Source organism: Triturus cristatus, chromosome 5_2 (genome assembly GCF_964204655.1).
Source record: "Triturus cristatus chromosome 5_2, aTriCri1.1, whole genome shotgun sequence".
Classification (NCBI taxonomy): domain Eukaryota; kingdom Metazoa; phylum Chordata; class Amphibia; order Caudata; family Salamandridae; genus Triturus; species Triturus cristatus.
The window spans coordinates 181,722,592-181,866,770 of NC_140588.1; positions in this window are offsets into that span (position 1 = coordinate 181,722,592).

Genomic DNA, 144,179 nt, shown 5'->3' on the forward strand with positions numbered 1-144,179 from the left:
GTAAGGTAGGGAAGGGGGTAGCGGGACAGTCTATTTACCAATCAGGTAATTCGGATGAGATGGTGATGAGCTCACAATCCTCGAGCTTGGTGGTTAGGTGGTATGGGCCGCGGCAGCGCCAGCAGGTCCCGGTGCGGATGGTCGATACAACGGGCCGCGGCAGCGCCAGCAGGTCCCAGGAAGATGAAGGTTGCAGAGGGCCGCGGCAGCGCCAGCAGGTCCCAGGAAGATGAAGGTTGCAGAGGGCCGCGGCAGCGCCAGCAGGTCCCGGTGAGGATGGTCGGTACAACGGGCCGCGGCAGCGCCAGCAGGTCCCAGGAAGATGAAGGTTGCAGAAGGCCGCGGCAGCGCCAGCAGGCAGGACGATGGTTCACAAGAGCGGGCTACGGCAGCGCCAGTAGACCGTCAGGGTTGAGTTCACTCGGTGTCTCTCGACTCCAGGATACAACTGCCTTCCTGCTCCGGAGCTGTCTTAGTTATAGGGCTGGTGCCCTTTGATGTCCGGACCCTCGCACTTGGAGGTCGGAGGGTCCGGGATGAAGGTGTCCAGACACCCAGCAGGGGGTGGAGCCAGCGCCTGGGGGCTGCTGGAGGCGATCGGCACCTGGCGGGGGAAGAGCTCTTGACGCTTCGTTCTCCCATTGACCTGCCAAGTGGTCCGCTCACCTCCTGGGTGGATGGTGGTGCCGGGATGTCGGGGCCGGCCAGGCCCGGGGTTAGGGTCGAGGTGAGGCCACGCGGCCGCGTGGTGCAGGGCCCAAGATGGCGGCTTGACCTGGCCGGGGAAGCCGGTGGGGCTGGACCCCGTGATGAGTAGGGGTCCGAGGGCAGAGGGTCCGTCGGGAGACGGAGTACAGGGGCTTGTCACGGGGGTATGCTGGGTGGGCCGGAGCTCGGGCCCTGTCGTGCGGGGGGGGAGCCAGCCCTCTGTGTGGCCTGTCCAACATGCGTCCCCCCCAGCTGAAGGCGGGGAGAGTCACCCATCTCCTTGGGGACTCTCTTCGTCGAGGCGGAAAAAGCGGGACAGGCCGTCCGCGTTGGCGTGGTCTTGGCCTGGCCGGTGCTCCACAGTGAAGTCCATTCCCTGCAGGGAAATGGACCAGCGCAAGAGTTTTGGGTTCTCCCCCCGCATCTGCATCAGCCATTGCAGGGGTCGATGGTCGGTTTGTACCCGGAAGTGGGTACCGAAGAGATAGGGCCGGAGCTTTTTGAGGGCCCACACTACTGCAAATGCCTCCCTCTCGATTGTGCTCCAACGCTGTTCTCGGGCCAGGAGACGTCGACTGATGAAGGCCACCGGCTGGTCATGACCTTCGGGGTTCAGCTGAGAGAGGACGGCCCCGATGCCGTGGTCGGAGGCGTCGGTCTGTACTACAAATTCCCGACTGTAATCGGGGGCCTGGAGCACCGGGGCGGTGCACAGGGCGGCCTTCAGCTCTTCGAAGGCCGCTTGACAATCAGGAGTCCAGTGGACCCGCTTCGGTTGATTCTTGGATGTGAGTCCCGTGAGGGGCCCCACGATGCTGCCGTAGTCCTTCACGAACCGCCGGTAGTAGCCGGTGAGCCCTAAGAAGGCTCGGACCTCGGTCTGGGTGACGGGGGGCTGCCAGGACTGGATGGCAGCAATCTTAAGTTGTAGTGGGGCCACCAGCCCGCTTCCCACTTGGTGCCCCAGGTAGGTCACAGACCCTTGGCCAATTTGGCACTTGCCGGCTTTAATGGTGAGGCCGGCCCGCTGGAGGGCTGGGAGGACCTCTTGGAGGTGACGGAGGTGGTCGGACCAGTGGCGGCTGTATACAGCGATATCGTCCAGGTAGGCAGCGCTGAATTCTTCGAGCCCTGCCAAGACCTGGTTCACAAGACGTTGGAATGTGGCGGGGGCATTCTTCATGCCAAAGGGCATGACCTTAAATTGATAGTGGCCATCGGGGGTGGAGAAGGCTGACCGTTCTTGAGCCCTGGGTGTGAGGCCGATCTGCCAGTAGCCCGCCGTCAGGTCGAAGATACTAAGGTAGCGGGCGGCCCCCAGCCGGTCGATCAGCTCGTCTGCTCGGGGGATGGGATGAGCGTCGGTCCGGGTGACAGCGTTCAAGCCCCGGTAGTCGACGCAGAATCTCAGTTCAGGGGCGGTGCCGGGGGCAGCGGCCTTGGGAACTAATACAACCGGACTGGCCCAGGGACTGTCCGAGGGCTCGATGACCCCGATCGTGAGCATCTTGGCCACTTCCTCCTGTATGCAGGTCCGTACCCGATCTGGTACGCGGTAGGCCCGGTGCCGGACAGGGGGACTGTCCCCGGTGTCTACGTCGTGCAAACACCAAGGGGTGACCCCGGGGGTGAGTGAGAACAGGGCAGCGAACTGCAGCAGGAGGTCCCGGCAGTCCTGGCGTTGCTCCGAAGTGAGGGCGTCGGAGAGCCGGACCCCATCCACGGAGCCGTCCTTCTCCTGAGTCTTTAAGAGATCCGGGAGGGGCTCGGAGTCTTCTTCTGTACCACTGTCGGTCGCCATCAGGAGGCTTAGTTCTGAGCGCACAAAGTGTGGTTTGAGCCGGTTGGTGTGGAGGACCCGCAGGGGGTTCCGGGTGGACCCCATGTCGATGAGGTAAGTGACGGGGCTTTTACGCTCGACCACTTTGAAGGGCCCCGTCCACTTGTCTTGCAGGGCACATGGTTCGGTGGGGGACATCACCCATACTTGCTGCCCAGGCTCGAACTCAACGGAGGAGGCATTGTGATCATACCACCTTTTCATGTCCTCCTGACTGGCCTCGAGGTTCGCCTTGGCCATCTCCCTGAAGCGCCGGGTCTGGTTTCGTAGGGCCAGGAGGTATTTGAAGACGTCTGGAGGGGTCGTTAGGGGGGCCAACTCCCAGCCCTCCTTCACGAGGCTGAGGGGCCCTCGCACAGGGTGTCCGTATAGGAGTTCAAAGGGGCTAAAGCCGAGGGACTTCTGGGGTACTTCTCGGTAGGCGAAGAGGAGGCACGGGAGCAGTACATCCCACTGGCGACGGAGAGGCTCTTCCAATCCCCCAATCATCCCTTTGAGAGTGCGGTTGAACCGCTCCACTAGTCCGTTTCCTTGGGGGTGATAGGGGGTCGTGAATCTGTATGTGACCCCGCATTGTTGCCAGAGGGACTTCATGTACTTCGATATGAAGTTCGTACCTCGGTCGCTGACGACTTCTCGGGGGAAGCCTACCCGGGAGAAGATCCCCATCAGGGCCCGGCCAACCACTGGAGCGGTCACGGTCCGTAGGGGCACCGCCTCGGGATAGCGGGTGGCATGGTCCACTAGTACCAAGATGAACCTGTGTCCTTGTGCCGTGCGAGGGTCCAGCGGCCCCACAATGTCTATCCCCACCCTCTCGAACGGGGTGGTGACCACCGGGAAGGGTTGTAGAGGAGCCTTAAGCTTCCGGCCACTCTTCCCGCTTGCTTGGCATGTGGGGCACGATCGGCAGTGGTTCAGGACGTCATTCCTCATTTTTGGCCAGAAAAAGTGGGTCACCAGTCGACTGTACGTTTTATCTTGGCCCAGGTGCCCAGCCAGGGGGACATCGTGGGCTAGGTTGAGTAGAAAGTCTCGGAAGCGGAGCGGTACCACCAGAACTCGACTGGCCCCCAGCTCGGCGATTCTTTGCTCGCTGTAGAGCAGGTCGTTATCCCAGTAGACCCAGTGGGTTCCGGTGGTGTCCCCGGCGGCTTGGGTGCTGGCTTGTTGGCGAAGCCCCTCGAGGGAGGGACAGGTCTTTTGCTCCTGGCGGAACTGTTCTTGGGTGGGCCCCCCTTCTTGCCGCCACTGAGCCAGATCCGGAAGGTCCTGGGGTTGCGCGTTTTCTTCGGGGGCCGGGTCTGGGAGGTCGGCCTCGCCGTTGTCCTCTACGGGGGCAACCGGGGGCGGAGGTGCCGGCCATTCGGTTTCTTCTGATCGGGGGGCGGCCCGGCCGGCCATGGATCGGGTGGTTATGCAGGCCCAGTCCGGGAGGCCCAGCATCCCCAAGTGCTCTCTTCTCTCGACGGTGGCCCACGGGGAACTCTCGAGGTCATTCCCCAGGAGGCAGTCCACGGGGGCATCGTCCCGGACCGTCACTTTCAGTAGGCCGGAGACCCCTCCCCATTCAAACGGGACGCAGGCCATCTTGCACATGCTTTCAGAGTTATCTGCCGAGCGGACGGGGCAGAGAATGTTCGGCAAGATCTGCTCGGGCTTCACCAGGTGACAGCGGACGGCCGTCACGCTGGCGCCGGTGTCGCGCAAGGCCTCAGCTCTCTGTCCATTAATGGTCACCCACTGACCGTATTTCCTGGTGTTGGCGGGTAGGGGAGCCCGCGGAACCATGTCTCTTCCCCCTAAGCATGCCAGGACCATGGCGGCCGGTTCCCACCCTTGCTGGTCTGGCTCACACTCCTCGGGACCCTCCAACGACTGCTCCTCCCCCAGGGCAGCGGCAGCTACCTGGCGGGGTTTGGGCGTTTGGTTCAGCGGGCAGTTCGGATCGTTGGCGTAGTGGCCTAGTCGCTGGCATCTGTGGCACGTGACGTTGGCTCGGTACCCAGGCCGCAACGGGGGGTTGCCCCGGCCGGTCGGCGGCGGGGTGCTGGCCGCGGTTGTTGCTGGCAAGGCGTCTCTCCCCCGCCCCTGGCCTCCTCCTCCTCCCCGAGGACGGTGCTGGCCTTGGTTGCTTCTGTTCTGGTCGTGTGGCCCTTTCCGGCCCACTCGGGTGCTCTCCCACCGGTCAGCTTCGGCGGCGAGCTGCCGGGGGTCAGTCAGCTTACTGTCGAGTAGATGCTGCCGGAGCTCGACGAAGCAGTTGTTTGACAGGTGTTCCCATACCATGAGGTTGAAGAGCTGTTCGTAGGTGGTGACCTGACTTCCCTTGATCCAACCCTCGAAGGCCCGGCTGAAATAGTTCACGTATTCCACCCAAGTGGTACCTGGGATCCGGGTGCAATCCCTGAACCTCTGGCGGTACATCTCGGGCGTGAGGCCGTAGCGGGTGAGGAGGGCAGCCTTCATGTGGTCGTAGGACGACATTTGGTGATCGGGGAGCTGCAGCAGGGCATCGCGACCCTCGTTGATAAATCTCCCCCAAAGTCCGGCTCCCCAATCACTCCGGTCGATCCGGTGGGAGGTCATTGCGAACTCATAGGCCTTAAACCATTGTTGTATGTCGTCTTCTCGGACATACTCGCGGACCACATCCTTGGGGATGTGAACTTTTTTCTCAGTTGGTCCCGGGGTGTGTGGTCTTTCAGGCACCCCCAAGTCCTTATGCTGTTTGCGCAGTTCTATCTCTGCCAATTGGCGCTCGTGCTCGAGCGTTATCTTTTTCTCTTCCAGCTCTCTCTGTCTCTGTTTTTCTTCTCGCTCCTCTCGAATCCGCATCTGCTCGAGGTTGAGTTTCTGTTCAGCTAACTTGAGCTCCCCATCCATCTTGAGTCGTGCCATCTCTAATTCGTGCAGTCTGACTCTGTCTCTTTCTCGTATCTCCTCCGGTGATCGGCCCGTTCCCCGTTCCTCGGGAGTCGTGGCGTTCCCCTCTGGTGTGACGCTGTTTTGGTCGGAGGGTCTTGCGACCCCCGTTTCTGTCCACGACTCAAGGGCGTGCTTTAGGTCATCCTTGGTACTCAGGCCAGTGGTAGCAATGCCAAGTTCTATGCAAAATTGTCTCAGTTCGCGGTGGTTGTACTCCTCTAGTTTCTCCATTTGGAACTTCTCGGTGGAGCTGCTATCTTTGGTCGACATCGTGCTTTGTCGTGGGGTGAGCTACTCTCTGTACGATTACGCGTTGATTCGGATCGCGCCGCTGGCCACCAATGTTAGAAAAGGTAGACGGACCGGGAGGGTCGGCCGGGGTCAGGAGGAGAGGTCTCCGGGGAGAGCCGTCTCCAGCGATCGTACAGACAAGTAACTTCCCCCCCACAGACAGATATCACACACGGATAAGGTTCAGTGATCTTTATCGACACTTATTTAAGGTACGGTAAAAGGGTACAAGGAGGTCTGGACTCAGGGGTCCCCTCGATTAGAGTCTCGTAAGGTAGGGAAGGGGGTAGCGGGACAGTCTATTTACCAATCAGGTAATTCGGATGAGATGGTGATGAGCTCACAATCCTCGAGCTTGGTGGTTAGGTGGTATGGGCCGCGGCAGCGCCAGCAGGTCCCGGTGCGGATGGTCGATACAACGGGCCGCGGCAGCGCCAGCAGGTCCCAGGAAGATGAAGGTTGCAGAGGGCCGCGGCAGCGCCAGCAGGTCCCAGGAAGATGAAGGTTGCAGAGGGCCGCGGCAGCGCCAGCAGGTCCCGGTGAGGATGGTCGGTACAACGGGCCGCGGCAGCGCCAGCAGGTCCCAGGAAGATGAAGGTTGCAGAAGGCCGCGGCAGCGCCAGCAGGCAGGACGATGGTTCACAAGAGCGGGCTACGGCAGCGCCAGTAGACCGTCAGGGTTGAGTTCACTCGGTGTCTCTCGACTCCAGGATACAACTGCCTTCCTGCTCCGGAGCTGTCTTAGTTATAGGGCTGGTGCCCTTTGATGTCCGGACCCTCGCACTTGGAGGTCGGAGGGTCCGGGATGAAGGTGTCCAGACACCCAGCAGGGGGTGGAGCCAGCGCCTGGGGGCTGCTGGAGGCGATCGGCACCTGGCGGGGGAAGAGCTCTTGACGCTTCGTTCTCCCATTGACCTGCCAAGTGGTCCGCTCACCTCCTGGGTGGATGGTGGTGCCGGGATGTCGGGGCCGGCCAGGCCCGGGGTTAGGGTCGAGGTGAGGCCACGCGGCCGCGTGGTGCAGGGCCCAAGATGGCGGCTTGACCTGGCCGGGGAAGCCGGTGGGGCTGGACCCCGTGATGAGTAGGGGTCCGAGGGCAGAGGGTCCGTCGGGAGACGGAGTACAGGGGCTTGTCACGGGGGTATGCTGGGTGGGCCGGAGCTCGGGCCCTGTCGTGCGGGGGGGGAGCCAGCCCTCTGTGTGGCCTGTCCAACAAGCTGTTATATCAATAGCATCCTTTTATGCTCAGACATTGGCTCTCAGTATGTGCTCTACTTGTGCTGTAACACCCTGACTGATAAAAATGACTTTTTCCTGCTTAATTCTGGCAAAATCACAGTTAATCTGAGTGGTTACCTCTTCGAGTCATTTGCACAGATTAGAGAAGTGACAGGTCTCACTTGTGTACCCCTTAGCATGGTTCCGGTCATTCTGGTATTTACTGAATCCCCAGGTCTTAGGGACCCTTAGCATCCCCTAGATGGATGTGCTGGGGTTCATCATGATTTCAGAGTTGCACTCTCTTAAGAGTTGCATTCAGTGCAGATCACCCCACAGAAGGAGTATATGGAGTTAAGCATGGAGAACACAGTGCACATATGCCGAAACCGTATTCGAGACACCATTTCTCTGGACCATTTCACCTGCCAATGGCCTAAATGTATTTTATTTATAAATTAACAATGTTTTTTTTAAAATCTAAGAATAGACCTTCCGCTTTCTTTTGGTGTCGAGGAGGATTTGCAAATTCTTGGAGACCATTTGGATTTTTGATTGGGTTCCTGTGACTGCTTAATTCCACAGTTGATCTTGTCTTTTTTGCACATATCATTTGCACCTCCAAGGGAGAGCTCAGCAGCAAAGGAGGCTAGGTAGGATTTTTTGCTGTTTCTTCTATCTTCGGGTAAACAAAACATTTTTTCTGCAATACAATGGCTTTTATGCAGGACGATGACAGGTGAAACCCAGAGGTCCATATAGAAGAAAGAGAAGAACAGATGAAGATTAGTCAAAATTGATACCTGAACCAATTTTATGGACCTTTTAACAATGACCCCGGATAGAAAAATGAACCTCCAAAAAAGTCATGTACACTTTGTGAAATAAAACAACAAAGTGAGGCAGTCAAGTCAAAAATAGCTTAGGCTCATCATAGATGCACAATCACCAGGAACAGGAGTTCAAAGCCGAAAAAATAAAGAAGTATGTTGAAGATGCTTCCACATCTGCCACAACATTGAAAGACAGCATCCCTTCTGGTGGACAATTACTGGATGCTGTTCTGCACCAGGAGCAAGACAAAATAGATCCCTGCTAAGCCACTGGGCTTACATTGTTTGATGTGCCACACTGTGATCTCTTGTGATTATAACAAACCCCATACCATCAGACTTGATATGAGATATTGGTGGTGTTCTTCCATGCCCTAGTGATTTGTTAAAAAGCAACCGCAAGGAGTAGGTCTATAAATGAAAATTGTTTGGGTGATTCCCAATCGGAAGATACACTACCTAGAAATATGTTAACAAAGGTGAAGGGGATCTGTGTATGAAAGATATTATTGAGTCTCCAAACTAGTTTCCAGAAGCTATGAACATGGGGGCAAGTAAATAGCATGTGTTGCAAATCAGCTGGGGATGCATTACAGGACCATCACGACGGAGAGAGATTAGGATTTATTTTATGTAATGAAACAGTAGTCAGTAAAAGTCTGTTATAAATATAAAATAAAGTTTGGGTAATATTAGCAGCCCTAGAGGATTTCCTAATTTTAATCCAGACCTTATTCCAGGTAGGGATAGAGAGGGACAATTGGAGATCAGTCTCCCATAGGAATTCCGTATAAGAGAAAGGTACCTCCTAAGTTAAGTGTGAGGTCCAAGATGACAGGGGAAAGTAACAATTATAAATAAGAGACACTCTTGTCTGACCTACAGTTATTTACTAGATGGCCTCCCTTAGGCTCATACTGGAAGCAGGTGTATTATAAACCACTCGGGCAAAAGCTTATTTAAAAAAATGTATCTGTTTTTTATTTTCCTAGATATTCATGGTATTTATTTTGGGAGAAAGATTTTTTATATATGTGAGACTTCTTTTTTTAAACATATAAAAGTAAGAATTCATATGATTACCATTTAGACGAACATAGTACAAAAATTATTTGTGTTAATACATCAAAAACAAAATGTCAAAATAACCAAACAAGCAATAACATAATGACGATTACACTCCAATGAATATCATCATAAAATAAGTTACCATTGACCACATTCGCAAACATACATCATTCATACTAACCAGCCATAACCGTCTCATCCACACCACACAATCATACACAAGACATAGTATGTTTAGCCAGTGAACTCCTGATGTTTAAGTTGATAGAAAGTGAATAGATAATCTAAGTGAGATTGGGAAGGGTGTACTGAGAGAAGAAAGAGTATTCTCAAAGTGTAGGATTGCATAACCGCCAAGCATCCACCAGAGATCTTTGTTGAATAGTAGCTGTAAATTGCGAGTGCATAGGAGAGGAAATGAATCTGGAATGGGAATTGCGGTCAATATTAGGGTCCATAACCAAATTACAATCCCCACCAACTAACAGATGAATCATCATGAAAAGACATCAATTTAGATAATATTGTAGGCCAAAAAGCAGCATCTGGGCGCAGTAGGTGCATACAAATTAAAAAGAGTCAAAATTATATTATTCATTAACACTGAAACAGAAGCCCATCCACCCGCATCATCTGAATCTTGTGAAAGAATTTGTAAGTCAAGACGTTTATGACATAAAATGGCTACACCATTACGATGACCCATACCTGGAGAGGCAAAAACATGGCCAACCCATTGTCGTTTAAGCTTAGCAATTTCTTTTTCTAAAACATGAGTTTCTTGTAAGAAAGCTATATCACACTTTAAATTAGATTCCCGTTGATGTTTTATAGGAGAACCCAAACCCTTAACGTTCCATGAAACAACTCTTGAAGCCATCTACATTAATCAATGAGACATAAAACTTATGTAATAATAATTCTAACAACTAAAAGTTAACAGTAGGATATACGCAATAATAATCAACACAAAATTTGCAATACCAAACCAGCAAAGATGAATAGCATAGAGGAGGAAATGAGTGGTTATGAAAAAGGAGAAAGTAAGAAAAATAGGTATATGCAAGGAAGGAGGAGGAGGTAGAGAAAGAAAAAGGAAAAGGAAAAATCATTAGCGAAAAAAGAGAGGTGACTGAAAAATAATAGTTAAAGTGGGAAAAAGAAGAAGAAACAAATATAACACATAAAAACATATACCATAGATTCCAAAAACATAATAACCGACTACAAAACACATGAACAAGATGAGGGTGGTGAAGCCACATGAGGAAAATGGCACAACTAACCAGGCAACTCAGGGTGGACCGGGGAGGGAGGACATCATCCAAGCAGACCAGGAATTAGAAAATATATGCATGAAGGAAATACCGCACCTAATAAAAGAGAAAAACATAACAGGTAAGTATAACATAGTTAAATTCAAGAGACTTAACTAAACGGACCAAAAATATAATTATCTGAAACACAGAGCATATTAGACCATTGACAGCACAAAATTAAACAGTAGCATATCTGGAGACATCCATATCTTCTTTTCTGCTTTGCTCCAAGAATCTTTGTAATAAAGCAGGACCTTCATAATTCATTGCTCTATTCTTGTATGTCACTTTGAACAGACAGGGTTAAAAGAAACCAAATCTGGCATTGATAGAACGAAGTGCTGACCTCATTTCCAGGAATTTCTTTCTTCGATCTGCTGTTTCTTTGGCTTAGTCCTTTGCAAAGAATAGATCAGAGATTTGCCATGAAATACGGCCTTTGAGTTTAGCTGCTTGCAAGACCCTCAATAAATCTGTGTGTTCCAAGAAGTATATAATGACTCCTCGAGGTTTGGTTGAAGAGGCTGCCATGGTTGGAATACGACTTAAAAAATGTACTCTTTGAATATTTAAAACAGGAGAGTTAGGTAAACCAAGAACCTTTGGAAGGATGGATTAGAAGAATGAAATGGCATCTGAGCCTTCCAAGCCTTCTGCCAGACCATAAATGAGCAAGTTAATATGCCTGTTGTGGTTTTCCTAATTTCCCACATGTTTTTTGAGTAGCCAATTTCAGATTTCACTGAAGGAACCTGATTCAAGACAACCTGAACAGAGTGTACTTGCTGTTCAATCTGCATAACCCTAGTCTCCATAGTAGACCACTTGTCTTCCAAAGCTTGAAGCTTTATATTTGTTTCCTCCATGTAGGGTCGAAGGGCTCGTATTTCTTCAAGAAGCACTTCCAGAGGGTTTGGTGGAGGAGACGCAGTCGGTGAATGAGGATTTTTTTTAATGCATTTTCCAGAGGATGATATCGATGAAGTGGTCAATTTAGGAGTAAGCTTGTTGGTGGGTAGTGGAATATTAGATGAGGCTACCAAAATTTCCTTACTGGAAAGTGGTGAATTACTTTCAGAGTTCTCCATATTCGTTGAAAGAACAGAATAAGGATTATGTTCAGCCAAAGATGAGAATGGTGACACAACAAGATGATTTTGTTCTCCCCATAAAATGATGAGTGAGCATTGGAAGCACTGAAAATAGCAGGACAGCGTGGAAAATATGATGTAAAATATAAAGTTTCAGGATAAGAGCACGCGTTGTAGCAGCCAAAGTGAACCGTCGTTGAAATAACAGCAAGAACTCCTGTGGGGATCATAAGCTAGGCAATAATCTTAAACTATTCTGAAACTCAACTTAGTTATAGTCCAATCCAGCTTGAAATGAGACCTTATTAAAACGTAGTGACAAACGTCAAAATCCATGTAAGGAAAAAGCGCATTGTCTGCAAAAAATTGGTACTGTCCAAATGGTTAATACTAGTTTCCGCTTTTCATTAAGACGAAACCAGAGATTTACTGTGGTAAAGGTTCCTTCTACAACCAATCAATCACCGCAACTCTGTGAGTATTCAAGGCAATGTAAGGCTGACTGAATGAAAAAATCAGTTATTAAAAGTAAAGCTTGCCAAGCTCCATTGTCTTCTACATATTAAATGTTGCCCAATAACAAAAAGGAGGGTTTGGACATTAAGATATGTTCACATGTTGCCCTTCCATAAATGCTTCCGTTTCTGTTGTGAATAAAATGCGGGCCGTTTCTGAAGAAAAACAAACAAAATGGCGGGCGCGAGTTCCGTGAGAGAAATGCAAAGACGCCCACTCGCAATGAAGAAAGACAGGTAAGGCATCTAGAATCCTTTATGAGATGAGGATTCCATTTAGGGGCAGTAACGCGGTGCAGGTCCGCCGGAAAAGCCATCACTCCTGTCGAACCACCACGGAGCTCCCCTAGCAAGCACTCATCTTCTTTGACGTCAAGCGACGCCCTCCCCATTGCAAAGGTCTGACCTTGTCTGTGCACAGCCTTCACCAATGTGCAGGAGAGGCAGGGTTGAAGGCTCTATCCCACCCTTGTGTGGATGTCCGAGCCCTGCTGCACACAGCCTTCAGTCCTGGGTTGCATGGTGGAACACAGGACATACCCCAGCCCCTCTGGCATTCATCCACACTATGCTAGACAGTCAGCAGTGTGTCGCAGGGGAGGGCCACAGACACTGGAGGGTCAAGCCTTGGGAAAGGTCCGAGGACCAATTCAGGATCCGGGAATCAGGAACTGCAGTTGCAATGTGCTAACATGGGTCTGTGAAGCTTGCCTTTGTTTCACAGCACCACAGCTGTAAAGCTTGTTGATGCTATACATCCCACTCTAGGTCTGCAAAACAGAGGATGTTGTGCATCAAGCAATAGAGGACATTTGAATCCCGCAAACAAATCTGTGTTTTTTTCACATGTAACTACAATGTGGGGCTCAATGTGCCCTATCACTTGGCCCAGAGTAGGTGTGCTCAGCCTGCTCACTTATGTGCCCTTTTTGTTACCTTGAAGATGAAGGGATTGAGTCACTACATCCAATAATGATGGGTTCAACATTTTCTGTGATGTTGTGGCAGCCAATCAGATTATTCCAATAGATCAAAATCCATCTTCTGAATTGTGGTACCGAAATGTCAATCAGACAAGAGAAAACAACTACTTTGGCCAAATCAGATCCGAATTTGTTTTCAATTGTGGAGCCGCAGATATACGTAGTATTGGTACTGTGGATGCTCTGTGAACTAATAGTCCAGATATGTAACCTCTTCATGCTCAATCCAAACACATTTTTAAACACTAGTTTCTGAGTCTACTGAATGAATTTAGACCAATCCAAGAAAAGCAAAATCGTTGAGTAGAGTTATGCATTCTTACCAAGTTTGAGTTAGATGTAATTCCTTTCAGTCCTATGTCTGCATTGAAGAACACAGAATCTTAAGGGAATTGAAATGTCAAATGGTACTTTTGACCCACCCCTGCCTTTCTTGACCCCTTCTTGACTGATCTGTGGGAAACATGCAATGATGGACCAAAATTAAGCTCTGATCTTAAATAGAAAAGATTATTGTGAAGTTATGATTAGCTTTGATTATAATTCTTACATGTACATTAAGAAAACCTCAGAAATTAATAAAAAACAGTTAAAGTGTAGTTATGGTTACAAAACATAACTTGAAAGCCACTGAAACCCCTCTGATATAGTTAGGCAAAGTTACCACAATCAATATCCACTTGTGCACTGCTTATGACCTTACACATGACATCACTCATGATGTTAAATTACATCACTAATGACATTTTAAATTACATCATTGATGCCATTCCTGATAACACCACTGATGGCTTGCATTCAGAGTAGTTTTTTACACACAAATGAGAGGTAGGAATGTGTATTATGGTTCTATAATGGCACATGTTTGGTGAGAAAAGACTGCCCTCACTCACAAATTGTGACATGCTTCATCATCAGGTTTGCTAACTGACAAGCCAAATCCTGGGGTGGAGCAAAAGGGAGAGGAAGACAGAACAAACATAAAATAGCGGTATCACCGAAGATGTGTGCAGTTTGTGAAAGGTTAGAAATGTGAAGGATTATGGTGAAAGGAGAAAGTTAGGATCTTTTCACCCCTCCTTACTGCAGAAGTGTCGACATGTCGATTAGAATGCGCCTTCACTGTGGCATTCACCCGGACCTTCAGGATCAATCAAAATACCCTCCAGTCCTAATTAAGGATTTTCTCAGGTAGTTCCCTTCTTGATCAGGGTTTGTAACTCACATTCTCGAGGAATCTGTGAAGAGAGGAGTCACTACATAAACATTTCTTGCTAAAAAATTCATCACAAGAGCATGCATAACCTTCTCGTTGGTGCACGTATCTATAACTCACTAATCACACGTATATTACCATTACACTGGGACCGATGTGGTCCTTCAATCAAACCTCTGCTTATTCTGGTCAGAAAGTTAGTCACGGGTGATCCATGTTTACATCAAAATTCCAACCAAAGGTACCAGACCTCCTCATATCCTAGCATATGTCTGTCCCACGTTTCATATGGTAATACAATTACAAACCCCCTGTCACTCACCGAGTTCCGTCAGTCAGTAGACTTCAAATGGCAAGGAAGTAGGAGTGGCTCCCTGTAGTCACACATTACATTAAAAAAAATGTACATATTGAGTTAGTGGTAGGCCACTACTCATCTGTTTATCCTGAGTCACGTATCTGTAGATTTGAATGTAATTGCCTATTGTCGTGAAGTCATATTCCCTGACACTCTGTAGACAGTGGTGATCTGGGCAGCCCCCACCCTTTGTCAGCGATAAATGTTTTATGGAGGTTATTCCTTACCGGCAAAAATCAGCAAAATGTGTGTTTCACACCATTGTGCATAGTTGCAAAGTGCTAGCATGGTAAAAGCAAAATTGACCATGTGGTAAGAGCAAACCCACATTTGCATACAGCTGTATTTCCAATTGCAAGAATTTCCCTAGCGCCTAAAAATTGCTGTGGGCACTGATCCATGTTGACACTTTTGCAGTAAGGAAGGGTGAAAAGATCCTAACTTTCTCCTTTCACCACCATCCTTCACGGATTTAACCCTTGCTGGGTGGTCCAGGAATGAAATAGTACTACAGACACGCTAGATTTAACTTTTGCAAACTGCAAACTTCTTCGGTGATCCCTCTATTTTATGTTTGCATTGTCTTCTCCTCCCTTTTTCTCCACCCCAGGCGTTGGTAATAATACAAATTCTTACCTCTTGTTTGTGTGTAATAGATTGTGACTGGGGAGGTCGGGGTAGGCATGCACCCTCTCACCCCTTCTTTGTGTGAATCATGCATTCAGAGTCGGTCTGGGTGAAATTTTAATTATGTCAGGGTAATTGGAGTAATTTCTGTAATTTTGCTTTACTGTTTTGATACAAAATTACAGAAAATGATGCAATTATGCAGGTTTGCATAATTATGTGAAATCTGGCACAGAAATCCTACCACAGGAACAATGAATTTAGCGAGTGAAAGTGGCAGCTGCAGTTCCTATTCTGTTGCATTAAGTGCTATATTCTAGCACAAAATGCTTGATCTGGCCCATTTTGGATGCAAATTTGTATTTCTTGCTATGCTAAATGCTGGGTTATGCTCCTTTGTAATGCTAAGTAATCTCTCGTAATTTTGCTGGAAAATCACAGAATTACTGTACAGTAAATTTCGCAAGTTACGCCCACCCCTAATCCAGAGTTAACAATACTCTGCCTTTGGTCATGCAAAATGGGGAGTAGACTTTGTGCCTAGCCTTCAAGCCTTTAGCTGTGTGCAACAGGGACTGACTGCAGGTCATGGGTGGCCAAACACTACTACACAGGGGGCCTTGTTTATTTATTGGGGATCCCTTTGGGACCATCCCATGTGGATCTGCGGGTCAAGTTGTACTACCCTACCTCCTTATGTTGCCTTTCCTTTTTTTCCAGGATGCGAGGACAAAGTGCTTTCCAATTGAAAGTCTGATTTAACCATAACTTTTAGGCACTATTGCTGTCTGTTTAGCTATGAGTGGGTGAGACATGTAGGGGCATATTTACCAGTAAAGTCTTGAAGCGTGTCGTTAAGCCAAGAAGGCTAACTACATGCTTCGTCACTTTAGAAACGCATGGCTGCACCAAATTTACAAGAATATGGTGCAGCCCTACATTTCGCCCTGTGCTGGTGCTACGCTTAGCAGTGTAGCGCCAATGCAGGCACCATAGTGCAAGGGTATCTGTGTTGCAGGGGAAGATTGTTCATGTGCAGGAAGGTCTTCCTTCCTGCTCATAAACAATCTTTAAATGGCGTTTTGTAACTTCTATGTGGGCTGCTTAATGCAGCACAGATAGAAGTTGCAAAACGTCTTTTTTAAAAGATTGTTTATGTGCAGGAAGCAACACCTTCCTGCACATAAACAATCATTGACGTTCCGCTGTTTTCATGTGTGCTTCACAATGCACCACACATGGAAACAGCAAAAACGAGGAGAAATGAAATATTTCTTATCATTTTGCCAGGGTGAGTCCAGGCTTTCCCTGGTCTTAATTTTGGCACCGCCCCATATTTACGCCACCCTTGTAAATATGGGGAATGGGGCAGCGTCAAAATCACTGGGTGTTAAGATGAAATGCCCACTGCAGTATCCATTGCCCTCCCCTTTCACGGTAAGCAGGGCCGGCTTTAGGGCGGTGCGACCGGTGCCACTGCACCGGGCGTCAAGCTAGGGGAGGCGCCATTTGTGCTTATAAACCCACACCATTCGCATCGCCCAAAAGCTTGCAGTGCGCACCGTTATCCCTCTTTCATTCCCACAACGTGGTCCTCTTGGGAAATGAAAGAAGGACACCTGTGTTCTTGCGTGCCATCACAGATTACATAGATTTACTGCCAGACCCTGCCCTTACTGCTCTGTATTCTCAGAACAAATGCTGGAAGCCGTCCGGGAAACAAAAAATGTTGTGTTCCTTTTCGTGGATTAGCAGAGGTACACAAAGTGAGCTTCGTTCTTGGTAGTGCATTAAACATCAGTTTGCTCACATTAATTGTTCCACCAAAGTGTTTTCTGTGAGTTCACCAGTTTCATTTTAAAAATTTGCAATTGGAATTCAGCTCGAAAAAAACCATATTATAGTAAGTAACATTTTACTTGAGACAGTGTTTAAAAGCTATACAGAAAGCAACATTCAGCTTGATGCATGCTGTAAAAGGTTAGACCTGTGAATTAAAGTCAAACAGAACAGGAAGATTGCAATTACATAATAGAACTAAAAACATTAACTTTTCTGTCTTGATAAATGGTATGGTGACATCAAGTTTTGCCTTCCTTACTTTCAAAAACATTTCAATAAATATGAACTACCAAACACCAATAAAAGTTTGCTTCCTAAAGTTTATTTTTGCGAGCACCAAGACAGGAAAATATGCCTGCTGCAAAGAACCTACAATGCAGATTACTGAATTGTACTTAAGGTAGATAGCTCAGTGGGTTACTGCTTTTGTCACAGAGATCATTTTGTTGCTAGCAGTTCATAGGTTACAATCCTAATAAAGCACAGTGACCAATGAACTGTCATCGAAGAGCTGTATGGTATAGGTTAGAAAATTGTTTTTTCCAACTGTCTTTTATTATCCTAATGTTGCTAAAAATGGTTCGTTTTGGTAGACATATATTCGTATTAGTGAAGCCAACCCCAACCACTGTGTTATGTTTTAAATCTCTAGACCAAATGATCTTAAAATATGCTGCTTACTGGTACGGATCACATGTGATTCCTACATCTTGTAATCCTCATTGTGTTATGCAACATTTCCTATAGTCTGAATTCCTCATATATGATTAATTGTCTGTATGTAATGTGTGTGTGTGTGCTGTAAACTGCTCTGATACCCTATACTCGTATGAGTAGTGCTATAAAACAAAATGTATGTAAGAGAGGGGCTATGGAGAGATGAGGGGCAATGTTGAAGGGTGGCAGGGTGAGAATCTGTAAAGCAGGTGGTCATGGGGGGGGGCAAAAAAGGCTATCGCATCAGGTGCCACCATTGCTAAAGCCGGTCCTGACACTAAGCACAGCGTGAAAGGGTGTCTTATTCACAAGGTAGATTTAAGCCATGATAAGTGGCTTAACGCTGCCTTGTCAATAAGGCTAAGCCCCTATCGCCACCACAACATACCGAAAAGAGACTTTGCAGTGCCGATAGGTGCTTGTAAATATGCCTCTAAGTTGAAAAGCTCTTTCTTATTTTCTTAAAAACGTAGGTGTTCTTAAAGAAATCTGCGTGAACCTTTTATCTGACATGGGTTCTGCATGCTAAGTTTCGTGCACATTCCTCAAGCGGTAGGCAAAATTAATTGGGTGTCAAAAAAGTAACATTAACCATTCTAACTTCCATTTGAACCTTTTAACTGCACTACAGAAAAAGGGCAGAACAGAGTTACACCAATAGTGGTATGAAAAAAGAAAATTGCTCAAGGGAGCTCCTATGGTTTGGTTTAAATTCATTCAGTATTTTTAGAGAAATTAGCATAAGGCCTCAAAATAAGCTGACCTATTAACCAAGACAGAAATATCTGGACTGTCATTCTAAGAATGGTCTGCAAATAATGGTTGCAGAGGCTATTCACTGACCCAAATTTTGAAGAATAAACTAATCTGATTGTACAAGTTTTTTCTCTCATTGCCTATTTTAGATTCACAAATCTAAAGTTCTCTGATTGACTTGTAGTACCTTCAATACAAATGTTGTGGCTGTCATTAAAGAAAAAAACAAAAAGGGGAGCATCCCCTGAGCTCTTGACCATGCATTGTGGCAAACTGCAAAGAATAACTGAAATAAAGGCAAAAGTGAAGTTAAGTTTAGCTTTGGTTATAGCACCTTAACCTATAAAAAACTTTCAGGTTCACTTGAAAAGACACAATTAAAGTGCATTTATAGTTGTGAATTAAAAACAAAAAGCTTGCTGACATTTGGTAAGGACCACTATCCATTACTCGCACTATAGCCATGCAAACCATAATTTGCAAGCCACATTCAATGCTTATGATCTTACAAAATTTACAACAATAATTAACATCATATGAATGTTGAACAATATATACTCAAATCAATATGAATATTTCCTTCATAGGCACCTCTTTGACAGCTTCAAGGGTAATATGATATGAAATCTCCTCTGTAAGATCAATTAGGAAATTTGTTAATGCATCAAGGATGAGGTCATGAGAACTGCGTTTAGTGTGCAAGTTATGGTTTGCATGGCCATTGTGGAAGCTATTCCTTCTGGGCTCAAGAGGTTACTTCAGCCTGAGGAGGAGACAGAGGGCTACTGCCAGCAGGCGGGCAGCACCAATATCCTAGCAACATCTTTCTACCCTGCCAAGCTATGTCAAATAAGATGGTGAACGGTGTCACCCGATTGAGAGTTTTGGAAAGCTGTTGGCAGCGGTGGAGGTGAGTACAGTAACAATGCCATCTGATTGGTGCCATGAAATTGACTCTACATGGCTGGTGTACCACCTCCTTCCACCAAGGATAAGACCCTTTTTGAATATCCACTATGGTAGAATTTTGTGGCTATAAAATAACTTCCTTATGACCATCCTTTTTCACTTCCCCACTATCACTCATGTTCCCATCCCTATCCCTAAAATTTCTAAATAGGCATGATCAGATTAGTAGGATATCATTATGGAAATCCACTAATGCTGATTCTGTGAATCAAGAGTTGTAATTGAGAACTGTAAACAGAGGGCCTCATTTATGAGGCCCCTTGCACCTCCAGAACGTCACTTTTTGTGACGTTCTGTGGCGCAGGAGCCTGTTCCATATTTACAAGGCAGCACTAAGCCAATTATTTTGGCTTATTTCTGCCTCGTAAATATCGTTCCCTCTAAGGCAGTTTTCTGCTTTTAAGGGGCTTGCAATGGGTGTTGCTGGGGACGTTCCTAGCAACATCCATGGCTTTTTAACACTGCCCAAGATTTATGAGAAACCGTAAATCTGACGCAGCACTAAAAACTTACGCCTCTACAGGAGAGGCGTAAGGGAGGCACAAAGAGGAGAAATATCTTTATTTCTCCTCGATGTTCCTTTTTCTATGTGTTCTACATTCTGCTGCACACATAGAAATAGGAAACAGCCTTTTGTGATTGTTTTTGTGCATGATGGTTTCCTTTCCTGCACAAAAATAGTCATCCTCGCAACGCAGGCACCCTGGCACCATGGTGCAAAGGTGTCTGCATCGGCAGACGGCAGACCATTGTGTGTGACCGCAGGGGGAAAGGACTGGAATGCACCGTATCTGGTAGATACGGCACATTCCTGCCCTTTTTTTTGCCGTAGGGCAGCGCAGCAGGAAGGTCGGCAGCACTGCTCTACAGCAAAATCTCATACACAAGGCCCAGAATGTTTTAAAAGCCTCAATGTTAATGGCTGCAAAAACATTTACCATTGAAGGCCTTATTGGCTAAGAATAATGTGCCTATAACACCTTGCTTTCTTCCAATTCCTTGCAGGGACCTTGCCCCCTCATGCTTCAGATGTTATCCAGACAGTGGTGAAGATATCAAGCGTCCTTTTACATGTGATACCCTAAATAAACTTTTTGCATAAGCTCATGAAACTTTGCAAATTTAAGTGAATGCAGAAGTTCATGGAAAGTAGTTGGTTTGGCGGCGCTTTCTTGAATCCATGCACCCAACACTAGTAACAACGTTTGCCACCAGTGATCAAATGGACAATATCAGCCTAACTCATTACTGTCACTAATTGCACTTCTGCCCTTTTTTCCAAGAATCGTTCAAGTGTGAATGACTCTGGGAGTGCACTAATCGGAATAGTCATTTGGGTTCTTAACACCGATATCATGCAGGTTTTGTTTCAATATTACTGACACAGGTAATCAATTATCTTGTCAAAATATCTATTAAGCATACGTTTTGCTGATTGACATATTGTAGTACATTCAGCTACGCTTACCTAAATGCTGTTCTGTGACAGTTCATCACTTCAGAATGTGAATATTTCTTAGGGTATCAAAATACCACTTAAAATGAGTGTAGTATTTCAAGCAGAGTTGCTAAGCCCTATGCAATAAAGTACTTATATTTCATTCAACAACACTCCCAGTTGTACGATAGGCAGTTTCCAGGAGCAATGCTGGGATTCTCATTCTAGCAATCTTGAAGGATTCTATTCTCATTGGGCCTGTTTCACAAAGGTAAACTTACACTTTAACCTACCTTTATGATTGTTTGCTATTCACCAAGGGATTTACAGGTAGCATCTTTACGAGTGTGGAGTCTTAGCACATAAAAAAATAGGTATTTTTATGTGTGGAGACTCTGCACTTGTAAAGACACAACTCGTAAATCCCTTTGTGAATAGTAACAATCGTAAACTTACACAAAAGTGTAAGTTTACCTTTGTGAACCAGGGTCCCTGTGTGGATTTCTACATGGTGTAGAAATCTAAACAGGGAGAATAGACCCACCCTTGTGCAAATGCACACTTTTTTACCCCACGGTGAAAGTTTTACCTGTGGAAAGCTCTTCCCTTTCCACCAAGCAAATCTGGGAGTGATCCGTTTCCTTTTCCATCCTGGAAGGTAAGTTACTCCAACCCTTGGAAGGAGTAAATCCCCAACCATTTCCAGAGTGGGAGGGGATCAATCAAACTTTGAGAATGACATCAACATACATTTTTGTTTCCTTCCACAAGCTTCCAAGGCAAACTACACCCCGGAATGATCAGGTTCCACCCCTTGGGTGGGATTTACTACTGCACATTTATTTTTACTTTTTCACAGTAATTCACAATAGTAAATGCATGTACGACCACTAGGAAACCTTTTGAGAATTCCAGACAAATATATTCACGTGGAGGTATTATCACGTGTAAACTTACATTTAAGCCTAAAAATAGCTTTGTGAATAGACTACATTTTGCAGGACAACCGCGTCATCATTGTACATTTTCTTTAGGAGGTGCATCAATAACTGGAAAAGGTAAAAGGGAGTTCTTGAAAGCCAGTCTACCTTCCTGTTCTTTGGGGTCTGGCATGAAATGTGCTATTCAAATAATATCACCATCTTCTCTCTTAAAATAATTGATAATACAGTCTCAAGACTACTTGCCACTGATATACTGCTCATTAGCTTGTACAAAGCCATATTGATGAGGAAAAGGAGCAGAAAATGCACATGGATTATTGTAGACACTGTTGGATATTTTCATTTGATTAATCTTTATTTCGATATTTCATCATAAAAGACATGACAATAACAAAAGAACAGATAAAATGACAATCAGTCATGATTAAAAATTTCATACAATATAAACCAATTTGTTCATAGAACATATTTCCAGACAATAAAACCCAACATTTTTTTTTTTTAAGCAAATATAAAAATAAGAATTATTAAAATAATTCTGAGTAAATAAAAACCACACAAGTATTATCAATTTCAATGACATCAAATGTCAATAAGAAAACAAGAAAACATCTCTATTAGCAGCAATCCGAGAGACCCCAGACTAAGTTATTGTTGTTGGAATGTTCCCAGCCCTAATGATCCACATCCAACCGAGAAATTTAGCAACCGCTATAACCAGAGGTTCCTGAGTGTTAGTTCTCAGAATTCTCAATGCTTCAGAACAGACTCGTGTACCTAGATTCCGGCAAATGGGTACCAGCCACTTGTTACGTGGCGCAATATAGGCAGGACATACAAAAAATATATGGGCAGTAGATTCTTTATGGCCCAGACACCATTTACAGACGTCATCCTGCATGCCGTTCCAAGATTTAGTAAAGGTTTTAATTGGAAGGCTACCAACCCTGAATTGGTGGTATAATTTGCCATCACAAGACCTAGTAATAATATCCCAATAGTCCTCCATAAGGGGGACGATCTTGTGTTAAAAAAATAAACCAGTCAGGGAGGTGGCCACAGTCTTTGTTATATAGTTGTGGCACACTAATGCCCAGTATGTTTCTTTAAAAACCCTTTTTGAGGGAAATTGGCTATTAGCGGTATCAGACCACAAGTTGCTCATCCCCATATCCACCAGGGACGTTCTGATTTCCTTAAACCATGGGATGTTTCCTGAACCTGCAATTGATCTAACATCCAGGATTGCCCTGGCAAATAAATCAAGTTCTGGAGTAATCCATATCCGTCGCCAAAAGGCCAACGGCTTATAGCGTGCCACATCCTCAATAGAATAACATCCCAGATCCATTAAGAGAGGTTTTAGTGGGGTAGAACCAGGGAGACCTATCAGATTTCTAAGAAATTTGTTTTGAACCTTAACCAACATGGATAGGTCAGAGAAGCCCCATAGTTCTGCTCCATACAGGATTGCAGAACTGATCCTCGAATTGTAAATTTTAAGGGCAGGACCTATCCTTTTGGTCAGGGACAGACGCTGTTCTTTAATTAAACACCCTGTAAGCTGGGCGAACTTGAGAGAAAAAACATCAATCTGGGGTTTCCATTTTAATTTAGACTCTAATGTGATTCCTAAATAGGTCATCACATTAGTCTGGGCTAACTTAATATTATTCATGGTTACAAAACCATCCACTGTTGGATATTAAAACTCAATCACTATACAATGTGAATTATATGCACTGGTGTGCAAAATGTTCAGTCTTTAGAGAGAACATACAGAATCCAGAGGGCTTCCACTATGTCACCTTTGAATAAAACGTGGAATGCTCTGCTATTGATTTTGATACACCACCAGTAATAAAAGTGTTTGTTGTAACTCAATGGTTTTTGAGGTATAAGCATATAAAAAGTTTGCAGGGCAGGTTAGACAGCTTATAAAAGGTTAACACTTTAGTATACTTCTATTAAGAAGGGACTCCCCTTAACATGCCCCTTCCTAATACCGACTCGCAAATCCTATTTTGCGAGTCACAAAATAGGGTTATTACATATGAAAAGGCTCTTTAGCGGTCGCAAACAGCCCGGTTTTCCATTTGCAACAGCTAAAAATGGGTCGTACCTGTGGCTCATAGAATGTTGTAGAGTGGTGTTCGGTGGAGTAGAGTGGTGTGGAGTTAGGGGCATACAGTGGAGTAGAGTGTTCTAAAGTGGAATGCTGTAAAGGAGAGTGGCGTGTTGTAGAGTACAGTGGAGTGGCACAGAATGGAGTGGAGTGTCGTCAACTGGAGTGTCGTGCAGCAGAGTGTTGTGGAGTGGAGTGTCACTGAGTACAGTCCTGTAGAGTGGCATAGAGTGTAGCAGAGTGTTGTAGAGTGGGGTGGCATATAGTGGAACACAGTGGAGTAGAGTGTAATAGAGTAGAGTGTTGTTGAGTGGAGTGCCATACAGTAGAGTGGAGGAGAGTGTTGTAGAATGTAGTGTTCTTGAGGGGAATATCTTACAATGGTGTGTTGTACAGAGGAGTGTGGTAGAGTGGAGTACAGTGGTATACAGTAGAGGAGCATACAGTTGAGTTGAGTCTTTTAGAGTAGAGTGGCATATATTGAAGTGGCATATCATAGAGTAAAGTGGAGTGTCATACAGTGAAGTGGAGTAGAATAAAGTAGAGTGGCCCAAAGTGGTTTACAGTGTAAAAGAGCTGTGTACAATGGCATACACTGGAGTAGAGTGTTGCACAGAGGAGTGCCATGTAGGGGAGCAGAGCGAGGTAGAGTGGAGGGGCACAGAGTATCATAGAGTGGAGTACTGTGTCATAAAGTGGAGTGACATAGACTGGAGTGGAGTAGAGTGGAATGTCATACAGTGTTGTTTCATAAAGTGTCATATTGTGGAGGATCGTGGCATAAAGTATCATGCCATAGAGTGTTGTGGCATAGAGAAGAGAGGCATACAGTGTTCTGGAGTATCACGGTGACTGGCGTTGTCACAATAATAGCAAATTTGAGAAAAAACAGCACTCTACAAAAACACATTTTAGCATTGAAGATCAAATCTTTAGTTTGATATTTTCAATATTACAAATCGAATATATAATTACATTAACCAATGGTATTCACAAGAGAAAAAGAAAACCTGCAACAGTCTTATAATTTAATTAACAGAAAATGTACTGAAAACGTGAAAGGTTAGAGGAACGTTATATTGACAAAATAGAACTTAAGAAAACATAAAAATCACTAGAAAAACCAAATGTTACAGAGATATTTTAGTTAAAAAATAAAATTTAAAAAACTGTAGAAATTCAATTAAAAAAGCAAAGATTATAGGGATGTTATAGTAAGGAAATTTAATTTAAAAAAACTTAGAAATTCACTGAAAAAACCAAAGGTTACAGAGATGTTATAGTTAGGAAATACATTCTAAAAAACCTTAGAAATTCACTGAAAAAAGCAAAGGTTACAGAGACGTTATAGTTAGGAAATAAACTTTAAAAATCCTTTGATACTTACTGAGAAAAACAAAGGTTACAGAGACGATATAGTTTTGAAATAAGTTTTTTCAAAACCTTATATTCACTGAAAAAAACAAAAGTTACAGAAACGTTATAGTTAGGTTATAAATTATTAAAAGCCTTCTAAATTCATTGAAAAAAATCCAAAGGTTACAAGGATGTTATAGTTAGACTGACATTTCACTAGTACAAAACCAGTGAAATTCAGCAGTTATAGTTACCTGAGCTAACTATAACTTACACCCCCGCAATGCACTGCTTAGGTCCTCACATATTACACCACCCATGGCATGGTCAGTGACATCAATGAAGACATCACTGATGACATATCAAAATAAATATATAGACTAAGGTAAGTGCTTGTTGGAGTGCCTGTATGGGTGAGTAAGTGGGTATGTAAGTGGACAAAATCCCTGTAATCTTTGGTTTTTCAGTGAATAAATATATGTATGGTAAACAACGTTTACCACAAATCTTTTTCCCCGCAGGGAATCACAACACGGTCTTTACAACGACCATGATTCCGCATACCATTACTCCGCAAGTTGGAACAACGACTTGCTGAGGGGGGAGGTGTTGGATTTAAAATCCAACTCCTTCCCTATTATCTGCACAGACTGGAGTTGGAAAGTAAATTATGCTATTCCAACATCCAGCGCCCTCCCTCCGCAAGTCGTTGTTCCGACTTGCGGAGTAATGGTATGCGGAATCACAACACGTTCGTTGTAACGACCGCGTTGTGATTCCCTGCGGGGAAAAAGAATGCGGAATAACAACACACATTCATATATATATATATATTACCTACTGGCGATAGCCAGTAGGTAGTTATAGTTAGGACCACGTTTCCATAGGAAAACCTCAACATTCTATTTTGAATAACTTTGGCGCCGGTCGACGAATCCTCGCGAATTTCTCAAAATAGGTGGGGCGCTACGCTCCGCTCCTACCCTGAAAGTCTCGGGGGGATTCGTCAAGCGGGGGCTGAGATAAAAGGGGGGTCCCAAAACGCGTTTTTCCCATGCATTTTTCCATAGGACCTTTAGAACGAGCTACAGCCCGAATGGCTGAACAGAATTACTCAAAATTTGGCAGAGAGGTAGTCCCTAGGTCAAGGAAGTGCCTTTTGTAGGTTTGGTGTAAATCTGTTCAGTAGATTCTGAGAAAATAGCCTTTAAATCAATATATATATCTGAGCCAGCTTACGGTACGCTTACCGTACGCTTACGGTAAGCGTACGGTGGCGTGCGCGAGCGCGATTCTGATTGGCTCTTAGATCTTAGTAAACATTCGAATCGGCCGAAACCAGGAAGCGGCGGCCGCCATTTTGTCTCTCGCACTGAGAGAGATTTTTAAAATCGGAAGCCCAAAAACATGTAAAGGGGCTGTTTTGACAACTCCCTCCCACATAGTCATGTTGAGGGAGTCCCCAAACATCCCCCAAGTGCAAAAACGGTTTTATTTTTTTTTCGGCAATTTCGTGGGGTACGCTTACCGTACGCTTACGGTAAGCGTACGGTAAAAAAATAAAAATAAAAAAAACACTATCCACACTTACCCCACCCCCTGTGCTTTTGGTGGCCGAAGGCCACCAAATGTGCTGGGCTTATTACAATGGAAAAAAACACTATCCACACTTACCCCACCCCCTGTGCTTTTGGTGGCCGTAGGCCACCAAATGTACAGGGCTTATTATAAGGGAAAAAAACTTAGCATTTAAAAAACCGTACTAATTCACTGAAAAAACCATAGGTTTCACACACGTTATAGTTAGGAATTAGCATTTAAAAAACCTTGCAAATTCACTGAAAAAACCATAGGTTTCACACATGTTATAGTTAGTGGAAATTTTACTGATAAAAAACCAATGAAATTGCCCCGTTATAGTTAGCGCAGGCAACTATAACTCACGCGACCGCAATCCTCTGCTGATGACATATGTGTCTTTATGAAAAAAAAATATTTGTAATATATGTATAGCTAAAAATGTATGGAAGAAGGCATGGGCAAATAAGTGTCTAAATACAGTATTAGCATCAGCAGAGGATTGTGGTCGCGTGAGTTATAGTTGCCTGCGCTAACTATAACGGGGCAATTTCATTGGTTTTTTATCAGTAAAATTTCCACTAACTATAACATGTGTGAAACCTATGGTTTTTTCAGTGAATATATATATATATATATATCGTCGCTCCACTGCACCCTTTAAACGGATCACTCAGTGGTGGGTGCTGCTCACACGGTGGTGCCCCGTGTATTATATCCTGCTCCAAAGACCCTCTCTCCCATCCAGGAAGAAAGTAGCAGCACTCGCGGGTTTCGTTTGTTGGCCAGTTTATTGCGTAGCGCTTCACAGACGCATTTCAGGTTCTCCCTTCGTCAATTTACAATTTGCATAGCGCGGCACCATTTTTAAAAGTACCACATTTCCGGGGAATACGAGCAGAAGAAGGACCATTCTGCCCCTCAAATTTGGGCGCCATCTTAGAGTGTGCAAAAAGCAGCATTTAACCTATGCATAATATTTACAATTATGTTATTTACACGTTAATGGACATTTCATTGTCACAATCGATATCAGATCATAAATATTACATTATATCGATATTTTACCAGAGTTACATACTGTACATTTCATGATTAGTATTAATACAATCTTCTAGCACCTCGTTATTTCTAATATCTTGCCGTGGATCGGCTAATGGCGGTTCCCCTGTACTGAACCACCATGTCCTTCACAATGCTCTTCAATCTAGCCGTGTATCCGCTCATTACACCCATCTATGTTTTATCAGTTTAAGAAGTTTCAAGAAATTTACAATGTCATATATCCCATTAGGAGTTACTTTGTATTGTGTCAGTATCCTAGATCCCTAGGTGTACTGTTAACTCCTCACCACTGTTCAAACTGAGTTTTTGTTTGTAAATCAATTATAAACCTTGACTCCAATCTTCTCAATTTAAGCACTCTATCCTCACCTCTAATGTGGAGTGGTACATGATCTAACCCGAAATATTGGAGTAGGTTCCTATTGCTGTTATGCTTTATGGCGAAGTGCCTCGCCACTGGATAGCTCATATCCTTATTAGTGATTGCACGTATGTGCTCTAAAATCCTTATTTTTACACTGTGTATAGTACTGCCGATGTACCTTGACTTACAAGGGCATATCAGGCAGTAAACCACATGTGTAGTTTGACATGTCATAAACTTACTTATAATTTTACGTTCCTTCGTCCCTTTGATTTCATAACTCAATACTTTTTTACTGAATGCACAAGCCTTACATTTACCACAAGGGTAAAAACCCTTCATATCACTCAATGTGCCTTGCTTCATTGTGGAATTCTCTAAATGACTATGGACCAATTTGTCTCTGAGTGACCTCGCTTTCCTAAAGGTTATTAGTGGAACTGGTGGGACATCCATCCCAATAATTAAGTCTGTTCTCAGAACATGCCAGTTCTTGCGAAGGATGTTTTTTAGGGAGTTAGCATCCTCAGAATAGGTTGTGATTAGGCGGAATCTGCCCTCCTCATTCTTTCTTTTGTTCTCATTTTCTCCTAATAATTTTTCTCTAGGTATCTTGCTCACTCTATTCAATGTATTCTGTAATAGGGCTGAATTATAACCTCTAGCTGCAAATCTCTCAAGGCTGTCTCTAGCTGTTTTTATGAAATCACATTCCCTGGAACAGTTGTGTTTAAGACGCAAAAGTTCCCCATATGGTATACTGTTTTTCAATTTAGCTGGATGACTGCTCGTAGCATGTAATATGCTATTCCCCGCAGTCGGCTTCCGATATAGGGCAGTTGTAATTTTGTCGTCTTGTTCCTTAACTTCAAGATCGAGATAGTTCACTGCCACTAAACTTATCTTGCCTGTATAGTGTAGGTTGACATTGTTGTTATTAAGATGTTCAATATAATCTTTTGCGTTATTGGCCGACCCCTTCCAGATTAGGAAGAAGTCGTCAATGTATCGATGCCAGGTTACTATATTCTCTGTCCATTCGGCATTAGAGGGGGACCATGCCACCTGCTCCTCCCACCAGCCCACGAGTAAATTCGGGTAGCTGGGGGCGAAGCAGGTGCCCATCGCGGTCTCTGAGACTTGCCTCCCTGGAACAGAAATATGTTGTTAAGTAGGCAAAATTCTATGAGCTCAATCAGCATGTTGTTATGTTCTACCAATTTCAATGCCCTTTTGTTCAAAAAAAAATTTCCGCTTTTAGTCCATGTCCATGGTCTATGCACGTATATAGACTTGTGATATCAAGTACTATTAAAATGAAGGATGACTCCCATTGCAAGCTTTCAATACGGGCAATGAAGTCCTTGGTGTCTCTAATATATGAAGATAGCTGCAATACTCATTGAAATAAAAAGTGATCTACAAAGACAGACAAGTTTTCGGTTAAGCTCCCCAAAGATGATACTATGGGTCTGCCGGGTGGATTTATTTTGTCCTTATGTATCTTCGGTAGATGGTAGTAAGTAGGAATAATCGGGTTAGCAGTTCTTAGGAAAAGATATTCTTCAGTGGTCAAAATAGATTTGACATGCCACTTCTTGATTAGTAAATGATATTTATTCACACTGTCCTCATATCTGTTTCTTGTTGTTAATTCATAATATCGATTGTCAGTCAATTGACGTGGGGCTTCTCCCACATATTGTTTCCCTTGACATAAGGACAATGTTCCCCCCTTTATCGGAGGGTTTATAAACAACAGTAGAATCCTTTTGCAACTCTTTTAGGACTTCCTCCTGGGATTTTGATCTCATTGTCCCTCGACTACACTTTTCACGAAGTTGCACCAGGTCCTTGATTACTGCTTCTGAGAAGACACCGATGGCATCTTGTGGCTTCTGTGGCAAAAATTGTGAAGTTGGCTTAAAACTGCTACACGGTGCCTCCTGATCAATCCCTAGGTTCCTGGTCCTTTGTGTTATTGATTCTTTGCTGCAGTCTTTACTAAATTCCTCTCCTTGCCGCAATTCTTCCAATAACTCCAATGTTGTAAGATCATCTATTGTCAATAGGTCTGTGTCTTTAATTCTGCCCTTGATTTGTCTGGCTTCTTTAATCGTTGGTTTCATTTTGAAGTACTTATGCAGCTTGAGCTTCCTCACGAACTTGAAGAGATCAATCCTGGTTTGTGTAAATTCGAAGCCAGTTTCTGGGCAAAAGGATAGTCCCAGTTTCAATACGGATTCTTCCGTCTCTGTTAATTGTCTAGATGTTAAATTTACAATGGTAAGAGTGTCTACTCCATTTACCATCTCGCCCCTCTTGTTCCTGGTGGCTCTTATTGTCCTGTTGCCTCTTCCTCTTCCCCTTCCAGCTGCCCCTTCTGGTTTGTCTGTGTCCGCTTCCGGGGGCTTGCTCTCCCCCCCCCTCAACCACGACTGTCGAATCGGATTGAACTCTTCGTGAAACGGAGTTCTCTTCTGATCTCCCGAGGGGCCTGCTGTGTCGTCTCCGGATTGCTCATTCTCAGTCAGATCAGATTCAGAAGTTTCGATTCTTTCTGGTGCCAACACTGGTGTCTGCTTTTTCTTAGACATCTCCTTCCTTGGCCCTTCAAATTTCTTCGTGAATGTTAGTGCTCTCCCCATTGCGTAGTCCCTTTCATCGCGATCAAACTTCTCTTGTTTTCTGTGACAAATTTTCATTTCGTATTGCTGCAATCGTTTCTTAATTTTTTCTTTTAATTCCTCCTGTTTATTTTTATCCGAGTCTTTTGCGATCTCCTCTTCCAATATCTGTATTTCTGCTAGAGCCTTTGATCTATCGCTCCAGGCGAATTTTACTAGGATCTCCAAACTGCCCTTACAGGATAGAGCTATGTGTGCGGCCCACTCCTCTAACAGGAGTGGGTCTGGGTTCTCGTACGCGGGCACTGTGTAGATGCGTAACCCTCGTGGGACTCTCTCAGCCTCAATATAATTTTGAAGGGAGGTCGCCTCCCACCATTTACGCATCTCGCGTTCATATAGTCTCTCCAACTTAATAAACTGTGTTTGCATGGTGTTAGATGTATTAGAGTTCTCGGTGGCATTTGAGCGCATTGTATCCGTCCTCTTCTTTTTAAACATATCAGCTGCCTCCTCTCTATGCGCTGACTCACTGAACATTTGGATTTTTTGATAAGAGCTCCGGTCCCGGGCTCTTTCACGATTCAAACTGGTCCTTTTTACTTTTCCTCGCTAAGCGCTGATTAGTTTCACTCCTCAATAAATTGTAGGCATTCGGCTTACCGGACTGTTTTTAGATGCGATATCCTCTTGACATCAATCGTCCATTTCTCCCGAGCTGCCTATTCTGAGTGAATTCGTGTTCAGGACGGTGCATCCGTTAAATTCAAATAGCCGCTCCACTGCACCCTTCAAACGCATCACTCAGTGGTGGGTGCTGCTCACACGGTGGTGCCCCGTGTATTATATCCTGCTCCAAAGACCCTCTCTCCCATCCGGGAAGAAAGTAGCAGCACTCACGGGTTTCGTTTGTTGGCCAGTTTATTACGTAGCGCTTCACAGACGCGTTTTGGGTTTTCCCTTCGTCAGTGTGTTTACACTTTGCATAGCGCGGCGCCATTTTTAAAAGTACCACATTTCTGGGGAATACGAGCAGAAGGAGGACTTTTCCGCCCCTCAAATTTGGGCGCCATCTTAGAGTGTGCAAAAAGCAGCATTTAACCAATGCATAATATTTACAATTATGTTATATACACGTTAATGGACATTTCATTGTCACAATCGATATCAGATAATAAATATTACATTATATCGATATTTTACCATATTTTACTATAACTCACGCGACCGCAATCCTCTGCTGATGACGTCAGATATTACATCACTGATGACATATGTGTCTTTATGAAAAATAAATATTTGTAATATATGTATAGCTAAAGATTAATGGAAGAAGACATGGGTAAATAAGTGTCTAAATACAGTGATGTAATATCTGACGTCATCAGCAGAGGATTGCGGTCGCGTGAGTTATAGTTGCCTGCACTAACTATAACGGGGGAATTTCATTGGTTTTTTACGAGTGAAATGTCCAGCTAACTATAACATGTGTGAAACCTATGGTTTTTTAAGTGAATTTGCAAGGTTTTTTAAATGCTAATTCGTAACTATAACGTGTGTGAAACCTATGGATTTTTCAGTGAATATATATATATATATATATATATACTGTCATCAGTGTATCATGAGTCACACTTATATAGTTATCTCACACTTCTTCATGTCAAATAACCTCACAAGCGTTACCGCAATAATTATCTCTAGCAGAACGCAATGGATGTCCTTAAATGAACAGCAAACCATAGCACCAGCCCACCAGAGGGCAGTGAAAGAGGTAAAGCAACAATTGAAACCAAATTACATAATATCAAATGACAAGCACAAGCAGATAATTTGCAATCAGAAAGGAGTGGCTTCTTTTAAAGTGAATGGCACAATATCAGCCCACTAGGGGGCATGTACCATCAATAAAGAAACTTAACAAAATCAACAATGCAGTTTAACAAACTTCAAGTACCAGTGCACATTTCGGAACAGAAAAGGATTGGTTGTGCAGTGCAGACTGCATGAATAGAGCCTAGTATGTGACAATACACAGAATTGAAGCCACAGGAAGGATATAACATCCTGAAGAAGAGAAACAATCAGCTGCTAACTAATTAAAAACTATTAACTGCTAACTAATTAAAAAGAAGGTTTACTACACGTGGAACTAAAAGTGATCGATAATGACAACACTACGGGCAAATCGAAATATGAAACTGACATAGACGTGAAAACATTTTCAGCAGCCTGTTCAAGTAGTAATTCACATTTGCAGTTCACTGACGGACAGGGTTAGACAAAAAATGCAATGGATATGGAACATCCAAAATGAACTAAAACAGGTGAAAACAGCCTATAAAGCCAACGCCAATGACTTATCAAAGAGTAGATATGCAACAACTCGAACGTTACAATGCTGACTCATTTGCGTTTTTTTATCACATAGTTATATTATATTGTTCAGACTGTATTTGCACTACTTGTTTCATAATGCACTGAGCACTTTTGAAAAAAAAAAAAAAATTCCCATGTAACAGGAAGTTGTACAAGGAAAAATGTTGTAAAATAGAAGAACAGTCTTAGAAATATTCGTGAGCAAGGTCCAAGAAGAACGGAATTATTCAGGCATTATTCGAGCCATATTGACTACGTCAATAAATAGAATTGTGATCCTAAACTGAGAGTGTGACTCATGACAGTATTTGTGTTTTTGGCATTTTGTGCGGCGTGGTCCTGTTGCATAAGAGCACCACCATATCATGAAGAGTGTCGAAGCACAGCGGACCAATGGGAGCATATATGTAGCATATATAGATGTGTTTGTGTATATATATATATATATAAATTATAAGGTTAAGTCTTCTTATTCAATGCTTTCCGGTGGGTTATAAGCTTGTATTTCACAGAAAAGAGGTCTACATGTGTGTAATTCACAGTTCTGAATTAATTTGCAGGATATTTAGCTTCCCACAACAAATAAGATAATTAAAAGGATGTTTAACAAAGCATTTCATCTTTCTTTTAGTGCTGGTACGTAAAACTCATTCACAGTGACAGTACAGCTCTCAGAGTATTGAACAACACACCTGAGACGCTTCCCCTTACAGTCCTATCCTTGACAAGAGCATCCACCAATGAATCTAGTGTGTGAAAATTAATATTGTAAATGCAGAACCCTCTCAGCAAAATGTTATATTGCCCCGCACTGAACTTTATTTTCTTACTCTATATGGGTCTAGTTAAACCTACTCTATTGTATCCATGTACTGTAAAAGAAGAACACATTTTGAAAAGCAGGTTTTTGATTTCCTTACAATGCACATTGTATTAAAATATGACTGCGAACAATAAACATTGCTGCATAAAACACTTTAAAATATTAGCATAGTACACGCTATAAAAACACACATGCATTATAACATTGACAGACATATGTGCAGTCTCAAGTAAACAATGAATAATAAACAGTTGGTGTTCAAATGTTTGCATTACAATGATTAAGTCATATGATATAAAAAGCATATAATGCCTAACATGCTTAAGATGGTCCTATATTGCCATCTTGTTCACATGACAATCATAAACCACTCAGCATTAGCCCTCCTGGTTTATAAATTTCACCAAAGCCCCTCAATGGAAATATTACACATTTGCACATTAGATAGTCTCTCTCTCTCTCTCTCTCTCTCTCTCTCTCTCTCTCTCTCTCTCTCTCTCTCTCTCTCGCTCTCTCTCTCGCTCTCTCATTCTGTATGTGTGTATTACCATTGTTAAATGTAGACAGTGGTCATGATTCAAGAGAAGCAAAACCTTGAGTGGATCGTGATGCCTTCCCCCTCCCTCAACAAGGGTAATAAATAGCATAATATACTCAACACATCTGCATCTATGATGTATAATATGGATTTTTTCATCTGTATTTGTATTACTAAGAATTTAACCATAACCTGGATGCAAGAGGTTACTTTTGTGCAATAAGTTAGGATCACACTGAAAACGTCTCCAGAATATTTGGCCAGTAGTTCTCCTGTGTAAATTCACATAGCATGGAATCTGTGAAGCAGTTACTATGATGATAAATGTGGAATTCAAACTGTGAACTATAATAATAAATGTGTGAAGGTGCATTTATTAGTACAGTTTCTCTAAATAACGTGTTACTGGGCGGCATTTATATTTGCTCTGTGGTAATGTATTGGTATATTATTCTTTTACAATATTTTCCCTATGTATTTTACCCTCCAATTGTTATATGGTAGATTCCCCTTTGGTGTTTTTATGGAATGTTTATTTTTGCTTGAGGAGACTGTGAAAGTCAGTTAGCAGGATTCCTCTGAAAGCTGTGTTTACTTTTTCCTGAATGAATACACCTACCTAAAATATCTCAGCTTGCAGGAGCAAATTTCTTGGGCCTACACCGCTACTTCCACATTTGACATCCAGATCTGGAAGAATCACTTTTCCATCACAAAAACGGGCTTAGTACTCATCAGACACCAAAGACAATCTTGCACCTAAATTCATCATCATCATGGACACTTCAGTATCATTTAGCTTAACAATATAAGCAGGATGCTCACAGCTCACACTTGTCATGCATATTATATCATTGACAAATTACAAAACAACATCGGCATCCTCCGTTTCCACTTCATTCATTTTTTCTTTCACAGAAGCGAATCCGCAACACTTTGCAAAATGCCCCTTTCTCCCACATAGTCTGCATGCAACAAAAATAGCAGGGCAATTGTTGCAATTAAATAGGTGATTAGGGTCACAGTACCTAAAACAGAAATTCTTTACTTTGAAAGTATTTTGTTGCCTTTTGGAAAAAGTGCTAATAGTTTGAACAGAAGACGCACTTTATATATTTGCAGATCTCGTAAACATTGCATGGAGTGCTCTATTTGGTTTGCTATAGTCAGTACCTCAGAGAATGGGATTGTTCTTAGGCCATAATTCTCCATGTACTTTGTCACTCTTACAATCAAGCATGAATGGATCTCAGATTCTCTCTTCAGTGTGTTCTCCGAAATTACACAACGATGCTACTTTTCTATGAACATAAACAAAATCTTCTACAGATTTGCCGTTGCCTTGTTTTCTTTTCTCAAAATAATAACATTGTAATAATATAGACACTGTAGTTAAGAAAAGAATGTCAAGTTTCTTAACAGCAAATTCAAATTCATTTAGTGTATCACCCAGTGGCGGCTGAAGTGTCTTAACTGCAAATTCAAATTCATTTAGTGTATCACCCAGTGGCGGCTGGCATAGGTAAGAGTGGTGAGCGGGGGTGTGTGGGGGTTTTTGGAAGTCGACAGACGACAGGATAAGTAATATAAAATAAGTAAAACCACTTACTTTGCAATGGCTACGTCGGGGATGCGGCGAGTGCAAAGTAAGTGATTTTATGTACTTATTATTACTTATCCCATCGTCTGTTGACTTCCATAACCTCCCACCCGGCCTGCCTCACTGCTCTTACCTGTGCGAGTTACTACTGGAATCACCGTCCCCCTCTAAGATCAAACCAGGTACATTTTCAAACATTTTTTGCCCTTCTGCACTTAGGCAGTACATAAGCATGTAGGTTCCTTTTCAGGCAATAGATTGGATCCATGTGCCTTTAAATAATTAATAAATACATTTTTCCATGAAGACCAAGGTAAATGGGGGCCACCTGGCATTGTTAACAAAATTTGGGAGGTGAAATATGGTGCATGATAAGGCAAAGCAAAAGAAAGGTGGAAAAGAAAATGGAAGAAAAAGAAAAGAAGGGAAGAACAACAAATTGAAGATAAGACAGAAGAAAGACAGTAGCATGAATAAGATAAATACTGTTAGTTAAAAGCAAGAGAAAGACAGATGAGCTCAATAAATCTCTGATACACAATATTCTAATCGAAATTCCACCTGTAAAGTTAATAATATTATCCACTGTTAAGTGATAAGAAAGTAAATAGCCCTCTTTCTATATTTATGAGATGGCAGATGAAGAGTTGTTCTTCATCGATATTGCTAAGGGTGCTAATAGTGTATGGTGGAGTGAGATGAAAGTAATGTCTGTAGTAATAAAAGAAATGGAAGCCGAAATTCACTGGAGCACGTCATTATCATGGAGCGAAGCAGAGAGATAAAAGAATGCTGCTGGTGGGTGAAAGCAGGCCGGCACAAAAAGAGCGTGTGTGGCACGTTGCAATCGAGATGCAGAGATAGGGCTTCCTGTGGACACGGTTGAGAGACAAGCCCAGGTGGGTGCAGGTTAAAGCACGAGGCTTTTGAAGGGTAATCCTATTCATAGGTTTGCTAATCTTGTGCTCCTCCTGGCTAAAAGGACCATTCCCACATGGTGGAAGGCCACTAGGGCTCCATCCCTACAGGATTGGCATGCGGAAATGGTCAGGTGGGGTAGAGCGGAGGGGGCTGAATTACAAAGAGAGGAATATAGAGGCCTACATAAAACACCGATATCTACGGATTGGAATGCAATGCTGGAGGAATACGCTGCGATCGATATATTATCCTATTGAGGGAACATGCTCACACCTGTCCGAGCCCCAGACCACGGGTAGAGATCACACAGGTCCATAACAGTACTGGGTTTTTTCATTATACCAGGGATGCAGGGTGCACACAGGACTAACTGTGGAGGTAGGGTACACGCGGGACCATGTGCTGGGCATGTGACTATGTTGCTATTAGGAGGTTTTGGTCGGGCTTGCGGGGAGATGGAGGGGCGGGTAAGTTTGTTAGGGTAGTATAGTTATAAATGGAGATGACTGATTTTGTAAACCAAATATGATATATAAGGACTTTTTTCTGATGCAGGCGAGTGTGTTGCAAATTTACATATTGCTTTGCAGACAAGGACCTATTCCACAGTTTCAAGAACTCTTGCAATGATATTTAAGAACTCTCCCAGATCCTCAGGGATATGGTTGTGAAATATTTCAGCTCTGATGTAACTGTATATAACCAGTGCCACATACGAAAATGTCAATGTCTCGGATTTTGATATATATGGATAATTGTTGTGAAAAGTCAATAAAAATAAAAAAAAAATTTAAAAGCACAAGGCTTCTTGTGAAGTACAGGAATGAGAGTGAAGCGCAAAAGACTTCTCAAGGCGAAACACTGGAGATGGTCACAAGGTGAGACAGTAAACGTGCAGCGCAGGAAAGGACTCACAATCAGACAAAATTCTGGTATATAAAAAAATAAATGTACATAAAATAAAAGCCAAGGGTGCCTTTACCGCATGTGTGAAGGCACTGTGGAAGTAAATAAAGTATGTCTGAATATGAATGGAGGGATTGTAGTCCGGCTAAATAAATTGAAAATATACAATTGTTTGGAAGTGAGGCAGTACCTGTAGAACTAGTGAAGACCACGAAAAGGATGCTTGTAATTCCCACTTACAAGGGAGATTAACAGGAAAAATTTGGTGTGTGTACAATGAAGGTAGAAGCCGTGTTAAAGTTTATTTCAGCAGAATAGAAGGGGGTTCCTAGTCGTCACTAATGTGGAAGTCGCATGATGTCACCCCAAACAGTTATGGTGGGAAACCTCCAGAGTTGGTAGGCTATTTTGAGGCAGATTTCGGGTATAGAGGGAACAGTGCCACAGGAAAGGTGTATGTCCCTGTAACAAATGACACTATTTTAAGATGGCCACTTCAAAAAGTCCTCGGTATATTTCTTGGTCCTAATCTCAATCCTCAGGTAAAAGTTAGGAAAGTAGATACAATGTCAAATCTTTTCTTTTAAGAGTTACCTCAAGTGTTTTACGATAAAATAGGATGTGTCAATAGATATTCCCACTACATTATCTTGAGAGATAATGTCACATCAATTAGATGCAAAGTGAAGCATATTTCTTTGAGTCTGCATGGTGCAGTTGAGGCAGCACTCAATAGGCTGAACAAGGAAGGAATACTTGAACCAGTGGAAGCCTCATAATTGGTAGCACATGTTGTGGTGGCAACTAGGTCATCCAGAGACATACGTTTGTGTGTTTACCCCAGGCATCTCAATAAGGAGGTAATTGAGGACACATTTTGATTACCCAACATCATGGAAATGACAACAATGATGGGCAATGCCAAAGGTTTTCACCAGTCTAGAATTCACTTCTGGCTATCATCAGGGTTGGCTGACTGATGATTCCAAAACCCTCACAACATTCATTATGCTGTTTGAAGTTTCCATTTCAATAGTAGGTCCTTTAGACTTTGTTCAGCGGCATCTGTCTTTCAAAGGGTAATGTCGAATCTGTTTCAATGGATATCAAATGCCAAGTTTTTCCAAGATGATGTGTGGATTTTTAAAGATGCTTTGAGTGCGCATAAGGACAAGATGACTGAAGTTTTTAACATTTCTGAGCAGAAAGGCATGACACTGAAAATGTGTAAATGCTTTTGTTTCACAGATGTCACTTATTTAGAGCACATAATATCTGGCGAGGGTTTGAAACCCAAAGAAGACTTGATCAGGACTGCTTTGAGTTTACTACCTCATGTAAAGAAAGAAGAGGTTAAATCATTTTTAAATATTGCTGAGTACTATTTGAAATTTGTCCTGAATTTGCAGCTCGGACCCTTGCCATTAGGGCCCATCTTAAGACAAATGTCCAATATGTGTGGCCTGATGCATGTCAGATAGAATTTCAAGATGTTGAGACTGCACTTTCATTGGCTCAAAGCTTAAGAAGTTTAATTCCAAGTCAGCGTGTGCGAATGTGGCTGACACCAGTAAGAAAGGCCTGGGAGCTCTTTTGAGGAAGGCAAAGATGTGACTATTACTTTTGTATCACAGTCTTTAGGGGTGCTGAAAATGCTACTCAACGGTTGAGAAGGAAGCCCTAGCTGTTTACTGGGTAATAAAAGTATGGGGTCAGTTTGTCAGGGTTCTAGCTCAGACAGACCACTAACCATTGCAGGAAGTGTTTAGTAAAAAAGGGTCTTGTGTTTGCATCTAGTCATGCATTTGCAAATGGATGGTGGTACTGCAAGATTTTCAATTTGTGGTTTTGAACTTGTCAAGAATATGCAATAAAGTAGTGGATTTCCTCTCAAGATTAGCAGTGGATGTGTGTGACCAGGAAGGTGAGAGTGATGCCTGGTGGAAAGATGTAGGAAAATGGGTATTCTGTTGCAGGACCCCCCACTTTCTGCCTGGCTTTTGATGCAACTCTGATTGTAGAGTACTGAGTCTCTGCTAACCAGGTTCCCAGTGCCAGTGTTCTTTCCTTGAAACCATACCACAATTGGCACAACTTCAGTTACCCCTGTAAGTCCCTAGTAAGTGGTACCCATGGTACCTAGGGCATGGGTACTGAAGAGGGTCCTCTGGGGCTGCAGCACTAGCTGTGCCACCCCAGGGACCCCTCACCAAGGCTACATGGCGCATAGCCCTGTGTGCCATGCCACCCATACACTGCATAAGGTATAGGTAACTCACCCCTACTGCAGGCCTTTAGCCCTAAGGCAGGGTGCACTATATTCTATGTGAGGGAATATCAGCATGAGCAGATATGCTCCCACAATGTCTAGTCTATTCTGAGATTTTGTAAGCGCACAGGGAAGCCATGAGAGTGCATGGGCTCGATACTTGTCAACACGAGTTTCCTAGCTCCATGATGGCTTAATTGATTCCTAAGACGTTTAGTACCAAACATCTTGTCTTAATAAATCCTTACTCATGCCAGTGGTGGATTTATTAATACATTCACACAGGAGACTCTCTTAGAGGGTCCCCTGAAAACCTACCAAGCACTGGTGTGGTTCCTGACTAATATTTACCAGCCTGCCACGACCAAACATGTTTCTGACCTCATGGGGTGAGAGAGAGATCTCTCAGAGGATAGAGACAAAGCCTGCTCTGAATGTAGGCACTTCACACCTCCTCCAGGTGAGATGGCCTTCCTGGGCAGGAAGCATTAAAGACAATGACACATTTGAAATCTAACCCAGGAACTTTCAGATGGTGGGAAAGCCAAGCCCCCTTTCCTGCTCTACTTTTGGTGGGAGAAGTGGTGGGAAAATTAGTTAGATTAAGAGGAGGGACCCCACTTAGCCTACACCACCCTTAGGGCAGGGCAGGCAATGCCTACCCCTCTCCTGCAATTACACCATCTTGGGATGGTGAGAAAAAGTCCTATCAGGGCTATAGTAGTGCCTCTGCCCACAGGAAGTGGACACTAAAGGGTGTAGACACCCTAAAGGTAGGTATGCCATTGGCTACTACCTGTCTCTCCTTGCAACACCCCTAAATTCAGTATTTAGGGGGAACCCCAAGGCCTGAACATCAAATTTGATGGACAGGAGACGACGATGGCAAAGAAGACCCGCTGCACAAGAACTGAAGCCATGGAGCAGAAGAAAAAGGCATCAAACACTGCCTGCTGCTCCCAGGACTTGACAATCACTGCTGCTGTGATATCCTGAAACCTGAGAGGAGTCCAAAAACACCGGAGCACCTCCAGCCTTCAAGTAATTGCGGAGACCTCTCTTGGAGTGAAGGTCTCACTCCTCTGCACACCGCATGCACCAATCCTGTGAAGTCCAGTTTGTCGGCTTGCTTCTTCCTGATCACCTCAATGCATCACCAAAGCAAGAGAAGGTTCAACAGCTCCCGAGGCTTAGATCTGTCTCCTCACCAAGTTTGGAGAAACCAGGACCTACCAGAACCACAGAGTACCAATACCCTGGGTACCGGACCCCAAAGACAAAAACCTAAAATAGTCCCCTCCGGACTCCCAAGGCACCAGAAGCAAGCCCCTGTGCAGACACATCGAGACACCTGAGACCCACTCCCTGAGTGGCCCAGCGGTACCAATATTGCCTCTTCAAGTTGCCTGCTCCTGACCACGAGGACCTCAAGGCGCATGACGCACGACACCTGGCTGACCTTTTTGGTCTGCCTGAAAAAAACACAAGAAGTGCACTCTCTATTATCCCGAAACCAATGGCATGCTAGAGAGGTTTAATAGGACGCTCAAGGAAACTATTCAAATTCCAAGGTACAGTGGTAACAGTTGGATTCAGGCTGCGAAGAAGAGGATGGAAGAGTATAGGTTGTCACCACACTCCACTACGAGAATTAATCCATTTGTTTTGTTCAGGAACCACAATCCCAAAACCACCATGAGTCCTCCATGGGTGAAAACTTACAATTGTAATGCTGTGTGCTCCAAAAGCTCAAACGAGCAGTTAAGAACCCGGGCCGGATAGGCAAAGCCGGACCCAGTAGAGGCCCGGGCAAAACGCCGTCCGGGGGCGGAGGCCCTCCCCCCATCCGCCCCCACATTTACATATAGGCTAGGCCGACGGGGGCCAGGATTGGCCCCCCTTTGGCGTAAACAAGCCCCCCCCAATCAGGGGGCAAGCGTAGGAGCCAGGGGGGGGATAAAAGGGGGCACACGGCCCAGTGGAGTCACACATCCCCCCGCCTTTGGACAAAGGAAGAAGAATCCCACCCACCCACACCTAAGAGACGGGCGTTGCAGCCGCATAGTGGAGGGGTAGCGGAGCTAACCTAACTAAATTACCAAACAAGAGAAGAACTCAGTAGAAGTTAGATGGGAGGCTCTCACAGTGTCCTTGGGATGCCGCACGCCAGGGGCACTGAGGGAGCCAGAGGGTGGCATGCCGCCATCAAAGATTAGAGGTAATGCTCTCCCATGAACCTTGGGATGCCACACGGCAGGGACCTCTGGGAGAAGGGAGGGCTCACGAAAGGGTAAAGGGCGAGCGGGACGGCATTTGCGGCCCGGACAGGTCCAAATGGAAACCCGCCAAATCGGTAGCAAGCTGAAGCCTAGACCCGAAATCAGAAGCCCAAAAAAGGGGTCCCTCCCCTCCCAGGTGATTGAGAAGGCTGGGTCTATAATGCAAGGCAATGCGAAATGAGCAGAAGAAATGACATGGCTAGCAATGCAACGTGTACATAACCATACACAATGTGATATAAATATATAAATTGTTGTTATACGATTAAACTGCGACCTTTTCAGGCACCCAAGAAAGATGTCAGTGGTGATTTATGGTAGAAGAGTGCAGTTTTCTTGAATGATGGGGGGAGCGGGGAAGGGAGACTCGCCGTCTGGAGGGGGTTAGGAAGAGAAGATCAAATGCAGCTTAAAAGTACAGTACATTTTGATCTTTGTAAAGCTGTTAAACAAAAGACAGTTTGTGTCGGGAACTTAGTGAGGACAAACTGCCCGGAACAGGTCAAGATGTCACTCACTTTAGTAAACCTTATAGAGTAACTAAAGTATTCCGAGGTGCTGCCAAAATAGATAATGGGCGCATTTGGAATTTCAACATGATCGTTGTTATGGGCTGATGGTTTTATGCAAAGTTCATATTTTACGTAATGGGTTCCTTTTCTGTTCTGACTTATGGGAAATGGTGCGCGTTAATGTATTGTTATAGTTCTTATATAATATTTGTCCAATGAGTTTTCCCCTCCTATGGTAGATTCCCCTCTAGTGTTCTGTATGGAATGTTTACTTTGGTATGAGTCCGTGAAAGTCAGTTGTCAGGATTCCTCTGACATCTGCGGCTGGAGTTTTATTTTCCCGAGCGAATAAACCTGCCTGAAACCCCTCAGGTCGCATCAGCAGTGTTTTCTGTACCTACACCGCGACTTCCACACACCGCCATACCATAGTACACACACACCTATATATTTGCGTGTCTTTAAAGTGCATTTCTGCAATTTCTAATGCTTATTTAGCATGTGCCAGTAAGCAGTACAGACGTACAGTAATTGAATTGTTTCAACGTATCCAAATAGCATCGAAATGGACTTATTGTTGAGCTGCAGGAAAGACTCGGTCCCGCGGGACTATTAGTGTCATTTAAAAGGCTAAACGTACCATAAAATCTGTCTTTGCTCGAATAAAGTTGTACAGACCAACGCAAATTAGAGCTAATGTTTTCCACATTTTCTTGTAAAAAAAAAAAAGTTGGCTGTGGAGCACAGTTCTAAGAGGCCACGCTATTATTAACAGCGAGCGCTGTAGTTCATTAGGTGTTTTCAACAATTCAAAGGATTGTTGTTCAGAAATATTATGTGGCAGAGTGGAACTCGCCGGACAGCTGCTGGAGCCGACCTGTGTTTAGCATTAGCTCGCCTTACTTAAGGAGAACGCCAATCTTCTCGGAAATGGAGAAGTTGACGCCACATATCTGGCCTGTCTTGTCGCTCATTAAGTGAACGCTAAATGCTGGAAGTGCCCAGTTCAGACTTTTGTCTGGGATTCCTGGGTCCAGTCTGCCGCCTGACGGAATTATTGTTATGATATTGCCAGTGAACAAAGACTTGTATAATTAGGGGCATTAAAATCTCCTTTTAGCACCGCTTGAAAAATTCAGCAGCAAACTCACACTTTGTAACCATTCGCATGCATTCGTCAATCCGAGTTTCCTGTTTCGTAGCTCTTCATTTTATAATAAACTATAGTGGGCTTTATTATCTGGCGAGTTGTAATTCACACCTAGCTCTATTGCTGGACATAGTTTTAGAAACAACCCATTATATCAAGATGTACACTGCCCTTTGTGTGTCAGATGAGATATTAGCATTTAAGTACCGTGGGGCAGATTTATGTTCCCTGGCGCATCCCTGCAAATCAGCATGGAATGCGCCAGATGCGTTACGCAAGTTTACCCTTGCGCCACAATAGATGCGCCGCATTTACAATGCAGCGCATTGTGGCGCAAGGATAAACAGATGCGTGACGCATCTGATGGCGGAAGGGCGGCGCATTGCTGGAGTTGCGTCGCAAGCGCGACGCAGCTCCAGCAAGGCTCGGGGGTGCCCTATCGGTACAATGCTGCGTCAATCCTTACGCCTGCTTCAAGCAGGCGCAGCGATTTGACGCAGCATGGCCGGAAAAGTGACTGAGTGAAATCTTGTAGATTTCACTCAGCCACTTTTCGGAGGCATTCCTGCGCCGGAACGCCCCCCCTGTGAAGGTACGCACACATGTGGCGCAAGCTTTACAACGTGACGCATCTCCCTAGATGCGTCACGTTGTAAATCTGCCGCAGCATGGCGCTGGCTTTGCGCCGCCGCTGCGTCACAAAAGTGACGCAACGGCGGTGCAAAAGTGACGCACAGGGCTTATGAATCTGCCCCCGTGTTTCCCCCCAGTAAAGGCATACTTGTTTTCTTTCTTTTCTCTTCAACTTCCGCAGTTGCAATTAATTTATTTATTTCATTTGCTTTTGAAAACCATTATTTTCTTTTTCTACAAAGGTAGTCATTACATAGTTGTTTCTTAAATTGTTCCTTTTAAGTGAAGCAGTTTTGTGTTACTTTTTTCCTTTTAAATAGATCAGTTGTGCATAGCAAGTTTCAAGTTTATTAATGGCTTAATGACTGATTCAAACCTTCTGCGGTAAACAATATAATGGTAAAACCAACATAAATATTACATCTATAAAAAGATACATTGGAACAATTTACAAATAGTCAACTAGAATAATTTCCAAAAACTCATAAAAAAATAAGAAATTCATCAGGAATTATTGGGTTGCACTTAAAATATAATGGTTTTAAATAACGATTCCGAGATTCGATAAGTGTTCAGCAATTACATAAAACATGTCTTAAATCTTGCTTCCATCAGTGGCGAAAAATACATGTGTAAGGATCATTTGGAAGTTCTGCCTATTTCCCTATAAATTGTAAACAACAAGATGTATAGGTGTGTGCTTTCAATAAGTAACAATTCCGCAAAAGCCACCTTGACTAATAGAGTGGTTTTGTGTATTTATTACACTTTTGTAAATTGATTTCTTTTTTAACATGAACATTCAATAGTTTAGATCAAGCCAAGGAGAACAACAATTTAGAACAGTACATACAACATAAATACCAAATGAACGAACAAACAAAAGAAATTACAAACACAGTGCACAATATTACAAGCAAATTGAGGTAACCAGTCCTTAGATTGTACAAGAAATGTGGCAGCAAAAACAGATTTCAATTTCAAGAGCTGAAGCCTGCCAAAAATAGCTAATAGTCTAAACCAATCGCAGCAGGCAACTTGCCCTGTTTGCATGCAATATGATTGAATAGCTAAAGTTTAAGGTTATGACAAGCTGTACTGGGTTCAACGCATTTCAGAACCCTGAATTTCTTTAGGGGTTCTTCTTCAGGACCGGGACTGGATCAAACACCTTTGGGGAGTGATTTGAATACCAAAATATGGACCCAGCGAGGGAACTTGTGTCCTCTTTTTTTGGGTTTCTCCGAGTTCAAAGTTTGCTAATTCAATGCAAATAATAGCAGGGGAAGCTTTCACACCGTGATGACCTTCTTATTTAGAAGCATCGATGAAGGACACATGGTGATTCGTGAGTTTAACAATTTGGTTGATTCCTGAAATTGGAAAATGTAACTGCTGCAGTCTCTCTCCGATATGTGCGGGTCAAACAAACTTCTCAGGAATAAGGCACACACCTATACATCTTGTTGTTTACAATTATTGACGAGGCCCAGTGTAGGTGTGTTTTAGGGCCTGACCCCTCTTTGTTTAAAAATATTTCCCTATAAAGGCATTGTCGGGCAGATTACCTAATCTCGGTAATAGCATTCTTCTGACGCTGTGTCCAATAAATTGCATTAGAAATGGTTTAGCCCAATTATATAATGCATTATACGAAAAGTACATATGCATTTTTAAATTAGCACAGTGTTCACTATCTAGTCAAAGGTCTAATCTCGGCATACCATTTTTTCAAATAACGAACGCAGTTGATCCCATAACCATGTTTTAAGAAATTCCATTCTACACTCTAGACCAGACATGAAAAAAATTTGTAGTCTGTGAGCCTTTCCGCTCCAGCTGCAGCTAAAGGTTCATCAAGTATTCTTCAGGTACCGAACCTGTTTCAAGACAAAGCCACTTGTTACAAGTGGCTGTTTAATTCCAATGTGCACACCGTCACTGAATTGCTGCCACTGGAGCTTCCATGACCTAGCTTTTTCCTCCTTTTGTTGTGTATTGTACACGTCATGGGAGGCAATGAAGCATTTTTTGCCTGGACTAACGTTGGTTTCCGGTCAGACCATGGAGAAGCAGTGGAGAGAGAGGCTTGAAAGACCCACCACAAAAGATGTCAATGCGCACAACTTGCTTGGAACTGCTGCCTGATAGCATGTGTTTAATTTGTGAAAGTGAGGTGAGAGTCAACGCACAGGTAAACTCTGCCCGCAGTCAGCAAAGTCTTTTGATGAATGTTGCATTTTAAAGCAAAGCGCGGAGTTGCAAAACTCTGTGAACTCTGCTGGCAGAATGGAGTTGTTTCTCACTCACCCTTAACAGCAAACTACACTCTGCCGGCAGAGTTTTCTGAGTTTTTCCACTCTGTGCTCTGCTTGGAGTGTGGAGTTCAGCAACAATTCCACCATCCGCCGTGTAGCTGAGTTTCCTAATGCCACCCTCCACCCCCTAGCTCGCAGCGCCCAGCCTAAAATGGCGGTAGTGTTGCCATGACGACTAGAATGCCAAGTCAGTCTCTTCTGGGGTTACAGGGAGGTGCTTCCTACTCTATTGAGTAGCATCATTGTCACTAGGACGTGACCTGGGAAGGGGAGCATGCCAAAGGAGTGTGCTCAATCCCTATAGTTCCATTAAAGAACTAGAACACTAATCTTACATAATACATTCACTCTGCACAGCCGCTGCTAGCTTCCCTGACCACCTTCAAAACAGGATGTGAGGAGGAAGTGTGGCATGAGTGACCTCCGCTAACCCTTTAGCCCATGTGTGCATCAAAACTGTGCTGTCCTACTTGCGGCATTCACCGCTGCCATTCCTGTTGGCGTGTCTGCCCAACTGGTAAGGAGCCTGGGGATGCTCGTGGTGGAGGGCGGGGTAGTGACAGTGGTGTAGTTTCTTCCTCTTGTTGCTAATTTGTTAGATAGGGGAGGCTAATTAAAGGGACATGAGCGGGAGTGGAGGTGGCGCTTATGAGAGACTGCAAGGAGGCCAGCAAGGAGGTTTGGTTGGACGTTCTCAGACAGGAGCTGCAGCTGCTGGAGCAGGAGCCATGGTTCCACAGCGAGTACATTTTGGTGGCAGCAGCAGGAACAAGAGAGTGTATTGTGAAGTGCTCCCATTACTCTGTGCATCTTTCAGCGTATTTTACAGTCTACCTATGCACCTTTGTAGTGTACCTTTCTCTCTGTCCATTATTGTTGCTGTACTTTTTTTTGCAACCTATCTCCGAATCCTTGCCACTGCAATTTTAGCTTTGTAACTAACTCTGCTAAAGTGCTTTTTCTCCACGTCTTTGTCACTGTATCTTTGCTACTGTCTTCTGTTCTTCTGTCTGTTCACCTCCTTCTCTGCCACTCTAGGACTGTAGCTTTCAATATGTTACTCTGACTGTATACTTTTGTGACCTTCATCAACTTAACGTTCATGATGTACCATTCTCTACATCTCTGTCATTGTGCCTTCTTTAGCTATTGTACTTGTATACCTGTCAGCGTGGCCACCTGTACCGATAACCCTGCATCTCTCTGCCTTCTACCCCCTATGACTCAGTGAACTGATCTGGATATACCTCATCGCATCCTAAGTGTCTATACCTCTAGCTGTACCTTGTAGAATTCTTTGCAGTGCCCCCGCACACAATTTGTATCACAGCTCTCCCAGTGCCTCATTTCATTGCACCCCTCTCTGTAGTACAGCTCTGTAAGGCAGAAAAAAGCCTGACTTTCTTTTTAACAAACTTGTTTACTTCTCCCTCCCATCCTCTGGCTCCCTTCTGCTTCGGTGTGCTTCTCTGTCCTGTCATGCTCAGGGACATCCAAGGAGTGGCTGTGGCACTTGGTCTGACCACAGCAGAGTCGACCTCCTCTGGGCTTCTCACAAGGCATTGCATCTGTTCAGAATGGCAGAACCCTGGTGCTGTTTACTTACTGCATCTCCCCTTACATTGCACATTTCATGCACAGAATCAGTGCAGTGCACCACCCTTTACTTCAAATACCCAAACACACACCTTCCTGTAACGAATTTTGCACATTGTCTATGTCACTATGAGTATATATTGTACAGGGGCAGGTGAGTGGAGCAACTTTGCCCGCTCGCAGAACTCTGTGGAATTGCATGGAGTTTTTATGCAGCTCTGTGGGATTCCGTGTAGTGCAACTCCGCAAGCTCTGCCCGCCCCTACCTGTAACCTTTTTTTTCTATGAATTTTTTTCAAATTCTATTTCCTAACTATAACGTCCCTGTAACCTTAATTTTTTTCAGTGAGCATATATATATATATATATATATACATTACATTATATTGCGGCCATCCCGGTCGCGAAGCACCCCGCTGCGGATATCGCAGCTCCTGATCGCCGTTCGCTGATGACTGTGTGGCGAAGAGGACCAACGTGGCCGTTCAGTAAGGTGACTAAGGCGGAGGACCAGCTAGACTAATTCTGGTAACCCACTGGGGGATATAAGAAAATTTGGGACAATACGGCATCACAAGGACTTCAAAGACCATAATGCCATCTAGTCACGCCCACTAAAGGCAAGACTTAAAAGAATCGCTGTGAGAACGGTGAAAACCTTGACTGCTGTTTCCCCTGCAAGATGCCAGTGAGCAAGGGCTAGGAAGCCCGAAACGCGTATGGCACTCACGAATGCTGGAAATGTTGTGCTGTATCACCCGCACGCCTGCTGAAATAAAAGGTGAAAAACACGCTGGGTGTGGTGCTTCAAGTGGGAGCTTTCTTCGTTTGGAATATATTGCGGCCATCCCGGTCGCGAAGCACCCCGCTGCGGATATCGCAGCTCCTGATCGCCGTTCGCTGATGACTGTGTGGCGAAGAGGACCAACGTGGCCGTTCAGTAAGGTGACTAAGGCGGAGGACCAGCTAGACTAATTCTGGTAACCCACTGGGGGATATAAGAAAATTTGGGACAATACGGCATCACAAGGACTTCAAAGACCATAATGCCATCTAGTCACGCCCACTAAAGGCAAGACTTAAAAGAATCGCTGTGAGAACGGTGAAAACCTTGACTGCTGTTTCCCCTGCAAGATGCCAGTGAGCAAGGGCTAGGAAGCCCGAAACGCGTATGGCACTCACGAATGCTGGAAATGTTGTGCTGTATCACCCGCACGCCTGCTGAAATAAAAGGTGAAAAACACGCTGGGTGTGGTGCTTCAAGTGGGAGCTTTCTTCGTTTGGAATATATTGCGGCCATCCCGGTCGCGAAGCACCCCGCTGCGGATATCGCAGCTCCTGATCGCCGTTCGCTGATGACTGTGTGGCGAAGAGGACCAACGTGGCCGTTCAGTAAGGTGACTAAGGCGGAGGACCAGCTAGACTAATTCTGGTAACCCACTGGGGGATATAAGAAAATTTGGGACAATACGGCATCACAAGGACTTCAAAGACCATAATGCCATCTAGTCACGCCCACTAAAGGCAAGACTTAAAAGAATCGCTGTGAGAACGGTGAAAACCTTGACTGCTGTTTCCCCTGCAAGATGCCAGTGAGCAAGGGCTAGGAAGCCCGAAACGCGTATGGCACTCACGAATGCTGGAAATGTTGTGCTGTATCACCCGCACGCCTGCTGAAATAAAAGGTGAAAAACACGCTGGGTGTGGTGCTTCAAGTGGGAGCTTTCTTCGTTTGGAATATATTGCGGCCATCCCGGTCGCGAAGCACCCCGCTGCGGATATCGCAGCTCCTGATCGCCGTTCGCTGATGACTGTGTGGCGAAGAGGACCAACGTGGCCGTTCAGTAAGGTGACTAAGGCGGAGGACCAGCTAGACTAATTCTGGTAACCCACTGGGGGATATAAGAAAATTTGGGACAATACGGCATCACAAGGACTTCAAAGACCATAATGCCATCTAGTCACGCCCACTAAAGGCAAGACTTAAAAGAATCGCTGTGAGAACGGTGAAAACCTTGACTGCTGTTTCCCCTGCAAGATGCCAGTGAGCAAGGGCTAGGAAGCCCGAAACGCGTATGGCACTCACGAATGCTGGAAATGTTGTGCTGTATCACCCGCACGCCTGCTGAAATAAAAGGTGAAAAACACGCTGGGTGTGGTGCTTCAAGTGGGAGCTTTCTTCGTTTGGAATATATTGCGGCCATCCCGGTCGCGAAGCACCCCGCTGCGGATATCGCAGCTCCTGATCGCCGTTCGCTGATGACTGTGTGGCGAAGAGGACCAACGTGGCCGTTCAGTAAGGTGACTAAGGCGGAGGACCAGCTAGACTAATTCTGGTAACCCACTGGGGGATATAAGAAAATTTGGGACAATACGGCATCACAAGGACTTCAAAGACCATAATGCCATCTAGTCACGCCCACTAAAGGCAAGACTTAAAAGAATCGCTGTGAGAACGGTGAAAACCTTGACTGCTGTTTCCCCTGCAAGATGCCAGTGAGCAAGGGCTAGGAAGCCCGAAACGCGTATGGCACTCACGAATGCTGGAAATGTTGTGCTGTATCACCCGCACGCCTGCTGAAATAAAAGGTGAAAAACACGCTGGGTGTGGTGCTTCAAGTGGGAGCTTTCTTCGTTTGGAATATATTGCGGCCATCCCGGTCGCGAAGCACCCCGCTGCGGATATCGCAGCTCCTGATCGCCGTTCGCTGATGACTGTGTGGCGAAGAGGACCAACGTGGCCGTTCAGTAAGGTGACTAAGGCGGAGGACCAGCTAGACTAATTCTGGTAACCCACTGGGGGATATAAGAAAATTTGGGACAATACGGCATCACAAGGACTTCAAAGACCATAATGCCATCTAGTCACGCCCACTAAAGGCAAGACTTAAAAGAATCGCTGTGAGAACGGTGAAAACCTTGACTGCTGTTTCCCCTGCAAGATGCCAGTGAGCAAGGGCTAGGAAGCCCGAAACGCGTATGGCACTCACGAATGCTGGAAATGTTGTGCTGTATCACCCGCACGCCTGCTGAAATAAAAGGTGAAAAACACGCTGGGTGTGGTGCTTCAAGTGGGAGCTTTCTTCGTTTGGAATACATTACCTACTGGAGGTCGCCAGTAGGTAGTTATAGTTAGGACTTAGTTTCCATAGGAAAATAATTTTTGTTTTCCCAATAACTTTGGCACCGAATGATGAATCTTCGCGAAATTGTCAAAACCCGTGGGGCGGTCCGGTCAACTCCTATCTTGAAAGTTTGGGAGTGATTTGGCAAGCGGGGGCTGAGAAAAAAGGGGGGTCCCAAAACGTGTTTTCTCCATGTTCATTTCTATAGAAAACTTTAGACACGGCTACAGCCCGAACTGCTGAACGGAATTACACCAAATTTGGCAAAAAGGTAGCCCTTGGTTCAGAAAGAGACCATTTTTTTAAATGGTGTAAATCCGTTCAGTAGTTGCTGAGAAAATCAAAAAATAAAAGTTTTGATATTTAGAGGCGCGGTGGATTCGCGCACCCTCCCGATCACGAGTTTTATTCTAATTGGCTGTCAACACTCCAAACCAGGAAGTGTTGGCAGCCATCTTGTGACTCAGTAGAACCGAGTCACAAGAAAAGAGGAAAAGAAACGTAAAAAACCAAGAAAAGGGGGCAGGGTAGAACAGCCGAATTCGCACTGGGTGCATGAATCCGGCTGAAAAAATTAATAAAAAAACGCAGACTCCCGCGCTTCGAGGTATTGAAGCCCCCGGGTGGGCCAGGTCCCGGGGGCAGTGAACAAAATGTGTGGGTGGGCGAATCCCCCCACACTGCCCCAGGGACCACCACCTCCCCAGGGTGTGATTAAAAAGTTGCGGGGGACACACAGCCCCCCAAGCCCTGGGAACCGCTACCCCCAGGGCTTTTATTAAGTATTTGCGGGGGGCAAACGGCACCCCGCTGCCACGGGGACTGCCACCCCAGGGGCTTTTTAAATAAATATTTAAACCTGTGTGGGGGGCTCAAGCCCCCCACACGCCGTGGGGACCGCCACCTCCCCGGGGCACTAAAATGCTAATTTGGGGGTCCGTTACGGACCCCCGAGCCGAGGGGACCACCACCCCTGAGGCTGTGCTTTGGATGGGAGGGGGCCGCACGGCCCCACTCCTGGAGCCAGTGATGGCCCTGGGGACTGCCACCCCCAGGGCCGGCTCCTGCAGTGTCCCGGGGTGCCCACCCCCGGGACACTGCTGTTTGCTATGGCAGGGCAGGAGCCTCGTAGCTGTTATAGCAAACTGTAGTTTGGATTTTGGAAGAGAGAGCAGGAAACCTTCCAGATTGCTTTTCCACACGTGGAGCTGCATGTTAGCAGCTCCACGTGTGGAAAAGCAATGCCGGCTCCCGCAGGAGGCGGGGTACCGGCTGGGACCGCGGGGGCATTGGGGCTCCCCCCACAGTCCTCAACGAGAGGCCAGGCCCTGGGGATGGGGTCCCCGGGGCAAGGAGTGGCCCGGGAGGGGGCCATGCGGCCCCCTCCCCAATAATTTTTTTTTTTTTTTAAAAAACATGCAAAGGCCGGCCCCAGGGGATGGGGTCCCCGGGGCTATAAATGGCCTGATGAGGGGGGCCACGCAGCCCCCCTCCATAATAATAAAAAAATATATAGCTATGCCCCAGGGCATGGGTCCCTTGGGGCCCATAATTGGCCATGGGAGGGGGGCCCACGCGTCCCCTTCCCGTTAATATATATTTATATTTTTTAAAATGGGGGTCAGGTGCTGGGGGATGGCGTCCCCAGGACCCAAAAAAGTAAAAAGAAGGGGACCACACAGCCCCCCTTCCCCAAAAATGTTTTTTTTTAAACTTGCGATCGTGCCGGAGGCCCCGCCCCCTCCCAGCAACACTCTGCAAACGCGCCCTGTGGTGCATTTTAAGTTGGAGAATTAATTCCCCTTTAATACTGGGGGTCCCTGGGGGCCAACTAGCCCACCAGGTACCTCCAGTAAGCGCCATAGGGCTGCGTTGCAGAGAGGTGGTCCAGGCCACGCCGCTTTTTGCACCTCTCTGCAACGCAGCTTTGTGGTGCTTACTTGCGGTACCTGGTGGGCTAGTTGGACTCCAGGGACCCTCAGGATTCAAGGGGACTTTATCCCCCAGCTTAAAACGCACCACGGGGCGCATTTGCACAGTGGTGAAGGGAGGGGGCGGGACCTGAGGTGACATGTGTGCAAACACGCCCTGTGGTGCGTTTTAAGTTGGGGAATCAATTCCCCTTCAATCCTGATGGTCCCTGGGGGCAAACTAGCCCAGCAGGTACCTCCAGTAAGTGCCACAGGGCTGTGTTGCAGAGAGATGGTCCAGGCCATGCCCCTTTTTACACCTCTCTGCAATGCAGCTCTGTGGCGCTTACTGGAGGTACCTGGTGTGCTAGTCAGACCCTTAGGATTCAAGGGGACTTAATCCCCCAACTTACAATGCGCCAGGGGGTGATTTCGCAGAGTGGTGGAGAAAGGGGGCATGGCCTTTGTCTACCTCTCACCAATCCCACTGCGTCGGGCTAACTGGAGGTAAATGGTAGGATACTTGGCCCCTAAAGGACCCCCAGCAGTGAAGGGGACTTCAATCCCCATCCAAGAGCATGCCAGGGAGCGCGTTTGTAGAGTGGTGGGCAAAGTGGGGGTGGCATGGTACGAGTACTTACCAGTGCTGCTGTGTGGGACTGACTGGAGGTAATAGTTTGGGAAGTTGGCCCCCAAGGATGTCAATGGGGGCCAACAACCCCTCTTGTTACCTCCAGTAAGTCCCACACAGTGGGATTGCTAAGACGTCTTCGGAGGCTATGGCCCACTTTCTCTACCACTCTGCAAACGTGCCTCGTGGCAGACTACGGGATGGGGGGATGAAGTCCAATTTAGTCCTGAGGGAGTTTGGTGGCCAAAAATCCCTCCTGGTACCTCTTGTAAGTCCTACGCATCTGAATTCCTGAGCGTTGGTTGGACACCCAGCACCATTTCTCCACCACTATGCAAACGCGACTACTAGTTAAAGTAGCATATTTCTGCACCTCTGACTTAGAGGTAGTTTTAATCCCCCTGCCCTATTATGTACTAGGGCCTTACAGAGGAGGTCATGCGAATCACAGAGATACCCCAACGCATAGTGTTCCCTGGTGTATGTAGGTGTTTTCACTGTATTCTAAGAGTCTTTCAGCATAGCACTGGCTCTAGGCCTGGTTAGTCAGAGTCAGTTACCACCAGTACCCGTCTGAAAAAGTTGCGGGCACAGGATGATTTTGCAACAAGGCCTCTTTCTGCTTCTCTGTTGGTTCTTTCTGCACATGTCTTGCTTCTTCCTGCACTTTTCTTTGTCTTTGTGGACTTCTGTTGCTTCTTTCTGCATTTCGTTTGCTTCTTTCTGTGCGTTTTTCTTCTTTCTTCGCATGTCCTACCTCTGTGTACTTAACTCACCCTTTGCCTGCATGGATTGTGTGTAGTGTCAGTGTGCGCATGATACGTTTGTGTCCGTGCTGGGAAGCATGTGTGCGCCTTCGTATGCTACCTAACATGGAGGCCATTGGGTTTTATTTTGAAAGCCCTGGGCCTGAAGAGGCTTCTGAAAGTGAGGACAGTGACCTCTAAATAGGATATATGAATTGCAGACATTCCCAAGGGGTGAGTGAGAACACACACACTGTAGGAGAGGGGAGCAGACTATTCTCTGTGCACATCAAATCTCTCTTTGATTCCAGAAATAATTATTGGCTAGTGGGGCCTGGGTTCATTTTAGGGGAGTTGTTAGGACTGTGTCTGTGACTCCCGTATACCAGGAGAGGGCCACTGAGGCAGTTGGGGCCATCATACATTGCCACTAAGACTATTGGGGTTGTTGTCCCCTGCAATTGAGTCTACTGAGGCATCCCCATGTCTGTGACCCCGTATTCCAGGGGGGACCACAGAAACGGTTGGGGCTATCACTCAGAAAATCTGGCCTCGTTTTTCCCCCCTGAGTTTTATATAGCACAAACTTGACCTGAAGGCATCAGGTATCAGAGCGCTTTACAGGAGCACCAGTTACGTTACATAAGGATACATTCATTTTTGTTCGGCACAGGGAGATTACTTGATTTGCCAAGAATCACAGATGTTGAGCATCCTTGCTGAGACTCGAATCTGGTTCCCCTGATTTAAGGTTGACCGCCCTAGCAGTTAGGCCACATCCTCTCTTTGGGACCACCACCCATGCCAACAACCCCAGATACCAGGAGGGGCTACTAAGATTGTTGGGGTTCTTTGACCATGTTTGAAGAGTTCCTGTGACAAGACGAGGGACTTGAGCAAGAGCAAATGCCACCCTGCAGCATCGCTGCTGCTTCATTACCTCATCGGTGAGAACCATGGAGAAGGAGCCACTGCATCCGTAAGCCATCACCGTCTGCCACCAACTCAGCAGCCCACTGAACCCACTGACCACGATACTGTAATTAGTAAGACTGAAGTAGGACCCCAAATTGTTTACAGGATAATCTGGCTATCCCTTTGTTGGAAGCAATAATAAATAAAGGGGACAATAACTGTGGGACAGCAAAGTAGTCTCTTGGGAGTTTCTAGATACTATTTCGATACAAAAAGTCTCTAGGTTCAAGTTCTAGCAATTATTGAGCTGGGCACGTGGTCTAGGTAAAGAAGGGGAAGGTAATGAAGAATATGAAAAACAACTCCTGGGGCCTCTTCATCAGCATAAGAAGGTCTCAATGTGGTACTGGACATTGGTAAAGGAGGAATTCATTATCATTGCCCTTGGAGGCGTCCTGGGGGAGTGACCTGCCATTGACTGATATTACACACTTACGGCAAGTATCAATTCTCACTTTATGGTTGGTTGTTAAAGCTGCTCCACTAAGAAGGAATCATTGTTTACAGTCCACAGAGCATACTTGACCCCTAAAATGTTATCAAAACTGAGAGGTGAAGGAACCAAATTTTGCCTAAAATGTGCAGCGACGAATGCTGATGACATGCACATGCTCTGGCAGTGTCCGCAGATCTAGGTCTTCTGGGATGAGGTTGGTAAGGTTATTTCTGAAACGTTTGGAAAAGAGATTGAGCTAATTCTTGCTTTACATATTTTTGGCATTCAGCCAGGAGAGGGGCCATGAGTTAAACTTACAAAACAGCCTGTACAATTATTATGTGTTTTAATCTTAATGGCAAGAAGATAGATCTTTCTAAAATAGGTTTCCCCTTTGCCCCCAGCACTCCTGGACTGGGTTAACTCTGTTAAAAGAGTTAACAGGATGGATTGCAGATGTATGTTTTCCAGAAAAAAAGAGTTAGATTTTGGGATGCTTGGGAGGAGTGGGTCAAATAATCTACCTAGCTATTACCAAGCCAAAGGTCCAATGATTATGTAATAAGTAACACCACAGCAGGCAGTAGGAGGTAATCTCAGGCCACTACTCTCCCTCCTGCTCATCTGGTGCTCTTGAGGCTGGCTTTAGGGAGACCATCGAGAGGGCTGGAAAATCTCAAGCTGATGGATCCCTCTCCTGTTGGGAACGCCTTCAAGCTCATACCTCGCAAAGACAAATTACTAATTGGTAAATGAGGACTAAAAAAAAGACTGAAGTAACTGCCAGTGGAGCTGAACTTTCAAGGCCAATGCCAGACTTTGATGCACCCTGCAAATGTTACCCGCACCTGGGGAAACCTAATGAAATCTGCCAGAGATGCATTGTTTATGTGGAGGAGAAGGGAAGAGAGAGGATCTGCAGGGGGGGGAAGTGTTAGTGGTCCCATCCTGCGCTGTGGACCTTGCCTTGAGAGGGAGCTAGCTTTGAGAAGCAACTATGTAGTTTATTTAGTGTGCTGAGTTTGCATGTATAATAAATATTATGCAAAGTAAGTATTGGTCTGGACAATCAACATATTGGGGTCATTGTGGATAGTTAGAATTATGAGCTTAAGCATACCTAGTGTAGTGCCTATATCCTCTTGAAGAGCCTTTGACGCTCAATCCGCACTACCACTGAGAGTCAAGTACAGAAGGGGTAGCACTTAGCCCATGGACTCAGGGCCCATAGTAAGACAGGACCTGGGACAGCAGAAGTAAAAGACAACAATCCCCATGGTTTGGCCCAGTTATCCCTGTTTGTCCTGTGGCTCTCTGAGGGGTTTAGACACACTGCATTTTGCAGGGCAGTGAGGGATTCAAAGTGCGAGTGACCGAAAGAAATTCTTACTGACACTGACCTACTCCACTCTTTTCTATTTAAAATATGGGTGAGAGAGAAGCAAGGGCAGATTTTTTTCACTGCCCTTGCAACCCAAAAAGTGTTCCCATCTGCCTCTGGTTAGTACTACTTGAATCACTGCTCAGCAGTGGGTGGTGTGACAGTTACTTTTGTGATACTGGTTCCTATTACATGATAGCGTATTCCTTTGTGCATGGTCTAAATAGGCTTGCACAGGTCAGAGAGAGGAATGCTATAAATTGTAAGAAACTGCACCTGTTGTATGAAATTTGCCTTAGTAAAATTCTTTCTTAAATAAAAAAAATATAAAAAACATTCACGCTGAGACACAGTGGCAGTGAGCCCAAGCAGCATAGACCTAAAGAGAGAAAAAGCTCTTATGGGAGAGTCCGCTGAAAAAGTTAGATAAATCAGACAGCCCTCAGCGTTAACTTAAATCCAGTGACAAAGTGAGCAAGGGGACCCACTTCTGGGCATACCCTGCCACCTTATGGCGAACAAAGCAAACACAAGGAGATGATGGACGGAGCACAACTTTTCAGACACCACCTTTAGTAACACATCTGGATGGAATCCATCATTGTTCTTTAGCTAACTTCGCCACCCCAGTCCAGACCCAGCCATATGCAAATCAGTCTTGACCCTGTTCCTCATGGGAACAGTCCAGCCCAAACTGCCAAGCCAGTTCTTCCCTAAATTGGAAACAAGCATCCTGGGACCGGTTTTGGGTCAAAAAAAGATAAAAAAAACATTAACACTGGGACACAGTGGCAGTGAGCCCAAGCAGCATAGACCTAAAGAGAGAATAAAGCTCTTATGGGAGAGTCGGCTGAAAAAGTTAGATAAATCAGACAGCCCTCAGCGTTAACTTAAATCCAGTGACAAAGTGAGCATGGGACCCACGTCTGGGCATACTCTGCCAACTTAGGGCTAACAAAGGAAACACAAGGAAATGATGGATGGAGTGCTGAAACTTTTCAGGCACTCCCCCAGTCACAGATATGGGTTGGATCCATCATCGTTCTTTAGCTCACTTCGCCACCCTAGTTCAGACCCTGCCATATGCAAATCAGAATTGACCCTGTTCCTCATTCCATAACTTAAAATGTGTCAAATAATATTAAACTCAGAGGGTACCATTTTATTATCTTAAGAAGAATGAAAGGTTGATTTACCACAAGCAAGGATCCAAACATTGTTTGACCCCATGTGTTTCTCTCTCTCGCTTAGGGCCAAAGTCTGATACTGAAAAATAAGTGCTGGCCTCCAAAAAATAGTACTAATGCCCTCCTTCATCTGCAAGCACTGGCACAAATTAAGATCCAGACATATTGGATTTGTCTTTGTTTTATGTGCCATGTTTGTCACTTACAAGTGCATTCTTTGCTTCAAAAATGTAGCATTTTATTAAATTCCTGAGGAATAGATGTATTCCTTGATTACTAGGAAGGTGACATGCTCAGTAACAATACATTACCTATGCTTCAACTGTTTTTTGAGTTGATAACTTGAATAATATTACATTTAAATCCTTTAATGTTAAAGCACTTGGGCATGCTGTTAAAATGAAAAACAAACGGAAGCATTATATTTGTACACTAGATTGTAAAATTACATTCATGTAAAAATCACACGGAAATACAAAACCATGAATAGAGTGACAGAGAATTGTATTGCCAAGATTGACATTATTCTTACATTTACAAAAGCAAAGAACAATACAGTTTTGATTAGACCTGAGTGTTTTTTTTCTGGCATAATGTCCCTCTTCGTCATGGCTCATCTCATCGGTTTCCTAAGTACTGCAGGAACTTGTGTCGTAATTCAGTTGCACTTTCCCAAATGTTATTTATTTGTAAATGCCCTGCAGGTTATACGTTCATTTGTCGAAGTCATGTGGTGACTTGCCCCACCAACATGGTATTTAAAAAAATTGACAACCTCCACCTTCTTAATTAGAGGCATGCTTGCAGAGCCTCCAGAAGCCCACTCATCCAAAATTGTGAATGATTTGGGATTTATTCAAATGTATCCACCCAAGCCTAGTTACAATATCATGCAACTGTCACAAAAATGTACACATTGATTTAAAAATGGGATTCATGGAATTCTGTTACTCAAGCTTTACCCTGTGTGCTCTCAATGTTTTTTTTCAACATTGTCTAGTGGCTATATCCTGCCTAGTTTTGCGGATTTTCACTCAGTTAAGCCCTGATGAAGTCATGGTATTATCTACCCAATGACAAAACACGTGTTGGCTGATCTCTTTGTGATGAATACGTAACACCATTGATGCTGGAAACTTTCATGGATTGTATCAAAATTTCCACCGGATGTGAAGATCTTTTGTGATTGTATACTCAAGGACTCATACATGGATTAAAAGAGGACTTACTATTATCTACCTGTATGGACATTGATGTAAATGTACTATTTGCTCAGACTGCCTTTGTTGATTGAAGTGCCCTTCTGTTGTGGGGCCCATTTGGGTTGTATGCTAACCAACCCCTGCCCTGGAGCACCGTGTACAATACGAATTCTATTTACTTTCCCCATACTTATTGCAGAGCGCCTATTGCTGTAAACCAGTTACCATATCCTTATAATCTCACTCTTTCCTGTCATCTACAAGACTTCTAAAATGCTCTGTGGAATGGTGCATTACAGGTAACAAAAGAAACTCTACAGCTGACTTCTAATGAAAACCTGGATGATAACAGAGTACCCTCCAAATTGTGGAGAACGTTTGAATTTCCTCCACTATGCAATTTTTAAAGTGGAGAATATTAAATCGGAGGACTCACCTCCAGATTTAGAACTTCTTCCACAAATCAGAAGATTTTTCTATTCACACCAAACCCTAAATCAGGTTCTTAATATGCATTCCATTTGAAATTGTATCCCTTTAATAACAGTGACCCTTATACTTCTTTACACATGGCTATAGTGGTACCAGGGGAGGTTCTGAGTTTCACTACAACTCATCCTTGCTCCCCTCATTTTCTCCACCTTGTTATGATGATTCTCAGTTGAACAGTTTTTGCCTACTTAGTTTGACCTTGAACTTGTAGCATCCATATCTACATTGCTTACAATCTCAATTTTCTACTGAATTTTCTGCTGCCATCCTCTTTTTCCTTATTGAGAAGTTTAATCTTAGCTTCCTTTCCACCTATGCTTCTTCCTTATTTCTTTCAAATTTTGACTCTTGTTACATAACACAGCTTGGTTTTCTCCTTTGCAAATTTCAGACTTACTGTCCTATTTTCAGTCCAAAGGCACTGCCTCCACTGGCTCTTAACTTCCTATAGCTTGGGTTGACCATCACAGTTTTCTTTGTCATTTCTCCCCTGCCCCCTTAATCTCTGTCCCCTTCATCAACCTTTTTGTCAAAACCTATGCTCACACGGCCTCTGTGTCTTTGTCTATTCTATTTTTTATCTCTTACCTCTGCTGATTCTCTTATGTTTATTTAACCTAACTTGTCCCAATTATCAATGCCATCATCTCAACTATGGATTATTTCATCTCATCTTTCCCCTTGGACTCCAACCATGGCTACCACACACACACTTCCGCTCATAATAATCTGTCAAACACTGAGCATTAATAAAATAAGTCTTACCTTTCATCCTATCTTCATTCCATATCCTCCGTTAAATCTTCCTGTAACTTGACACTTGTATTTGCTAAAGGGCAACACCAAATTTGGACTGGCTACTGGGGATTTTGGTAGGCTGCTAAACTGGGGGGGGGGGGCGATTTCACTGCGGTGGGGGCTGATTTTGTTGATATGAATCTGCATGTACTTCTAAATAAAGAAAGCAAAACAAATGGTTTTAAAGCATACTTTAAAACCAGTTGGTTTTCCATTGTTTACTTAGAAATGCCCAGTAGCTAACAACAATCAACTCTTTTTATCCACTTTTGCAGTTTCCTTTCTCTTCTTAACCCCTTCGATGCTCATGACGGAATGGTTCCGTCATGAGCATCGGTGCCCCTGTGCTCATGACGGAACCATTCCGTCATGAGGCCAGGGGCACGAAATCCCTCTGCTGCAGACAGCAGAGGGATTTTTATTTCAAGGCTTTGACCTTGGGAGCTGGGGAAGAGCTTCCCCAGCTCCCGAGGCCCCCTCCCTGGTTTCTGTGCAATGAAGATCAGCACGCACGTCGCGCTGTCTTCATTGCATAGAAACCGAAACTGAAATGAGCCTTTAGGCTCATTTCAGTTTCAATTTGTATGTGCTCAGGGGGCTATCTCAGCCCCCCGGGCACATAGAAAGACGGGAGAGGTATCATTGGAAAGGGGAGAATCTCCCCTTTCCAATAAGACCCCTCCCCAGTGGATCTCTGCTTGGGGATCGCCCCAGGAGAGCGATCCCCAAGCAGGGATCCACCCACTAGATACCAGGGAGGGGGGAGCGGCCCCTTAGGCAAGGGCTTTTGCTCCCCCAAAATATTTTTAGTGCCATTTAGTCTTTTTGTCCTCCCTGGGGGGCAGATGGGGGCAGTAGCCCCCAATCTGCCCCCCCGGGGGGGCAAAAAGCCCACTAGACACCAGGGATGTATTTTTTCATGGGAATTGGGGTGGGGACTGCCCAATATGGGCATGCCCATGCCCCCACCCACCCTCCGCAAAAATGACAGCCTTTCTGCCCCCCCTGGAGGGCAGATGGGGGCATTAGCCCCAAATCTGCCCCCCCGGGGGGCAGAAAGCCCACTATACGCCAGGGATTTTTTTTTTTTTTTGTAAATTGGGGTGGGGGCTGTCCGATATGGGCATGCCCATGCCCCCACCCACCCTCTGCACAAATGACAGCCTTTATGCCCCCCCTGGGGGGCAGATGGGGGCATTAGCCCCAAATCTGCCCCCCCGGGGGGGCAAAAAGCCCACTAGACACCAGGGATTTATTTTTTCATGTAAATTGGGGTGGGGGCTGCCCAATATGGGCATGCCCATGCCCCCACCCACCCTCCGCAAAAATGACAGCCTTTCTGCCCCCCCTGGAGGGCAGATAGGGGCATTAGCCCCAAATCTGCCCCCCCGGGGGGGCAGAAAGCCCACTATACGCTAGGGATTTTTTTTTTTTGTAAATTGGGGTGGGGGCTGCCCAATATGGGCATGCCCATGCCCCCACCCACCCTCCGCAAAAATGACAACCTTTCTGCCCCCCCTGGGGGGCAGATGGAGGCATTAGCCCCAAATCTGCCCCCCCGGGGGGGCAAAAAGCCCAGTAGACACCAGGGATTTTTTAGGCAAATTTTAATTAGTGTGGGGGCATTGGCCTGCCTGTTTTGGGCAGCCCCCACCCTAATTAAAATTTGCCCAAAAACTCCTTGGCGTCTAGTGGACTTTCTGCCCCCCCTGCGGGCAGATGGGGGCATTAGCCCCCAATCTGCCATGCCAGGGGGGCAAAAAGCCCAATAGATGCCAGGGAGTTTTTTTGGGGCAAATTTGAATTAGGGTGGGGGCTCCCAAAACGGGCATGCCCATGCCCCCACCCCCAACCCCCGCAAAAATAATAGCATTCCTGCTCCCCTGGGGGGCAGATGGGGCAGTAGCCCCCAATCTGCCCCCCTGGGGGGCAAAAAGCCCACTAGATGCCCAGGATTTTTTTGGCAAATTTTAATTAGGGTGGGGACATTGGCATGCCCGTTTTTGGCAGCCCCCAACTTAATAAAAATGTGCCCATTAACCTCCCTGGCATCTAATGGACTTTCTATCCCCCCCCCCGGGGCAGAAGTGGGCTTTAGCCGCCAATCTGCCCCACCGGGGGGGCAAAAGCCCACTAGATGCCAGGGATTTTTTTGGGGCAAATTTGTATTAGGGTGGAGGGTCCCAAAAAGGACATGCTCATGCCCCTACCAAAATTACAGCCTTCCTGCCCCCCTGGGGGGCAGATGGGACAGTAGCCCCCAGTCTACCACCCCGGGGGGCAAAATACCCACTAGACGCCAGGGATTTTTTGGGGCAAATTTTAATTAGGGTGGGGGCATTGGCATACCTGTTTCGGGCAGCCCCCACCCTAATTAAAATTTGCCCCCAAAACTCCCTGGCGTCTAGTGGATTTTCTACCTCCTCTGGGGGGCAGATTGGGGCATCAGCCCCCAATCTGCCCTGTTGGGGGGGTAAAAAGCCCACTAGACGCCAGGGATTATTTTGGGACAAATTTTAATTAGGTTGGGGGTTGCCCAAAACTGACATGCCCATGCTCCCACCCCCTCCCTGCAAAAGTTACAGCCTTCCTGCCCCCCGTGGGGGACAGATGGGGCAGTAGCCCCCAATCTGCCCCCCTGGGGGGCAAAAAGCCCACTAGACGCCAGGGAGTTTTCAGGGCAAATTTTAATTAAGGTGGGGGCATTGGCATGCCCATTTTGGGCAATCCCCACCCTAATTAAAATTTACCCAAAAAAACTCTCTGGCACCTAGTGGACTTTCTGCCTCCCCTGGGGGGCAGATGGGGGCATTAGCCCCCAATCTGCCCCACCGGGGGGGGGGCAAAAAGCCCACTAGATGCCAGGGAGTGTTTTGGAGAAAATTTGAATTGGGGTGGGGGTTGCCCAAGACTGGCATGCCCATGCCCCCAACCCCTCCCTGCAAAAATGACAGCCTTTCTGCCCCCCGTGGGGGACAGATGGGGCAGTGGCCCCCAATCTGCCCCCCGGGAGGCAAAAAGCCCATTAGATGCCAGGGATTTTTTTGGGCAAAATTTAATTAGGGTGGGGGCATTGGCATGCCCGTTTTGGGCAGCCCCCACCCTAATTAAAATTTGCCCCAAAAACTCCCTGGCGTCTAGTGGATTTTCTACCTCCCCTGGGGGGCAGATTGGGGCATCAGCCCCCAATCTGCCCTGTTGGGGGGGGGGGGGTAAAAAGCCCACTAGACGCCAGGGATTATTTTGGGACAAATTTTAATTAGGTTGGGGGTTGCCCAAAACTGACATGCCCATGCTCCCACCCCCTCCCTGCAAAAGTTACAGCCTTCCTGCCCCCCGTGGGGGACAGATGTGGCAGTAGCCCCCAATCTGCCCCCCTGGGGGGCAAAAAGCCCACTAGACGCCAGGGATTTTTCAGGGCAAATTTTATTTAGGGTGGGGGCATTGGCAGGCCCATTTTGGGCAACCCCCACCCTAATTCAAATTTACCCAAAAAAACTCTCCGGCACCTAGTGGACTTTCTGCCTCCCCTGGGGGGCAGATGGGGGCATTAGCCCCCAATCTGCCCCACCGGGGGGGGGGGGCAAAAAGCCCACTAGACGCCAGGGAGTGTTTTGGAGAAAATTTGAATTGGGGTGGGGGTTGCCCAAAACTGGCATGCCCATGCCCCCACCCCCCTCCCTGCAAAAATTACAGCCTTTCTGCCCCCCGTGGGGGACAGATGGGGCAGTAGCCCCCAATCAGCCCCCCTGGGGGGCAAAAAGCCCACTAGACGCCAGGGATTTTTTTGGGCAAAATTTAATTAGGGTGGGGGCATTGGCATGCCTGTTTTGGGCAGCCCCCACCCTAATTAAAATTTGCCCCAAAAACTCCCTGGCGTCTAGTGGATTTTCTACCTCCCCTGGGGGGCAGATTGGGGCATCAGCCCCCAATCTGCCCTGTTGGGGGGGTAAAAAGCCCACTAGACGCCAGGGATTATTTTGGGACAAATTTTAATTAGGTTGGGGGTTGCCCAAAACTGACATGCCCATGCTCCCACCCCCTCCCTGCAAAAGTTACAGCCTTCCTGCCCCCCGTGGGGGACAGATGGGGCAGTAGCCCCCAATCTGCCCCCCTGGGGGGCAAAAAGCCCACTAGACGCCAGGGAGTTTTCAGGGCAAATTTTAATTAAGGTGGGGGCATTGGCATGCCCATTTTGGGCAACCCCCACCCTAATTAAAATTTACCCAAAAAAACTCTCTGGCACCTAGTGGACTTTCTGCCTCCCCTGGGGGGCAGATGGGGGCATTAGCCCCCAATCTGCCCCACCGGGGGGGGGGGCAAAAAGCCCACTAGATGCCAGGGAGTGTTTTGGAGAAAATTTGAATTGGGGTGGGGGTTGCCCAAGACTGGCATGCCCATGCCCCCAACCCCTCCCTGCAAAAATGACAGCCTTTCTGCCCCCCGTGGGGGACAGATGGGGCAGTGGCCCCCAATCTGCCCCCCGGGAGGCAAAAAGCCCATTAGATGCCAGGGATTTTTTTGGGCAAAATTTAATTAGGGTGGGGGCATTGGCATGCCCGTTTTGGGCAGCCCCCACCCTAATTAAAATTTGCCCCAAAAACTACCTGGCGTCTAGTGGATTTTCTACCTCCCCTGGGGGGCAGATTGGGGCATCAGCCCCCAATCTGCCCTGTTGGGGGGGGGGGGTAAAAAGCCCACTAGACGCCAGGGATTATTTTGGGACAAATTTTAATTAGGTTGGGGGTTGCCCAAAACTGACATGCCCATGCTCCCACCCCCTCCCTGCAAAAGTTACAGCCTTCCTGCCCCCCGTGGGGGACAGATGTGGCAGTAGCCCCCAATCTGCCCCCCTGGGGGGCAAAAAGCCCACTAGACGCCAGGGATTTTTCAGGGCAAATTTTATTTAGGGTGGGGGCATTGGCAGGCCCATTTTGGGCAACCCCCACCCTAATTCAAATTTACCCAAAAAAACTCTCCGGCACCTAGTGGACTTTCTGCCTCCCCTGGGGGGCAGATGGGGGCATTAGCCCCCAATCTGCCCCACCGGGGGGGGGGCAAAAAGCCCACTAGACGCCAGGGAGTGTTTTGGAGAAAATTTGAATTGGGGTGGGGGTTGCCCAAAACTGGCATGCCCATGCCCCCACCCCCCTCCCTGCAAAAATTACAGCCTTTCTGCCCCCCGTGGGGGACAGATGGGGCAGTAGCCCCCAATCAGCCCCCCTGGGGGGCAAAAAGCCCACTAGACGCCAGGGATTTTTTTGGGCAAAATTTAATTAGGGTGGGGGCATTGGCATGCCTGTTTTGGGCAGCCCCCACCCTAATTAAAATTTGCCCCAAAAACTCCCTGGCGTCTAGTGGATTTTCTACCTCCCCTGGGGGGCAGATTGGGGCATCAGCCCCCAATCTGCCCTGTTGGGGGGGGTAAAAAGCCCACTAGACACCAGGGATTATTTTGGGACAAATTTTAATTAGGTTGGGGGTTGCCCAAATCTGACATGCCCATGCTCCCACCCCCTCCCTGCAAAAGTTACAGCCTTCCTGCCCCCCGTGGGGGACAGATGGGGCAGTAGCCCCCAATCTGCCCCCCTGGGGGGCAAAAAGCCCACTAGACGCCAGGGATTTTTCAGGGCAAATTTTAATTAGGGTGGGGGCATTGGCATGCCCATTTTGGGCAAACCCCACCCTAATTCAAATTTACCCAAAAAAACTCTCTGGCACCTAGTGGACTTTCTGCCTCTCCTGGGGGGCAGATGGGGGCATTAGCCCCCAATCTGCCCCACCGGGGGGGCAAAAAGCCCACTAGACGCCAGGGAGTGTTTTGGAGAAAATTTGAATTGGGGTGGGGGTTGCCCAAAACTGGCATGCCCATGCCCCCACCCCCTCCCTGCAAAAATTACAGCCTTTCTGCCCCCCGTGGGGGACAGATGGGGCAGTAGCCCCCAATCAGCCCCCCTGGGGGGCAAAAAGCCCACTAGACGCCAGGGATTTTTGAGGGCAAATTTTAATTAGGGTGGGGGCATTGGCATGCCCATTTTGGGCAACCCCCACCCTAATTAAAATTTACCCAAAAAAACTCTCTGGCACCTAGTGGACTTTCTGCCTCCCCTGGGGGGCAGATGGGGGCATTAGCCCCCAATCTGCCCCACCGGAGGGGCAAAAAGCCCACTAGACGCCAGGGAGTGTTTTGGAGAAAATTTGAATTGGGGTGGGGGTTGCCCAAGACTGGCATGCCCATGCCCCCAACCCCTCCCTGCAAAAATGACAGCCTTTCTGCCCCCTGTGGGGGACAGATGGGGCAGTAGCCCCCAATCTGCCCCCCCGGGTGGCAGAAAGCCCATTAGATGCCAGGGATTTTTTTGGGCAAAATTTAATTAGGGTGGGGGCATTGGCATGCCCGTTTTGGGCAGCCCCCACCCTAATTAAAATTTGCCCCCAAAACTCCCTGGCGTCTAGTGGATTTTCTACCTCCCCTGGGGGGCAGATTGGGGCAACCCCCTCCCCCCCGATGCCCCCCCCGGGTGGCAGAAAGCCAACTGGGCACAGAGTTGTTTTTAGCAATATGCCTACCTGTGGATTTTGGGCCCTAGCGCAGCCGGCACATAGGGAAACCTACCAAACCCACTCATTTCTGAAAACTAGACACCCGGCGGCTTCCAGAGAGGTATGGCTTGCATGGATCCCCCAACGTTTCCTTACCCAGAATCCCCTGCAAACCTCAATTTTAGCTGAAAAAAGCACTTTTTTCACACATTTTGGTGTGGGAAAGTTGTGGCATCACCGAACACACACAAATTTTCCCCCACCCAGCGTTCCCCCAGGTCTCCCGGTAAAAATGGTGCCTCACTTGTGTGGGAGGCCCAAGTACCCGCAGCGGGCAAGGGCCCAAAACGTAGTGAGGCGACATCAAAATGGCCTATTGCAAAACCACCTGGTTTTGCAAGGGGGGGTCACTTGGGTTTTTGGCCCGGTGCTCGGTGGCCATCTAGGGAAACCTACCAAACCCATACATTTCTAAAAACTAGACACCCGGCGGCTTCCAGGGAGGTATGGCTTGCGTGGATCCCCTAACGTTTCCTTACCCAGAATCCCCTGCAAACCTCAATTTTAGCTGAAAAAATCACTTTTTTCACACATTTTGGTGTGGGAAAGTTGTGGCATCACCGGCCTCACACAAATTTTGCACCACCCAGCGTTCCCCAAGGTCTCCCGGTTAAAATGGTGCCTCACTTGTGTGGGAGGCCCAAGTACCCGCAGCAGGCAAGGGCCCAAAACATAGTGAGGCGACATCAAAATGGCCTATCGCAAAACCATCTGGTTTTGCAAGGGGGGTCACTTGGGTTTTTGGCCAGGTGCTCGGTGGCCATCTAGGGAAACCTACCAAACCCATACATTTCTGAAAACTAGACACCCGGCGGCTTTCAGGGAGGTATGGCTTGCATGGATCCCCCAACGTTTCCTTACCCAGAATCCCCTGCAAACCTCAATTTTAGCTGAAAAAATCACTTTTTTCACACATTTTGGTGTGGGAAAGTTGTGGCATCACTGGCCTCACACAAATTTTGCACCACCCAGCGTTCCCCAAGGTCTCCCGGTAAAAATGGTGCCTCACTTGTGTGGGAGGCCCAAGTACCCGCAGCAGGCAAGGGCCCAAAACATAGTGAGGCAACATCAAAATGGCCTATCGCAAAACCACCTGGTTTTGCAAGGGGGTCACTTGGGTTTTTGGCCAGGTGCTCGGTGGCCATCTAGGGAAACCTACCAAACCCATACATTTCTGAAAACTAGACACCCGGCGGCTTCCAGGGAGGTATGGCTTGCGTGGATCCCCCAACGTTTCCTTACCCAGAATCCCCTGCAAACCTCAATTTTAGCTGAAAAAATAACTTTTTTCAAACATTTTGGTGTGGGAAAGTTGTGGCATCACCGGCCTCACACAAATTTTGCACCACCCAGCATTCCCCAAGGTCTCTCAGTAAAAATGGTGCCTCACTTGTGTGGGAGGCCCAAGTACCCGCAGCAGGCAAGGGCCCAAAACATAGTGAGGCGACATCAAAATGGCCTATCGCAAAACCACCTGGTTTTGCAAGGGGGGTCACTTGGGTTTTTGGCCAGGTGCTCGGTGGCCATCTAGGGAAACCTACCAAACCCATACATTTCTGAAAACTAGACACCCGGCGGCTTTCAGGGAGGTATGGCTTGCGTGGATCCCCCAACGTTTCCTTACCCAGAACCCCCTGCAAACCTCAATTTTAGCTGAAAAAATCACTTTTTTCACACATTTTGGTGTGGGAAAGTTGTGGCATCACCGGCCTCACACAAATTTTGCACCACCCAGCGTTCCCCAAGGTCTCCCGGTAAAAATGGTGCCTCACTTGTGTGGGAGGCCCAAGTACCCGCAGCAGGCAAGGGCCCAAAACATAGTGAGGCAACATCAAAATGGCCTATCGCAAAACCACCTGGTTTTGCAAGGGGGTCACTTGGGTTTTTGGCCAGGTGCTCGGTGGCCATCTAGGGAAACCTACCAAACCCATACATTTCTGAAAACTAGACACCCGGCGGCTTCCAGGGAGGTATGGCTTGCGTGGATCCCCCAACGTTTCCTTACCCAGAATCCCCTGCAAACCTCAATTTTAGCTGAAAAAATAACTTTTTTCAAACATTTTGGTGTGGGAAAGTTGTGGCATCACCGGCCTCACACAAATTTTGCACCACCCAGCATTCCCCAAGGTCTCTCAGTAAAAATGGTGCCTCACTTGTGTGGGAGGCCCAAGTACCCGCAGCAGGCAAGGGCCCAAAACATAGTGAGGCGACATCAAAATGGCCTATCGCAAAACCACCTGGTTTTGCAAGGGGGGTCACTTGGGTTTTTGGCCAGGTGCTCGGTGGCCATCTAGGGAAACCTACCAAACCCATACATTTCTGAAAACTATACACCCGGCGACTTCCAGGGAGGTATGGCTTGTGTGGATCCCTCAACGTTTCCTTACCCAGAATCCCCTGCAAACCTCAATTTTAGCTGAAAAAATCACTTTTTTCACACATTTTGGTGTGGGAAAGTTGTGGCATCACCGGCCTCACGCAAATTTTGCACCACCCAGCATTCCCCAAGGTCTCCCGGTAAAAATGGTGCCTCACTTGTGTGGGAGGCCCAAGTACCCGCAGCAGGCAAGGGCCCAAAACATAGTGAGGCGACATCAAAATGGCCTATCGCAAAACCACCTGGTTTTGCAAGGGGTGTCACTTGGGTTTTTGGCCAGGTGCTCGGTGGCCATCTAGGGAAACCTACCAAACCCATACATTTCTGAAAACTAGACACCCGGCGGCTTCCAGGGAGGTATGGCTTGCGTGGATCCCCCAACGTTTTCTTACCCAGAATCCCCTGCAAACCTCAATTTTAGCTGAAAAAATCACTTTTTTCACACATTTTGGTGTGGGAAAGTTGTGGCATCACCGGGCTCTCACAAATTTTGCACCACCCAGTGTTCTCCCAGGTCTCCCGGTAAAAATGGTGCCTCATTTGTGTGGGAGGCCAAAGTACCCGCGGCAGGCAAGGGCCCAAAACGTAGTGAGGCGACATCAAAATGGCCTATCGCAAAAACACCTGGTTTTGCAAGGGGGGTCACTTGGGTTTTTGGCCCGGTGCTCAGTGGCCATCTAGGGAAACCTATCAAACCCATACATTTCTGAAAACTAGACACCCGGCGGCTTCCAGGGAGGTATGGCTTGCGTGGATCCCCCAAGGTTTCCTTACCCAGAATCCCCTGCAAACCTCAATTTAAGCTGAAAAAATCACTTTTTTCACACATTTTGGTGTGGGAAAGTTGTGGCATTACCGTGCTCACACAAATTTTGCACCACCCAGCATTCCCCAAGGTCTCCCGGTAAAAATGGTGCCTCACTTGTGTGGGAGGCCCAAGTACCCGCAGCAGGCAAGGGCCCAAAACATAGTGAGGCGACATCAAAATGGCCTATCGCAAAACCACCTGGTTTTGCAAGGGGTGTCACTTGGGTTTTTGGCCAGGTGCTCGGTGGCCATCTAGGGAAACCTACCAAACCCATACATTTCTGAAAACTAGACACCCGGCGGCTTCCAGGGAGGTATGGCTTGCGTGGATCCCCCAACGTTTTCTTACCCAGAATCCCCTGCAAACCTCAATTTTAGCTGAAAAAATCACTTTTTTCACACATTTTGGTGTGGGAAAGTTGTGGCATCACCGGGATCTCACAAATTTTGCACCACCCAGTGTTCTCCCAGGTCTCCCGGTAAAAATGGTGCCTCATTTGTGTGGGAGGCCAAAGTACCCGCGGCAGGCAAGGGCCCAAAACGTAGTGAGGCGACATCAAAATGGCCTATCGCAAAAACACCTGGTTTTGCAAGGGGGGTCACTTGGGTTTTTGGCCCGGTGCTCAGTGGCCATCTAGGGAAACCTATCAAACCCATACATTTCTGAAAACTAGACACCCGGCGGCTTCCAGGGAGGTATGGCTTGCGTGGATCCCCCAAGGTTTCCTTACCCAGAATCCCCTGCAAACCTCAATTTTAGCTGAAAAAATCACTTTTTTCACACATTTTGGTGTGGGAAAGTTGTGGCATTACCGTGCTCACACAAATTTTGCACCACCCAGCGTTCCCCCAGGTCTCCCGGTAAAAATGGTACCTCACTTGTGTGGGAGGCCCAAGTACCCGCGGCAGGCAAGGGCTCAAAACGTTCTGAGGCGAAATCAACCTTGCCTATCAAAAAAATGTTTGGGCCCTTGCCTGCCACGGGTACTTGGGCCTCCCACACAAGTGAGGCACCATTTTTACCGGGAGACCTGGGGGAACGCTGGGTGGTGCAAAATTTGTGTGAGCACGGTGATGCCACAACTTTCCCACACCAAAATGTGTGAAAAAAGTGATTTTTTCAGCTAAAATTGAGGTTTGCAGGGGATTCTGGGTAAGGAAACGTTGGGGGATCCATGCAAGCCATACCTCCCTGGAAGCCGCCGGGTGTCTAGTTTTCAGAAATGTATGGGTTTGATAGGTTTCCCTAGATGGCCGCCGAGCACCGGGCCAAAAACCCAAGTGACCCCCCTTGCAAAACCAGGTGTTTTTGCGATAGGCCATTTTGATGTCGCCTCACTACGTTTTGGGCCCTTGCCTGCCGCGGGTACTTGGGCCTCCCACACAAGTGAGGCACCATTTTTACCGGGAGACCTGGGGGAACGCTGGGTGGTGCAAAATTTTTGTGAGCCCGGTGATGCCACAACTTTCCCACACCAAAATGTGTGAAAAAAGTGATTTTTTCAGCTAAAATTGAGGTTTGCAGGGGATTCTGGGTAAGGAAACGTTGGTGGATCCACGCAAGCCATACCTCCCTGGACGCCGCTGGGTGTCTAGTTTTCAGAAATGTATGGGTTTGGTAGGTTTCCCTAGATGGCCACCGAGCACCGGGCCAAAAACCCAAGTGACCACCCTTGCAAAACTAGGTGGTTTTGCGATACGCCATTTTGATGTCGCCTCACTACGTTTTGGGCCCTTGCCTGCTGCGGGTACTTGAGCCTCCCACACAAGTGAGGCACCATTTTTACCGGGAGACCTGGGGGAACGCTGGGTGGTGCAAAATTTGTGTGAGCCCGGTGATGCCACAACTTTCCCACACCAAAATGTGTGAAAAAAGTGATTTTTTCAGCTAAAATTGAGGTTTGCAGGGGATTCTGGGTAAGGAAACGTTGGGGGATCCATGCAAGCCATACCTCTCTGGAAGCCGCCGGGTGTCTACTTTTCAGAAATGAGTGGGTTTGGTAGGTTTCCCTAGATGGCCGCTGAGCACCGGGCCAAAAACCCAAGCGACCCCCCTTGCAAAAGCAGGTGGTTTTGCGATGAGCCATTTTGATGTCGCCTCACTACGTTTTGGGCCCTTGCCCGCTGCGGGTACTTGGGCCTCCCACACAAGTGAGGCACCATTTTTACCGGGAGACCTGGGGGAACGCTGGGTGGTGGAAAATTTGTGTGTGGCCGGTGATGCCACAACTTTCCCACACCAAAATGTGTGAAAAAAGTGATTTTTTTCAGCTAAAATTGAGGTTTGCAGGGGATTCTGGGTAAGGAAACGTTGGGGGATCCATGCAAGCCATACCTCTCTGGAAGCCGCCGGGTGTCTAGTTTTCAGAAATATATGGGTTTGGTAGGTTTCCCTAGATGGCCACCGAGCACCGGGCCAAAAACCCAAGTGACCCCCCTTGCAAAACTAGGTGGTTTTGCGATAGGCCATTTTGATGTCACCTCACTACGTTTTGGGCCCTTGCCTGCTGCGGGTACTTGGGCCTCCCACACAACTGAGGCACCATTTTTACTGGGAGACCTGGGGGAACGCTGGGTGGTGCAAAATTTGTGTGAGCCCGGTGATGCCACAACTTTCCCACACCAAAATATGTGAAAAAAGTGATTTTTTCAGCTAAAATTGAGGTTTGCAGGTATTCTGGGTAAGGAAACGTTGGTGGATCGGCGCTAGCTATACCTCCCTGGAAGCCGCCGCGTGTCTAGTTTTCAGAAATGTATGGGTTTGGTAGGTTTCCCTAGATGGCCACCGAGCACCGGGCCAAAAACCCAAGTGACCCCCCTGAAAACCAGGTGGTTTTGCGATAGGCCATTTTGATGTCGCCTCACTACATTTTGGGCCCTTGCCCGCTGCGGGTACTTGGGCCTCAAACACAAGTGAGGAACTATTTTTACCAAGAGACCTGGGGGAACGCTGGGTGGTGGAAAATTTGTGTGTGGCCAGTGATGCCACAACTTTCCCACACCAAAATGTGTGAAAAAAGTGATTTTTTCAGCTAAAATTGAGGTTTGCAGGGGATTCTGGGTAAGGAAACGTTGGGGGATCCATGCAAGCCATACCTCTCTGGAAGCCGCCGTGTGTCTAGTTTTCAGAAATGAGTGGGTTTGGTAGGTTTCCCTAGATGGCCGCTGAGCACCGGGCCAAAAACCCAAGTGACCCCCCTTGCAAAAGCAGGTGGTTTTGCGATGGGCCATTTTGATGTCGCCTCACTACGTTTTGGGCCCTTGCCCGCTGCGGGTACTTGGGCCTCCCACACAAGTGAGGCCCCATTTTTACCGGGAGACCTGGGGGCACGCTGGGTGGTGGAAAATTTGTGTGTGGCCAGTGATGCCACAACTTTCCCACACCAAAATGTGTGAAAAAAGTGATTTTTTCAGCTAAAATTGAGGTTTGCAGGGGATTCTGGGTAAGGAAACGTTGGGGGATCCATGCAAGCCATACCTCTCTGGAAGCCGCCGGGTGTCTAGTTTTCAGAAATGAGTGGGTTTGGTAGGTTTCCCTAGATGGCCGCTGAGCACCGGGCCAAAAACCCAATTGACCCCCCTTGCAAAAGCAGGTGGTTTTGCGATAGGCCATTTTGATGTCGCCTCACTACGTTTTGGGCCCTTGCTTGCCGCGGGTACTTGGGCCTCCCACACAAGTGAGGCACCATTTTTACCGGGAGACCTGGGGGAACGCTAGGTGGTGGTATATTTGTGTGAGCCCGGTGATGTCACAACTTTCCCACACCAAAATGTGTGAAAAAAGTGTTTTTTTCAGCTAAAATTGAGGTTTGCAGGGGATTATGGGTAAGGAAACGTTGGGGGATCCACGCAAGCCATACCTCCCGGGAAGCCACCGGGTGTCTAGTTTTCAGAAATGCGTTGGTTTGGTAGGTTTCTCCATGTGCCGGCAGAACTAGGGTTCAAAAACTACAGCTAGTCACTTTGCCAAAAAATGGTCATTTTTCACTGCAAAATTGAGGTGTGACCACGTTGCGTTTTGCGACGTTTCCTGTCGCAGGAACTAGGTCGACCCGCACAAGTGAGGTACCATTTTTCTCGTAGGACTTTGGGGAACGAGGGGTGGGTGGAAATTTGTGGATCCACGCAGATTCCAGAACTTTCCACCACAGAAATGAGTGGAAAATGTGTTTTTTTTGTCAATTTTTTACGTTTGCAAGGGATTCTGGGTAACAGACCATGGTGGGAGGCACTCAAGTCACCCCATCCTGGATTCCCCTGGGTGTCTAGTTTTCAAAAATGTATAGGTTTGCTAGGTTTCCCTAGGTGCCGGCAGGGCTAGGGTTCAAAAACTACAGCTAGTCACTTTGCCAAAAAAGGGTCATTTTTCACGTTTGCAAGGGATTCTGGGTAACAGACCATGGTGGGAGGCACTCAAGTCACCCCATCCTGGATTCCCCTGGGTGTCTAGTTTTCAAAAATGTATAGGTTGGCTAGGTTTCCCTAGGTGCCGGCAGGGCTAGGGTTAAAAAACTACAGCTAGTCACTTTGCCAAAAAAGGGTCATTTTTCACTGCAAAATTGAGGTGTGACCACGTTGCGTTTTGCGCCGTTTACTGTCGCGGGCACTAGGCCGACCCGCACAAGTGAGGTACCATTTTTCTTGTATTACTTTGGGAAACGCGGGGTGGGTGGAAATTTGGGGATCCACGCAGATTCCAGAACTTTCCACCACAGAAATGTGGGGAAAATGTGTTTTTTTTGTCAATTTTTTAAGTTTGCAAGGGATTCTGGGTAACAGACCATGGTGGGAGGCACTCAAGTCACCCCATCCTGGATTCCCCTGGGTGTCTAGTTTTCAAAAATGTATAGGTTCACTAGGTTTCCCTAGGTGCCGGCAGGGCTAGGGTTAAAAAACTACAGCTAGTCACTTTGCCAAAAAAGGGACATTTTTCACTGCAAAATTGAGGTGTGACCACGTTGCGTTTTGCGCCGTTTCCTGTCGCGGGCACTAGACCGACCCACACAAGTGAGGTACCATTTTTCTCGTAGGACTTTGGGGAACGCGGGGTGGGTGGAAATTTGTGGATCCACACAGATTCCAGAACTTTCCATCACAGAAATGTGGGGAAAATGTGTTTTTTTTGTCAATTTTTTACGTTTGCAAGGGATTCTGGGTAACAGACCATGGTGGGAGGCACTCAAGTCACCCCATCCTGGATTCCCCTGGGTGTCTAGTTTTCAAAAATGTATAGGTTTGCTAGGTTTCCCTAGGTGCCGGCAGGGCTAGGGTTCAAAAACTACAGCTAGTCACTTTGCCAAAAAAGGGTCATTTTTCACTGCAAAATTGAGGTGTGACCACGTTGCGTTTTGCGCCGTTTCCTGTTGCGGGCACTAGGCCGACCCGCACAAGTGAGGTACCATTTTTCTCGTAGGACTTTGGGGAACGCGGGGTGGGTGGAAATTTGTGGATCCACGCAGATTCCAGAACTTTCCACCACAGAAATGTGGGGAAAATGTGTTTTTTTGTCAATTTTTTACGTTTGCAAGGGATTCTGGGTAACAGACCATGGTGGGAGGCACTCAAGTCACCCCATCCTGGATTCCCCTGGGTGTCTAGTTTTCAAAAATGTATAGGTTTGCTAGGTTTCCTTAGGTGCCGGCAGGGCTAGGGTTAAAAAACTACAGCTAGTAACTTTGCCAAAAAAGGGTCATTTTTCACTGCAAAATTGAGGTGTGACCACGTTGCGTTTTGCGCCGTTTCCTGTCGCGGGCACTAGGCCGACCCGCACAAGTGAGGTACCATTTTTCTCGTAGGACTTTGGGGAACGCGGGGTGGGTGGAAATTTGTGGATCCACGCAGATTCCAGAACTTTCCACCACAGAAATGCGGGGAAAATGTGTTTTTTTGTCAATTTTTTACGTTTGCAAGGGATTCTGGGTAACAGACCATGGTGGGAGGCACTCAAGTCACCCCATCCTGGATTCCCCTGGGTGTCTAGTTTTCAAAAATGTATAGGTTTGCTAGGTTTCCCTAGGTGCCGGCAGGGCTAGGGTTAAAAAACTACAGCTAGTCACTTTGCCAAAAAAGGGTCATTTTTCACTGCAAAATTGAGGTTTCAGCAGCTAGGGGCCGAAGTATATTTAATGAACCCTGCTAGACTTAAAGTAATTGTTAATGGGGGGACCAAAGTTTTTCTTTCTGAAGTTAAAGCTGGAGAATACCTGAACGAGCTAAAATCTAGGAAGAATCTTAGATGAAAAGTTAATTTTCTTCTGCCCCTGTTATTCTCTCTCTACTCTTATTCTTACTCTCTATAAATATGCAAACCTGGTTTATGGTCATATCACGGCAGCATTATGTGAATCTTCAAACCTGACATAATGGGCAACCCTCCTGGGTTTCTTTTTTCTTTTTCTTTCTGATTATTTGCATCGCTGTTTGCTTCATTTTCTCAAAGGAGAGCAAGGGGGCTACTAGCCGATTGAAAAAGCTTAATTTGGTTTTTCTTATGGCGTGGCTGACAGCCGGGCCTCATGACTGACTATCATCATTCAGGTTATTCCTGATTGCTCAGATGAAGGGGGGGGTGGGCAGGGTGGGGGGGGGAGGGGCACTAGAAAAGGCACAGAAGAATCAAGGGCACTTTTTGGCACATACATATTTTTGTACTCACTTGGTAAGATATTGGGCAAGGAGAATGTTTTATTCTTAAAATTTAGATGGCTAGGATAGATTCACTCAGGCTTGTCTCTGCTAACATTTGCGGTTTGAATGATACTTTTAAAAGGCAAAATGTTGCTCAAGGCTTACGTTCATTAGGGGGCAACTTAATCTGCCTTCAAGAGACCCACATAGAGTGTTCACAGAAGCACTTGTTAGATACATTAGGGTTTAAAGTTATTGGGGCTACTACACAGGGTGTCAAGACAAAAGGGGTAGGCATTTTGGCGGATAGAAGACTTTCTCTTAGCAATCCCCGGGTTAAATCAGATCCGCTGGGCCGATGGGTGATAGCTGAATGCCACCTTACCTTTAACCTTCCTTTTACCCTCTGCTCACTGTATGGCAGCAATGTAGATGACCCAGGGATTATTAACATGGTCTCAGGGGAGCTGGCCCACTGGCCTACTCCTGTCATCCTATGTGGTGACCTCAACATACATCTGCCCTCTGACTGGAAATTTGATAATAAATGGAGATATAAAGGCAGAAAACCCCGAGTATATCAAGCACTAATGAACCTTGCTCAGACCCACGGATTGAGTGATGTCTGGGCCAGTTTAAATCCCACACAACCTGGCTATACCTTCTTTTCGGCCCCACATAGCACCTTTGTTAGATTAGACTACTTCTTTGTTTCATCTTCACTCCTTAGCAACTGTACCATAGACATTGCACCTCGATTTATGTCAGATCACAACCCCCTTATAGTAAATATTAAGGGATTAGGGAAGTGGAAGGAGGCACCTAGATGGAGCTTCGAGAAAGCCCTGCTACAAAATCTTGACTATAGGGCTCATATGCAAGGTTGGATCCAAGAATTTCTGGAAATAAACGTCGGAACCGCTTCCATAATGACTGTCTGGGACACACTAAAGGCGGGGGTCCGGGGCGAAACTTTGAGTTTCTCAGCAAGGAGAAATAGGAAGGAGAAGCTGGTAATTAATGACTTACAGGAGAAATTAAGAAGAGCAGAAACAAACTTGGTCCTATTGGTTAAGTCAGGACAAGATACCGAAAATGCCCAAAAAGAAGTAGTCCTCGCTAAAGCAGATATAGGGGCAGTATTTGCGGAAAAAACTGCAGCTAAGTGGGCAGCACAGCGGGAAAAAAATTACGAGTGCAGTGATCGCATCGGGCATCATCTAGCCGTCCAATCCAGGCAACAATCTACAAGCATTGAGATACACACAATTAAACTAACCACAGGGAACGAGACCAATGATCCTAACGAAATACTGAAGGGATTTCAGGAATTCTACTCCGACTTATACACTGAGGAGAACTGTAGTGCGGCTGGCCCACTCGAAAGCGAGATAGCCAGCTACCTAAGCGAGATAGATCTTAGACAGCTCACCCCTGATAACACTGAACTACTAGAACTTACTCCAACCTGGGACGAAATCTTGGAAGCTTTATCTAGTTTACCAGATGGGAAAGCTGCAGGAATGGATGGTATTCCTGTAGAGTTCTACAAGATCTTCGCCCCTCAAATCAAAACTATATTCACCGATGTAGTTAGGTCTATCTTTAATGGGGCTTCTCCTCCTGCTTCTTGGTCCAATGCTAGAATCTCTATATTCCTCAAAAAGGATAAGCCCCCACTGGAGATGAGTTCTTACAGACCCATCACCCTTATTAATTGTGACTCTAAAGCCTTCTCTAAAATATTGGCATCCAGAATCTCGTCTGTGATCGAGTCCTTAGTTTCTGAGCGGCAACATGGTTTTATTCCTAAAAAAGGCACCACAGAACATGTCAGGAGAGCCATTACCCTGTTTGACGCAGCGCAGGTAGCAGGAGACCCGATGTCTTTAACACTACTAGACGCGGAAAAAGCATTCGATCGGGTCTCCTGGCGGTTTCTGTGGGCTGTCATGGGCAGGATGGGTTTTGGGACGAGACTCACTCAGGCGGTACAGGCATTATATCTACAACCAAAGGCATGTGTCTCCATTAATGGGCGACTCACTGATCAATTTAACATCTCCCGGGGAACAAGACAGGGCTGTCCCTGTTCCCCGCTGTTATTTGCCTTATACCTAGACCCATTCATTAAACAAATTGAAAGGAATCCCGCCATCTTAGCAATCAGCACCCAGGGCATTAACACCAAAATTTTGGCTTACGCAGATGACCTGGCCATAACATCCCCTGATCCTGAAAACACCATAATTGCATTAGAGCTAGAGGCACAAAAATTTGGGAAAATCTCGGGCTATGCCTTGAACAAAAATAAAACCCAAATAATTATAAATAAAGAAATTACCTGGACTGACGCAAGGGTGGTGCCAAAAGCTAAATACTTGGGGGTTTCTATATCTGCTAGTATTGATGAAATTGTAGCAGATAACTTAACTACTCTCGCTGTAGAAACCAAGAAGGCCCTTAAAAAGATTGATAACCTCCATTTGACCCTCGTTGGAAGATGCAACGTCATTAAGATGACATACTTCCCTAAACTTCTTTACTTTTTCCGTACCGTACCTCTGGAATTTAGCAAAGCTAATCTACAGAAATTTCAGCAAATCTATACGCAATTTATTTGGGCCTATTCACAACCAAGGAGGGCTCTAAAGCAGCTATCTCTTCCTAGAGAGCGGGGTGGGTGGGCCTTCCCTAACATTATGCTCTACTACTGGGCCGCAGTGATGCAATATAGTTCTGAGCTGGTGAGAGAACCCCCCCCAGAAGCCACATTTGGTCTCTCTTCACCATTTAAACTTTTACTCGGTGAAGACCACTGGGGCTGCCTCCTCCGAGAGACCTCTTTCGGATATTACAAACGTGTGAGATTCAAGACCCTCATGAACTCATACAAGGTTTTTCGTAATATCCGCAGAATATTTGGGCTGGGAAGATTTAACTATTACTCTCCCATTATGACAAATTGTAATCTTCCCGCCATTTTTGGCAGGTCCTACTTCTTAGACTGGCACAGGGCAGGTATCACGAAACTGGGGGATCTCATTTCCAGCGAGGGAGTCAAATCATTCGCAAACCTGCAACTTAAATACAGTCTGAAAAATCAAGATGTTTTCAAATATTTTTCCATCTCTAACTTCCTCTGCAGAAAGGTTGGGGGTAAGGCAGGATTCACGGAAGTAGATCTTCTCAACAAATTACGCGACGCCACGGCCCCTCGGATAGGTCTTTTGTACAATATACTAAATAGACAAACCCCAGACGACCTACAAAAGATAGCAGACAAATGGCACACCAAACTCGATTCTTCATCTAGTATATTTTTTAACTCATTAGTATTATCCCAAAATATTTTGCTTTTAGCCAAACTACAGGCACAACACTTTAAAACTATTTTTTTTCTGTACATTACCCCCAACAAGATTGCTAAGTGGGGAGCTGGCAAAGGGACTTTATGCCCCCGGTGTTCTGAGTTTGGTGTCGACTCAATCCACATTTTTGCAACCTGTCCTAAACTTGTCTCAACCCTTCGTAAAATACAGGAATTTCTAGGGGAAGTCACCTCCCAGACTACTGTACTAACCCCAACAGTCATCCTGCTGGGGACTCAATCTGAAAACATCAGGATCAAAAGCGTGGGCCTAACCTTCATTGCAATGGCAGTCTGGAGGATCTGTGTTGCTTCCGTATGGTTAGATACTGATCCTCCACCATTTTCTCAATGGCTGGCCAGACTAGTCGCTACATACCACCTAGAAAAAGCAGTTTACGCTAGGAAAGGGCGCAAAAGCCGGAAGAAGGGCCTGGATGTGTGGGGAAAACTGACTTCGTGGTTAGAACAGCCGGGCTGACCCGTCCTGTTTTTTTTTTTTTTTTTTTTTTCTTTTCTTTCCATGCTTGTTCCTTTTTTCCTATGCTGTCACACTTTTTCTTGCTTCTCTCCTTTCTGATGTCTGGACTACCTTTCATTACCTTCTCTTTTATTTTTTATTTCACTTCTTCTTTTCTTTTCTTTTCCCGACTTTTATAAACGCCATTTAATTATGTTTTCCCTTTTCTTCAGTGCCTTTGATTCAGTAAGATACACAGAGTGGGGGGAGGGGGGAGGGATGGGCGCCTTGAATATCTTTTCTCTGCACCATCCTTTTTTTTGGATTTTGCAAAATAAAAATTTTACAAAAAAAAAAAAAAAAAAAAAAAAAAAAAAAAAAAGGAAAATGTGGTTTTTTTGTCAATTTTTTACGTTTGCAAGGGATTCTGGGTAACAGACCATGGTGGGAGGCACTCAAGTCACCCCATCCTGGATTCCCCTGGGTGTCTAGTTTTCAAAAATGTATAGGTTTGCTAGGCTTCCCTAGGTGCCGGTAGGGCTAGGGTTCAAAAACTACAGCTAGTCACTTTGCCAAAAAAGGGTCATTTTTCACTGCAAAATTGAGGTGTGACCACGTTGCGTTTTGCGCCGTTTCCTGTCGCGGGCACTAGGCCGACCCGCACAAGTGAGGTACCATTTTTCTCGAAGGACATTGGGGAACGCGGGGTGGGTGGAAATTTGTGGATCCACGCAGATTCCAGAACTTTCCACCACAGAAATGTGGGGAAAATGTGTTTTTTTTGTCAATTTTTTACGTTTGCAAGGGATTCTGGGTAACAGACCATGGTGGGAGGCACTCAAGTCACCCCATCCTGGATTCCCCTGGGTGTCTAGTTTTCAAAAATGTATAGGTTTGCTAGGTTTCCCTAGGTGCCGGCAGGGCTAGGGTTAAAAAACTACAGCTAGTCACTTTGCCAAAAAAGGGTCATTTTTCACTGCAAAATTGAGGTGTGACCACGTTGCGTTTTGCGCCGTTTCCTGTCGCGGGCACTAGGCCGACCCGCACAAGTGAGGTACCATTTTTCTCACAGGACTTTGGGGAACAGGGGGTGGGTGGAAATTTGTGGATCCACGCAGATTCCAGAACTTTCCACCACAGAAATGTGGGGAAAATGTGTATTTTTTGTCAATTTTCTACGTTTGCAAGGGATTCTGGGTAACAGACCATGGTGGGAGGCACTCAAGTCACCCCATCCTGGATTCCCCTGGGTGTCTAGTTTTCAAAAATGTATAGGTTTGCTAGTTTTCCTTAGGTGCCGGCAGAGCTAGGGTTCAAAAACTACAGCTAGACTCTTCGCAAAAAATGTGTAAATTTTCAGTGTGAAAATGTGGTGTGTTCACCTTAGGTTTTGAGCCATTTCCTGTCGTGGGCACTATGCCTACCCACACAAGTGAGGTACCATTTTTATCGGGAGACTTAGGGTAGTTCATATTTGTAAAGCAACTGTTATTACCTATTGATTTTTGATGCATTTCTCCCTTCCAAATGAAAGACATTGTGTAAAAAAAAAGTCATTTTGAAAAATGACTAATAATTGTCATGCAAGTATGAGTATTCCCAATTTCGAAAAAGTGCAAATATACACTGTTTCTAAACTCTGTAATTTGTTCCCATTTCAGAAATACAAAGGTGTCTTTCATACCAATTTTTCCATGTATACATTTCCACACTATAATTGCTATATACCCAGAACTAAAATAAAAACCATTACAAAATGCTGCTCAGTTTTTTACTCTGGGTTCATTGGGCTCTTGGTGAACCTACAAGTCCTATATATCCCCACAACCAGGAAGGTCCAGTGGATGTAACGGTACATTGCTTTCTAAGAGATGTCATAATTAGAAGAAGTTACAGGTGAAAACGTTGACTCAAAAGGCTGCTTTTTTCAACCTATTTTTAATTTTTCCTATATTTAACTGGTAGTTTCTATAAATAAACCTTGATGGATCTACACAAATGACCTCTTGCTGAATTCAGAATTTTGTCTACTTTTCAAAAATGTATAGCGTTCTAGGATCCATTATTGTTTTCGTACCCATTTCTACCATTAACTGGAAGGAGGTTGAAAGCACAAAAAATAGCAAAAATAGGGTATGTCCCAGAAAAATGCCAAAACTGTGTAAAAAATGTTGGTTTTCTGACAAAATTCTGTCATTCCCTAAAAGCTGGAGAAATGGTGATTTCAGCCCCACAAACCCTTTTTTGCTACCATTTGCAGAGAAAAACCCAGAAGCTTTCATTTGCAGCCCGTTTTTCCCATTTTTCACAAAAAAAACAAAATGTTGCTGTATTTTGACTAATTTCTGGGAACCCTCTAGGAGAATCCACAAACCCTGGGTACCTTTAGAATCCCCAAGATGTTGGAAGAAAAGGACGCAAATTTGGCGTGGATACCTAATGTGGTCAAAAAGTTACAGGGGCCTAAGCGCGCACTACCCCAAATAGCCCAAAAAAGGCTTAGCACAGGAGGGGAAAAGGCCTAGCAGTGAAGGGGTTAAGTACCACCTTCCTCCCATGGGAACTGCTACTGTCGCCTCATGACTCCCTCTAATTTTTGCTTTATTCTTTATTTTAACTTTTACCACACTTCACGCATTGCTCTATCATTGCTCTCTCACCGCATCTACTATAGTTATATGTCTTCACTTCAACAACCTTTATTTTCCCATACTTTTACTTGATTGTAGATTTCATTCACCCACCTATTCATTATTTTGATGGGACTTTTCCTTGGTCCCTTCTTCAATTCGACCTCTACCCCTAACCCTAAGTTTTACCATAAACGTAACCATTTCCTTAATCCTATTTTTTATTAATTACAATACATTACATTAATAGTGGCCATTACCTAACCCTAAATTGAATTAAATTACATAGTTCTAAATATTTAATGTAGACAGCTTAGATAATATTTCACTCACACTAATCCCAGTCCTAAAGCAAATGATATTATTTTATAGTTTTTAGTTAATTTCGACTAAACCTAGCCTCATTTGTATTGAACTTAATTATATAACAAATGGACTAACCTTGTTGTAATCCTAAACTACCCATGACTTTATCAATAATGCAAATTAAATAATTCAAATCATATCAATTTATATTTCATTACATTATTTTCTCAGCCTAACACTACATTTAATTAAAATATGTATAACCATATTTTAGCCTTAATGGTTGGTTTGTTATTTGGATGGCCTTGTTGTGGTCATTTTCATTTACGGTTTGTTGGAGACTGGAGCCTATCTACCTTTGTCAAGTGGATAAAGGCATTACCATCCATGCGTTGTGTGATCCACTGTAAGCCAAATCTTGCATGCACAGTAGGAGGCGTGTGTGGTTGGAGAGTAGCCTAAATGGGAAGAGTATGATGCAGGTAATGTTTGAAGTGGTGTGAATAGATCCGGCACTTAGGCTTCTTGCATTGAGAAGAGAGTGAAGAGGATAAAACACATTCATATGTACCGTACATAGATACCATCCAGAATTTTCCTTCATTACCTACTCACTTACAAGTTCCAAATTATAAAAGTCATGCCACTAAGAGTTTTCAGAGAGAGTAAATGTATGTCTTGTCAGTATAGTGATCAGTTTCTTGGAAACTTTTAATTCTTCAAGTGATTTGGATCAGTCATTCACTTGTTGGGTGCAGATGCTAGGCAACATGACCTCTCACAGTTGAATGATAAATCCTTATGTTCCTAGCACCATAGCCTTCGATTAAACTCCAGGTGAATGTATGCAGTCTAGACCCTTAGCTTGTCTCCATGATCATGTGCCCCAAGATGCTTGGATGCTGTATTAATTGATAATGAAAATGCATCCCGGCTCGTGGGTGCCAAGGCTCAATGTGATTTGATGAGTGGTGCCTCATCTACCGTTATCTGCAAAGAAGGCAGCGGATTCAGTTTAATTTCATAGTGGATGCAGTGAAATCCCAATGGTTCATCTGGATGCTTCATACATCCCTGAGTGTTGGAAAAGGCAGAGATGAGAAATTAGCCCAAATGTTTAAAGTAAACTGTTCGCTTCAGTAATGGTATTGTGTTTCCTGGAGATTGCGGAATATGGTAATAATGTCTCAATTGCATATTTGCCTGCTGTTGGTTTGTGGAGCTGTCTGCAGCTGGATGTGCCTTTTACCTTCTAGTCATGAGCACACATATGAATTCAATGCAGGAAAAGTGATTGCACTAAGCTTTATTTGGCTATTTTCAGTAAGTATATTTGCAACTGGGGTTAACAAACTGTAGTCCAACAGGTACTTATACCTAGTGCTTGGATAAGGTTTTAAAGCGGGGATCAGATAGGAACCAGAAGTCTCTGATGGTATCCAAAGGAATATGTCTCTTTACAACGCGAGTCAGTACATCGTGTGCTTTTACAACACGGTCATTACAACAACCGCTTTGTTACAACGCAGTACCATTACAACGCAAGTTGTTACAACAACTTGCTCTAGATGGCGTGCTGGACTTAGGAATAGTCAAATTTACTATTCCAACTCCAGAGTGTGCAACAGAAGGGAAGGTGTCAGAATAGTAAATTATACTATTCGTTAGTTTAGTTGTCACTACTTGCATTGTAATTGTACTGCGTTGTAAAAACGTGGTTGTTGCAACGACCACGTTGTGAAGGTATCACGGTGTAATGACCGAGTTGTAAAAGTTGTTTCCCATCCAAAGAGGTGATTATCATCTAGCTTCCTAGTGCATCCTATGTAAATTGAGCCTTATATATGTGGATGATGTCCTGTAGTTACTAGGATCTGTTTATCGTTAGATAATTTGGACATTCTTAGAGGGAGCATGTGAACTCAGTTCAAAGAGTAAGTTGTTAGGCAGATGTGAGAGAGTAATTTATGTTTTGGAAATGTATAGACTGCATAGTATAGGTTATTTGTGGAGGAAATGTGACAGTAAAAGGCTCCCTACTTAGCACTTGCCTTTGTTGCAAGCCAGTGCCTACTACAGCCAAAAGAGAGTTAGGCATTAGGTATTCCTAGAAAGCATGATGACTGTTAGTTTCCACATAAGTGCCAGCATTGAATTTAATTGTTTTCTTGATTGAACTGAAAAGGATGTCACCCCCCAGGCAATGTTTATTTATAGATGGGTGTATGCACCTACGTTTTAGATGTTAGATTCTGTATGGTCTGCTAGATGTGGAATTTATCTTGTTAGAAGAGCAGGGCAATGTTATGAATGGGCTTGTTTGAAATGGATACAGCTTTGTAGGTGATTTACTTCGTGAGTGGAAACAAATATATCCCACATATGACCAGCGAAATATAGTTCCAGGGACAGACATTTAATACCTATCTTGAAGCAGTGTTTTGCACCCCTTGAAATTGGCAGTAGGCATGCTGAAGCTCTTAGGTATAACTCAACCACGGAGTGTCATCTGGACAGAATCAGCACAAAGTAACATAAACATGTTGCTAAAGAACAAAAAAGTGAATTTTCCTTCACAAAGGTTTCTGAATGTGAAGCAAACATTTCGACCCAGATTTACATGGAAATCACACAACAGAGAGCAGCAAGTAAAGTTGTTGCGCTGTGCTGTGTGGACAGGAGACATCAGATCATCAGAACTGCAACATATATACTATTCTTTGGCACTTTTCTGCTCTCTCCCTGTGCTGGTGAACTTTAGGCAAGTATGTGCCAATTGAGACACCATTGTGCCATAGTGCAAGCGTGTCTTTATTGTCTGAGGCATAGCTTTTTTGCTTAAAGGGGGCTCCACCAATTAAAAAAAAACTATGCCACAGAGAACTCCCATAGAAGCCCATGTTGACAACACAACATGGGCTTCTATGGGAATTCTCAAGGGCATATCATCAAGCCCATTATCGCCACTTTAGCGGCAGTTTTCTGCTGCTAAAGCGGCGATAATTTTAACGCCGTTTCTTGATAATATGCCCCTATATTTTAAGTATTTTCCCACTTTGTGTGTATTGTACAATGCAGCACATTTGCAAAGTGAGAAGACTTTCTCCTCTTTACACCTGCCTCAAGGAGGCACATGATTTTGGCACAAATCCACATCTACAATTCTTTGTAGATAGAGACTTGCATCAAAACCCATGGGTGGGTGCATGGGAACACCTGTGCACCACCCAAGGAATGCTCCTTTGACACAGAGCATAACAAGGCAGCACATTGTGCAACCTTGAGTTACGTCTAACACAAATTGCAATAGAGTGACTCAATGATAGAAAACGGAACTTGTGGTGTTTTACTGACATCATATATACATATATACATCATATTCCACATATATAATAAGCATGTATACTTACCAGCTTCTGAAAGGCCAGTCACGGTTAAGTTAAGCCATGAGTATTTGAAGCCAGTAATTCACAACCTAAGGCAAGGATTCGGGAAACATCTGAGTTGGGAATGGAAGTGATAGAAACACAACCATGAATCAAAGCCTAAGCAGAGTCCAAAGAGCAACGTTAGTATGACAGGAAAAATTATGAAAGCGGAAAGTCCGCTTGAAAACACCAGAGCCAAAACAGAATCCGGGGCAAGGTCAGGATAAATAGGCAAAGCACCAATGAGTAGGAGAGGAGGGAAGCCAAAGTCAAACAGAATCCTAAGTACAAGATCTGTGTAAAAAGGGAGATCAAGGGAACTGGCAAACTGTAAAAGGAGAATGCAGCAAAGATGGGCAATGGAACTGTGGACGAGCCAGTGACAGCAAATTAAAAGCAAAACCCATAATTTGAAAACTCTGTGGGGATAATTTACAAGCCCATTGAGCTGCTTGAGCGTCACTTTTTTTGACACACCGGCGGCGCAGTGTGTCTGCCCATATTTACAAGGCCACATAAAGCCAACCTGCGTAGCTTTTCAAGGCCTTATGGCTATGGCCAATGCAAAAAAAAAATGCCAAAAAAAAACGTGATGGACAGAATGCAGAACAATGTCATACATTCACCCCAGTACAGAGATCTGGGCCTAAATCCATCATTTTTTTGCTCACCATGCCGTTCCAGCTTGAACTCAGCCATATGCAAATCAGTCTTGACCCTGTGCCTCATGTGTACAGTCCAGCCCGAACTGCCAAGCCAGGTCCTCCCTGGACTGGAAACAAGCATCCTAGGACCGGTTTCGGGGTTTCACCCCTCTTCAGCCAGGATAGCTTGACTCCAGTGGCATGGAGAGCACAGGACCCACGTCTGGGCATACCCTTCCCACTCGGGGTGACAAATGCACCGCTTATGGCTATGGCCCCCTTTCACGCATTACTCTGAGTGAAAGGGGCATTTCATGGGTTTTGTTGTGGGTGTTACCACACAACACCCATGGAACCTGATGCATTCCAGGATTTATAAAGATTTGTAAACCTGGGATTGATCAGATTCCTACGTCTCCCCAGGCGCAATGAGGAGAAATGCCTTTATTTCTCCTTGTTTTTCCTTTGTCTACATGTGCTGAATTCTGCAGTACACATAGAAAGAGGAAAACACCTCTTGTGATTGCTTTCATGTAGGAAGGTGTCTCTTCCTGAACAAAAACAATTACCCCTACACCGTAGACATCCTTGTACTATGGTGCAAGGTTGCCTGCATTGGCACATGGCAGCCCATCGTGCGCCAATGCATGGGAAAAGGACAAGAATTTGCTGTATCTTGTAAATACAACGCATTCCTGCCCTTTTCTTTTGACTCCTGGTAGCGCAGTAGGGAGGCTTGCTGCTCTGCCGAGGTGCCAAAATATTGTAAATGAGGACCTGTGAGTCTTGGATAGCCCATTCCACCTTCCCTTATCTTGAAAGTCTTCCAAATCCAAAATGAGCCATACTCTTTATAGATTAGGGCCTCATTTAGGATGAAATGACGCAGCGTGACGCTGCAAGCTATTTTGCTGCTTCGAACTGCGTCATTTTAACAGCACAGGGATGCATCATATTAACAACAATACAATGCAACTGTGTGCTTTCCCCAGCAGTTTGGGCTGGTCTGTTCCCATGAGGCACAGGTTCAAGACTGATTTGCATATGGCTGGGTTCAAACTGGAACGGCATGTTGAGCACAAAAACTATGGATTTAGGCCCAGATCTCTGCACTGGGGTGAATGTATGACATTGTTCTGCATTATGTCCATCAACTGTTGTTTTTGCTTTTGTCACCCTGAGTGGGAAGGGTATGCCCAGACGTGGGACCTGTGCTCTCCATGCCACTGGAATCAAGCTATTCTGGCTGAAGAGGGGTGAAATCCCGAAACCGGTCCTAGGATGCTTGTTTCCAGTCCAGGGAGGACCTGGCTTGGCAGTTTGGGCTGGACTGTTCCCATGAGGCACAGGGTCAAGACTGATTTGCATATGGCTGGGTTCAAACTGGAACTGCATGGTGAGCAAAAAAACAATGGATTTAGGCCCAGATCTCTGTACTGGGGTGAATGTATGACATTGTTCTGCATTCTGTCCATCAACTGTTGTTTTTGCTTTCCCCAGCACTGGCGCACAATTGGCTGCCATGCACTAGCACAGACTTTCTTATATCGTGTTGCAAGGGTGCCTGCATTGCGGGAATGATTGTTTTGAGCGGGAAGGGACACCTTCCTGCTCAAAAACAATCATAGATAGAATGTCCCTCTTTCTATGCATGCTGCAGAATGCAGCACGCATAGAAAGAGGAAAAAAAAAAGAGAAATACTTTTATTTCTCCTTGCGCCACTCATAAGCCTCCCCTAGGGAAGCGTAAAATTCTGACTCATTCCCAGCTTTACAGAACGTTGTAAATTTACGAATCTGTCAGGTTCCATGGATGTTGAGTGGGAACACCCACAGCAACACCCATGGAATGCCACTTTCACGCAAAGTAATGTGTGAAACGGTCCCAAATGTAGAAGGTCAGGAAAAATCATGCAAGGTGACTTTAAGTGGCCTTGTAAATATGGGCAGGCACACTGTGCCGCCCATGCATTAAGAAAAGTGACGCACCTGTAGCGCAATGGGCTTGTAAATGAGTCCCTTCTGGGATGTGTTGTTTAAAGGTGGAAGAAGGTATATGCGGATGTGGGCTTCAGAGAAATTGTACGAAGATCACATACTTTTAGACTGCCTTTATTTCGGAACTTTGCGACGCGAAATCTTAAATTGTATTTTTTTTAAAAAATGTTTAAATATAATATTAGATCAAGATTTGTGGCACTTCATTAGGATGCACTTTTCAGATTTAACATGTCCCTTGACTAGATTTTTTTCCAAATGTCTAAAAACGTTAGTGCACTATAACACTCGTAGCAGAATTATTCGTTTCACCCATGCCTGCTTTTAGCTAGGAGTTTATTATAAGCATTGTATAAATTATTTTTGTACACTGTAGGTGATTACATGACGAGTGTAACTATTTTTTTTTTTTAGAGGCAAGGTCTCAAATAAACACATATTTTCAATTTTAAAATTCAGTGACAGCAAAGAGCTAATATAATGCACTGTTGTCAGGCAGCTTTGGAGTATTTTCTTGAAGGTTAAATACTGCCGTTGCCTGTCTTGACACAGAAATCCCGCCCTTGACCCTGGCCAGCTAGCTATCTATGGTGCCCCAGCCACCACATGCCGGTATGTCGCAGCCTTAAAGGAAAATCTCTTACTGCACTTTTCATAAATTTACTAGCAGCTAAGAAAACCTGCTGATTCCAGGCAGTCATACAGTTTGGAATTGCACATGTAAGAACACTGGTCGTACTTCTTAATATCAAACTGTTTCTTCTCTACCCACGGAAAATATTTGAGCAAAAAAGGTTAGATTCATTGTCTCGTTAGAAATGTAATATGGACCGTGGTAATCTTATACAAGTCTTATATATTTGTGCACATGGATTATATTTAGAAAATTAAATATGATCTAAATGTAAATGGTTTATTGTTGTTCACTTGTTTCTATAGTATTCTTTTATTCAAATCTGCTACATTATCAAAACAAATATTCGACTACTCAAAGTAGGCTTTTTTGCTACTTTAATACTTTTTTTAATCAATGCTGTGATTCAATCTGTCACAATCAATTGTAAATCTAGTGAATATGTTTAGGATATGTGACTCCATTTATTATAACATTTTAAACGAAATCAAAAAAAAAAAAAAAGTAAGAACTATACTGATTCAAATGCCAAGAGAAAACAAACAGTGGCAAAGCCAATAGGTTTCACCTATGCAAGAGCTCTTGGCTTTGGCTATGTGTTTTTGCCATGTTGTACACCAGTGTGGCTGCTGGCCAGCATGGCTAAAAGTTAGTGGCGAGGAGTGTATTAAAGTGGAGTGGGGGGTGTAGAGTGTCGTAGACTGAATTTGTTAGAGTAGAGTGTTGTAGTGTGGAGTAGGGGAGTAGCGTGTCATAGAGTTGAGTAGAGGATAGTAGAGTTCAGTGGCAGAGAGTGTCGTAGAATTCAGTGTGAGAGAGTTCTGTGTCGTAAAGTGGAGTGGAATAGAGCAGAGTGCCATAGAGTGGTGGAGAGGAGTGGAATAGGGGGTAGTGGGTTGGAATGGATTGAGGTAGTGGGTGGATTTAATTGGATTGGAGTAGATTGGCCTGGATTGGATTGGAGTAGAGTGGGTTGGATTAAATGGAGTAGGGTGGATTGGAGTGGGTGGACTGGATGGGGTGGATGTTATTGGAGTAGGGTGCATTGAAGTGAGGTGTATTGGGCTGAGGTGGATTGGAGTGAGTTGGATCTGATTGGGGTGGGGTTCATAGATTGGGATGGAGGGGTGGATTGGGGTGAGGTGGAATGGAGTGGCGAAGATTGCTTTGGATTGAGTGACACAGATTGTCTAGGATTGGAGTGGGGCATATTGTTTTGGACTGGAGTGGGGCAGATTGGAGTGGGACATATTGTTTCGGAGTGGGGCAGATTTCTTTGGATTAGAGTGGGGCAAATTGTTTTGGATTGGAGTGGGGCAAATTGGAGTGGGGAAGGTTGGAGTGGAGCAGATTGGATTGCGGTAGTTTGGGAGGATTGGAGTGTGGTGGATTGGATTTGGATGGGTGGTTTAGATTTGAGTGGTGGTGGATTGGATTGGTCTGGGGTGGATTGGATTTAGTGGGGTCGATTGGTGTGCTATGAGGTGGAGTGGATTGGCATGGATTGGAGTGGGAAGATTGGAATGGGGTGGATTGGATTTTACTGCACGATTATGTGTCAAACATAATTTTCTAAATTACACATAAGAAAGAAACAATGTTGCTTTCTAATACAAAATAATCCTCATCATTTGAGAACAGCGTGGAGCAACAAAAACAAAAGAAAACATGAGTGCAATGTGAGTAAAGAAGATTTGGCAAATAAAAGAAAATTAGCTTTAGAAAATAAATCTTTGCAATTTTGTTTGTCATCCTGGGCACATTATTGCCAGTCACAGACCTTCTGTTTGCAGGGCACTAAAAGTTAAACAGAACAAAATAGTACCTCAGTCACGTCGGGAGCAGTGGACGGGCACTGATTAAGTTGAATCAATCAGTGCTTGGTCCCTGTTCCAAAGAGATTAACGGAAATGATGGTAGGCCTGCCTTGATGTATTACGAGGCTGTAATGAAGAGTGCCACACAATCCAACAAATGGTAAGCAACAGGCGGGCTCCAAGTCCTTTTATGTATAGAACAGTGTCTCACAAGCGAGATGCATGCGCTAGTGCATGCTTCTCCCAGGCTTGACCCTAAAAACGGAACATTTGATTTAAACACGGACCTGTGTCTTTGCCTTCAAGCCACATCTTTGTCTCTGATGTCCATCTCCACAAAGGAACTCGGTATCGGAGTGAGAGACCTATTTCTTACCTAAGACATTGCCTAATAAAAACATGGCTGTTCTATCCACAGCAGAAAGGAGGGGGGAGCTCCTGTTCTCATTAACTATAGAATCTTCCTCATGCTGTTTCCCTCTGTGGAACAGACCGTTCTCTTTCAAAAGGCTCCTAAAGTCGCCTGAGAACAGTACCTTTATAGATACTTTTGACATAACAGGGTGTGCCCAGGCATTCCTGGGTTCATATTATGTATGTGGTGCACTTTCCCTGTTTGCGCCATGGTGCACCTTTCAAAAAGTGTAACGCACACAACAGGGATAGAGCACCATATGACAAAAAATGTGTTGCCCACAGGGCAGCTGCCAACTCATGTAGCTCTCGGGCAGTGCATTCAAGTGAAGTTTGGGGTGGCTGCTTCAAAGTCACTCTGTGTTTCATAATGTAGGCGCATACCGCTAGCACTTTGAAGAGGGAGAGAGATCTCCTTGCAGTCAGGCGTAGTGAGTGGCTGCACCCACCAGCAAGGGGATGTCTAAGGGTCCATGGGACCTTCTTTCTCCCCTCCAGAGAGCTGCTTTTAGAAGGAGCACTGAAAGAGCACCACTTTTTTGTGGTGCGCATTCTGTGCCCCTCCTAAGGGCATGTTTGCCTTTGTGCCTGCATCCATAATACTGCGCGTGCATAGAGGCAAAGTGATTTTCTCTATTGCCTGAGGCCACAACCCAAGGCAAATGAGAGAACGCCCTCTCATGATGGTGCCAGTGCTACATGTTCACCAGCACTTTCAGTGTTACAGAAGGGGACGCACAAAAGCCTCCGGCCCCTTCTATAAAACTGTTCTGCCCAAGGGGCACACAAAGCAAGCACACACACCAAGGGAACAATAATAGGGGCCCAGTTTTTCTAAGGGGTTTACTGGACTTTTTTCACATTCTGAAATATTTCCATTGGGAAGATTTCTTTTTAACAAGTTCAGTGTAATCTGACTCTTGCCTTGCATTGCTTTGAAGAGTCTGAAAAAGTAAAGATGGTGAGAATGAATTAGGGTATCCTATCATGACTGAGACATTGCTGCTCTGAGCTCCAAGCCCAAGGGCAGAACAGAAAAGTAAAGAAGTGCAGTTCTCCCTGTGTCTTTTTTTCTGTGTGATACTTTGACACATCACTATTCTTTGTCACGTTCTCATGAATAAAATGTATTTGTATCTTCCTCCTTATGGCAGAAATCATTTCCATCAGATACAAAGCTTTCTCCTTGAGATAGGCTATATACACTGCTTATTTTATTTTTATTTTTTAAGTGACAGAGCTCTTGCCAGGCGGCCACTACAGCTTGCACCACACATTGCCCCTACCATGCTTCCAAAGATCATAACAACTCAACTACTAGCCATCAGACTCCTACACTCTTGGACTATTCCAGGCCCCCAAAGCTATAAGAATGGCTTGGGAGGCATGGAATAGTAATTTTTTAATGTATTTTGAATTGAAAATGAACTGTTGTTGTGGTCATCTCTAAATTAGCCAGATAGCTCCACCTTGTGGCAGACTGTCAGAAGCACCGATGTTGACAATTAAGTGCGGGTGTAGAGCACTGGTAACCACCTGCTTAAATTAAGCACTGGATATATATATATATCCTGAAAATGATTTTCATTCCCACACCATCTCTGATTAATAATGAGATTCTAGTTATTTGGGCACACGGTTCCAGGTCAAGGTCTACTGATATATGTCCAACCAAACCCTACTCGTGTTACAAGCCATGATACTCCATTCAACTGGTTCCTCACAGCGCTTTATTGAAGAAACTGCAGCTATGATTGACCACTAAACATTGAAGCCTTCAGACATTATTATCCTTTCACTCTGCCTGTGGAATGGCCTGAGCCTGCCCTGGAGGGCAGAATCAAACTACACATGCTTCAAGACATTAGGACAGTGAGAAAAGGGACTTATTCAATCCCATTTCTCCTTCTTCAGCAGTCACACAAACATTGAAAGTGAAAACCAGAGCGTTCTGCATTGACTAAGATATAAACAGGTAAAATGAGATGCAGAATATATTTATTAGCCAATCTTAATACTTTATGAACAGCGTAGCTATCACAAATTTCGACTATCAAACTGTAATGCTCGAAATCACGTTTCACATGTGAACGACTCCATAAACAGTGATCTTGAAAAATAAATGAGACTATAGACCTATTAAATGATTCCAACTATCAACAAAGCAACAAAGCACGAGGACACAGTAACAACGCAGGTGGGCACAAGGACACGTGGCAAAATATCATGAGTGCTATCAGTATTGTTGTACCCAGCACATTTTTTGGAAAGAAATATACGTATTCATATTTTTTATCATTACTTGGAGCCTTTCCATAGTGCGCTACTCTCACCGATGGACAAGTCAACCTGATGGGCAACATCTTTTACATCGGAGCAAGGATACACGTCTCATCAGCATGGTTAGAGATTACTTGCAAGGTCGCTTACAAAGTGTCAGGATATCCGAATAGTAATAGTAATTAATGCAGGGGGGAGACAGACCCAAGAGGGGAGGGCTAGATGGAAAAGAGGGGAGGTGCTTTCAGTGTCAGGATGGTAACTTCCGGGTAGGTTGAGTGTACAAATAATTGCAAAATTCCTTCATTTCTTTACTCCAGGCTTTTGATCCAAAAAACGATTTGAAAAATGCATATAGATGTCTTTTGGGTCGTCGTTTTGCTGGATTAAATTTCCGAAACAGATCACAGTCTTGCAAATAAACATTTACTCATTTCGAAAAAACACTCCATCTATAACCCTGAGCAAAACCTAAACAGTGAGCATGCCAGCTACTTATGTGTAACTTGACAAGGTCTGGGCAGCTGCATACCTTCCATTGTGCGGCATGACATATGCAAAAATATATTCCAGTTCACTGTAAAGAACAACATGGCACATCTTCGTTTCTTTTGTGTACTTTTCAGCTTTGCTGTTCAAGACACTGGCATGTTATGTAAACCCTTCAAGAAAACGTATCCTCTCTGCAATTAAGCCTGTCACCCACAATGTATTAATTACTATCTGCAAATCAGTCAGTTTATGCATTGAAGGGCTTTATGCAGCAGAAAAAAAAACAGGAACATAACGAGCAGTCTTGAAAAGGAAACCAGGTTTTTCTTCCTTACAAATGGATACCTCAAACGAATCCCTTACCAAATTTAAATGAAGGGTTACATTTAAATGAATCGCCTCCACAAAGCACTCACTGACCCGTAAATGCAATAATGTCATTAAATATGTGTGTGTCGCTTCCAATGTTTTTATTAATATGATAATATTAGTGTCTGAGTCATGGCATGGGGCACAGTTCACCAAAATGCAAGGGGTAGCGGAAGTGGCATCACACAGTTCCCCCCCCCTGATAATGTCACAGTGCTCATATCTTCCACCTTTTGCCCTTCAGCAGCCTGGTGTTTGCTGCTGACTGACAAGTGAAAGGACAGGGAGGGTAACTACAGAGAGTAAACAGTATTTTAAGCCATATGTCCATCCTACCTCTATTGCAGTGACCAGGAACTGCGAGGGCAGTGCCAGCAGGAGCGGCCCATGCAGGTAAGAGCGGTGGGGAGAGTGGGGGAGACTACAGACGATGATGAGGGAATATTAATTATTTATATGATTTTCCCTCGTCATCTGTCGAAGACCCGCCCCCACTGCTCTTACCTACACTGGCCGCTCCTGAGTGCCAGGGTTATGAAAAGACTACCCTGGGGTAGCAAAAAACTACCGCTGGAGGCTCGTTATTGACTTCCATGAGGGAAGCAGAGGCGCAATAGAGTAAAATTTTAGGGGGGCTAATAACATTTTTGGGGGAGGCTAATTCTTCCAGCAATAGGCAGAGTGGAGATGTAGGGGCTCTAAGAAGGGGTGAAAGAACAACAAATCCTCTTTAACAAGTAAATGGTCTTTTAACCCCTTCGCTGCGGCGGGAATTCCGCCGCAGCGCTGGGGGGTGCGGGGGGGGCAGCGCGGTGGCGCTGTGCTCATGACGGAGCCACTCCGTCATGAGCCACGGTTAAGCTGTGCTCATGACGGAGCGGTTCCGTCATGACTCCGCCCAGTTGCGTTGTCCCCCCGCACAGGCGGGGAAACAGCGCCGCGTGGGCGGAGCGGCCGCCAACGGTCGTGGCATGACGGAACCGCTCCGTCATGAGCACACGGCAACCGTGGCTCATGACGGAGCGGTTCCGTCATGAGCGGGGAAGGGATTAAAGACCTGTGAAGTACTCAGATGCAGCTGCAATAAGACTGACGCCACACCAGCCTGCTCAGAGCAGCTCTAAAACTGCCTGTGTGTGCCTGGGAAATTGTCTCAGCCCGGGCGTCACACACGATGGGGGAGGGGGTGCTGAAGCCTTTTGAGCCCTATGGGCGTTGCGCGCCTGGAGGGAAGCATGCCACTTTCATCTAATACTACCTTTAATTCAGCTTAATTTTTTAGAATATAAGTGATGGCGCAATATGCTTTTTCTTAGCAGCCAGCTGCTTTACCAAAAAAACGATCTTGCTTGCTCCTCAAACCTCTATTCACCAACACCCTCTCCCTGTCTCTTTCTCTTACTCTTGCAGGTTCTTTTTCATCTCTGCTTTCACCCTTTACCAGTCTTTCAATGCCTTTCTCTTCCTTGTTCACTCTTCCTTTCTCTCGCTTGCTGTGGGAAAAGTTCTGTTAAAATATATATATATATTCTGGTCCCCAAAATAGACAGCTTGTGCCCACAACCAGCAAATACATCTGAGGCAATTCAGACCAAACGAATCCCTTCTAAAGACACTTACATTGAAGCCTCTAGCAAGTGACTAAGACAAACGTCTGGTGGGCGCAGAGCACTTTGCTGTTCTTGGTGATTTATGTCAGGGGATGGAAGTCAGAGTGGCATGTATTGACAGCTCTAGAAGTTTCACAACTTCTCAGGCTTGCTTTTAAAAGTAGTGACAGACCTTTAAAGACAACGTAGTAAATGCCTGCAATAAAGTGCCTCCTGAGAGACAATAAACATTACCTGACTCTGGCAGCCAAACCCAATATGCACCCTTCCATCATTGCAGAAATTGCCCTCTGACAGCTGGAATTGCGCAAATCATGAGTGGCATGATGTCAAGCCCCGCACATTAAGATCTTGTATGCATTGTTCCATAACCAGTGAGGCGTAAACAGCAGAAAGTGCCCATGCGCATCGCTAAGTGAAAGCTTAACTCGTTTTGTGAAATCAGGATTCACAAGAAAATTGTGTTGTACTGTATAATCATGGATTTTTTTCTGGGTCTGTGAGCAAACAAGAAAACAGCCTTTGCAATTCGTCCGTGGATTGCTCTGCGTGGAAGATCCTGATAAAAAGGCGTGACAGTTTTCTGCGGCTCATGTATGTGTTAAGATGTGTGGTACTGACGAACATACATACATTTTGTAACTCATTTCTCTGTAGCTAAGAACAGTTGCTCGTTATACATTGGTGTCCTAAAGCAGGAGCCATTTTTTGGCCAGTTTCTTATAAATTTATCGAAATGGCACCAACATCCTGGGTCCATGACAAAGAAAAACACAAAAGCCATTTACATATCACAGTGCAGTCACATCTTAAAAGCACACAAAAACCATGAACTTTACTGTTTCTTATTTTTTTTAATACTCTACAAGATAACAGTATAGCAATCCTAATTCAACGGCGACTGTTTTATTGACTTCACTGAGCAGGCAGTAACCTCGTCCCCGCACAATAAATTCCACCAATGACACATCACCATAATCAGATGACACTGCAAACATTTACAAATAAAAAATGCAAATGTAGAAACATTTAAAACAAAGTATGTAAACCCAACTGAAAGTCACAGCATGTAACTTGAACAAAAAGAAATAGGAAACAAAAACGCTACACCTGATGACGGTATGAACCAGCACAAAATACACAATAGGTTGCAATCAGTCAACACAAAATGCATACACAAGAAGTACTACCATTAGCCCGCACATACCACATACAATGTAGGCGAACGCTGGAACTTCTTTCTGCCATGCCAGACCCCTTACTGTAGGAGAATACTTGGCGGCAGGAAAAACAAGCATTGGCATAGCCAATAGGTCTCGCTTTTGGAACCTTCTATGTATTTAGTTATGCAGCACAATATCCTTGGTGCAACCACATCAACTGTTGCGTGGCTAAATACTTATAAGGTCCCAAAGGCGAGACCTATTGGCTATGCCAATGCTTGGTGTGGTTGTGTGTGTGGTTGTGTGTGTGGTTGTGTGTGTGTGTGCATGTGTGCATGTGTTTGTGTGTGTGTGTGGTTGTGTGTTTGTGTGTGGTTGTGTGTGTGTGTGTGTGGTTGTGTGTGTGACTGTGTGTGTGTGTGGTTGTGTGTGTGTGGTTGTGTGTGTGGTTGTGTGTGTGTTTGTGTGTGTGGTTGTGGTTGTGGGTGTGGGAGTGGTTGTGGGTGTGGTTGTGGTTGTGGGTGGGTGGTTGTGTGGGTGGTTGTGTGGGTGGTTGTGTGTGTCTTGTTGTGTGTGTGTGGTTGTGTGTGTGTGGTTGTGTGTGTGTGGTTGTATGTGTGGTTGTGTGTGTGGTTGTGTGTGTGTGGTTGTGTGTGTGTGGTTTTGTGTGTGTGGTTGTGTGTGTGTAGCTGTGTGTGTGTGGTTGTGGGTGTGTGGTTGTGTGGTTGTGTGTGTGTGGTTGTGTTTGTGTGCGGTTGTGTGTGTGTAGCTGTGTGTGTGTGGTTGTGTGTGTGGTTGGGGTTGTGTGTGTGTGGTTGTGGGTGTGGTTGTGGGTGTGGTTGTGTGGTTGTACGTGTGATTGTGTGTGGTTGTGTGTGGTTGTGTGTGTGGTTGGGGTTGTGTGTGTGTGGTTGTGTGTGGTTGTGTGTGTGGTTGTGGGTGTGGTTGTGTGTGTGGTTGTGTGGTTGTTGTGTGGTTGTTGTGTGTGTGTGGTTGTGTGTGTGGTTGTGTGTGTGGGGGTGTGGTTGTGTTTGTGTGTGTGTGTATGCGTGTGGTTGTGTGTGTGTGGTTGTGTGTGTGGTTGTGTGTGTGACTGTGGTTGTGTGTGTGTGGTTGTGGTTGTGTGTGTGTGTGTGTGTGGTTGTGTGGTTGTGTGTGTGGTTGTGCGTGGGAGCTGTCGTTTCTGTGCAGGAGGGGCAGAACCACAAGCTCCAGCTGACTTCCTCAGCAGGAAGCCACCTGTGCCATTTTCATGCCAGGAGGTTCAGGATAAAGCCCAGAAGGGCTCCCACAGCAAGGGTGCTGTTGTTTCTGGGCAGGAGAGGCAGGACCACAAGCCCCAGCTGACTCCGTCGCAGGAAGCTGCAGGAAACTGCCCATGCCATTTTCGCACCAGGGGGAGCAGGATAAAGCACAGCAGAGCTCCCGCAGCACGGGAGCTGATGTTTCTGTGCAGGAGGAGCAGGACAACAACCCCCAGTTGACTCCATGGCAGGAAGTGGCAAGAAGCAGCCCATGCCTTTTTCGCACAAGGAGGCCCAGGATAAAGCCCAGCAGGCCTACCGCAGCATGAGATGCATGCTGGACGCACAGAGGAAGCCTAATGTGGGCACGACTGGGAAAGGCTACAGCCACAACATTGGTTCTTTTTTACCTAGGGCAGCAAATGTCCTATCAAAAGAAGTTGCTCTTACGGAGAGGAGACTGTCGATGGAAATTATAAATCACCCTGCTGAGCCTCTCCTGGTTGTTGACCCTTTGTTATTGGTTGATACAGTGGGCGCACCATTACTTACAAATCCTACTGTTGAACTGTTGGACAGTATTGGCAATAGCCTGGATGATGCCTTACTCCTGTCAGGCACCACCAGTAAAAAAGAAGAGGGGTGGAGGGGAAAAGTTTGATCAGCCACTCAAGAAGACTACCGGTCTGCTTACGACTGACCAGATGGACTCGTGGCACGATGTGGATAAATTAATTCCTAAATTTGAATCTGTGTTACAATCACTCTTGTCACCTATCATATCACGGCTCACAGGGATAGAAGCTGCACTTACACAAATCACCCATTTCTTCAGCACCCTTCCTAAGATTTCTGAGGCCATGGTGGTGATGGGAGGCATGGGGATTAGTCACGTGGCCATACCTGCACCTACTGTACCTTCCAGTGAGGGCTGTAAGCCCTTAGGATGCAGCGATACCCCACAGATTGGTCAGGAAGAAGTACAATCTGCTCACTAGTTTCCTCAATCCAGTAGTGGTCTGGGTCCACCGAAAACTGTAGGAACGATTGGAGATAGTGTGGGTTTAGCATCGCAGAGGCACCCTGTTGGCCAGAGGATAGACCTTCATATTGTGCCTCTACTCAGAGGGCCTAATGTTGAAGGGTCCAACTCATAGGGCCCACTCCCAAATATCTCGGGGGAAAGGGCTCATTTAAATTTTCCCCTGGAATCTTCTCCTCTGGTGGCTGGTTTGACAGGAGTTCCTCCAATTAAGCAGGCACAATGGAGTCCACGATAGACCTGTTGCATAAGGTTACCCACTGGTGTGACAACAGGATAGTAAACGGGCACTATGTATCTCCGCATATTATCAAGGCCAGAAGAGTTGGCTGGGTTGGCTCTAATGTAAAAAAGGATAGGGAAGGCGGCTGCATTGTCATTAACTTAGACACCCCAATTACATGAGAGCCATGGTTGAAAGCCACTACATGAAAGAGTCCAAATCTTCTACTGGGGTTGGCCCCTTTCACTTTTTCTATCCTACGGCAATGTTTAATCTTGTGAGCTCGGATAGCAATAGGACTTTTTCCCCAGCAAGGATTTTACCATGTCTGTTTTTTAGATCAACTATTCCTTTGACCAACAGGTATGCCCCACTGGAGGACCTAGACACTATAGATTCAAAAGTCAGATCTTCAAGGGGTGGGCAAACTGCAAGGTCTCCTGTTCTACCAGTTGAACTGCCTAGGCAATTGCTTCAGACTGATCCTACCTCCTCCAGTTCTCCCTTCATTAAAATAACGACCTGGAATATTACACGCTTGAGGGCTAAGAGGGTCGACAATAAGGTCCTGCCATATGGTGGCACTGCTGAAAACTTGGGATACATCTGATTCCTTTGTTTTAAATGATTTTAGTCCTTTTTTTAAAACAGCTTCTCCCTCTATCGTAGGTTGCTCTAAGGGCGACCTGCTAACCCTGATATCACTTAAAATTGCTTGCACTATTATGGTGGTGACATGACACTCTCCCCATTTGCTAGCAGCGGAATTAATATTCAGTAAGCACCCAACTTTGCTAGTGATTAATTTCTATAATTATTTTACTAAAACTAGTGGCACTGAACACATTGTTGCCCTAGAGGGATTCTTAGAGCACTATGGAGAGGTAGGAAACCCATATTATGAGATTATCATTTTGGGGGACTTTAATGCACACCTCTGTCAACATAATTGCACTTTAGTTAAGGGACCATGGGGCGCCTTATCACCTTCAGCTCATTTTGAGCATGCGGCCCGAGGTCTTTGGTTAGAGAGTCTGCTTGCAGCTAATAATATGTTCTACCGTGAGAAAAACAGGAAAAGTAGATTCTGTACCAACATTTACTGGCAGTGGTTGTTTCTCTACCATTGATTTGATCTTGGTAGCAGCCCCTTTGCTCCCAGATGTGCTCAAATTATACTTTTGTTGGAATAGCTTTAGTGATCACAATCCACTAACTATGGAATTGAGAAGGGCCCAGATCTTTCATGGTGTGGAGGGAAAAAGCATAGCAAATGGGGAACTAAAAACTATGGATCAGGCACGTAGAATTAAATGGAAGACGATAATACCGGAGCGTCTTTTAGATAAACTGTATGTAGAAGGTGCTGAAGACATTGAACTCTGTCTTGATTATTGTACTCAGGATAGTGTGGTTTTAGTTGCCTATAGCAACCTAGTTAAGCAGATAGTTAGAAAGCCTAGAGGTTAGTGGCAGAGTTGGAGCTATCAAGGGGAATAGTTGGTTTGATGCTGTATGCTCCAAATCACATAAATCCCTCATGTTCGCATTGAAACAAAAACCCAGAGACATGGGAAGGTTAAGGCTTGCAGGAGAGCCTATAAGGTAGCACTCAAACAAAGGAAAGAAGTCATAAAGTAACAGGAATGGGATGATTTAAGCCAGGCCAGTGTATTATCTGATAGCGCCAAATTTTGGGGAGTTATTAATAGACCTTTCCTTCTAGATCAACACGCGTTGAGAGTGGACTGTACCATCTTGGCAGATAAATGGGTCCAACATTTTGAAGAGATTGTTAGAGGGGTGGATACAGAAGCGTCTGATACCCCTTGGGTTCCAAATGCTGACACGCGGCCCGTGATCTTCAGGCTAGACGAGGTTCAAAAAGCCAAAATGGATACAGCCAGGCGGAATGTGCCTTGTCCCGACAGGGTTCCATCAGATCTTTATAAAGCTGATCATTTGAGATGGGCCAAGCTCTTGACCCGGATTTTTAATGCAGCAGCCATGAGTGGCCTGCTGCCTTCATGGTCTACTGTGGTTATCTTACCAATCTTTAAAAAGGGAGCGAGGGACAATCCAGTTTACTATCGCCCGATCTCCCTCCTTGATTTGGCCGCAAATATTATGGGCAAGATGATTTTGGACCGCCTAACACTATTGTTAGACGCTTCCTTTATTATTTCTGAACTTCAATACAGTTTCAGGAAATGGAGGGGAACTTTGGACTAATGTAACAATGTGTTACTGGTGATCGGCAAATATACAATTGCCAAAAAGGGAAAGTTGCATATTGCTTTTATGGACCTCACGCCTGCATTTGACAGTGTTAATAGGTCCAAACTATGGCCTTTGTTACTAGAGATGGGCATGGATGCCGATTTGGTAGCTTTCTTGCATTGGTCACACTCAAATCTGAGAGCCTCTGTTAGATATAATTAAAAAAGGCTCACTATCAGCATCTTGAGAGGTCAAGTGGGGGTTAGACAGGTATGCACTTTAGCCCCAGTTTTGTTTACTCTATACATTAATAAACTTGGGGAGGTTCTGTCAGCTGCATGTACAGACATCCCCAGAGCAGGCTCTAAACTTGAACCAGCTCTCCTGTATGCAGATGACACAATGTTACTTGCCAGAACGACTGTGGGGTTTCAAAGTTTTGTAAACAGTTTTATAGATTTTATGGTCTCACTTGCCCTTTCAATTAATTTTTCTAAGTCACATATAATGACGACAGGAAGAACAAAGTTCTTCAAAAGTAGGCTTCTGTGTAGGGGAGGTGAATTGACTAAAGTTTCTACATTCCCATACTTAGGTGTCATGTTTGATAAAAAGGGGGTCTTCGGTGGCTCAACGGGCACTCAAAAGAAACACACTGGCCAGAGCAGCTCGAGCCACCATGGACTTTGCCAGGAGATTGGGGGCCAAGCCACTACCTACCTTATTGAAGGTTTACAATGAGAAATGTATATGCATGACCATTTATGACAGTGATGCATGGGGCTACAAAGATGTTAGCAATTTGCAGGCTACTGAGAATAAACATCTCCGCAAACTCCTAGCAGTACCCCTGTGTACCCCATCCTTTATGGTACATGAGGAACGTTGGCAGGGTTAGATTTCTGATACTATTGCTATGGCCCCAGTAATGCGCTGGTTGACAATTTGGTCTAACCCTACTCTTATGCTGAACCATCTTATTCTAGAGGACTGTATAAAACTTGACGTGCCCTTGATATTCCATTACTCGGTTACGTCCTAGAGCAGTTGAAGATCCCAGTCTGCCCCGAGTTTTTCACAAATCATAGGCTGATGCGCCCCAATGAGCTGAGAGATATATAATCACTGTTCTTAGCAAGAAGGATGGTAGAAAGGGGAAGCAGGGAACTCACCAAACCCACAGTAAGGCAATATGTAATAGTGAGCCCAGGGACCCTAGGACATCCTAATTGGACGTACATCAAGAGCCAGTATCATCGCTCTCTTTTAACCAGGTTTAGGTTTAATCTTATTCACTGGGGTCTAATTGTCCCTGGGGGCTTTTCCAAAATGGGTGCCTTAATGCTTTGTTCTTGTGATCATTTTGCAAAACAAGACCTTTTACACTTTATTTTCTTCTGTGATTTTTATTGCAAACTATGGAACAAACATATTCTTCAATTGTTATGGCAATGTAAATTTGCACATGTGAAACCAGCCCTGATATATTTGCAAATGCTGTCTTCCCCTCAGATTTGCTTTGGAGTTGCCAGTTTTCTATTAGGTGCATTAAGACAAAGGATAAAACTGCTCACAGCTTAAGAGTGTTAGTTTTTGGTTCTGTTCCCCCACGTCATCTATTGGCTTTTATCACTGAGTTGCTTTAGTAATTTTATTGTATCATACCAGTGGTTTTTATACATATGTACTGCACTATTTTGCACTTTACACGGTGGTTTAAATCACAAGTCTCTGTATCATCTGAGCCATATCCTGTCCATCTGTCTGATACAGCTATATGAATCATTAGTCTGTCATTTTTAATATATTGTATGGATCAGTTTTGGTACTGTGTGTTTTATCTGCTTTTATGGCCTACGTTGGCCAAATAAAGTTTCTTTGACTTGACTTGACTGCTATATGAAAGCCAAAATTAAAAAAAACCTTCAATAGTCAATAAAGAAAACGTTGGGCCTGGCACTGAAGGGGGTGTTCTCTGTGTGGAGACAGCATGTTGCTGTGGAGGAATACTGTCACTCACACAGACCAAAAAAAAAGGCTCCATGGTGGCACGGTAGAACAGCACACAGGGTAGGAGGCAAGGATCAACAATAGCAAGGCAGTCCCTAGAACATGGCGAATGCTCCTGTGCTTGCTATCTATCGCCTAAACAGAGACAGCCCAAAAAATGATAGAAGTCCCTGAGTGAGTCTGATCCAATGCTAACTGCTATGGGTACTTCCAACTGAATTACAGGGTGTTTCTTTATTATTGATTTTGCCTACAGAAGCATAGGCTAATCAGTCTTTGCTATGAACAAAAGGGATATTAATGTCCCAACTGATAAAGCATGTGCACTCAGAATTAAAACACATGGAACTCCAGGTGATTTTCAGCATTATTGAGCCTCCATGATGATATGCAGTTTAAGTCCATGCAGGACAGTTTAAGACCCACATATGGGTGTAGCCTTGTGACTTAGAAGGCTTACTTAGCACAAAAGGGCTAGGATGATAGCCTTTAACAATCACGCCTCATCTACGCCATTAAGGAGGAGCAATAGCAAAATGTAATCATCCTGACTACAATCCCGGATGGCAAGCTCAAGTATTTTTTTTTACCTTTTTCATTGTTTCTTAAATGTTTAACTTTGATTGTGGGTGGCCTGGAATTGCAGTACAGGGCCTATTTTGCATCAACTTTTTGTATATGGGGAAACGTTTCCACATTTTTGGGAGGGCAGAGGATTGGTTTTAAAGTACTTCTTCTCCATTTTCTTCCTGTGTGTTGTTTGTGAATTTTGAACTATTTTGCTCATTTTACTTTCTGGGTCCTGAGGCCTGGTCTACCCATGGGCTACAGCCAGTAATCCCTAGGCATTGGGTTTGGAATATATATTAAAATACTGTTTCTCTGCTATATCTTTTATAAAACATCTATTGATTTATGGATGGCCTTGGAGACCTTGGATTAAACGCAAAATGTGTTTTCCTTTGTATTGCACACATTTCTGCAAATTGTTAAAGTGTATTTTGCTTTGGTAATTTTTAATGCCTTGGGATGTTTGTGGTTGGGGAATTTTGAAAGTTGACTTAATTTTACTTTATGGCATTGCAGAATTAATGGAAGTGTTTTCTTCTTTGTCTACCATGCCTCCTTTCTTTGCTGGCCAAGTAGTCATTTTTTTGTGTGGCCACTGCGTGTATGTGTGTGTTTACCATAGGCCACCATTTTGTCTTTGTTCTGGGCTTACTTTGTTCACCATGTTATGTGGCAGGGCCGTAATTTAGTGTAGTTAGTGTTCTTTTACAATAGACCTCCATGTGTTTTTTGTTGACCATGTCTTGTTACATCTTCTTTTGAACATGTGATCGGTGGCCATTTTGTATAGCCAGTGTGCTTTTGAAAAGGCCTCCATGTGTTGTTTGTTGACATTGTCTTGTTACTTGTTCTTTTGAACATGTGGCCAGTGACCATTTTGTCTAGTCAGAATGCTTTTGCCATAAGCCTGCATTTGTTCTTTGTTGTCCATCCCTTTGCCTTGGTGGCCATCTGTCAGGCTGGCCATTTTGTGTAGTCGGTGTGCTTTTGCCATGGGCCTCCATGTGTTCTTTGTCGTCCATGCCGACGCCCTTGGTGGCCATGTGTCCAGGGGACATTTTGTGTTGCTAGCATGTAAATCTTTTTCTTCCACTTTTACTTTTCAAAGTCATTTTCTACAGACATTGGTAGAAGAGGCCTATGTCTTCTTTCATTTTTGTTAGTTTTTTCTTTTTTCCCTGATATGATTTTAATGTGCTTGAGGGAGATTGTAACACAGTGCTCTAACTTTTAAAGCATTTTTCCATTTTCCCTTGGGCTCCTTACCTCCTATCGAATTTCTCATAGTTCCTAGGAAGACACCAGCGATTATAATTTCTTGAAATTATGTTTCTCTGCACACCCCGCTAGCCATATGTGCACACCAGCAATAATTATTTTAAGGATTATTTCATTCTCTTCTGTACCTCCTGCCTGCCATAAGTATCTCAAAGTCACACACCAGCAATCATTTCTTAAGGATTATTCAATTTTTCCCTGCACTCCTTGTTTGCCATAGCTGTGTCATAGGTGCAAAGCAGCAATATTATTTTTAAAAATATTACATTTTCCCCAGCACCCCCTGCCTACCATGCGTATCTCATAGCCCATAGTCACACACATGCAATACTTTTTAAAGAATTATTTCAGTTTCCCCTGCACCACGTTCTTGTCACAGGTGCCTCATAGGGGGAACAACCTTTACAACGCAACTTTAACAACGCATGCTGTTACAACGAAAGTTTTACAACGCAAGTGCATTGACAACGCAGGACATTACAACGCAAGTCTTTACATCGACTTGCACTAGATGGCGTGCTAACATTAAAAATAGTGTAGTTTACTATCCCAACACCTTCCCTACTGCTACGTGGACTGGAGTTGGAATAGTAAATTACACTTTTTTAATGTTAGCACGCCATCTAGTGCAAGTCGATGTAAAGACTTGCGTTGTAATGTCCTGCGTTGTCAATGCACTCGCGTTGTAAAACGTTTGTTGTAATAGCATGCGTTGTAAAAGCATGCATTGTAACGTCATACATCCGCCTCATAGGCCTTGGAGGCACATACAGTAAACCTTTCAATCTATGTTATTGAAATATTATGTTTATTAATGGTTTGGAATGGATAAGCGTTTCTTAATTATTTGTGATGACCCCACTTAATTATAAAGTCTATAGATTTAAACTGCAAATGTAACGTTCACAGATTTTCTTTCTTGTATGTTAGCTTTTCGGTGTACAAGATACATCACACATAGTACTGACAGACAGAAAGCCAGCAGTGACATGCCACCCACTTGAGTCCTGCTCTGCTTCCACTTTTGTAGGTAAGTGGAAACTGCCAGAGCTAAGAAAAACTTGAAGATGGCCCCAAAGAAGGGTGTTCCTGCCAAGAATGTGGCCGGTGAGGAGAAGGAGAAGGATATTGCCACCATTGGCATGCTACACTCTACCTTTTTCAGGAAACGTGGTGGATCTGCTTCACCCTCCTCTGTGTAGCAAAAGGCTGGGAGCAGCACTCTAGTATCAACTGAACCATCCCAACCTATGCCTAAACCCAAGGCTATGTCCCTCAGCGATGGAGCCACTGCACTCATTTCGAAGAGCAGTGAGTCTGAACTAAATTTGTCTCAGTTACAAAGTACCCAATTGTCGCAGTAAAGTGGACAACAGGAGTTCTTCCTGAAGTATGCACAGAACAGGAGGTTGAGGTTCCTGCTGATCAAGATGTTGCTTTTCTTCACCCATTGGCTTTATGATCTCCAGCAAGAAAAGGAAAAGGTACACCACCATCTTCTCCAAGCTCCTTTCTGATGATCTGGACATGGGTTGGACTCCGGCCGAGTCCAAGACCCACCACGAGATCCATGTATGTTTCCTGTTATTATAGTGTGCTTGCAGGGTGAGTGTGATAGCTAGTTGTCCATCGTTATTATTATTATTTTTCATTAATGTAATCATTGTTTGCAGTTTTCTCTAGCTCCGCTAAGGTTTGCTAGGCCCTGGAGAGACACCAGTATTATTTCCCATTTAAAAAAATAAAAATACCCACATGTTCTACCACACGTATTGGACCCTTTGGGCCATGGGTACTGATATTTTTTATCAATTTAATAAAGTTTGTCATCTTCCTTTTGGCTTCTGTTGTGGACCCATTGGACCTGGAAGGACACCAGATATTTATTGTCTATGTAGCTTTTCAGAGACTTTTATCTCACTAATGCTCAGTCTAAAAAACAAATTTGCACCTGGGTGTATTATAGCTTTATTGTATGATGATATGTACTGCGTCTTACATCTTATTACTTCTTGCTTGTAGGTGGATGAGACTGAGACTGGAATGGAGCAATGTCTGGGAATTTGCTAACACTGGAGTCTAGAGATCTCTCTGCTAAAGCAAGATTTTGTGATTGCTCTCACAACAGATAAATCGTGTTCACCATCTCTGAGAAAAAGAAAGACCACTCCCACAGCATCTCCAAGACCTAATTCAGATGGAGGTGACATGGAATGGCCACCTCTGAGTCCTCCCAAACACAGAGAGAGTTACCATTTAATGCTAAAAAGGACAGGGTAAAGTTATACTGAAACCAGAAAGAAGGATTTCCATTTCATGGGGATAGATTCCCCCAAAAATCACAATTTTACTCTCTTCTGCACAATAGGCATGCACTAAACATCCACCCTGATTTTCAACCACGAATAAATGATGTCTTCTTAGAATATAAGGGAGCTGCCCGCCATTTTAAGATTACATCTGGGGTGTAGTATAAAACACAAAGCGTGCGCCACTGTTGTAGCTTGAGATTAATGGAGTGTACAGAGCAGTGCAGAAAATCTAAAGTTATCTGAATCTCTCCAACTGAAACCTTCGATTAAAGAAGATTGCTCCATTTTGCAGCTAATAACAGAGTGTCATCTATAACAAACTGCGAGATTGTCTGATACATCATACTTATATTATGTTTAATACCTGACTTAAAATAGTATGAAGAAACCTCTGAGCTGTTGATGCCCTCCGCATATCCACGACCTGCCCGCATATAATCCCTCAACGGAAGGTATTTGAAGAAAGAATGATGAGGTAATTCGTAGGCATTTTTCATATCAGAAAAGGATCTAAAGCCATTCAAATCAAATATTTGGCCCTTTTTTGTAATTCCGCGGTCTGCCCATACTCTACAGGCTAGATATTGGGAGATATAGAGAAAAGCAGAATTATTCCATTTTGTTTTTTCCTTGTTGATAAAACCAATAGAAAATGTCTTGCAGATCCCCCTCCAAATACAGATGATATTTTTGAGTATTTTGAAACGTACCCTCTTGTAATAATTGAGATCATCTAGCTGATAAAAAAAAGGCTAGCTTTTGCCTCTAGAACGAGCTGGTAATAAAGTGGTGTTAGATTTGGTTCCCCATATGTCAATAAGTTTGCCATGGTTTTCATGGCGGTTTTTCCTTCATGAAAACCATGGCAGAGAGGAAACAAAGGGGGCCCTAGAGGGCCCCCCGTTGCCTCTGGGCCATGGGATGCCTGTAGGGGGTACAGATTCTGCCCCCTGTGTGCATGCACCCCAGTACCTGCACAGCATGGACCACACCAGTCCATGCCGCACAGGTAATGACATTGATATTCCCATTGCGGTGCCTTTTTCCCAGGCACTGCCATGGCAATGCCAAAGAACCACCCGCCAGTGACTGAAAAAGTCATAATCTGGCGGGCAGTGCGCACACGGGTTTGGTGGTGTGGTGGAGGGGGTCTTGCTCTCGCACTGCCAAACTCGTAACCGGGCCATTAATGTTGACACAAGCAAAGACAACTAAATAGTTCAATCTTAAGGTCAACCGCAGATGTTGCCATGAACAATGGCATCTTAGATTATAATAAACGCTTCCATTTCCTGCTAGAAAAAGACCCCTTGCATATCTAAACTTTCATTCTCATGCTCCTTTGTCGTGAATGTTGAAAGGGCTATGCTGATTATGATGGGCTTCCATGGGCACAGAGATAGATAGATAGATAGATAGATAGATAGATAGATAGATAGATAGATAGATAGATAGATAGATAGATAGATAGATAGATAGATAGATAGATAGATAGATAGATAGATAGATAGATAGATAGATAGATAGATAGATAGATAGATAGATAGATAGATAGATAGATAGATAGATAGATAGATAGATAGATAGATAGATAGATAGATAGATAGATAGATAGATAAATGGATAGACTTTCTACTCAATTTCTCTGGACTAATCGTACCCAATATAATTTCTTCCAAATTCACTTTTAATCCACCTATATCCATGCTCAATGTATAAGGTGTCATCCCTCTAATCTCCTCATCCAATTTCTCTGGTGAAGGCCCTAAAGACCCTCCTGATGTAGGTGTCACTGCCACTCCCTTTGTATTCTTTAATAATCTTCTTGGATCTATCTGTACACCACGTTTTGCAGTTTCTACTGATCTTTCAGAAATTTCAATCAATTATTCTAATTCACTTGCTCCATTACTAGTTCTGTAATTTAGTACTGCAGTATCTGTTAGAGCGTGCGCCTGTGAAACACTTTGTTCAATAATTATATAATAGACCTATAGGACCAGTACTTACTGGAACCGACAAAGCATCTGCATTCAAACTCACCTGATTTATTCTTTTGGTTAGATCTCCTCTTGCCTGACTTATTACACTTGTATTTTTCCTTTGGAATCTCCTATCTGAATCAATGGAGCACTTGGTGAAAGTCTCTCTTGGTCTTCCTGATACTGTGGAGGTCCATTCATTAATAACTCATCCAACAACTCCTCATCTACCTCATTTGGATCTGATTCTGTTTCTGGATTCTTCTTCTTCTTTTCTTCTATTTTCTCCTTCGTTATTCTCTACTAGTACATCAGGATACATTCCTTCTTCCATTGCCAATACATTTCTCCTCCATTTTTTCATCTGTGCATCCCATTTTTCCTCTGAGTATCTACTCACAGTGTTTCTATATCTATTCTCAGTTCTGTCCTTATCTCTTTTTTATGCCTCATGTTCACACTCTTCAAGCGCTTCATACTGCATAGGTCTCAGACTTGGTTTCAACTCAGTCATTTGATATCTCAAATTCTCTAAACTCCTAGTGTTAAAAGTACCATGCTCTGGAAATGCCATATTACCATCTCTTTCTGTATACTTCACCCAATTTTCCAACCATGTACACGTATGATAACCCCTTTCTAATGACATAAAAGAAGTAGGCGTACCCTCAGGAGCTACAGGAATTCCCTCTCTAATGGGAATAAGCTCATCTTTTCTAAACAAGGTTTTCAACATTTTGGAAAACTTTAGTTTTCTGTTGATCGATCGCTAAAACTCTACCCAAGAAATTCCTTCCTTTCTTCTAACAAATCCAATTGGTTCTCTCTGACCAATACCAGCACGATTCACACCAATCAAGCAATAACAGCGTATTTCTCTTTATGACAATTCACACTAGGTATCCAATAGTAGCGCGGCTTTCTGTGACGACTCACGCTAGCTAACCAATTGCAGCGCGGCTTTCTGTAACGTCAGTATAACTCCTGCAACTGACACTCCTTTTACAACACCTATCGGCAACTATTTACAAAATCTTTAAACAAACAAGGTTAGAACACATAGACATCCCAGCTTGTTTTTTCCACTAAAAGAAGATAGATACAAACTCTCCAAGAATTCTCTTGCTACTAGTAAAATCTCCAACCATCGTGATTCTACTCTCATTCAAGTAAATACTTTCGGGACTTCCCTGGATGTGCTTTCTAAAGGTACTTAAATAACATGTCTTATCTTAATCAATTGTCAATATAATCAATCTACACTAACCATCCTAATGCTGCTACCAAAAACTGCTAGCGTGTGGCGCAGCGGAAAAGGGGAGTTTTGGCTAACTAAGGCAGAGTGTGTAATATTTACACCATACGCTGATCAGCCTAAAAATCTCTATTTTTTAAGACTGAATTTTGGCCAATATCAACATCAGGTCCTCCAACAGATTAGAGAGTTGACAGGGATTTAGCAAAAGATTTAGATGATCATCCCGCTCCTGAGGACCTAGAACAAAGGGAGTACTATACAAACCACTCTATATTCAACAATATCTATATTTCATTATTTACAAATAATCAATAACAACAGACTCAATTTCTCTATTACTTTGCTTTATCTATTTTCTTTGAAAGCATATGAAATGGTCAAACACAGTTACAGTTTCGAATTAAAACCATCACACAAGAGAACACAAATCAGTAATTCACAATAACATCTCATTTAAAGAGCATGAGTTGAGTGGATAGAGTAAGAGACAAAAGTGCATTATAACAAAATTAATACGAATACAGTATGTCATACGAACCTAAGAAAACTATAGCACAGCGTGCTAACAGCTGGAAAAGCTAACCCTCTGGCTGGAAGGGAAAACTGGGGCAATCCTCACAAAGGTATGAGGAGCAGAGTTAAGGAGTCAGTTTCTGTCAGAATCAGCCAAAGAATCTCAAAGAAACAGCTAACACAAACGCCTCATACAGAAGTCTCGTACTGACCTGACCAAAAAAACATGGATTGTAACACTAACATTTATACCCTAAAGTTAAAAGTCTAACCCTACTCTTGAATCAAAATCTGGGAAAGTCTCCCTTCTTATAGGTCTAGAAGCATGGGGTGTTAAGTCACACCAGTTCCATCGCTCTTTTCTCTCAAAAGTTCTTTGTTTAAATATATGCTATCATCATCGGCCTTCAGCAAAGGAAATCAAAATCTTCTACTTCCTCGACACACGCGCATTCGAACAAAAGTTGTAACATTTTACTAGCACAGTTATCCCCAAAACTACATATTTCCTGGGACAATAGGAAATCCCGCTGATACTCCGAACATGTAGCAGCCATTCACAAGTAAGAACACAATAGTCATCTGTGAAGAATAAAACCCATTTTTCTGCATTTCTACATTTTAAAGCAAATTTGACCCTAATGGCAACTTTGAGGCCTTCTTTGTAAAGCGTGCAGTTTTCTCTAGGAGGAATAAATAGATTCAGTTATTTGCTCAAAATAAAAGCTCCATTTCATTTTGCATTTCAATCTTTCATTAGTCTAATATAGATGCAATCATTGTAAGCTATTATTCTATGTATTTAATATTGCTTAATTAAACGATAAATGCGCTTTTGTTTCACATTTGCTCATGAAAATGACATAATTTGCTCATTCTTTGCTGTCTTTCGTGCAGGAATCGCTTGTGGCCTACTTAAACCCATTGTCATTTTCCCGCACTTTTCTTATTCTCTTTTCCAAAACTAAGGGTCGATTACGATGGCGGGACTCGAGTCCGCCCGCCATTGTTGCGGTAACTGGGACTGCCTGCCTGTAAGGCGACCGGTCTCGCAGCACAGATTACGATGCGACCGCCACCATGGCAGGCGCATCAAGACCATTTAACATTGCGGCAGGTGCTGCTGGCTGCACCACCCCCTGCAATGCTAAACAGCCATGCTGTGCATTTCCCTGCACTACTTGGCAGGCACCACACGGTGCCTGCCACTCAGTGCAGGGAAATGTAGGGGGTACCAAAACAAGGGAAGCCCTCAAAGGGCCCCCAAATGCAATCCCTGCCAGCCTGCGAATGGTGGTTTCACCACCATACACCGGCCGGCGGGGTTGCAGCATTGTAATTTGGTGGACAGTGCCTGCTAGGCACAGCCACCATTTCAGAGATGCTGACCACTCCGCCAGGCAATCGGAATGATTTCCTGTGGCATATCCGTGGCGAGCAGTCTTTGTGCCCGCCACGGTTGCGGTCCGATTCTTCCCGCCATCCTAATTTGGCTGGGGAAAATTCCTGTCCAATGGCGGAGGGACCGCCACCACACGGTTTTCGGTGGCTGACTCGCCGCCATCATAATGAGGCCCTAAACGTTAATAATGCTTTCTTGGTTAATTTCGAAATCTTTGTTAATGATTTTCACACAATGGGAGATCTATTCCGAGCATGTTTATTTATGGAAAACCCTGCCCCACCAGAGCAAGACCCTCCTTATTGTCCATAACAAACCACAGAATGCCAGTCCATTCCCAAATATATCTCACTTGCAGAATACCCTCCTCCCTAATGCCCAAAACAAATAAAACTATCCTTCTTCCTCACCAAACCAAAGGAGAAAGAAAAGCATGTAAATAAACTAGTTTATGTACATATAAAGACACACTTGCACATACATAAAATTATTTAGAAATTAAATAAGCCTCACCACCGTAGGAAAAGGCACCCGATATCCTATATGTACATGTATGTGTACAATCATGTGTGGATGTATATACTTTTTCACATAATATAAATTATGAATGTATATGAATTAATTCACTTACACATTTGAAGACACAAATTAAATAAGGTGTAGCACTGTAGGAAAAGGCACAGTATTAATATACTTATATGTGCCTTTTTCGACAGTGTTAAGCCTTATTTAATATGTAAATAGGTTTGTGTATTTGCAAATGTGTGCTATTATTTACAAAACACACTTTTAAGTAGTATGGCGTATGTTTTTAATTTTTCACATATCCTGCTCTAATTCGAACGTAGAGTTTGACCCACATCCTCCATTTTCAAAAGACCTGAGCAATTTCTTGATTTTCCAGTGTTGTCATTCAATAAGGTGCATGAGAGGACGTGCTGCTATGAAGGTTGCACTTCTTGGGTAAGAGTTTGCACGGCTTTGTTGTCCTCAAAGAATACTAGCAAATTGCTTAGAACCTGTTCTTTCCTCACACTGTAAGCGTTATATTCTGCGTTTGCTAATTCAAAGTGTGGCATACCCCCGGAATCCCCATGGATCATATTTTAAGCAATTATATATATATATATATATATATATATATATATATATATATATATATATATATATATATATATATATATATATATATATTTCCATTCCTCCGTCACCAACATCCTTTCCACAAGACGAAGATAGACCCAGAGTTTTGTGCACATCCGAAGTTTATTTCTCAAATGCCCTGCACCATCGCCATTACGCGTTTCAGCCTCGCGGAGGCCTTGATCACATGATACGCTAACGGAGAGTTTTTTCATCTTTTTAAAGTGCTAGTGCTCAAGAATACGTGTTAAGACACTCCCACAAGAATTCATGGACATAGACAACAGGTTGTCCTAGTATTCGTAATACGTTCCCAAATCAGTGCAAATTACAACGCAATACAATACAATGATAAATATCAGAGTGCAAATTGGCGCTGAACTCAATAAATATATACATAAATAAATATTTATGGATAAAATGATAGCATTCATAAAATACGATAAAAATGCTAAAATCCTCAGGTAAAATGTTAAAACAGTTCAACCGATGCAGCCAATAGAATTAGCAACATAGTTGCGGATCCAATCCTATCTCTTAGAGTACAAGGCTAAAATTGTTACATTTAAAGCTTCATTGTTAGCAGCTCAATTCAAGCCTAAATACCAAGTGGTATTACCAACAACTCAGGATCCCAATAATCAAGTTATTGCAACGTAAAGGACATATTACATGAAAGAAAAATTCTGGAATATCCGCCCCAGTGGGCCCAAACTTCTTCTAGTGGGAAAAAGTAAGTGCAATGTGTTATGTGCAAAATACGCTTTCATATATATTACATCCAATCACAGCCGTGAATTTGGTATGTAAACACATGAAAAAAGGGGAAAAATATTTATAAAAAATATGTTTTTTCCTCATTTTACAAAAAATTCTTATAAAATCGTCAGTTTCATTGTTGATTCAATCAGGAGGCAGCAGTATGTCTGAACTAAAATATCTGCCAGTAATAGTTCATTATTATAGACAAGTGAAGAAGTCCTCACTCGCATTCAACCCCTGGGGTGCTTTACTGTCAAGTTCCAATATGTACCTTGTTTCCATCTGTCGCAATAGTCGTTCACGGTTGCCACCCCTTCTCAGTGGTAAAACCGTGTCTATAGCAAAATATTTGAGATGCGACAAATTATTCTCATGACACTCCCTAAAGTGCCTCGCCACTGGGTAGGCGGCATCACTGTTAATGATGGCTCTAATGTGCTGGAGCACCCGTTTGTGGACCTGCAATTTCGTGCTCCCAACGTAACGCAGGCCACAAGAGCACTCCAGCACATAAACCGCATACTCGGGCTTACAGTTGAGAGCTTTTGTAATTTTTACTGGGTTGGGCTGAAATGGCGTTTGATACAGTTGTGTGTTAATATCATATTTACAGGCTTTGCATGTGGCACATTTAATAAATCCCTTTCTGTTGTCAAGCCATGTATTGGTATGTCTGACTTCTGGGCTGCTCTTGACTAGAGAGCTGCTCATGGACCGTGCTTTCCTAAAAGCAATGCTAGGGGATTTAGTTAGTCCTTTTCCTAGAACAGGGTCATTACAGAATAAAGGCCAACTCTTGCTGATGATCCTACGTAGTGTTTTGTGCTGTTTGTTATATGTTAATATCAATCGAGTAGGCTGATCTTGATTGATACCAATAGTGGCTTTCTGCCTCAATGCATTGGGTCTCCCTATTTTGTTAGCCTTTGTCATAGCTTGATCCAAGATGTTTTCAGAGAATCCCCTGTCTAGAAATCTCTCTCTGCATTCCAATTGAGCTAGTGTACATTCCCCGAGCTACAAATCCTACGTATCCGCAGCATCTCCCCAAAGGGGATGCTACTGATTAGATGTGCAGGATGATGGCTCTGTGCATGTAGGACTGTATTGCTAGATGTGGGTTTTCTATGGAGTCTTGTTTCGAATTTATTGTTGTATACAAAGACTTCCACATCCAAGTAGAATATACTGCTCTTACTCATCTGGGCAGTAAATTTAAGATTTAAGTCATTGATATTCAATTTCTCAATAAAATCTTGTGCCGCCTGTTTAGTACCATTCCAAATTAAAAACAAGTCGTCAATGTACCTGTACCAGCACACAATCTGCGTCCTTAGAGTTTCGCCATAAATTGCCATGAGGACCTGCTCCTCCCAGAGTCCCATATGGAGACAGGCATAGCTTGGAGAGAAGCAAGCCCCCATGGCAACGCCCCTAACTTGTTGAAAGATCTGATTATGGAATAGAAAGAAGTTGTTTTCCAAACAAGTGGAAATCATGGTCAGAATCATTTTGTTATGTGAAAGTCTGTTAATGGGTCGTGTGTTCAAAAAATGTTCCACAGCTTTTAAGCCGTCCTTGTGATGAATGCTTGTGTATAAAGAAGCTACATCTAAGGAAATTAACACATACCCTGGTTCCCATTTAACATGATTGATTTTGTTTAGGAAATCCCCAGTATCTTGTACATACGAAGGCAATTTCTTAACATGATCCTGTAAGAAAAAATCAACAAATTTGGCTGTGTTTTCCATAATACTGCCCTGGGCATAAATTATGGGTCTACCTGGAGGGTTGCATGCATCCTTGTGAATCTTAGGTATAAAATAAATCACAGGAATGATGGGATGTTCAACCTTTAAAAATGTAAATTCATTCAAAGTCAATAATCCTGCAGATTTCCAGGCTATCAATTTGGTGTAGAAAGCACTCCAGGAAGCTTTGACTGCCTGTAAATCTCTACGTTTATAGCAGTCTCTGTCGTTGAGGTGTGTGAGGGCCTCTTCCATATATAGCTTGCGTGGCCACAGTACCATGTTGCCCCCTTTATCAGATTGTCGAATAATGATGTTATCATCTGTTTGTAATTTTTTCATTAGTTGGAAATACACATTGTCCTGTTTCGTGTATTTCTTGGGGGCACGTGAGATGGAAACATGTTGCTTTTTCAATTCAGATGTAATATTGTCATGGAAAATGTCCACATTGTCACGTAGCATCATAGGGCAGAACGTTAAATTGATTTTAAAATTGGTTTGTGGACCACCCCCTAGTTGAATCATATCCTGGCTCATACCACTCACTTCTCCGTTATTCTCATCTTGGAGTTGTTGCATAGCTGTAAGGAAATCGGCATCCCCGGCTGTTAGTACTACACCACTTTCCTGCATTGGCTGTGTGTTGACCACTGTCTCCTTGTTTGGCGTACCTTGAATTAGATGGTGTTTACGTAATTTTAGTTTTCGTACAAATTTATAGATGTCAATCCTGGTCTGAGCATAATCAAAGTTGCTGGGAGGGCTGAATGATAAACCCAATGCAAGTACATTCTGGTCATTCTCATTTAACACACAGTCGGTTAAGTTGATAACTGACTGTGCATTCGATTGCCTTATTGCTTGCGATTCCATTTTTTGTTGTTTGATTTTTTGTTGTTTTTTGCGTAGGTGCGGCTGTTTGCGCCGTTCCCGTCTTTTTTGGTTCAGTCCTTGTTGGTGTTTGCATTTTGCGCACGCGGTCGTAATGACCTGATTCTGTCTTGCCTGACAAAATCCAATTCTTGTGCAAGACTGGGTTTAGGAAACCCCTGTCTTCTAGCGATAGCCAGTTGTTCATTGTCAGATTCACTATCCACAGCCGAACTTAGGTCAGAGACTGAAGAGGATGCGGGTGTGACACCACTGGTATTTGGTTGAACATAGTTTGAAGCGCCAGGTGTTTTGGATGTTTTGACTGCGTCATACTTTTTGGCAAATGTAAACACACGGCCTTGTTCATAGTCCACCTTATCTCTTTGGAATTTGTACGCTTTGCGTTTCTTGATTATTTCCTCTTCCCTCTGCAAGCGCACCAACATGTCCTCTCTGTATTTCTGGGTTACAGGTGTATCCCCCAGCTTTGTTATTTCAGCATTGGTATCGTCAATTTTCACCTGTAAAGCTGTTCTGTCGCTATCTGCATATTTCACCAGTAACACTACCAATTTGCGCGATGATTCTAGGTTACAGTCCGCCCATTCAGCCAACATGCATGGATCCGGATTCTCGTAGCTAGGAGCAAGTAGAATACGTAGCCCCCTCGAATCCGTCCTACATCCAAATATCGACTTAAGGATTTACATTCCCACCATTTGGCTTGTTCCGTTTTCATTAGTTTCTCCAGTTTCTTAAAAAGCTCTTTAGCAGTGGGGTTTGTTAGTAACGCTGTTTGTTCTTGCGTATGAATGACAGTCTCTCCACTTGGAGAATTATCAAAAAGTTCATCAGCTATATGTATATATATTATCTACTGGCGGTCGCCAGTAGATAGTTATAGTTAGGACCGAGTTCCCATAGGAAATCTGAAAATTCTATTTTGAATAACTTTGGCGCCGGTTGACGAATCTTCGTGCCGTGCGCGAGCGTAATTCTGATTGGTGGTTAGATGTCAGTCAACATTCGAATCGGTCGAAATCAGGAAGTGTCAGACGCCATTTTGTGTGTGGCAGTGAAAAACAAAGGTGGAGAACGTGAGAAGGGGGCAGGGTAGAGAGTTCCTGACCCCCTAGCCTTTGTCAGGGGGGTCCCTGAAGGACCCCGAAGGGTGAAAAAAACATTTGATATTTTTTTCCCCAAAAAATCGCGGGGTGCGCGCACGGTGCACGCACCATAAAAAACCCTAAAAAAGAAAAAAAATGTTTATACGTTTATGGAAGATATTAACTATGCTGTTCAACTTTATCAAAATTAAAAAAAAAAAGAGCTGAGCCATTCCATATTACAGGATACAGTCAATCTATAACTATATATATAGGTAGTTTATTGTAAAATAAATATATAAAAAATATAATAATACATACATAAATTAGCATATAAAATTTTTTGCAAATTCAGTAAAAAAACCATAGGTTTCACACGCGTTAAAGTTAGGAATTAGCATTTAAAAAACCTTTGAAATTCACTGAAAAAACCATAGGTTTCACACACGTTATAGTTAGGAATTAGCATTTAAAAAACCTTGCAAATTCACTGAAAAAACCATAGGTTTCACACACGTTATAGTTAGGAATTAGCATTTAAAAAACCTTGCAAATTCACTGAAAAAACCATAGGTTTCACACATGTTATAGTTAGCTGGACATTTCACTCGTACAAAACCATTGAAATTCCCCCGTTATAGTTAGTTCAGCTAACTATAACTCGCACGCCCACAATCCACTGCTGATGACATCACATATTACATCACTCATGACATGGTCAGTGACATCACTCATGACATCACTGATGACTGACATCTCAAATGACATCACTGATCCATGTGATAAATTACCACATCTTCTCACACCCTAATATAACCTTGGATACACCGACACAAAATTTCAGAGTTCCATTCTCAAAACCATACATACTCCAATACCAATAACTACATACCCACTTATTAACTCTTAGGTCTACATACACCTCCACTCATTCACCTGTACAGTCACTCATACTTACAGTCACTCTATACAAGACTATCATATGCATTTATACACCTATATAGACACTCACACACCACCAATCATCCATTGAGGTACTCTCACACCTAGTCAGTCATGCAAATAATCACACTCCCATTTACTCACCTATGCAGTTATACACACTCAAGTTCACTTACTCATAAAAATAGTACCACATTCTTACGCTCTTATAGAATCATTGATACAAGCACACAATAATCCATACAGTCACTCTCACAATCACACACTCTCACATCTACCCACTTATATACTCTTACACGCATATATACTGTCTTTCACATATGTAGTTAGTCACAAATGTACCACTGAGATATACATTCAATCCCTAATACACCCATACATACACTCACTCAACCATACAGTCCATCACAGATGCACTCTTAAAACCATGCACCCATAGAATCACCCACTCACACATCTATGCATAGAGTCACACACACCCTACCCACACAAACACTCAGGAACCCATACAGATACTCAGACAAGCAATCAATAACTCATATAGACACTCATATAGCTATTCACAAAACCATGCAGCCACTTATACACCAACATACAGACACATACAGACATTTAGACAGTTTAGTCAGTAGTCTGCAGTAAGATACATTTAATGACTCACTTATAGAGTCAGTTACGCACCACAAAAAATCATCCATTTACACACTTGTACACCCACTTATTCTTCAACAGGCCTTTCCCTATATATATTAAACATATTAAAATTGTTCAGAAACACATACTCAATGGATGATGTCATCAGTGATGTCATCAGTGATGTCATTTGAGATGTCATCAGTGATGTAATGAGTGATGTCACTGACCATGTCATGAGTGATGTAATATGTGACGTCATCAGCAGTGGATTGCGGGCGCGCAAGTTATAGTTAGCTGAACTAACTATAACGGGGGAATTTCAATGGTTTTGTATGAGTGAAATGTCCAGCTAACTATAACATGTGTGAAACCTATGGTTTTTTAAGTGAATTTCCAAGGTTTTTTAAATGCTAATACCTAACTATAACATGTGTGAAACCTATGGTTTTTTCAGTGAATATATATATATATATATATATATATATATATATATATATATATATATATATATATATATATATATATATATATATATATATATATATATATATATATATATATATATATATATATATATATATATATATATATATATGAATTGCAGCACCCAGGAACGCAATTAATCTTCACAAATCTATATGTAGTAAAGCAGACAACACACCTGTGGGATGTTTGTCATCACAATCATGGGAACGGAAGCATAAAATGATAAATCTCGGGCTGGGGGCACCATCACGATTGACAGTGCTGCTCAAGGTTTCCGTTTGGAAGAAGTGTGGCGCAGCGGCCAGGGTGACTGACTCCGGAATCTGGGGGTCACAGTTTGATCCCCGGCGCCGGTGGCAGAATAGCCCAGCACCATGGGACTCTGGGCATTAGCTTGCTTAATCTTCCCAACGGCCCCCAGCGCCTAGAGACCCTTACGAGTGATTCTTCGCGCCTTACAAATGTGGATCATATTTATGAGCATAATTTGGGAGTCTATAAAAGGAGGCGAGCGCGTTGCTGCCCAATTTTTTATTTCGCCTCGTTCCTCGTGCGTTCTTCACAAAATGTTTGCGTCTACAGTAAAAACAAATTCTAACTCTCCTCCCGCTACCTACAATGCTCCAGTGACTATTCCAATATGTGCTTTATATAGGTCAGAGCATGCTAAAGTACATGTGTAGGCTAATTTAGTAGCTGAGAGATGAGTAAATGCCTAATTGGGTCAGTGGGTAGGATTTACAAACTAGCTGCTGAATTAGAGACGCGTTAGCGTTACAGCAGGGCCCTGTCTCCGATTGTTGTTGGAATCATTTACAAAAGCAGCTTAACCTCTTGACCTCAACTGTAATTCACTCGAAGGAAAGCAGAATGAGTGCTTCAAAAATAGGGCTATGTTCAATTATATAATTTTTTAGATTCTGTCAGTTATTAAGTGCGTGCAGCGGTGAAATGCATCGAAAAACAACCAAATAACATTTTGATACTAGAAATAAAGTAAGGGACGTAAGTGGCAAACGAAAATGGAAGCAGTCAAGATAGCTGTTTAGAAATGGACTGCTCAGATATAGGTGCTAAATACTAAGTGATGATCCCAAAATATGAAGGAACATATTAAGGCCTTGATTCCAGGGTACGCAATTTATTGGGTTTAATAAATAGCACCTATTCTGAGTTTTTGGGGACTAACATACAGATTTTGGTTCTTAACACACCAAAGTCCGCATGGTATGGTAAATATACACTTCCCAAGTTAAATTTCGCTAGGTTTGGCCTGTCGGAATTTAACAAAGGGTGAGCGATTTAATGCACCCATGGGCAGATTTACTAGGGACTTGAGTTGTCCCTGCATTACGTAAGTTGTCGCAAAGCAATGCAAGTCCATATCTGGGATTTACTAAGGAATGCAAAGCCACTTTGTGTGGCTGTGTATGGTTTAGTAAATATAGCGTAATGCAATGCAGCTCAGAGTGGAACCTTGCCTTACTTTGTATCAGGTAGACATTACATGGATGGAGCTTGGGCATTCCCATGCATCCACCCACGTATTTTGAAGCAAACCCATGCTAACAAAGACTTGTAAACTTGAGTTCGCAACAAATGGTTCACCTACTCGACAGAGGCGTAATGAGGAGAAATATATTTATTTCTCCTCGTTAATTCCTCTTTCCATTTGTGCTGCTTCCATTCTACAGCACACATGGGAAGAGGACCTAAGGATTGTTTTTGTGCAGGAAGGTGCCCCTTTCTGCACATTAACAATGTGCCCGTAACTCATAATGCAAGAGTACTTGCACTGGTGCTATGCAGCACAAATTGCACCAGCACATGGAGAGAGAAAAAATGCTCCATATCTTTTTAAATGTGGAGCATTTCTGCCCTCGTCCTTTCACACAACGCAGCACAGAAAGTTGTCTTGCTGCGTTGCATGAAAGAATGGTAAATCAGCCTCCCAGTGATTACTCCCAGAAGACATAGCGTGCCTGACGCCGTCGCGCATCGCGCATCGCGCATCACGTGGAGCAGCTGAGCCCTTATCTGGCCGGGGCGCCTCCCGCAGAGCGGGACGCGCGCGGGCAGCGCCAGGGCGAAGCCCGGGCCAAGGGCGGGCCCGTCCTTGCCCGTCGAAGCCAGGAGGAGACAGGGCAGGGCTCCCCCTTTAACATCTGAGACCACAAGGTACTGTGTGTTCGCACCCCTGTTATTTCACGAGACTGGATTACTCTGAGGGTTGTGTCACGTATCTGTTATACCTTAATGGACACGGCGCTGCATCAGTGTTCGCAGAGATTATAGTTATAATTGCCTTTGCTAGAGAATGGGCAAGAGAAAGGCAATGGAGGGTGGGGGCCCCACAGGAAATAAAAGGGGAAAAAAATCAAAAGTATTAAAGCATGCTGCTAGTAACTGTGTTATGGACAGAATTGAGAACATAGTTACGGATTGTGAGGACATCTTGGGTGGGAATCTTGTTGGGCCTGCTGTGGGCGTTGTGGAGGGGTTGGTTAAAACTCCCCAAAAGGGCATACCTTCTATGTTTTAAAAAAAGAAAAAAATTGCTAATAAAACTAACACACACCCCAACCCAATTTCCCACAGTTCACTAATGGAGGATACTAGATTTACTTCAGCTTTAGATTCCCCCGTTCCTCGACTTAAGCCTACAGCCAAAGGGGACCATGAACCCATGAAAGTTTTGAATGACTCTCTACAACCTATCCCCTGCTCCAATTGCTTCTCAGTGTTAGAACTTGCACCAGAGATAGTTGACACTGTAGTTTTCCCTCTTCTTAGCAGATGTGATCATGCCGACCAAATGGCCCCTCCGTCGTCTCCTTGTACTTGTAAAGCACTCCTTGAGAACCTCATGGAGAAAGTTGATTCACTCCAGGGCATAGTGATCGTACTTAGTAAGACCATTGAGACGCTTAATGCTAAGTTAAGCTCTTCCTTGCCCCTTGATATCTCTCGACCCTCTTTAACTATTCCTCCCGTAGCTGCACATACGGTTAGTTTGCGGACCGTTGCCCCGCAAATGGTTCCTTCTAGAGGACCCTGCGGCTCGCTCCACCTCTTAAGCAATCCCTCCCCCTTGTCCCCCTGTCCCACCCTCAAGACTAGCCATGTGGAGAAATCAAGTGCAACTAGATCTACTCGTCCTATTGAAATCTGCAGGGGGGGCATTCTAAGGGTTCCTCAAACCTGTCTTCCAGCTAAGCAGGATGCCCCGGTAAATGCCATCAAGACATCTGGCGCACATCATTTGGCCCCAAACCATAGGAATACAGTATTCTTGGTCAAAGTCCCCAAACTTTCTCCCAACCAGGGATTTGAAGGGAGTGTATCACTTTGTAATAAGGCTATACATTGGTTGCGCCAGGTACGGGGCTGCAGATCTATCATTAGGGAGGATATCAGAAGGGCAAGGAGATTATCAACCCCTAACTGCCCGTTCGATTGTCTAGAGTTGGAACTCGTTGATGCAAATTTGGCTGAGAACCTGGTAGCCCTTGAATTTCTTTCCTCATCTCCCGACTCTTCATCCATCCAAATTAGGCGATTTCCGCTATGGCCCCCACTAGCAGTTAAACCCCTTATGCCATCAGGGGAAACCGTGGGGGAATCTGGCCTGAATTGGGTGGACTGACTGTTAACACCATCTAGTATTGGTCCTACTACCTTAAACACTCCCTCTCCCCAAGACCACCATGAGATTGGGGATATTCCCTCCAATTCGACACCTTACGTTCCTACAAACGTCCCTGGAATTTTGGCTGCTCCAAATACTCCCATACTGCACATTATTTCTTGGAATATAGCGGGCCTGGAGAAGAAGTTAGCCATCCCTGAATGGAATGCCCAGGTCGAAAAATACGAAATCTGCCTATTCCAGGAAACTTGGAGCCTGAAACCCCTATACAAGTCAGGCTACATTACCTATTTTTGCCCGGCGGTTAGATCAAGAAAGGGACGCCCCTCTGGAGGCCTCCACATATGGGTTAGCACTTCACTGGATTGGCCAATTTCTTCCCACAACTGCATTTCTAACGACATCTTGCATTTAACAATAGGCGGAGCACATAACAAACCCATATTGGATCTGTTTAACATCTATGCTAGAGGATCCATGGGTGCCCTGGGCTCTGTGACCATATCAACATTGGAAAATATGCTCTCTGGTATCTCCCCTTCTTCGTATATCTTTATAGGGGGTGATTTTAATTGTACTTTTGAACCGCTCGGTGAGGAGGACTTTTTGGGTACTACTGAAGTAGATGCCAAATGGAACATCCCCACCCTTAACCTACCTCCCATTAGAAAGTGGTCGCAGAGGGCTATTCAAATAAATGCCCTCGTACAAGAGTTTAACCTCAGAGCTGTAAATGGAAGATCTATTTCAGATCTCCATGGGGCACCTACTTTTAATAGGATCTGTTCTCCATCTAGGATTGATTACATCCTGCTAGATGTTAGGCTATGGTCCGACCTATTAGATATGGAAATTAAACCCTCATCAGATAGTGACCACAATCCCTTATGCTTAAGTTTAAAAAATCTCTGGCAAGCACCTGGTGTTGATGCAATTACCCGACCGATCCTGTCTACAAGAGAAGTCGTCCCTGCCAATTGTCGTAGACGCCTTAAATGGCAGAAAGTTGCCATTAAGGAACATAAATTGGCAAGTATTAAGGGTACCCTTGAAGATGAGATTAGCAATTTTACAAACTATGCCAATTCCGTTTTGCCTCTATCTAATTTTTACAAAATCTATCACGATTTCATTTGTAAGTTGAGTGCCTTTTTTACAACTACAGGCAAGGTTAGTACAGGAGGCTCACAGATAAAGGCTGGGAATCTCTGGTATATTACTAAATGCAAGGAAAAAAGGGCGGCGCTTATCCTTGAAGTCAAGAAAAAAGACCCCTCCGCAGTTATTAGAGCAAGGAAGGAGTATATTAAGGCCCAGAGGGAGGCTAAGAAAAGTTGGGATGATGCCCATTGGGCCAAACTAAAACGTGCATCAACTGAGAAAGACTCGAAAGGCTTTTGGGATTTAATTAACAAGAGGGCCAGTAGCACCAACCCCCCATTGTCCAATCATATAACCGCCACCCAATGGTCGCTCCATTTTTCTAAACTATACACAGAGGATGTCAACGCGCCCTTCACTTCCGATTTGGCTTATTCATCCCCCGTTAGAGCTCCCGGTCACCATCGGGATCCCTTTGCCTTACATGAGGTGATGCAAGCAATTAAAAGTATAGCCCCTGGCAAGGCAGCAGGTCCAGATGGCCTCCCTGGCGATTTGCTTTTACATTTTGCTGAGCCTTGGGCAGTCCTTATCCTTCTGACTATGAATTTGATAGCTAGAGGATCACCAGTGCCTGACTCTTGGAAGGGTGCCGAGGTGGTCCCCATCTTTAAAAAGGGGAAAAGGGAAGACCCTGCCAACTACCGACCAATTAGCTTAATCGATGTAATTCAGAAAGTGGTTGGCAGGGTCTTACTAGCTAGGTTGGGCATTTGGATGGAAGATAACAACATTCTTTCCCACTTCCAAGCAGGCTTTAGGTCTAAAATGGGAACAATCGACCAGGTCATCAGATTCCTTATGATTTATTGGAAGATAGTACTTCTGGGTAGGGGCAGCCTGTATCTAGCTTTCATAGATCTGAAGACCGCTTTTGATCTAGTGCCCCGGAAGAAACTTAGGCTTACCTTACAACGACTTGGCGCTCCCCCTTTGGTCGTACACATGATCCAGCGCCTACACCAAGGTAATTACGCCAAGGTCAGATGGGGATCCCAGGGGCAATTGACTGAGAGAATCGATGTGAACAGGGGAGTCCGACAGGGATGCGTCCTGGCACCCACCCTGTTCTCTCTTTACATCAACGGGGTGGTTGACTTTTTATGCCAGGACCCGGCCGATGCTCCATCACTGGCCGGGGAGAAGATCCCGACTCTCCTGTTCGCCGACGATACTCTCCTGATTTCAAAAACCCCGGGGGGGCTACAAAAACTCCTGAATAACTTTGCCTCTTTTTGTGATTCACATGGCCTGACAGTTAACACCTCTAAAACTAAGACCATGTGCATCAATCCGTCCAAACGCTTCAGAAACCATTTTACTTTAGATGCTGTTCCGTTAGACAATGTGGAGGGTTTTGATTATTTGGGAATTTCCCTTGCTAAAGACATGAATTGGGGCCCCCACCTTGCCAAGATTCTCTTAAACCACAAAAGGTCATCCGGTGCTATCCTGAGAGAGCAGCGCCTTGCTGGGTGCAGGCCTGTGGGCCCAGTTCTTGCGGTCTATGCCGGCAAGGCGCTCTCTTCAGCACTGTATGGGTCTGAGCTCTGGGGCTTCCAGAACGTGAGCGACCTGGTTGTGGTGGAAAACAAGTTCATGAGAGATATGCTTTCCTTACCTTCTTCAACGCCCCTGAAGCCCCTATTTTTTGACTTAGGGAGACAGTCATTCCATGACATAGTTCGGCTGCGTCCCCTTTTGTTTTGGGCTCGTATAAAAAGGACTGCCGAACTCTCCCATTATGCTGCAGCTTTTGATGAATTAGTTGCAGCGGACTCGGGGAGCAAGATAAAATGGTTAACAGACCTCCGAAAACTCCTAACCGCTATCGGTCTAAACGAGGCCTGGCGCTCCCAGACCCCACCTACAAAACAGGTCATAAAACAATTGTATTGGGAATGGGTTCAGTCTCAGGCCATTCAAAACCCTAGACTGGGGAAATTGGCGGAGGGCTTCTTTCAACATAAACACAGTTGCTCACTGGAACCCTATTTGGATTTCATCCAGATCCCTAGTCATAGGGTATTATATATGAAGCTGAGATTCGGGATGCTGCCGACTAACAGCTTTGTTACACGTTGGAAAAGGCCAACTATGACACCTTTACCCTGCCCGGGTTGTACTTATCATAATGAGTCGACGGCACACCTCTTGTTTGCTTGCCCGGCGTATAGGCTCCCTAGAAAGAGGTGTGCAAACTATTGGGCCCAATGTGCCATCGTAATGCTCTCCGCATCCTTTGCACTGATACCTCTTCCCTTACCCTGATATGTGGGGTGGCTAAATTTCTGGGAGCAGCCTGGATAATTAGAAGTAAGTTACTGGCCAGGAAGCCCCTTTGCCTAACTAGTGCAGACACTGATGAATCAGGAATTTTAACTTGTTGTGGATAATGTATTATATAAGCTGTGCCAGATGATGATTTAATGACTTTTTAAATTGTTTTTATTTTTGTAAATAATGTGTATATTTGGAAATGTATGCTTTTATGATATTTTTTTATATCGAATAAAGCTTATATATACTTATATATACTGATTACTGGTTGTGTTAAATACCACCCAACTTGGAATTCCATCCCCTACGCAAACAGGAGTTTGCTTATGGGTCGGAAAGCACCAACCCAATCATAATCAGGGCCTCAGTGTCTTTATTAGAAATATAATTGTTTTTAGTATTCTCTGCTCACTTTAAACTTGAGCAAATCATAATATACCAAAATCACTGGAGTTACACTCTGAACTGCTTAATAATTGTACATTCATTAGTAAAAACCATATTGTGATACATATACACTTGCAGATTCATAGGTGGCCTCTTTGAAAAGACCTGCAACAGACTGCTCCCCAACTGCGCCTCAACAAACTACTCACACAAAGGACAGCACCATAGGACAGCACCATAAATAACACATTTTTCACATTACTGATGCCAGTCTCTGTGTTGCATTGCCTCTCATCCTGGGGAGCAACTATTTAAGGAGGAGACAAAGGATAAACTGACTAAGGTTCGCTCTACTTGGCAAGTCTGAGGTAGCGATGGTGATAAGGGACTTCTTACTCAAAAAGTGATTATGGACATGGTTGCCAAATGGGAGTAGGAGTTAAATTCACCAGGAGACTGCTCCCATGCCATCCCTGTCCATGTCCATGTGCTGGTTGGGCTGCACTCTACTTCCTGCCACTGGATTATTCCAGAGGAACAGCAGTGGTCATAGGTAAGACTATTCTGGTTCATGAATTGGGTCCCGACCTGCAGTCGGGGGGAGCACACTGCCTCTCATCCCAGCACAGTTCTCCCCATTGCATTCTGGTAAATGTAGTATGCTTACTTCAAAATTGCTGTCGTTTTTTACCAAAGCTGTGGAGTGGTAATGTGACCTGTGAAGACTTGGGCAGCATTTCAGTAACCCTGATGACTTTTTTCTGCTCTCAAATACTTTTTGCTCTCTACTGATGAAGGGCTAAACCCAGATACAAGTGTCAAGAGATAACAGCACTACCTGCACCAACTTTGGTGAAAAACTACAGCAACTTTGAAGTAAGAGTACTGCATTTACCAGAATGCAATGGGGAGAACTGTGCTGGGATGAGAGGCAGTGTGCTCCCTCCCCCTTGTGGGTACTGACCTGCATTACCATTGGAATGTAGCAAAACATCATTAGTTCACAGTCACCACAGGGCAGGAACTGTGCAACTGCACATTCCGCCATGTGCCACAAGGTATCGGCTTCACAAACGTTGCATTTCAGCAATGCTTGAGCAGGGTACACCATTATTGCCCTCAGCACTGCTGGCCTCAATCATTATGTAAGCTGTGTGCAATGCCGGCATTGCTTCACACTTGTGTAGTCTGCCTTTCTGGTGAAACACGACAGCTTCATCTTCTCTCAGTCATCATTTGTACGTTAGTTGTATGCCTGTGATTACAGTGGCATGTGAGTGCTTAGTGAGTAAGGCAAAGAGACATGACAGCAAGGTGACTGGTACATCTCTCAACACGCTCCCCTGGATAACACTTGATGCAAGTAATGAAGGTATGCATAAGTAGAATGTGAAACATGAATGTAGATCAACTGTAATCCCATTTACTCTTTTCTTTGTTGCAGGTGATACTACACATGGTCTCTCCCACATTACCTCAGCCATTCAGCTGTCCATCCACTGTGCCACAGAATGACCATTCAAGGATCTCAAGCATCATAGTGTACCCTGCATCAAGTCTAGCTTCCAGTAGCGGCCCGTGGTGGGAGTGCTGCTGGGCGCTGACATGGGAAGGGGCAGGGTGGGGGGTAGTAAACTACGGATTATGGCTGATTAGAGGTAAGTAAGCATATAAGTAAATAAAACGAATTTCGTTGCGCGCGCTGCATCGCCAAATGCGATGCAGCGCACACAACGAACTTTGTTTTATTTATTTATATGTTTACTTACCTCTAAACAGCCATAATCCGTAGTTTACTACCCCCCACCCTGCCCCTCCCCCGCCCCACGTCAGCGCCCAGCAGCACTCCCACCACGGGCCGCTTCTGCTAGCTTCATATGTCTTAATTGTTCATACAGAGTGCTATGGTACTCCCTTGAATGAGTGTGTAAAATCAATATTGCTGGTTGCTTGTTTCACACTAGTGACACTTCCAATGAAACAAACATTTGGGCCAAAATCAAGCACTTCATAGCTACTCCATTAACTGTCATGGCCCATTGCCAGTATGTCAGCGTCTGAGTGTAGGAAACCAATGTGTGGCTTCACACTTCACATGAGATATATGCTTGCTTGTGATATCACAGTGGTAAGACAGTGTTGAATCAATGTTGAAAAGTGAGACATATCTTCCTCCACACCTAACACCTGACATCATTGTTAGTTACACCCAATAAGCAAAACAATGATAAGATGTGACATGCAGTGATTAATTTGTTAAAATATTAAAATAATAAGTGCCAGGGCCCTGACCAGGAGGCTACTGAAACTTGTACCACCCATCATCCCCGTCATCACTGCCAAAAAAAGTACTAACCATCTCTCTCACCTGCAGGTGCAACAGTTCAGATAATTCCAGGTCCCTAAATCTAAAGGGATGGCTAAGGAGACAGGGATTAGTAATTTATAAAGTATATTGTATTCATAAACAAACGTTGTTCTGCTCATCTCTAAATTAGATGATCAGCACCACCATGTGGCAGACTGTCATAAGTGCAGTGTTAACAAATAAGTGCCTGTGCCGGAAACCAATTAGGTGCCTGTGCCGAGCATCGGAAACCACAGGCTCAAATTAAGCACTGGTGAAATGCAGAAAATGACTAGTATTATGATTTTAATGATATGTAACTTGAATCTCTGTCAAAGAACTCTCTCTCCATGTGTTATGTGCTGAATAATATATTGACAGGACTTTACACACATGTATTCACTTTAATCATCTAAGTCATGTAAATGTGTAGAATATGCACATTTTTAGGCTTAGTTTCACCAGGGTCTCTTCTGTGCATCAATGCTTCTTGTTGAGGGGTGGGCGGAACACGCAGAGTTTCACCAATAGGTGGAAAATATGCATGTCACTTTGCTCTTGCTGCAATTTAACACCAGTAGCGCGAGCAGCACTGAAAAATCAGCACAGACACCACCAGGCGGTGCGCATGAGCACGTGGCCATTAGTGTTGATTTTGCTGCCGCTTAAGTATAAAATCTGCTTGAGTGGCAGCAAATCTATTTGAGAAGCAGCCCTATAACCGCAACCACCCACATTAGTAAATGGTGCTTGGGGACCCCAAATCTTGCTCCCCATTGCATTTCGGGAGACTCACTGGAAAAAATACAGCCACACAGCGATTGGAGGAATTTGGCCAGAACTCCGTGTTACAAGAGTAAAGTGGAGTCACCAAATTCCAGCAATTCCACTCTTTCCCTTCATCCCTGTTCCATCCTGTCACCTGTTTCTGTCCTTAATGCATAATTTATGCATCACGTGCATAGGCAGCTCAAGCAGAATAACCTATCAACTATGCATAACCTGAAGTAATGTAGGAAAAAAATGTTAATTACTGAGTCATGCTAAAGACTGAACAGTTTCCATTTCTATGCTGCTGTTGCTCTGAGAACTACTGCCCCAAACATGACAGAGGAGAGGATTGAGATGTCAGGAGGAATTTGCAATGGTTTAACAAGAGAGTCTCAAAATGTCCATTGTTCTTTACAGGGGCCTCAGCATAGCAGCAGTCCATGTCTGACTACCTAAGAATACATCACTAGGAAGGGTACAGCTTAGAGAATTTAATGGTTGAAGAGCCTGATTTGTCCATAAGCAGTGGGAGGATGTCTGCCAATAGTCACACATCAAGGCACAGAACTTCTTCAGGACGTCACCCCAGTGCCAATGCACACATTCACATAAGCTCTTCATACTATGGATGGCAAGAAAAGCATGGAGATTAATTTACATAATTATATAAAATAAGATAATCGAAGAAAGTCATGAGATATGGCCTTGAGACAGGAGCACCATGCAGCATTTGCCTGCTGATGTTCCAAATAATATAGCCAAAAATATTGTGGCACACCCTAAGGAATTTACAGTTAATTGAAAATATACCATGATAGGAAGTATGTGATAATCCTCATTTAAAAAAAATCTTTAATATATCTTCAATGAAGACATGGTCAAATCATAAATATTGAAATCATTCAATATCTCAAGAAGGAAGGAGGTCTCACTGTCAGTTTTCCTCGTCTCCCACCCTAGGGAAGTATGCAACACTGAACACCATGGAGCTCCTCATTTGTCACTTTCCACGCTCACAACTCAATCAGCCACCCTCCACTGTAGGGCCTATTGGAGAGAATGTATCGACCTCCATACCAATAGGACTGACAAATTAAAAAAGATGATGTGGAATTATACGAGGAGCATGACAAGGAATTTAGAAATATTTTCTTAGTGCAAAATGCACCCTCATGTCCAAAATTGACACAAGGATGCATTTTAAGCAACAGATTCTGAAAGAGTCCCAGATTTACCAATATTGATAAACCTGGGAATGCATCAGAATAATATGCCTCCCCACCAGTGGCGCAACAAGGAGAAATATCTTTATTTCTCCTGGTTGTATCCTCATCCTAAGTGTGCTGCATTCTACAGCACACTTAGAAAGATGAAAAGGCCTCAGGATTGCTTTCGTGCTGGAAGGTGTCCCTTCTTGGGCTAAAACAATCCTGCCTGCAACACAGGCCCCCCTGCAACATGGCGCAAGGGTGCCCGCGATTATTCTAGGCGGCCAAAAGTGCACCAGTGTTAGGAAAGGACAGGAGGATTCCTGCCCTTTCCCTTTTACACAACAAAGCACAGTAAGGTGGGTTGCTGCATTGTATTGTGTATATTTTTCTAAATATGGCCCTTAGTGTCCAACTAGCACAACTGGATCAACCCAATATCTACCAACAAGTCTTCACATCATTCAAACATTGCCATTGAAAACCAACTGCTCAAATCCATTTCTTGACCTGTCAACTCCACATCTGCCTACTTCATTCTTCTTAATGACTTCATCACTTTTCTTTGAGAATCATGTGAATACCTACCCTCCAGCTAAAACACACCAATGCATGCTGAAACCTTCAGCACAATGATATTGCAAATACCTTGCTGACAAAAGATGCTCCATCCACAGACAGGAATAAAAATGAAACAAAAACAGACTATAGTCTCATGCTACTGAATTCGACTCATGCAAAATGCAGACAGGTCATCATATCAGACAAATACTATACAGGCAGCATCAATGAAGCTGCCAACAGAAGGAAAGCGCTCTTTAAGATAACCAAGCACCACATCAACCCACTGCCTGACCCTATTCACCCTAATTCCACAGGCAGGTTTAATGTTACCAAACTCTTCTTCAGTGAAAAACGTATTGTCTTATCGGATTATTTTAGCTTGCATTCTGTTATCTTTAATATACACAAAAATTGACTAAGTGATCATTATCCCCTTTCACTTGATTTGGTAAACATAATTGATGATAACTATGATCCTGTTAGAATACCCCCTTTGAATCTTGTTAGAAATAAGGGGTTACTTAGGAAATGGTTGGCAATAAATCCTGACCGCGACCTTAAGCAGATCATAGAAGTCAATTTAAGAGAAATTTTAGACTGTCTAGCTGAGGATATACATTTTGAGTCCATTGCAACATCATTTATGTCAATACCTGAGACCACAAATGTTATATTAATCAGGAAGCAAGGTGCAAGACCACAGAATAACAAATGGTGGTTTAACAGTAATTGCACCTTTCATTACAGTAAATTAATTAAAGCCTTAAAAGAAAAACCCCGAGATACTGTCAAGATAAAAAACTCACGCCATAATTACAAACATGCATTGGAGAAAACGTAAGACCGAGCTTAAGCAAGAAGCTTGGGGTCAGCTTTACGTGGCATGTCAAAATAGAGATTCCAAATGTTTTTGGCATACCGTAAATCAAGATTACTTTAATGGTTCTACCAATGATAATATCAACGTAACAATTATACCTGAGGATTGTGTAGACCATTTTTCTGGCCTGTACCGGAGCTGTAATAATTCTGATGTGAGGCATACTTATCAATCTGGGAGTATTTCTCTGGCACCACCGTCATTGGAAGAGGTGGAGAGAGCCTTATCCCAGACAGTCAAGAATAAGGCCTCTGGACCTGATGGCATGCCAGCAGATCTGTTTTTAGCCAATATTCCCCTCTGGCTGCCTCTCCTGACCAATTTACTGAGATGTTATGCGGCCCATGGTCCCCCAGAATCCTGGAGAACAGTGATAATAGTCCCTATCTGCAAAAAGGGTAATAGATCGGACCCCAGATGTTACCGCCCCATATCACTGATTGATTGCACATGTAAAATCATGGGACGGGTAATATTAGAGAGGCTAGAGACTTGGGCAGATGAGACGGGGAAATTCTCAGATGTTCAATATGGGTTCAGGAGAGGCCTTGGCACTGTTGAACAGTGTCTGAATCTGCACCTGGTCATCGCCAAGTACACCTTAGCCAGGCCAGGAACCCTTTATTTGGAGTTCATGGACCTGACGTCTGCCTTTGACTGGGTGCACAGGGGAAGACTCTGGGAGAAGATGCTCTCTATGGGTATAGAACCATCGATTGTCCACTTCTTGGCAGCAATGCACCAGGGTGTAACGGGTAGAGTGCGGTATGGTGTCAACGGCGAGTTCACCACCCCAATAAAGATGGATCGCGGGGTCCGTCAAGGTTGTGTCCTCGTCCCTTTTTTATTCTGCCTCTACATCAACGACCTAGAGAGTAATTTGCTCAATGGGAATATGGATGCACCTCAGATAGGCTGTAGACCCCTTCCAGCACTTCTATATGCCGATGATTGTGTTTTAATGTCCAGAACAGGGGTGGGGCTGCAGAGGCTTTTAACTAGTTTTAATTGTTTTATGAGTGATCTTGGACTGAAAACAAATGTTGTTAAATCCCATGTTATGGTGGTGGGCAACCTCCCATGAGCAGAAAAACATGTTTTATTAATAATGAAAAATTACTTTGTGTACCCACCTTTTCCTACTTGGGCATTCTTTTTAATCAAAAAAATACATGGTCCCACTTAGTGGAGGCAAGAATTGGAGGTTTTAATCGTAACGTTGAGGCTATGTTTAGGTTCACAAAAAAATTAGGCTCCCGGCCTATAAAAGTCATTACAGACATATATAAGGCTTGCACGTGTGCCATCACTATGTATGGTGCTGGTGTCTGGGGGTTTTGTAACATTGCTGGTCTACAGAGAGTTGAAAATATGTTTTTGAAATGCTTGTTAACAGTGCCTAAAAGTACTGCAGTTACTATTTGTCATAATGAATTAGGTGTAACCCCGCTATCTTTTCGTCTTCAGTTATCACCACTTCTGCTATGTCTTAGTATTTGGGTGAAAGAAGAGACTGTCCTAAATCGTGCTATAATCACTGATTCTTTGAAACTGGACTGTGTCAAGAAAATTCCCTGGATTATGTATATACATGAGCTACTAGGGAAGTTGGGGCTACCACACTGTATTGACACCCCTGGTAATATAGTCAAAATTCCAAGAGTCAAATTGAAAAGAATGTTTATGACATATAGCTATGAACTCCGAGATCGTGCAGAATATAGCAAGAAAAGAGTTGTCGAACACTCATTGCTGGTTTGTTCTTTAGGTACTGAACCCTCTCTCTCTTTATGTTTTAATCACCCTAAGATGTTTTATCTTAAAAGATTCGGGATGGGTATTGCCCACTTATTGGTCTCCTATCCACGTGATGCACATTGTGACGCAAAATTTGATTTGTGTCCATGTGACTCAGAATCAGCACAGAGCACTTTACATTTTATGTATTTCTGTGGACTCTATACTATTCCTAGACATGCTTTTTTAAAACCACTGTTAAGATTTTTAAATCTAACAAAGTGCAGGGCTGCGTTACAATATTTGCTCCTCTTGAAAGATGAATTTATTTGCCTAATGATCTATAAATACATTTCCCCCACGATGCTCCTTCGGAACATGGTGGGCAAATGATTTTATTTTGCTTTAAACAATATTTTATCATACATTTGAGTATATTAATTGTATGAAATGTTTTTATTATGTAATCTTTTATAGTTGATTTGCAGCCGAATAAAGATTTATTGATGATGATGACATGAGCGCTAGCACCACGTTGACAACAACAACCTTGTCTCTCATTTTAGATCCACCCATTCCATAGAAACCCAAAATAGAGAACAGTCATCATTGTATGTCTTCTATCTTGGGGTTCTCCTTTCTTACTCAACTCTCTCAGAACCACTTGATATGAAGATCTCTCTTACCTCCATCCTTCATGAAAGCTCTCTCCAGTGAAGCTCTCTCCCCGTAAAAGAATTGTTATCATCTCCCTAAAAACAAATATTCTTAGATACTTTCAAGCAAAGCTAGATCCTTACATCCCTGAAGAAACCCACCCCACACTTTGATGACCTCACCAACTCCTAGCCCATCAGTCACCTGTTGTTCATCAGCAAGATCTTTAAAGAGCTGTGTATGCTTGTACTCTTAGATCACACCAGCACTAACAATCTCCTGCATGACTACAAATCTGTCTTGCTATTACTGTGTAGCACTGAAACAGCTACATAGATGACACTCTCCTAACCACAGGTAATAATGACTCTTGGAATTGCTGGACCTGTTAGCCACCCTCAACACCATAGTCGATCATGCACACCTTGATCACTTGAATAGAAATGTATAACCCTGTTCACATGGGAACCCTCCAGGTTCCAGAAAATTCCTATCACCCGCAGGGTCCCCCAAGATTCCATCCTCTGTTCTGTTATCTTCAAACTCTAAAATGAGCCACTTGACGCTCTAATTTCTTATAACAGCATCATAATTCACTCACCGATAGGCACACAAACCTCTACTTCAAAGTCCCAAAACACTGCCTGAATCTCATCCAGACCTGGATTTGCAGTACCTACCTTGAACTCCACCCCAAGTAAGAATTCCTGTTGCTTGCCAGAACCAACAAGCAACAACCAGTGTAAGCCTGGTTCAAATACATGAACTTGCCATCAGTAAGCCCTGGCTTTCACCCAATGCCAAGTCACTTGGATTCACCTTGGATGTTGGCCTCCTCCTGAAGAAGCACAGTGCCAAGAAAAAAAAGATGTCCTGGTCCCACTACTGTCTATTCAAGAAAGTGAAATTGTTCCTCTCAGGAAGTGACTTCTAAGTTGCTGTTTAACCCCTTGTACTCGTGCATCTGAATGGTGGTATCACCCTAATTCTTGGCCTCCCAGCTTTGATGTTGACCCAATTAAAAGTAACTTGCATGGTGCAGTATGGCTCAAACATGGTCTGAGGTAACATGATCACATCACCCCTTCATAATCAGCTCCATTGGTTTTCCTTGCCACCCTGTTCCATCTTCAAAATTAGCTGCATAATATACAATTCCATCATGGGCAACACCCCTGATGAGCTGGCTGACAAGCTCAACATCTCGGGTGGCTCATGGCACACCTGCAGCCAGGAAACCATCCAACTGGAGGCAATGAAGATTAAACAAAATAATAACAAAGTGACAGACCTTCTCCATCTATGCAGGTAGGGTCTGGAACAATATCATCATAAACAAAAGGACTGTACCAAACCTGCTGTGATTTATGAAAGCCATTACAAACTAATAGGGTGACCCACAATATGTCAAAGGACCTGAGTGTAACATGATAAAGATAAAGGACGGTCCTGATGGGCCTTCTTGGATTGACCACAAAGGTTGTGAACACCAAGTCTATTGGGTCTGTCACTACGCAGTTTTAACAAATGAATTGTTATACAAGAGAGAAAATATATTCTTCTCTACACAACAGAGAGAGAACACAATGACACAAATGCTTATTTTCAGAGAAGAAATCACATTTATATTCTCTTTTTGAATAGCAAATAGGTAATACATATAAATGCCAATGACACATTAATCAACCGTTTCTCTAAAAGGGTGCAAAGAAAAGTGCTCATGTGCAGAGTGAATTAGAGAAAGAACATTTTGGAGAAAAATATATGGAGACAACACCTGACTTATTAGGCAGCACCAGCCTCAATAGAAAATATACATTTTAAAAACATTCCTGCACTGTGTGGCAGGTATCACGCGGTGCCTGGCACATCAATCAATTAAGCAGGGGTTTGTAAAGTGTGGCTACTCACCCGTGCCGGCCTCAAGGTGCTGGGGGAGCTGCTGATCCGTCTTCACTATGGTGTGCAGTCAAAGAGCCAGGTCTTGAGGTCCTACCTGAATTGGGTCAGTGACGGGAATTGTCTGAGGTGGATTTTTAGGGTGTTCCAGGTCTTGGCGGTAAGGTAGGAGAAAGATCTTCTTCCGATTCTTGTCTTGTGGATCCACAGGACTGTGCCCAGGGCCACCTGGGCAGAGCGGAGGTGTTTGGTGGGGACGTGGAATGAGAGGTTGTGATTCAGGTATGCTGGGTCTACGTCATGGAGGCCTTTGTAGGCATGCATGAGGAGCTTGAAGGTGAGCATTTTGTTGCCTGGGATCCAGTGGAGTTCTCGGAGGTGTTCAGAGATGTAGCTGTCGGGGACTAGTATGACTGCGGCATTTTGGACATTTTTAATTTTTTTTTAGGAGTTTCTGGGTGATGCTGGAGTGGAGTACATTGCTGCAGTTGAGTCTACTGCTGATGAGTGCATGGGTGACTGTTTTTCTGGATTTATTGGGGATTCATATGAATGTCTTTTGAAGCAGGGGGAGTGTGTGGAAGCATGATGAGGCAGCGGCATTGATCTGATGGTTCATTGTGAGCAAGGAGTCCAGTATGATGCTGATGCTTCATGCGTGGTCTGTAGCATGGGGGGGTCCCAGATTGGACGGCCACCATGAGGGTAAGGGTCCTAGGATGAGGACTTAGGTCTTGTCTGAATTCAGTTTGAGATAGCTGCTCTTCATCCAGGTGGCCACAACCTTCATTTCTCTGTGGAAGTTGCTTCTGGCAGTTGTTACATGGTGCAGGGATGTTTAGGGGCACCATAGGTGCCCCCCAGACCCCATAGTGGCGGGCCAGGGGTAAGGGGGCCCTGCTAGGGGCCCCTAAAGTCACTTTCTGACAGCCTTTCCACATCAGAAATGCTGACATGGAATGGCTGTGGGAAGCGGACATCATAATTCTGATGGCGGTGCCTGCACAGGCACCGCTGCTATTAGGGGATTATCTGTCCTTCTGATGCTGTGGAATTCCCCCAAAGGTTTCTCCCTGACCTCCAGTATCGTAATACGTGGTCATTCGGAAACCTATGATGTCGGGCAGAGAGCCTCCAACGAGCTGTCGGATGGCTTTCCGCCCAATATCATAATCAGGCCCTATGTCATGATGCAGTAATAGAACACTTTAGATCTAAGAAGTAAGCTACCTCTCCAATCACTCTTTCACTGTATCATTGCCTATGACCCTGTAAAGTACTTTTCTGCATTTTCACTAGGATTGAGCTATAGAAATATCATACAAGTTAATACATTTATACATACATACATAAATTGTTGGACGTGCATCAATTGGGATTGGACCACATTTAGTATTCTACCTCAGTTTAATAGATATTTTTTAAATCTAGAAAAAGGGGCAGGTGTGAATGTTTTTTTTAATGAAAAATATAACACATTTTTTTAAATTGTACTTTGTGTTATTTCATAACAAAAACAATATTTTATATTTTAAAGTAATTGTAACACAAACACACATCTACCAAATTCCCTAATTAATACAACACCTAAAATGTGTTAAAACATTCAATTTAAACACCCAAAAATACACTTCACTTTTATAATAATGTGATTAAAATTCACACAATAAATAAACAACAACCCTAAATAATTCTTATATTTTTTATTCAACCTAACATTGGACCACTACCCACCCAAGCCTCCCATAACCCTCTTAACACATAATAGGAACATACAATTCAAGTTACATACCTAAACATACATAAAGCTGACATTTTAAAAAAATCTATTAGTACTATTTAATGGAACAACATATAAAACATTATACATTGTAAAATTAATTTTTATTTTTAAATGTTTAACTACAAGAATACCCACCCATATAAATAGCCCTATTTAACAATTAATACCACTATTATATTTCTACTTCTAAAACTAGTTCTATGTTAATGTAACCTCATAATCAAAAACATAAAAATAACATATTAATCAAATGTATAATTGAGCCACAAATTGATGAATAAACAGAATAACATTGTTTTTCTTAAACATTTGATCATTTACAAAAATGGGCATAAATGAATCCATTTAAAAATAATTTTAAGGGGAGAAGCCTAGCGCTTGACCAAGATGGCCGCGTGAGCCTTGAGCTCCCGCTACCCTCGCGCCCTCCGGCAATCATCCTGTCCTAAATCCTGATTTTCATGCACGGAATCTTGCAGATGAGTCACAGCTGGGGCGATTGACGTTGTCCGGGCCAAGATCGCCCACCGGGGACCGAAGTTGTGCACGGCGGAAGATTGCGGCCTACCTCCGAAGGATGCCAGGGGCTTGCGTTGGCAGGATGCCCGGCCACTAATTGAACAACAGCGGCCTTGGGAGGTGTGAACTGACGGACGGATGCCGCGGCACTTTCACTTTCGCTTTCTCGCCCTTTGTTTGCTCCGGGTTGGGAGTGCGTCATACAGCTCCTCTGTCGTCTGGAAGACCTCCTGGCTGTTGAAGACCTAGTTGTCCCTGTCTCCTCTACCTGAGTGAGGGACGTCCTCTTGCGACTGACCGTCCTGCTGTCCGAGATGTCGACCAAATCGGAGGCAGACAGGTCGAAGTCTAAGACTACCAGGCGGGGAGGCTATATCCAATCCAACAATATGGATCGTTATGCCCAGCAGAAGGGGTCGCCTGGTGGATCGGGACAGTCGCTGGAAGCACAGAAGGCCGATTCATCCCCAGCCTCGGAGTTATCATTGCAGGATATCAAGGGGGCGATAGATGGGATGCAATCTTCGATTGGGCGACAGTTCGAGACCCTGGCGCACAAGGTGGACATGATTCTGGTCGATGTCAACTTGATTCGCGCGGACCTGGGAAAAACCAATGAGCGGGTCAAGTCCCTGGACCTCAAGACTACTGGCCTCGCGGACGATGTCTCGGAACTCCAGGCTGAGGTCCGCAAGCTACGAACCGCGAATGACCTCTCCGCTCGCCGGCTCGAAGACTTGGAAGGTCGGGCCCGGCGCAATAATGTGCGCATTATTGGGGTCCCGGAGACTTCGGAGGAGCTCTCCGTGGACCTCCTCGTCGAGGATCTGGTGGTGAATCATCTTGCGCCAAAGGGCCTCGGCAAGTTTTTCGCGGTGGAGCGGGCTCACCGAGTGCCTGGCGGACGGCCTAAGGTGGGAGCCCCCCCGCGGCCGATTGTCGCCCGGATCTTCCACTTTCAAGATC